This window comes from Ovis canadensis, chromosome X (assembly GCF_042477335.2).
Source record: "Ovis canadensis isolate MfBH-ARS-UI-01 breed Bighorn chromosome X, ARS-UI_OviCan_v2, whole genome shotgun sequence".
NCBI classification, from domain to species: Eukaryota; Metazoa; Chordata; class Mammalia; order Artiodactyla; family Bovidae; genus Ovis; species Ovis canadensis.
The window spans coordinates 106,356,855-106,487,381 of NC_091727.1; the positions used below are offsets into that span (position 1 = coordinate 106,356,855).

At 42.5% G+C, this 130,527-nt stretch overlaps 3 protein-coding genes and 1 long non-coding RNA gene across 8 annotated transcripts; 2 read left to right on the top strand and 2 right to left on the bottom strand.

The window, feature by feature from the left end:
- Window positions 1–22,765: 22,765 nt before the first annotated feature.
- ATP1B4 (ATPase Na+/K+ transporting family member beta 4) lies at window positions 22,766–43,248 on the top strand. 2 transcript variants are annotated; one of them, XM_070292054.1, is made up of 8 exons: window positions 22,766–23,175; window positions 27,081–27,327; window positions 31,300–31,428; window positions 31,698–31,802; window positions 34,957–35,153; window positions 35,792–35,848; window positions 39,227–39,322; window positions 40,049–43,248. In XM_070292054.1, the coding sequence occupies exons 1-8, from the start codon at window positions 23,113–23,115 to the stop codon at window positions 40,208–40,210; spliced, it is 1,056 nt and encodes a 351-aa protein (XP_070148155.1). In that variant the 5' UTR covers window positions 22,766–23,112; the 3' UTR covers window positions 40,211–43,248. The 2 variants fall into 2 exon arrangements, with proteins under 2 accessions (XP_070148155.1, XP_070148154.1); XM_070292053.1 differs by having other exon boundaries at window positions 22,918–23,175; window positions 27,081–27,339.
- LOC138931163 (uncharacterized) lies at window positions 26,241–38,577 on the bottom strand. The gene is made up of 5 exons (XR_011446428.1): window positions 38,352–38,577; window positions 29,680–29,935; window positions 28,511–28,612; window positions 28,093–28,193; window positions 26,241–27,472 (listed from the first exon to the last, which is right to left on the bottom strand). It is a non-coding gene; the product is annotated as an uncharacterized lncRNA (long non-coding RNA).
- Window positions 43,249–66,832: 23,584 nt separating the features above from the next.
- LOC138931165 (testis-expressed protein 13D-like) lies at window positions 66,833–69,816 on the top strand. 2 transcript variants are annotated; one of them, XM_070292059.1, is made up of 3 exons: window positions 66,833–67,507; window positions 67,628–67,875; window positions 68,694–69,816. In XM_070292059.1, the coding sequence occupies exons 1-3, from the start codon at window positions 66,891–66,893 to the stop codon at window positions 68,735–68,737; spliced, it is 909 nt and encodes a 302-aa protein (XP_070148160.1). In that variant the 5' UTR covers window positions 66,833–66,890; the 3' UTR covers window positions 68,738–69,816. The 2 variants fall into 2 exon arrangements, with proteins under 2 accessions (XP_070148160.1, XP_070148159.1); XM_070292058.1 differs by having other exon boundaries at window positions 66,833–67,875.
- Window positions 68,540–116,097, bottom strand: LAMP2 (lysosomal associated membrane protein 2). 3 transcript variants are annotated; one of them, XM_070292057.1, is made up of 9 exons: window positions 115,820–116,025; window positions 105,680–105,798; window positions 104,787–105,009; window positions 99,594–99,752; window positions 98,519–98,685; window positions 97,122–97,244; window positions 92,938–93,001; window positions 92,341–92,505; window positions 68,540–68,793 (listed from the first exon to the last, which is right to left on the bottom strand). In XM_070292057.1, the coding sequence occupies exons 1-9, from the start codon at window positions 116,016–116,018 to the stop codon at window positions 68,699–68,701; spliced, it is 1,314 nt and encodes a 437-aa protein (XP_070148158.1). In that variant the 5' UTR covers window positions 116,019–116,025; the 3' UTR covers window positions 68,540–68,698. The 3 variants fall into 3 exon arrangements, with proteins under 3 accessions (XP_070148158.1, XP_070148156.1, XP_070148157.1); XM_070292055.1 differs by lacking the exon at window positions 68,540–68,793 and adding an exon at window positions 82,581–83,086 and having other exon boundaries at window positions 115,820–116,097; XM_070292056.1 differs by lacking the exon at window positions 68,540–68,793 and adding an exon at window positions 87,760–89,767 and having other exon boundaries at window positions 115,820–116,097.
- Window positions 116,098–130,527: the final 14,430 nt, after the last annotated feature.

Sequence of the window (130,527 nt, forward strand, 5' to 3'; positions counted from 1 at the left end):
AAATTGTGATATTTCCAAACAATGGAAAACATTCAGCAGTGAAAATTAATGAGCTACAGCTACATGCAACAAAATGAATGTACCTTACAAACATGCTGTTGATGGAAACAAGCCAAGAACAAATATTACATACTGTATGACAAATATTGCATACTGTATAAAGTAGAAAAACAGGAAAACCTAATCTACATCGTCTAGGAACTCATACATAGGCAGTAGAACTATAAAGAAAAGCAAGGACATGGTTAACAAAAGTCAGGATATTGGTTATTTCTTAGAAGCGGAAAAATGGGAGTGATCAGGAAAGAGCACATGGGAGGGCTGCTTCTATTTTTTCCCAATTTTTTATTATGGAAAATTTTGCAGATAGAGGAAAAGTTGAAAGAATAATACAATTAATACTCACCTACCCTCTAATTAGATGCAACAATTGCTAACATGTTAGCATTTTGCTTTATATCTCTCCATGTATACTTATATTTTTAACAACTTTATTGAAATGTAATTCATATCTCATATAATTCACCCATTTTAAGTGTACAATTCAGTGGTCTTCAGTATAATCAGAGATATATGCAACCATCAGCATATTCAATTTTAGAACATTTTCATCACCCCAGATGTACACTTCATACTTTAACTATGAATTCTCCATCCCCCTCTCCTCTCAGCAAGCAAGCATATACTTTCTGTCTCTGTAGATTGGCCTATGACAGGCCTTTCATATAAATAGAATCATGTGATTTTTTGTGATTGGCTTCTTTCATATAGAAAGTTTAAAAAAGTTTAAAAACTTTCATGTAGAAAGCTTCATTTAAAAGTTCACTCATGTTGTAGCATGTGTCAGTACTTGTGTTAAGTCTGCTTGGTATGTCATAACAGAATACTACAACCTGGGAGGTTTAAACAACAAATTTATTTTCTCACAGTTCTAGAGACTAGAAGTCCAAGATCGAGGTGCTCTCAGGGTTGGTGTCTGGTGAGACTCCTCCTTGGGTTGCAGGCGGCTACATTCTGACTGTGTTCTCACGTGGCCTTTCTACTCTTTCCACTCTGACTTGCAAAGAGAGGTTGCTGGTGTCTCTTCCTCTTCTTACAAGGATGCCAGTGCTATGGGATGAAGACCCCATCCTTAGCACCTCATTTAACCTTCAGCATCTCCTTAAAGGCTCTATGTCCAAATTCAGTCACACTGGGGACTAGGGTTTCAACATATAATTGGGGGGGGGGGCAGTGAATAATTCAATCTATAATAGCAATTCATTCCTGTGCTGTGCTGTGCTTAGTTGCTCAATGGTGTCTGACTCTGCAATCCCACGGACTGTGGCCCACCAGGCTCCTCTGTCCATGGGATTCTCTAGGCAAGAATATTGGAGTAGGTTGCCATTCTCTTCTCCAGGGGATCTTCCCAATCCAGAGATCGAACCCAGGTCTCCTGCATTGCAGGTGGATTCTTTACTGTCTGAGCCACCAAGGAAGCCCAGTTCATTCCTATTTATGGCCAAATAATATTTCATTGTATAGATATGTCACATTTTGTTTATCCATTTACTGGTTGATAGGCATTTGGGTCATTTCTACCTTTTACCTATTATGAATAATGCTGCTATATTACAAACAGTTGTGTACAAGTTTTTGTGAGAACATGTATGTTCATTTCTCTTGGGTACGTACCTAGGAGTTGAATTGGTGGGTCATGTGATAACTCTATGTTTAACAATTAGACGAACTGCCAGACTGCTTTCTGAAGTGGCTGCACCATTTTACATTCCCATCGGGAGTGTGTGAGGGTTATAATTTTATCAAATCTTTGACAACACTTGTGTTATCTGACCTTTTATTATAGTCATCTTAGTGGATGTGAATGGCATCTCATTGCCCTTTCAATTTGCATTTCTCTGATCAGTCATGATGTCAAGCATCCTCTTTATGGGCTTACAGACTATTTACATTTCTTCTTTGCAGAAATGTTTATTCAAATCCTTTGCCCAATTTTCAACTGGGTTATTTCTCTTGGTAATAATGAGTTTTAAGTGTTCTTTATAAATTCCTTGTTTTGTATTTCCTTGCATTTCCTGTTTTTGTCTTGTTTTGTATATCCTTAGAATTTGTGGAGCTTCTTGGATGTGTGCTGTGCTGTGCTAAGTCGCTTCAGTCATGTCCGACTCTTTATGACCTTATGGACTGTAGCCCGCCAGGCTCCTCTGCCCATGGGATTCTCCAGGCAAGAATACTGGAGTGGGTTGCCATGCCCTCCTCCAGGGGATCTTCTCTACCCAGGGATTGAACCTGCGTCTTTTACATCTCTTGCACTGACAGGAAGGTTCTTTACCACTAGCACCATCTGGGAAGTCCCTCTTGGATGTGTAGACAAATATTTTTCAATAAATTTGTGAAGTTTTTAGCCATTATTTGTTCAAATAATTTTTCTGTTCCTTCCTCTCTTCTGCTTCTAGGAACTTGGTATTCAGTGGAGTGGAGGGCTATTGCTCCGAGTTTTCTAGGCTCACTTCTCTCAGCCCAGAACCGCCACCTTACAAGCCAGAGCAAAAGTAATGGGGCCCCAGTATTCTCAGTAGGGCCATGCGCAAGGTAGAGCCTGCATACCACAAGTGGGTGCCGGGTTAAAGAATGAAGCCTGTGCTTCCTGGCCACGCTTACTGGATCTTACCTCAGCAACGGGCAGCTAAGGGCAAGATGAGAAAAGCTCACATCCTGCACCTCCTAAGAAGGCAACCTTCCAACTGGGAGCTAGGGAAAGCTGGAGCCCTGTGTTCTTGCTTGCAGCAATCAGGAGAGGAGTTTCCTTCTTGCAGAGCTAGGAAAGGGGGAGGAAGAGAATGGGTCTTGGTTCCAATACCACATACTCCTCATGTTCTCATCAAATTTTAGTAGACTCTTTCTTAAGTAGATGTTTTTTCATTTTCTGTATGTCCTTAGGATCATTTCCAGAGAATTTTTTCATAATTTTCACCAGTTTCACTGGAGAGCTGGTCCACAGAGCTCTTCACATTGTCCTACCAGAGTGGAACTTCCATATATATCCATGTATAGTTTTTGCTGCTGCTAAGTCACTTCAGTCATGTCCAACTCTGTGCAACCCCATAGACAGCAGCCCACCAGGCTCCCCCATCCCTGGGATTCTCCAGGCAAGAACACTGGAGTGGGATGCCATTTCCTCCTCCAATGCATGAAAGTGAAAAGTGAAAGTGAAGCCACTCAGTCATGTCCGACCCTCAGCAACCCCATGGATTGCAGCCTACCAGGCTCCTCCATCCATGGGATTTTCCAGGCAAGAGTACTGGAGTGGGGTGCCATTGCTGAGCCATATCAAATAAGTTTCAGACATCAGGAAAAATCCCCAATTACTTCAGTATGCATCTCCACTAAATAAGGACATTTTCCTGTATAACCACAATACAATTATATTCTTGAATACATGAACATAATTCTACATATCATCTAATAAATACTCCATATTCAAATACCTCCAAAAATGTCTTTTATGGGTCTTTTTTTGGGGTGGTGGAGGTGGGGAACCAACAACCAAAGTTTACATATTGCATTTTGTTGCTTTGTCTCTCCAGATTCATTTAACTTAAAACCTCCCAATGTTTCTTTTCATGTTATTTGTATTTTTCAGAGTCCAGACTTTTGGAAGTCCACATGGGAAGATGGTTATTTCTTGACTGTTGTCAATCTTTTATTTCTTGACCTGGGTAGTGGTTTTCCTATGGCATTAGCTTTTTACATTTTTTCATTACACTGCACGATAATATTTTCTGCATCAAATTTGTATGTAACAGGTACTACCAAGAAATGAGCTATCAAGGCATGAAAAGATGTGGCAGAACTTAAATGTATATACTTTAGTGAGTGAGGCCAATCTAGAAAGGCTACCTACTGTACAATTCCAATTATATAACATTCTGGAAAAGGTAAAATTATGGAAACAGTGAAAAGGTCAGTGGTCACTAAGGGTTAGTGGAGGGGGATGGATGAATAGATGGAGGACAGAGGACATTTAAGGCAGTTTGGTACTATAGTGGTGGATACATGCCATTATACACTTGTCAAAATGCATAGTATGTACAACACCAAGAGGGAACCCCAATGTAAAGAAAGGACTTTGGATAATGGTGATATGTCAGTGGAGGCTCATTGATTGTAACAAATGTATCACTCTGGTATGGGATGTTGATAGTGGGGGAGGTTGTTGGGAGCAAGGAAACTCTTTGTACTCTGTTCATTTTTGCTATCAACCTAAAAATGTTCTAAAAAGCAAAGTCTATTTTAAAATCTGTATGCATATTATATTTCACAGCTTTTGAAAGGAAGACACGTCTGGGGAGAAGTGATTACAGTTATAGTGCTCTAAGTTCCTCATGTTTTAGAAGGTATGTCAATATATTAACTGTAGACTGAATTAAGCATTGTAGGCCATCAAAGTGAAAAGTCTATGCTTTCCCCTATTACACCATCTTTCTTCCTAGAACCAAGGAATTATTGACTTTCCAAGGTCTCTAGGTTCACTCTTGATAAGAAAACAGTCAGATTTAGTGCCTGGGCTCATCTTTGCAACTGTCATGGCTTCTTCTTCCCATCAGTTCATTCCAATCTCATTCTCTCCAGAGAGTTGGCTTCTCCCCTTGACCTCCAAGTTACAATAGCTGAGAGGTAACCATCTTCCCCCTCATGCCCTCCCCTGAGGTTAATCACTTCTTGCCCCTTGCCCTGGGGAGGAACAGTGACAGAAGTCTTGGCATACTGCTTGGAAAGGTCCTTGACTCCTGATCAAGGGGATTAGACTAAGAAAGAGGCCGAGCTAATGATTAAAGAGAGAGTTAGGGATAATGTTTCCTTGCTTCTATTCTTAGCAGTACTGTACTAGCACAGGATTGGTTCAAATTAACACCTGACTTTCTATCTGTGAAACTAGGGAGACCAATCTGTTTGGGCTAACAAAATACTCAGGGGAAAAATGTTTTTGTTGATACCATAAGAGTGACTAACCAGAGAAGTCTGGGAATTTTTATAAATAAAATAACCTCGAATATGCTTGTAAACACCATACCATTCCACAGCATCATTCCTTTTTTTAGCTCGATTTTTTTTTTTCTGAAAACAGATTGTGTCACTGAACAGATACAGGCTTTGCTGGGAAGGGAAGCAGTGGACATGCGTTACAAGAGAAGGTACAGGCCTTGCCTTCAAGGTTCTTACAATCCTATTGGAGAGAAACAATATTCAGCTAGGAGAAGGAAGAGAAAATAACTCACTGGTTTGGAGTGCATGATCATATCTTTATATGCCAGAGGTCAGGCTGACCTCTGAAGAAGGGGAGGGAGGGCTGTGTTGCTAATTAATTGTGGGAAATGAGGGCACTATGTAGATTCCTTAAAAGTGAAGGCCAACGGATTTGCTTTCAAAAACACCTTTGGGGAATTCCCTGGTGGTCCAGTGGTTAGAACTCGGTGCTTTCACTGCTGGGCCTGGGTTGTATCCCTAATTGGGGAAATAAGATCCCACACACCTCGCAGTGCAGCCAACAACAACAAAGCAACAGCTTTGGCAGCTGTGTTTTCTCTTAAAGAACGTCTGCTAGCCTGGATGGGAGGGGAGTTTGGGGCAGAGTGGATACATGTATCTATATATGGCTGAGCTGGTCTGGTGTGTACCTGAAACTATCACAAAGTTGTTAATTGGCTACATCCCAATACAAAAGAAAAAGTTTTATAAAAAGACTGTCTGCTAATGTCAACTGGGATGTGTTCAAGTCCTCAGCACATTACAGAAGCGTTATTTCTCTGACCCTCTTTTCTATCACCAGTGTTGCTGCCTGTCTTCGAAAGTAATAGGACTCCACTTTTTGGACACTGTTCTACATCCTAGCTGGTCCACAAGTTTAGACTGACCTTTCACCTACTTAGGGCCCAGGAGTGAAGTTGAGTCCATCAAGGAAAAGCGGTAAGAGATAGGATCCTATGTGGACAGGCTCTCTCAGTGAGTCAGGGCAGGTCAAATGAGAAAAATGGGGACAATCCTCTCCCCCATATGCCATGCTTTCGTGGTGACCAATCATTTCTAATTTATTTGTTGAATGTCTGTCTCCCCAACAAAAGGGCATGCTCCATGAGGCTATTGACCATGCCTTTCTCATTCTCTGTTTTATCATCAGCACCCAACACAGCAACTGACACATAGTCAGTGTCCTATAAATATCTGTTACATAATTAATCAGTTAAGTGGGACTTAAATCCTGACAGGATGTAGATGGAAACTAGCAAATGAGTGAGAAAAGGTGGGGAGAAATGAACTGAAGTCTTTGTTGGGAGCCATGAAATGACTTCAAGAAGGAAAGAGGAAGAGTGGAATAGTAGGGCCTTCTAGTAACAGTGGTGAGAAAGTGAGAGGGGCGACAGTGAGGAGATACCCCTCGTCCAAGGTAAGGAGCAGCAGCTGTGCTTTGCTGGCACAGCCGTGAAGAGATACCCATGCCCAAGGTAAGAGAAACCCAAGATGGTAGGTGTTGCAAGAGGGCATCAGAGGGCAGACACACTGAAACCATAATCACAGAAAACTAGTTAACAATCACACGGACCACAGCCTTGTCTAACTCAGTGAAACTAAGCCATGCCCGTGGGGCAACCCAAGACAGGAGAGTCATGGTGGAGAGGTCTGACAGAATGTGGTCCACTGGAGAAGGGAATGGCAAACCACTTCAGTATTCTTGCCTTGAGAACCCCATGAACAGTATGAAAAGGCAAAATGATAGGATACTGAAGGAGGAACTCCCCAGGTCAGTAGGTGCCCAATATGCTACTGGAGATCACTGGAGAAATAACTCCAGAAAGAATGAAGGGATGGAGCCAAAGCAAAAACAATATCCAGTTGTGGATGTGACTGGTGATAGAAGCAAGGTCCGATGCTGTAAAGAGCAATATTGCATAGGAACCTGGAATGTCAGGTCCATGAATCAAGGCAAATTGGAAGTGGTCAAACAGGAGATGGCAAGAGTGAACGTTGACATTCTAGGAATCAGCGAACTAAAATGGACTGGAATGGGTGAATTTAACTCAGATGACCATTATATCTACTACTGCGGGCAGGAATCCCTCAGAAGAAATGGAGTAGCCATCATGATCAACAAGAGAGTCCAAAATGCAGTAGTGGATGCAATCTCAAAAATGACAGAATGATCTTTGTTCGTTTCCAAGGCAAACCATTCAATATCACAGTAATCCAAGTCTATCCCCCAACCAGTAACGCTGAAGAAGGTGAAGTTGAACGGTTCTATGAAGACCTACAAGACCTTTTAGAACTAACACCCGAAAAAAGATATCTTTTTCATTATAGTGGACTGGAATGCAAAAGTAGGAAGTCAAGAAACACCTGGAGTAACAGGCAAATTTGGCCTTGGAATACGGAATGAAGCAGGGCAAAGACTAATAGAGTTTTGCCAAGAAAATGCACTGGTCATAGCAAACATCCTCTTCCAACAACACAAGAGAAGACTCTACACATGGACGTCACCAGATGGTCAACACCGAAATCAGATTAATTATATTCTTTGCAGCCAAAGATGGAGAAGCTCTATACAGTCAACAAAAACAAGACCAGGAGCTGACTGTGGCTCAGATCATGAACTCCTTATTGCCAAATTCAGACTTACATTGAAGAAAGTAGGGAAAACCACTAGACCATTCAGGTATGACCTAAATCAAATCCCTTATGATTATACAGTGGAAATGAGAAATAGATTTAAGGGCCTAGATCTGATAGATAGAGTGCCTGATGAATTATGGCCAGACGTTCGTGACATTGTACAGGAGACAGGGATCAAGACCATCCCCATGGAAAAGAAATGCAAAAAAGCAAAATGGCTGTCTGGGGAGGACTAAAAATAGCTGTGAAAAGAAGAGAAACAAAAAGCAAAGGAGAAAAGGAAAGATATACCCATTTGAATGCAGAGTTCCAAAGAAAAGCAAGAAGAGATAAGAAAGCCTTCCTCAGTGATCAATGCAAAGAAATAGAGGCAAACAACAGAATGGGAAAGACTAGAGATTTCTTCAAGAAAATTAGAGACGCCAAGGGAACATTTCATGCAAAGATGGGCTCGATAAAGGACAGAAATGGTATGGACCTAACAGAAGCAGAAAATATTAAGAAGAGGTGGTAAGAATACACAGAAGAACTGTACAAAAAAAGATCTTCACGACCCAGATAATCATGATGACGTGATCACTCACCTAAAGCCAGACATCCTGGCTGGGCCTTAGAAAGCATCACTACGAACAAAGCTAGTGGAGGTGATGGAATTCCAGTTGAGCTCTTTCAAATCCTGAAAGATGATGCTGTGAAAGTGCTGCACTCAATATGCCAGCAAATTTGGAAAACTCAGCAGTGGCCACAGGACTGGAAAAGGTCAGTTTTCATTCCAATCCCAAAGAAAGGCAATGCCAAAGAATGCTCAAACTACCCCACAATTGCACCTATCTCACATGCTGGTAAAGTAATGCTCAAAATTCTCCAAGCCAGGCTTCAGCAATACGTGAACTGTGAACTTCCTAATGTTCAAGCTGGTTTTAGAAGAGGCAGAGGAACCAGAGATCAAATTGCCAACATCTGCTGAATCATGGAAAAAGCAAGAGAGTTCCAGAAAAACATCTATTTCTGCTTATTGAATATGCCAAAGCCTTTGACTGTGTGGATCACAATAAACTGTAAAATTCTGAGAGAGATGGGAATACCAGACCACCTAACCTGCCTCTTGAGAAATCTGTATGCAGGTCAGGAAGCAACAGTTAGAACTGGACATGGAACAACAGACTGGTTCCAAATAGGAAAAGGAGTACGTCAAGGCTGTATATTGTCACCCTGCTTATTTAACTTATATGCAGAGTACATCATGAGAAATGCTGGACTGGAAGAATCACAAGCTGGAATCAAGATTGCCGGGAGAAATATCAATCACCTCAGATATGCAGATGACACCACCCTTATGGCAGAAAGTGAAGAGGAACTAAAAAGGCTCTTGATGAAAGTGAAAGTGGAGAGTGAAAAAGTTGGCTTAAAACTCAACATTCAGAAAACGAAGATCATGGCATCTGGTCCCATCACTTCATGGGAAATAGATGGGGAAACAGTGGAAACAGTGTCAGACTTTATTTTGAGGGGCTCCAAAATCACTGCAGATGGTGACTGCAGTCATGAAATTAAAAGACATTTACTCCTTGGAAGGAAAGTTATGACCAACCTAGATAGCATGTTGAAAAGCAGAGACATTACTTTGCTAACAAAGGTCCGTCTAGTCAAGGCTATTGTTTTTCCAGTGGTCATGTATGGATGTGAGAGTTGGACTATAAAGAAAGCTGAGTGCTGAAGAATTGATGCTTTTGAACTGTGGTGTTGGAGAAGACTCTTGAGAATCCCTTGGACTGCAAGGAGATCCAAGCAGTCCATTCTGAAGGAGATCAGCCCTGGGATTTCTTTGGAAGGAATGATGCTAAAGCTGAAACTCCAGTACTTTGGCCACCTCATGCGAAGAGTTGACTCATTGGAAAAGACTCAGATGCTGGGAGGGATTGGGGGCAGGAGGAGAAGGGGACGACAGAGGATGAGATGGCTGGATGGCATCACTGACTCGATGGATGTGAGTCTGAGAGAACTCCAGGAGTTTGTGATGGACAGGGAGGCCTGGCATGCTGCAATTCATGGGGTCACAGAGTTGGACACGACTGAGCAACTGAACTGAACTGAACTGAACTGAACATTTGTTGAGCATCTTCTAGGCTTCTGGTGCTTTAACATGTATGAACTCATTTAATCTTCATGACTCCTCGAGATAGGCAATATGACAGTTTTACATTTTATAGATGAAAAAAAGAGATTCAAAGAGGTTCAATAATTTGTTGATGATCATTATTGTGAGACAATTGCTCATGGATCTCTCCTGTTTCTGCACATCCTATGAACAGAGGCAGTGACTGACCCTGTACTGGACTATTTTTTTCAGGATATTTGTACAGTAAACGGCTTTGGAAGATCCAGTGTCTCCCTCTGGGCCAGTGGAAAGCAAACCTACTGCTCACCCTAAAAGATTCAGACTCATTAAGATCACTGTTGCTCTCCTGTAGCACAACCCACAGCATGTGGAAGTGTCACCTGGCCCTTTTTGAGTAGCTCCTCTGAGACTTTGAGGGCAAAGGGAACTGACAGCAGAAAATGCTTATACTCTGGCCACTACTCTGGCTGACCCAGGAGTCTCATGTCTTCTGCCAGCATTCATGAAAAGATGTAGCAGGCTAAGTTGGTAGCTTGCAAGTAAGATAAAATCTCAGAACCATCACAGGTCCTGATGGTCACACAGGTGAAGTGTTAAAAATGGGAATGGTACCCATACCTATTTGATTCCAGAACCCACACTCTTTTCCCAGGATGCTGCTGCTTCCTGAGCTATACATGGGCTAGTTGCTACATCATATGATGTCATTTCTCCCTGCCCTCCCCTCTCCCATACCTTTGTGTCGTTAAATCTGACTTTACTTTTCAAATTGGATGATTGGATTGTTTGGTGAAGCAAAGAGGTTTAAAGTATCTGATTATAATTGTCTTTCCCTCTGTCTCCCAGGTGAATGGGAGTCCTTCATCTATCATCCCATCTTCTTAATCATACTATTTGCCTACAGTTACGGTTCCTATGATAGTCAGGCTTTTGTCAGGCATATTCATCTCAATGAACAAAAATTCCCAGAGGACACAACTGGAACAACTTAGATACTTCATAAATAACCAACTAGGGCTTCCCTCGTGGCCCAGTGGTTAAGAAACCTTGCAATGTAGGGGACATGGGTTCGATCCCTGGTCCAGAAAGATCCCACATGCCTCAGAGCAACTGAGCCTGCAAGCCACAACTATTGAGCCCGAGTGCTGTAACTACTAAAAGCCCACAAACCCTAGGGCCTGTGGTCTGCAACAAGAGAAGCCACCATGACGAGAAGCTCATGCATTGCAACTAGAGAGTAGTCCCCACTGGCTGCAACTAGAGAAAGCCCTCCCAGCAACAAAGACCCAGCACAGCCAAAAACAAATAAATAACTTTTTAAAAAGAAAGTAAATTAACATTCACATTTTAATAAAATTAAATAAATAACCAGCTAGGTTTAGTGCTTTGGAGGATACTTGCCAAACTTTACATCACAAGGTCCTGGGGCTCCTATATCCTTGCTGGGCCATCTAAGTAGTAGTTCAGAGGGTATACAATGGTGGCACCCCAAGATCCCATTTTCCATATGTTTTGAACCCCTGAAATAATTGTATTAAAGTGGTTTCAGTAGACATTCCTAATCTCAGGAGTCCCAAATATCCCTTTTGTTCACATAGGTCTTTTGCTCTTATTATCTACAAACTCTTTTGATCTTCAACAGTGTTGGCATGTCAGGCCATCATTCTCTGTATTCACTAAAGTTAGAGCTACAGCTGCCAGCACAGGGTTGGGGAGAGGGGAAATCACAGGCTGGGGAGCAGTGAGGTCATTCCCCTGATCATGTCCCCAGAGGAATGGTCTACCAGAAGACCCGATGATTTGTCTAGCTTTTGCACCAGAATGATCATATGCCATCCTCACAAGAGCCCTTTGAGAAAATAGGTCCAAAAAGCTTAAGTGACTAAGTAGTTCAAGATTCTGCTGTGCACTCATAGCAGATCTGGGGCTAGCATTCCTTTCTATACCTTGCATATTTAGTGAGTTCAGAGGCTGGTGTCCTAGTTTCCAGGAGGTAGAAGAGAAGGATGAAGGGTAGGATGAGGATTCTTCCTTTTGACAGCTTCTGTCATCCTACCAGAAGAAAGAGCCATGCCTAGACATGTCATGCTTCCTTCCACAGAGACAGGGTAGAAGGGTGATGTAAGGATTGGTGCACTGCACAGAGCTGGGGACTGGGAGTCCTTAAGTCTAACTGGACCACGAATTCTTCTTTTGCATGAATTCCCTGCATGCAAAATCTACATATAGGTGTCTTTGGGCCTAAGAGTCCAGCCAGATAACCGGTCCTCCTGGCCAAATGGCCCCCTGGCAGTAGTAGACAAAACCTCCCCACAGCCTTCAGCTATCCCCTGCCTGACCCCCTCTAGCAGCTGTTGCTCTTATCTGAACAGAGGAAGATTGTTTCACTTCCTTGACTTCTGGGCGTGGATTTACCAAGCTGGGCTTTGCTTGGGTTAGAGCCAGGGTTGGTGGGAAGCAAACAGTTCAGAAAAGGGCTACACAACTTGGAGTTGCCACCATCCTGAACCAAGCATGGACGACTGGGGACAAGAAAGGGAGGCATTTGGGATGCAGACAATTGTAAGATAAGGAGAGTCTCCAGCACGTGGGCTCAGGGTTTCTCTTCTTGAGTTGTAGGTCTGTTGAAAGAGGCCAGAGACAAGGAAACAATTTGTTTATTTCAGTCCTGCAGTCTCCTCAGGTGAACAGCAACATGCCGTAGAGACAGTTTCCTTCTTGCTAGCGTGGGCATTAGCAATTCTCCAAGAACTGGAAACCTCAGAGAAGGCACATTAATTTACTTCTTTTATCTTAGATAACAGAGGTCTACTTAGGAGACCTTGAGAAAAGATTAGGGTGACGATACACACAGCATAGAGAACTACTAGATTCCAAAGTGGCTTAGTCATTAGCATCATGTTATTATACAATGTCTCTGATTCCCTCTGGAAGTCTGTTCTAGTCTCTTCTTGCCAGGGACTGGGAAATTCTCCCTCCGTAGTCTATAGGAACAGTGTCACAGGTTGCTGGTCTGATGCCTTAGCTTGTCACTGTCAATCCTATTGAACAGACCAGTGCCTGGCTTGGAGAAGGCAATGGCACCCCACTCCAGTACTCTTGTCTGGAAAAATCCCATGGATGGAGGAGCCTGGTGGGCTGCCGTCTATGGGGTCGCAGAGAGTTGGACACGACTGAATTGACTTAGCAGCAGCAGCAGTGCCTGGCTACCCAGGTGGCACTAATAGTAAAGAACCTGCCTGCAATGCAGGAGACATAAGAGGTGTGAGTTCGATCCCTGGATCGGGAAGATCCCCTGGAGGAGGTCATGGCTACCCACTCCAGTATTCTTGCCTGGAGAATCCCATGAACAGAGGAGCCCAGCAGGCTACAATCCAGAGTCTCAAAGAGTTGGACACGACTGAAGCCACTTAGCATGCACATACACGCTTATCTGTCACCAAATTGTGGGGGCCCATTCCTGCTACAGTCAAGGTCACCCCAGGCCACAACTAGCTGGATTTGCTTTCCTGGCCAGTAGGCAGTGAGCACAGTAGTGGACACGGCAGGCACCATGACTGACAGGTCTAGTAAAGAGGACTTCCTCTGAAGGTTTACATCACCCTTGGTGACAATCCACCTATGAGAGATTTGACTGAACACAAGAGAGACAGGGCCAGTTCTGTGTGTGCGTGTGGAATAGGCAGCTGCCTGTGCCAGTCTTTCCCACATCATGGTCCTCAGACCCCTGCAGGAGACCCATCTTAGTGTTTTAGAACTTCAAATTTATGGGCTCTATTTCAATCTTACAGAATGAGAATTTTGGAGTTGGGATCAGAGAGTCTGCATAGGTAAAAGCTCTTCATATAACTCTGGGTCCACTAAAGTTGAGGACCTCTGTTCTATAGTCTTCAAGCTTCATTCAAGTAATCATCTCCTTCTGGAAAGTTCTGCTCTCTCTGTTTAGCAAAATCCTGCTCCAATCCTGGAGGCCAAGCTCAGGTGTAGCTGCCTTCATGATGCTTTCCCTGATTTCACGTCTCCTTAACTTCAACTATCTCCTGGTGTTACGGGGTAGAGGATACTAGGCATCTAAGAACTTGGGTTCAAGGGATGTTGGGGATATGACAAGGCATATCTGGGAAGGATGGAATTGTAGGAAAGGGTTTATGTTTTGTCCGCAACTTTTCATTTGGAAAAATCTGAAAGTAAACTATGATGAATAGCAGCATATCCTTCCTGGAAATTAACCAGGACAGTAACATTTTAGATTTGCACATATGCTCTCTCTATATAGATACATATACACACATAAAAACATGTATGTATTTGTATGTATTCGGCTACAACATTTGAAATTTACTTGCAAGTATCATGCCACTTTGCATCTAAAGTTTTGCATCTAAAATTGCATCTAATTTAAGCATGTATCTGTTATGAACAAGAGCATTCTCTCATTCCCTTGCAAAATAATAATACCATTATCACATCCAAGAAATGTAACATTGACAAAATAGCATTATTCAATATTGACTCATATCAAAATTTCTCAAATTTGCTCCCAAACATCCTAGCTATTTGTAATTCAAACAAGAATCATGGAGTTCGTTTTACTGTCTTTTCAGTTTCTACTAATCTAGATTCTAGAACAGTACATTTGGCTTTTTTCCTTAATGATACTGATATTTTTAAAGAGTCCAGGTTGGCTGTCTTGTTTACTGTCTGGATTTGTCTGATTGTTTCCTCATGATTAGATTCGTATTAAACATCTCTGGCAAGAATACTACAGGAGTAATGTTGTTTACTTCCCAGCGTGTCACATCGGGAGGTTCATTTGCCATTGCCCTGTTATTGGTGATGCTAAATTTGATCCCTTGTTTAAGGTGGTGTCTTCTAGAATTCCTCTTTGAAAAGGTACATGTTTCCTTTGCAATTAATAAGTAATCTGCGATTAATCAAATTAACAAAGATCAAACACAAAGAACAAATATTAAAAGCAGCAAGGGAAAAACAACAAATAACACACAAGGGGATTCCCATAAGGATAACAGCTGATCTGTCAATAGAAACTCTTCAGGCCAGGAGGGAATGGCAAGACATACTTAAAGTGATGAAAGACAATAACCTACAGCCCAGATTACTGTACCCAGCAAGGATCTCATTCAAATACGAAGGAGAAATCAAGAGCTTTACAGACAAGCAAAAGCTGAGAGAATTCAGCACCACCAAACCAGCTCTCCAACAAATTCTAAAGGATATCCTCTAGACAGGAAACACGAAAAGGGTGTATAAACCCGAACCCAAAACAATAAAGTAAATGGCAACGGGATCATACTTATCAATAATTACCTTAAACGTAAATGGGTTGAACGCCCCAACCAAAAGACAAAGACTGGCCGAATGGATACAAAAACAAGACCCCTCTATATGCTGCTTACAAGAGTCCCACCTCAAAACAAGGGACACATACAGACTGAAAGTGAAGGGCTGGAAAAAGATATACCACGCAAATAGAGACGAAAAGAAAGCAGGAGTGGCAATACTCATATCCGATAAAATAGACTTTAAAACAAAGGCTGTGAAAAGAGACAAAGAAGGCCACTACATAATGATCAAAGGAACAATCCAAGAAGAAGATATAACAATTATAAATATATATGCACCCAATATAGGAGCACCACAATATGTAAGACAAATGCTAACAAGTATGAAAGGGGAAATCAACAATAACACAATAATAGTGGGAGACTTTAATACCCCACTCACACCTATGGACAGATCAACTAAACAGAAAATTAACAAAGAAATGCAAACTTTAAATGATACATTAGACCAGTTAGACCTAATTGATATCTATAGGACATTTCACCCCAAAACAATGAAGCTGGGCATACACACCGAGGAAACCAGAATTGAAAGAGACACATGTACCCCAATGTTCATCGCAGCACTGTTTATAATAGCCAGGACATGGAAACAACCTAGATGTCCATCAGCAGATGAATGGATAAGAAAGCTGTGGTACATATACACAATGGAGTATTATTCAGCCATTAAAAAGAATTCATTTGAATCAGTTCTGATGAGATGGATGAAACTGGAGCCGATTATACAGAGTGAAGTAAGCCAGAAAGAAAAACACCAATACAGTATACTAACACATATATATGGAATTTAGGAAGATGGCAATGACGACCCTGTATGCAAGACAGGGAAAGAGACACAGATGTGTATAACGGACTTTTGGACTCAGAGGGAGAGGGAGAGGGTGGGATGATTTGGGAGAATGACATTCTAACATGTATACTATCATGTGAATTGAATCGCCAGTCTATGTCTGACGCAGGATGCAGCATGCTTGGGGCTGGTGCATGGGGATGACCCAGAAAGATGTTATGGGGAGGGAGGTGGGAGGGGGGTTCATGTTTGGGAATGCATGTAAGAATTAAAGATTTTAAAATTTAAAAAATAAAAAACTAAAAAAAAAAAAGGAAAAAAAAAGACAAAGTGGTAGAAAACAGGAAAAGTGCTAAAATTCTGACATCCTTATTTTTGCCACATGATAGGCACTCTAAAGAAATTGTCTCTTCACAGATATATAGAACAGTCTTTTGGACTCTGTGGGAGAGGGAGAGGGTGGGATGATTTGGAAGAATGGCATTGAAACATGTATATCATATATGAAACGAATCACCAGTCCAGGTTTGATGGATGATACTGGATGCTTAGGGCTGGTGCACTGAGACGACCCAGAGGGATGGTACAGGGAGGGAGGAGGGAGGGGGGCTCAGGATGGGGAACATGTGTATACCCATGGCGGATTCATGTTGATGTATGGCAAAACCAATACGATATTGTAAAGTAATTAGCCTCCAATTAAAATAAACAAATTTATAAAATAAAAAAATTTAAAAAAAAATAAGTAATCTGCGGAGTAATCGGGAATAAGCATCTTTCACGAGCTCTTATGGTGATTCTTGAGTTCACTGAAGTTTGAACCACTGTTTTCCATGGTGTGATTGATGTGAATGAGGGTCCTCCAAGGCCTGATCTGCCTCCAAAATACCTCAGGCTTAGCATGTCAACCTTCACCTTTCACCTCTCACTCCACCTCCAAAGACCCTCTCCCTCTTGCCTGGCTCCAAATTCCTAGCTTGGGAGACATTGGTAAACCAGATGAGGGCACTGCCTACAACCCAAAGGAGCTTGCTCCCCTTACTCAGGTCACTGGCCTTGTGAGGAAGTGTCCTTGAAAATGGACAAGGTATTTTTGTCTGTTTGATTTGTATTATCATTATCAATAATAACAATAGTGGGGTGAACTAAGCCAAGCACTGTATGTAAATTACATCTTTTGATCCTATGCCAATGAGGTACTTTACAGATGAGAAAAATGAGGCTCAGAGAAGTGAGGCAACTTCCCCAAGGTTACACAGCTATTAAAAGTGGGAACTGTTTTGTAAAGCAATTATACTTCAATTAACAAATTAAAACATAGTAGAAAAAAAAGTGGGAACTGGATTCAAATACAGTACCAATTAAAAAAGCATATGCTTTTAAACACTCAGTTCTACTCCCTAATGAGCAAGAATCCCACCGACTTCAGAATTCTCTTTCCATTTTCCTCTGAAGAGTTCTAGGCCCACAGCATCCCTAAGCATGAGGAAGCAGGGACATTGGACTTACTATCTTTCAAGATGGAGAACAGCGAGATCAATTGGCATTCCTGTGGTCTTGCAGCAAGTGAGTAACCGAACAGGGATGTTGATGGAGGGACCTTAAGCTCTTGCTTATGAATTTGATTTTGATTTAAGAGGCAGCTGAGAGCCACTGTGATTTCTGACTGGTGCTTGCTGAATCCAGAGTGGGTTCAGGTTGGATTAATATCATTGTCCTTTGTGTGGGGAAAGGCTGCTGCTTGATAATCAACAGGCTTGCAGGCTTTGGTGGAAAAAGACCGGTGTTGCTTAACAGCCTCTTTCTGTGCTTTGCACACTTGATTGACTGCCTTTAGGTTTACAGTGCTCTGTCCAGCCTGCCACAGGGGAAAATGCTACCTCTTAGATTCTAGTTAGGTCAAGAAAACCTCTCGCTCTCACCCTACACCCTCCATTCCCAATAAACAGGAACAACAACAACAATTAAAGAAAAACCTTGTAAAGGTGCTCCAAATTTGTGTAGCCTGCAGTTTTCTCTAGTCTGCCAATTCTCCCATGAGGATGCCCAGTCAAATGCTGCAGTGAAATGAAAAAAAGAAAACAAACAAAACCACAGAAACCAAGACTCTCTCCTGCTAGTAAGAGTCATTTGTCACTGGGGAGGGGGTTATTTGAATGCTTTATCTTTAGCTTCAGGTTGCCCGTTTCTTAGTGACAGGGGTGTCAGGAAAATATTTCTGCACCTGTTGCAAGGTTTCATCTCTGGCTGGAGATAGACACAGACAAACACATATAGAATATCATCCCAATTTTAGCACATGTGCTGTTAAAGCAAGCACACATACATATAAAGTATCATCCAAGTTTAGCATATGTCCTGACAAATTAAACAACGTCATATATAGACACAAAAGATTCCATAGTTGGAGGAGTCCTAAGAGTTCATCTAGCAAACCTAGTACCTAGTACTAGTAGTACTTCACCCCCTGGCCGCAATAATCAGAACAGCTCTTACTCAGAGACCAAAGTTTGGGCAGCTCCAGTGACAAGTTGGGACTTCCGTTGTGGCTGAGAGGTAAAGAATCTGCCTGCCTGCAAGGCAGGAGACCTGGATTCAATTCCTGGGTCAGGAAGATCCCCTGGAGAAGGAAAAGGCAACCCACTCCAGTATTCTTGCCTGGAGAATCCCATGGGCAGAGGAGCCTGGAGGGTTACAGAGTCAGACACGACTGAGGGACTAAACAACAACAATGCTGCAGATAAAGCTACGCAAAAGTTTCAGAGGCAGCTGGTGCCTGTGACCAGCATTGTTCTTCCCACAATGATCTCTTATAAAATAAAGCGAAATCCATCCTCCTAGTAACTCCTGGCTTTAGGGGGCTGCTCCCTTCCTCTGGAGTCACTCAGAATAAGGGATCTCCTTTTCTAGACAGGCTTGTCCCCCGACCCTAGAGATTGAAACCTCCAGCACCACAGTGCCCAGACAGGATCTTCTCTGAAGTGACCCTCCTCCCCCTCTGACTGCCCCCTTTGGATGGCGTGGGTCTGCAAGGATCACTCTCCCAGCTGCTGCTGTCCCACCTGTATTGCTCTGCTTCCCCCACCCCCACCCCACCCCACCCGGCAGGCAAGCACAGAGCTCCTGGGAGGCTGGGCTGCCGTGGGCCCACTGCAGTGCCATCACTCAGCTTGCCAAAAGCCATGTGACACAGCAAGGAAGCAAGTGGTTAGAGAGGTACATTGGTTTCTGAGAGGCACTAGTGCAGCTAAGGCAGAAATAGGCTCGAACTTAATAATCTGCTCATCACCCACAGTAAGAGACACCCTGACTTATTCAAAGACACTGTGGGCGGTGCAGAGGATGAATAAGCATGATTCACTGCCACTCTGGCACCCGGGGCACGAAGAATAATAAAACCCAAAGAATTGTAGCCGCCTGAGTAGTAAATTAAGAGATCCGGGGCTCAGCTAGACTCTCGACATCAATGTTACCATGGCAATAAAGGGCCCCAGCATTCAGCAGCTATTACAGAGCAGGCGTCTAATAGGCTAGTCTATGTCACAGCCAAAGCCCAAGGGGCTAGCAAAGAAGACCAATTAGCATATCCATTCATTAGGGGCCTCTGCACACTTCTTCTCTTAATTCCAATTAGTTGTTTGTTTGAACCAACATCTCTTGCCTGCATTATACTCATTAGTGCCTTTTAGCCACTGGAAATAGGCTTGAAACTCCACAAGGACCTCACTATTTCCCAAGCCTTCATTTTTCCCCCAGGGGTCTAGGCTGATACAGTCACCAACTTAGGGCCCTCAATCCCTCGAAATGAAAGCATCTCTTACTGTATAACTGTACTCGACAGATGGAAACTGCTCAGGAATGTGATGTGCTAAGGGTTCTTCCTGGAACCCAGCGAAATAAGGATCCGGGGCCATTATCTGGACCATTCAGGTCAAAGAAACCCTTTGGCCTTAGCCAGTGAGCCCGCTGGCCACGCCTGCTGGCCACTACTCAGAGGCTAGTTGTTCGGGAGGGGAACTTTGGGCACCCGGGACCATACTGGCATCATCAAAGCCTTTCCAGCTTGAAGGACTGCCCTTCAAGGTTCAGCCCAAACCCCGCCTATTCTGGGAAGCCTTCCCTGATCTTTGCAGTGTCGAATGAGTTCCCCCTCCTCCACGAATTTTGAAGTTGACACCCTATGCTGGGCAGCATTCATGGCAGCCTCAGCTCCTCGGCCAGCCTGGAGTTCCCTCACCCGTGACTTCAGAGTCCTCAAGGTCATGGGAGAGACTGGGGTTCTAGGCAGTACTCATAATACCACTGCACATGACCTTCTAGAGTCTCCCCGAGGACTTAGTCAAACTCCAGGCAGGGACACACCCCAACCTCCAACCCCACCCAACTGTGTAAATAGCTCACAAGAACAGATGCCAGAAACTAGCCTCTCCCGTGGCAAAAGGAAACAAGCTCTCAAAAGCGCTACCTTCTCTTCCTTCCTGGGAACAGGAGGACCAGGTCCATAAGATTGTTTCTGTTCCCCGTCAGCAACCATGTGGTTTGACTGAGGCAGGCAAGCAGGAAAAAGGGCTTACAGAAGCAGCTGCTAACATCTGTGCACAAGGACTGACTTGAATCATTTGCCTCTGAACTCGGTATCAAATTCAAAGCCTCTCCCTTCTCCCTCCTCTCTCGCCTCTGTAGCCACTGCTTGATCTGCAGCTCCACTGGTCACTTCTGGCTCCAGTCTGCTGTCCTGTTAAGCAGATTGCTTTTTTCCCCAAAATTGGCAGGAATGGTTTCTCCTTTAGTCTTCTGAGTGTGAGCTCAGACAGATTTCTGTCTTTGAGATCCTATGGGATTTTGTTATTGTACCCCACCCAACAGCTGGCATTCCAGAAGGCAGCCTGGGCTAAGTACATTGCAAGTATCTTCAGTATATGGCAAACCCAAAATCACCCAGAATGCTAGGGAATGAGAGATTCTGGAGAATGGAACATTTTGTTACCTGAGTTCACATTAATCCAAACCCCTTTTTGTCTCCTACTGTGGGTTTTTTTCCTCTCAGCTTTATTCAGATATAACTGACATACAACATTACGTAAGTTTAAGGTGTACAACGTGATTTTATCCATGATACACATATATATTGCAAAATGATTACCACCATAGGGCAAGCTAATACCTCTAGCACATCACATAATTACTGTTTCTTTTTTATGATGAGAACACGGAAGATCTACTCTCTTAGCAGCTTTCAAGTATATAACTCAGTACTATTAACCGCAATTACCAGGCCACACATTAGATTTCCAGAGCTTATTCATTTCAAAACTAGAAGTTTATACCCTTTGACCAACATCTCCCCAATTCCCCCATGTCTCCCTAGCCTCAGGTAACTATCACTCTACTGTCGATTTCTATGAATTTGGCAGTTTTTGATTCCACATATAAGTGAGATCACACAGCATTTGTCTTTCTCAGTCTGACTTATTTCACTTGGCACAATGCCCTCAAGGTCCATCCATGCTGTTATTAATGGCAGAACTTCCTTCTTTCTCACGGCTGAGAAATAGTCCATCATATATATGTACATACATCACACCTTCCTCGTCCATTCATCTGTTGACAGGGCACTCAGGCTTTTTCCGTACCTTGGCTACCGTGCATAATGCTACTCCCTACTCCTGATTTTTTAAATCTTGCTAACATAACTGTACACTTTTTTTCTGCCTTAGTAACACAAGACCAATGTATCTATCCTTTGTTTGGTTTTTAAGGCTTCCAAGAGCTTCAAGTTTCTCATATACTTAACATCAGGAATCACATACAAAGTTCAAGTGGAGAAAGCATAAGAGGTAAAGCGCAATGTCCAGGGTAACCCCTGGAATATATTTTGCTTTCATTAAAATCCCAAAAGAGGAATGAGTTTCTCTTTCCTTTGTCAGTGTTCTCTTTCTCGTCAAGTGAGGGTATCAGAGGAGACTCTGTTGAAGAAGAATCCTGAGTAGTAACATTCTAGTAAATGGAGTCTTTATTTTAAATTAGCCACTATTGAAGCTGTCTTCATCAGAACAGCCTAGGTTTGGCATTATGAATAAATGGAAGTTTCTAAGTGGTTGGGCTAATTTTCCTGGTTATCAATATGCCCAGAATCTCAATGCCTGCAACATTCTCAGTCACCTGGGTGTGATGGGAGGGGGAGGGATTTGTGAAGGATCATATATTCCTCCTAGGCCTTTTAACTACCCAGGCTCCAATGGGGTGAACCAAACAGACAAAAACTGCTATACAATGTTCTTGGCTGTTTCTACTAATTTTTCTTTTGGTGGATCCACATTGGCTTCAGGAGTTATATATGTCTGGGAAACCGACACTGCAAAGTTCTGGCTTGTTCCCTGCCCTGATGCTAAGGGATAAATATAGATCTCAACCACTACAGAAATTTGGCCAGGATTCCGAGGGGTGTGTGTGTGAGGGGCAGTGCTGATGGGGACATTCTGACATGTGGAAGAGAAAAAAGGTTTCTTTATATCCAAGGCCCTCTTTGGTGGGGGGCGGGGGCAAGCAGGAGCCTGGCCTCTAAAATGCATAATCCATATTTAAGGGGCTGGTTGATTGACACAAATAAGGAAAATATTATAGGTGGCTTAGTGTGGGGCGGGGGAGGTGGGGAGAGCAAAGGGAATCTTTCCTGACACCTTAGATCCTTTTGCATGAGATCAGCCTTATGAAAAAAGAAAGTTATTCTTGGCCAACTCCCCTCACCCCCAACTCCCACCCAGGCCCCACCCACTGCATGCACTGATATCCAGCTCTCAACTGAGAAGGACACAACTGAAGACTGCCATTGGGCCCATAGTAGCTCAGGCGCTAGAGAAGGGCAGGGAGAGGGAAGACGTGAAGCTGCGGGGGGGCGGGGGTGAGTCGCTCATCCTTGTGACCCAGAATATCTCCCCCTCCCTGTAATGATGAGCTTGCTTTTCCATAAGGGCTTTCCTTTGATTCAGAGAAGGGGCCAACCAATGAGAGAGGGGCATGTTAGATTATTTTGGGGAAGGGCTCATGCCAGGAGGGTTCACTTTTACTAGGCGCCAAGTAGCCCCAGCAACCAGTGTCTCCTGTACCAGCAACAGCTCCGGAGCTCTCCCCCACTCGTCTGCCTCTGCCGCGCCTCTGCCCACTGCACAGCCATGAGAAGGCAGCTCCGGTCCAGAAGGGCCCCGGCCTTGCCTTACGGTTATCGCTACAGACTTGTGAGTCCTGGGAAGCAGAATATTTTTTGCTGTCCCTTCAGAATGGGCTGGGTGGGGGGTGTGTAGGTCATGACTCACGGCTGCTTCTCTTTAGGATGGGCAGGAACAGTGAAGTTTAAGGAAGCCCAGGGTTTCAAGCATGAGCAGTGACTCCTGGGACCCCATTGCACCCTGAATGGCTAGACTGAAGGAGGAAGCCCTCCTCCTGTGCAACAAAGATAAGGGCCAGGGGAGATGCCAGAGAATGAGGGTGTCTTCTACAATGTTTTTGTGGGCGTCTAGAATTTGAACAGACCTTTTGGAGTCTGGGAGTAGAGGTTTCACTCCAATAGCAAGAAATGGAGCCAAGAGAGAAGGGAAGGGAAAGAGGAAATGAAAGGCATTTGCCTACCCAGTTGTCTCAGTCCCTTTGGGTGGGAGCTTCTGAGGAACCCAGCTACTCTTTTTCTAAAGCTGAAATTCCAAGCTATAGCTAAAACCCTGGAATACTAGATAGAGCCTGGGAGCAGTCCTAGACATCGTTTCTCTAGAATCCCTCATCACGTAAAGGAGACTGCTGTGGCTCAGGGCACGGGAGGTACTGGCCATTTACTGGAGAAGCCGAAGTGAGAATGCAGGTTTCCTCACTTCTCATCCTATGCTCTTTCATATTTGCAGCATGCAACTCCCTAACCCTCCAGCACCCATGGCCTTCCTGCCTGCCACCCCACCCTGCCCAACACTCACACACCCCACCTTCAATGTCACCATTTATCTCCAGGGTGCATTAAAATTGTCTTTGAACCCAAAGTTTCCTTGCATTTACTTTGCTAGAAATCATGAGTATATGCCACATGCAGTGTTTTTTTTGCTGGGAAGTATATTCTGAAATCTCCCCCAGAGAGGGCTATGATCTGAGCCTCAGGAAGAAACAAAGCTTAATCCATTTTTCTTGGTGAATGGCCACTCCCCAACCAAGGAGCTAACTGGAGACTCTCAACAGCCAGCAGAGGAAGACACAAATTCTAACCCCATACCAACCTGTGGAGGGCTTCTCGTAACTTTCTAGCCACGGTTTGTAGAATCTCTCTTTTGACCTTCCCCAAAGTCCCTTCCAGTTCTCAGAGCAGTCACAGTCTATAAGGCATAGAAAATCATTCCTTATTTGGATTCTTTTCTCTATAATGCTGCTAAAGTGTTGTGTACAAGTTTAATTATCTGTCCCTCATTTTGGATTTTAAATGCATCAGGGGATCTTGCTTTATCGGGAACACTTGATCATGTTTACAAAGAGAGGATTTGATGCAGTGAATAATTGTGTGCTAATGTCTCTTTCAAAATTAATCAACCATTCGAATGTTTACAGGGTGTCACTCAAGGCAGGGCACAAATTTATCTTCCGGGTCATACTGTTTGTTTATGTATTTGTTTATATGTTTATATATTTAGAATGCTCAAAATGGAGCCATGTTCTGCCCTTCAGACTCTTTCCTTTTAGGGCAACACCACGGCCCCAGCACACACCCACTCTTCCATCTCTGCACACTCACACACACTATCACAGGAGGTCAGTGCCACTTTAGGAAACAGACAAAAACAGGCCCTCTCATTACAAAAGGATTCCCTACTGGGTTCCATGAAACACTGAGCTCCCCCCAAAGTGCCCCTCTTGTACAGTGTGAGGTTCTATACCTGGAAGCTGGGGCAAGGGGGAAAGATATTTGCAGTTCCTGAAGCCCAGGCAGTGTGAGAGCTGTGGGGAAATTAGCTCTGAGAAGGTTAATTCTTCCTGGGAGGGTAAAGCTTTAATGACAAGCCATCTTTAATGGGATTATCGTGAGAGCTCATATCTACAAATAAGATCAGGCAGAGGCCAAAGCCAGCTGCCTCCTCTGTGGAGCAGGGGTGGAGGGCAGGCAAAACAGGCGACTAGGAGAGGAAAGGAGATTTTCCCGAAAACATAAAGGGAATAGAAACTCCTTCACCTTGAAATGTTATACTTCAAATTCTCCAAGATTTTCAGTTACATCAGATTCTCTGGAGGCCAGGATGACTGACTACCCACTACAGTCCGGATGAGCGCCTAGGCGAGGGCATGGTTCAGGAGTTTTCAGCCAGGCATTTATCACTGATGTTTGTTCCGTGCCCACTGGTTACCTAGCTGCAGGCTCCAAGCTGTGGAGGGCCATCAAAGAGTTAGAAACTATGCCCCGTCCCACCCACCCCCACCCCAGGTGCTCAGAATGTAATTCTGGAGGTCAAATGGGTACCTATGTTCACACACAAGTGAAAGAGATTTAAGAACATGCATTAATCCGTTCAACATTGAGTGATGGGGGTTTATTTTCCTAAGCCTTACCCCGTGAGTCCTTGTCAGAGTTAGAGATCTCCAGTTGTGAGCACCTTCAGCCTCTTGGGAACACAGAATCTAATACATTGCTGTGCTCTGTCAGTCTGCTCAACCACCTCTCAGCTCTTGTGCTCAGAGTGGTAGGGGAGAAACATCGTCAGGGATATTGCGAGACATGGGTTCGGAGTCTGTTCTATCGTTGAACTAGCTGCGTGATTCTGGCTACATCCTGTTGCCTCTCTGGGCCTCACGTGGACAAGTGAATCTTCAAGGTCCCCGTCAGGTCTGATACACGTGTGACATAAGACTGTACCTTTGAACAAATTCGAGAGCAATTCAAGAGTGCTTGTAATCAAGAGCTAGACAGCACTGGGCAGACTGAATGCTGAGAGTAGAGCCTTGTCATTCTGCATCACTTTTATGGATCCTGAACAATCCAGCTCTCTGGCCCACCCCGCCCCCCATGTCAGCCCTTTCAGCTGAGTGTCCTCTAAATGGCCTTTGAGGAATCAGGCAGGGAGAGGGCGGCATGGAGCCCCTGGCCTCTATCATTGGACACATCCCCCCAACAGGTGCACAGGCCCTGCCGCTCTTCAGATTTGGACAGCACAGAGAAGGGAGGGTGGCCTCATTTTCTGCTGCTGCAATGAGCCTTGGCAGACCCACAAAGAGCAGAGATCCAACTCGCCAGCCTGTGGCTGGGAGGCATTTGAAATACCATTTGGTGAAGTCTGGGTTTTTCTCTTTTTTGTTTAATTTTCTTAGAACCACTTGGAGAAGATTACAGTTTCAGATCTCAAGTAATGGCTGCAATCAGTCAATCAACAAATATGTGCTGAGCATTTCCTACGTGCCCAGATTTCTGCCAAGGGTATGGGCTTGGGGGTGGGAAAGGCGAAGGAAATGTCAGTTGCTGTCCCAGCCCTCAGGTGGTCTGTCCAACCTGCTTCTGGCAGGCAGAGGTTCCAGCGTGGGCAATAGTCAGAGAAGGAGCAAAAACTGCACCCCTAATCTCTTTTTTCTGTGAGGAAGACAGTCTAAGTTTTGAGGGGGGGTACAGCAGCTGGCTTTTCCTCCTGATGTCTATTCTAAGCTATTTTTAGCCACAACTTAGGATGGTGAGGGTGAGCAGCTGAAAGCATCCAGAGTGTTAGGACAAAGCTGCCGTGGACTGAGAATGTGGCATCACAGACACAAGTGTCTAAAACTCCTCCATCCTCCAGTGTTGAGCTCAGTCTGCCCTGACAGGCCAAAGTTAACGGGAAGCCATGGCCCCAGGACAGAGTAATGACATGAACAGTCCTAGGGGAACAGCCCAAATGCCTGCAGCTGAGAATAACACTTGCACCTCTATGGAAAGAATATTGGGTCAAAATGGGTCATAGAAAGAATATTTCCTGCAAGAGAACAGAGAGAAAGAAATCTGCCTCTTGTAACAACAGGTATGTTTCTGGATAAGTGGACATCTGAAGCATCTCCAAATATTGAGTTGTTTTTCATTTATTTTGACTGGTGGGATGTGCCATGGGAAATTTTCTTTTCCAAAAAAAGGGGTTGTGTGTTGTCACTGTTTCAGGATGATCAGGATGAAGTGAACCAGAACTACTTAGCGGATGAAGAGGAAGAAGCAGAAGAGGAGGCTAGGGTGATGGTGGTACCTGATTTGGAGGAGGAGGAGGAAGAAGAGGAGGAGAAAGAAGAGGAGGAGAAGGAGGAAGAAGATAGCCACAGTCAGGAAACAGACAGTGCCTGGTGGCGGAAACTGCAGATTGTGAATGAATACCTGTGGGATCCGGAGAAAAGGACATCTCTGGCCCGAACAGGTCAGAGTTGGAGTAAGTCCCAGTGGTCCCAATGCCCCAGTCGGGTGTCCTTTGCTTTCGGCTTGGCGTCCAGGACTCCTTTACCACACGTTGGATGGGCTTGTCTGCAAACTTCTCTTAGCTCTTCATGTAACCGGATCAACGCCTAGGGAAATAATGGGCAGATCTCATCAGAACAAACTCCAAGTGGGTGAACAGACGATTGTGTAGCTGAAATCCACTGGGCTCAACAGCATTTTGTAGTGCAGAAAGACAGTAAGAATGAGATGAAAAAGCACAGATTTTATGGAAGCCCCAGCCCTATCATTTTCTATCTGTAACTTTGGGCTCATCATTTATCCTCTCTGAGCCTCAGTTTCCTCACCTGCTAAACAAGGGAAGCAGTATCTCCCTTTCTCTCTCACAGGAGCAGCCTGAGACTCTGATAAGATATGAACATGGTAAAATCGAAAGTATTACGCAGAAGACTATTCCTAGGATACGAGACTCAGGTCCCTGCTAACCTGACCAAGTGTTTGTACAGTCTCATCATTTCACCCCATAATGTCAGACAAGGATAGCTAGGGCTGCCACTGGCCCCAGGTTGTGGGTGCTCTACGGCTCCAGGGTGTTAAGAGAGAAATGGGTTAAAGGGATCATTTCTAGCGATTTAAGCCCAAGCTCCTGTATTTCTTGATCCACGGCAGAATTGCGATCCATATGCAGCCACCACTTGTTACTTCACAGCTTCCCTAGCACTCCTCTCCCAGGGTCCCTCCTACTCACCTCTTGAACTCTTAATGCTGATGCTTCTCAGGAGATTTAGCTTGTGGTAAAATTCATACTCGCCACACTCTGCACATCCCAGGAAAAGAGCAGCTGCTGGTCTGAACTCAGTTAACCCGTGGAAGAAAAAACAGATAAGTCTATGCGTGAAATAAGAGTCCCCCAGTGCCAAGAGTCTACATTGCTGAAGTTGACGTCCATGCCTTCTAAAGGCCCCTTTAACTGAGAATTCTCTCCTTTGTAGCTGATGTTTCTAGTTCAGCTCAGTCAGGGTGAAACGGCCAGCCCCGCTTCCTGGAATTGGGAATAGCAGGTGTGGGGCTCCAAACAACACCCACCTCCCTTCACCCCTCTTCAGTTCCCAGCCCCACCCCTGCCCATCCCTCGAACTCTCAACTCTAGACTGGAACAAATGTACCTTTCAAGGAACATTCCGACATTCTGGAAGCTGCAGACAAATGCAGGACACTCACTGGGGCTCCAAAAGGGGCACAGCTGTCTCTGGCTTGCCTAAAGAGGACTGGAAAAACAGGCCTTGTGAAATGCAAGTGTGGTCTGGGAGAGGAAGCCCTGTGTTAACCCTTAAACATCCATTGGAACTTAACCAGATAAGCTGACCCAAATTGTGCCTGTGGAAAAGAATCCACAAGCCAATACATGGGGACAAGGGAGGAAGGTTCGAGTGTCCAGGGGAGATGTGGCAGTGGGGACACTGCACATCCAGGCCTCTGGGAAGCGGGTCTCAGAAGGCTAACCCTGGGCAAAGGGCAAATAGTGATGTTGATGCCCAGGCCACCACATGCCTTGCTGTCCTCTTGCTTGAGAACTAGGTGCCAATTAAGCACTTACTAACCCTGTCCAGCCTGGACGCCAACAGGACAGACATATTTATCCAGCCTGTTATTATATTCTGGGCTTTTCCTCTTATAGCTGGGCAACTTCTATTCATAGGAGCTATATGTTATTTTATTGGGTACTGATCAGAAGTCTATGAGGTAGTAATATTATTGCCCCCATTTTACAGATGCAGAAACTGAGGCTTAGAGAGAGTAAGTAACTTACCTAAAGTGACAGTTAATAAGTGGTAGGACTGGGATTCAAACCCAGGTTGGATGAACACTGGAGTTCCTTCTCTTGCCAGAACACCACACTGTCTTCATGAACTCTAGCAGTGAGCAAGGCCCTGATGGGTAAGGGCCTCAGGACCTGATGGGGTATTTTAGTGGAAGGACTGAAGAGTTGGGATTGCGGGTATCTTGTCTATTCAAGATATAATTGTCTATCCAAGCTTGGGTGGGGCATTCAGGGGCGAACACTGGATTACCTAGAGGAGCAGCCCAAGTAAAATTTGGATATTTGGAGCAGAAAAGGTTGGAGGGATCAATGGGTTCGGGTGGGTACAGTGCTTGGTTTTGCTGGGGGTGGGGGTGGGGGTGGTACAGTGTAGCTGAGACAGCCTATCACAGGCTCCAGGGCACAGACTCCTGGGCAAAGCCGAGGGGACACATTGCTAGTGCCATTCTCCCATCTACAGCTTCCCAGCCACACATCCTGGGCAAGAAGGAAGATGTCTCCAGGGGAATGTACCTGTCTTCTATTGCTTTCCTTTCATCCATGAAACTGAGCCTTCTGGTCCCCCAGGATGGTTCCGGCTGTGGATGGGTTGCCAAGATGAGGACAGGGGTAGAGCAATGGAGAATGGAGGAGGAGGCAGAGGGCACATCCCATGAGGCCAGCCAGTGGGCACCAGCCAAATACCACAGGCACACAAGGTGCTGCTGTTTCTTCTCCGGGGACTCCAGCTGAAGTGAGGTGTTCATATTCCAGTTCCGTTTTAGTGCATCTTAGAAAACATAAAGGTTCACCTCCAGTTAAATTCCTAAGGAATTTTTTTCTCCTTTTCCTGACTCCTTTTGGGGGCCGTTAATTTTATTTGGTTCATGGTTCAATTTAAAAATTGACATTTGGATTTGGTTTGGGGTACAGCAGAGTTAGGTAGTTTGTTCCAGTTTCCAGCTCATGATATGGTTCAAATCCATAGTTCTGACATCATGTCACTGCTGTGAGAAGAGTTAGATGCTATTTTCTGAGACAGCCCCAAAGAGGGGCATGCTTATTCACTCATTCTGTGCTGCCTAATCCCGGGGCAAACCTGGTCCTGATCCAGCCCACAGAGGGAGAATTCACACAACTGTGCCTCTGGAAACTATGGCAATAATAATATTAACAGTGATGAAGAGTGTCATATATAGAGCACTGAGTGTCTGCCAGGCCCTGTGCTATGCTATTTATATGCATCATTCAATGTTAAGAAGTCAGTACTATTATTATCCTCATTTTACAGATGAGGAAATTGAGGCACAGAGAGGTAAATAGCATGTCTAACATCCAACAGCTAGGAAATGGTAGCATCAGCACAGGATGGAAGGAAAGGCTGAATTTCAAATATTGTTAGGGACACAGATCAGAATACGAGGGAAGTGCTAAACTTATCACTGTTTTATCTGCAAGGAATCGGGGGTGCCCAAAAGTTCTATAACTTGCCAAGTGCACAGTTAGAGCTCACAGGTGGCAGCTATCAATAAGTACAGTTGCCCCCTCCTTCCTTCCCCATCCTGTGTTAGTGTTCTTTTTGAAATCAGAGTCACTTAAACTTTTGCCAAACATGAATAAGATTTGAAGTACATAAAGTGAAACCTTGCTTTGCCTTCATTAAAGGCAAGTCCAGTGGAAATGAAGCAAAAGTTTGAATTATGGGCTATGTGAAAAGAAATGCTGTTTTCGTCACTTGCAAATATATATAATCACTGGAACCAAGTGACTAGAACTCTTTAGGACACCTGCTTTAATGAATAGCAGAGAATGATTTGTACATAGGATATCGCCCATAGACCAGAGGACTCCCAAGCAATTTGCCTTCTGCAGTACTTCAAACTCTGTTCCCCTGTAATCTCGTTCATGGTCATCATTTGCTCAGCAAGCCCTTCCATCGGAGATGCTGTAAAGGTAAAACTGCAGTCAGACCTCTGACGCAATTCTCACCAATTTCAAATCGGTGAAATCTGAATAAGCAAGGACATACTGAATCTGGGGAATTACAAAAAAAGCCATGTCACGTGTTAGCGCTGGTTCTGATTCGTGAGTTCAAAGGCAAATGCAGGGCTTATTGGCCAGCACTGACCCCCCTCCCCTCTGATTTTTCTGCAGGCCTGATCTTAGTCATTTACTTCTTCTTCTATGCCTCCCTGGCTGCTGTGATCACCCTTTGCATGTACACGCTATTTCTGACCATCAGTCCTTACATGCCGACCTTCACTGAGAGGGTGAAGCCTCCTGGTGAGTGCCCAAATACCCTGAGCTGTCCGAACACCCTGGACAGAAATCTGCTTGCACAGCATGTTTGGCCTCAATTAACTTTGGCTCTTCCCGGTAATGACTTAGGGATTCAATTATTAGGAGTAAAAGTAAAATGGTACTTGGCAGATTATGGTCCTTTTCATTTTGATTGCCTGGGAGGGGGTTGGGGGGAATGGTTTCATGGGAATCGATACAAAAAATTATCCCAAGAACGGGTTAATATATCCAAGACTTGTTTTCATTGCCAGGAGTTATGATCAGACCCTTCGCCCATAGCCTTAACTTCAACTTCAACGTTTCTGAACCTGACACTTGGCAGCATTATGTGATTAGTCTAAATGGCTTTCTCCAGGGTAAGTGCCTCTGAATGGTGAGAATATCTTTGGAAAGGTGATGGGTGGGAACTCAAAAATCACTTGGCTCTGAAATCCCAGTCTTAACTAACACTGCCCATTCTGATTTTCCCTTACCTTGCATCCCCCTCAGCACCTGTAGATACAATCAAAACTATTGTGGTTTGTGATTGTATGTTGCCTTAAAGCATATAAAGCCAAAGATGGTAAGTTATATGTTTATATGAAAGCATATAAACCAGTAAGGTGATAAGTTCATTAGGACAGAGAACTTGCTTTCTCTTCTGGAATACCCTAGAGCACCTAGTTATGTCTTGGACATATCCAGATGGCTCAATAATGATCAATTACAAAAGATAATTCTGGGGTGTGGGGGCAGGTGGTGATGAGAAAAGGAGAGTGTTCTCCAGAACTGGAAGACTCTTATCTCTTGTGTTTTCTCAAGGTGAGAGAATTCATTTCTTGGAGACGATCCATCTTAAAGGCTCTTAAATAGCCTTTATTTAAGGCTCTTTATTTAAATAGCAGTCCAAAAGGGAGTTGGAGGACAAACCTCTGGGTGGCACTCACTCCAACATTTTGATAGCCAGTGTTTTCAAGATGCCTATCTCTATAGTATCATGAGATAACGTTCTCAGGGGCAAATGAATGGCTTTCTGAGAAGCCCTTACACAGGGTGAAAACTGAGGTAGCAGCTTGGTTAAGGTTAAACATAGAGCCCACAGTCTCTGTATTTCTCCAGCTATCAAAGTAAATCCATGGGTCAACTGCACCTATTATTTGTGGGGGAAAAGCCAGTTAGACTGGTTGTCCTGGCCTGGCTGAAGCCAAGTGATAGGGGTGGCCTACAGAACATGCACTGAACTAAGAGGATTTTCTTATGTGATAGGAAGCCTTGTTTAAATGCATAAATGTTGTCACTGAACTTTAACCCTGCATCACAGAGTCTATTGTCCCCATTTTACAAATGGGGGAATTGAGGCTCAGAAAGGGGAAGAAATCTGATCAAAGTTTTCCAGTAGCTGAACCAGTGTTTCAATTTAAACCCTTGCTTCTGTTCTTGACACCCTTGCTACTCAAAGTGTGAGCCAGGGACCAGCAACATCAGTATCACTTGGGAGTTTGCTGGAAAGGGAGAGTCTCAGGCTCTACCCAAACCTGCTGAATGAGGATCTGCAGGTGGTGTTTACACCCTTTAAAGCTTGAGAAGTGCTGCTTTTTACAATTCTTTGCTGCTGCCATATGACCAGGAATTAGAAACTCAGCTTTGTATCAGTGTCATTTTGATTAAATCTGAGATTCAGAATCCTCACCTGTAAAATGAGAGGGGCATGGTTCTTTTTGAATCCATGGAGTCCCATTTTTTGGCTCCCCAAAATATTTTGGGCATCATAGCCAGCACAATATCGTCTCTTCTTTCAAAATGCTTGTGAGCTATTGCAAATGTACTATCAGAATCTCTGCTGAGGAAATTGCTCTAAGACAGCAGATGCAGAAATATCAATTCTGACCTGATGACAGAGGTGGGGGACATTAGGAAAAGCATTGGATTTTTTAGTTCCTAAGTGTAGATAATATGCCCTGTTTAAAAGGAACACATCTCTGAAATAGACATCCCAGAGTATCAATTTCATTCCTGTGAGGACAGAGATTTTGCAATAAGGGTCATGCCCATGTCACATTATTTTTAAAGGAGCACCCTCAAGAGAAACAAAGAACACGTGATTAGAGTTTCTATTTAGAAAGTTATTTGAACATAGTTCTTGTTCTTCAAAAAAAGATTTTAAAAAGAGAGAGATTAAAACAAAACCTTGAATTGAATGTAGATTTGTCAAAGGAAAAATAAAAGCTTAGCCATAACTAAGATTTAAAATTTAATAGAATAAATTTAAAATTCCCAGTTGCTTCTAATATCAAGCCCAAGTCACAGTCTGTCTAGATAAGGGTCCAGCAGTACTTTTGGAGTTTTACCTCTGGTGGCACAATCTCCTCTGAAAAACTGAGCTACTTGGAACATAAATGCATGGAGGCTGGATCTAATAGGACTAACTGGACTTCATCATTGAGAACCAAACTGGGAGTAATGTAGTCATTTCTAAAGCCCAGTTCTATGCATCTAGTAGCCCAGTCAGCTCAGAGGCCGACCTTTTCAGCCCTCTCCCTGATACCTGTACCTTGAAAGTGAAAGTCGCTCAGTTGTGTCAGACTCTTTGCGACCCCATGGACCCCAGTCTGTGGAATTCTCCAGGCCAGAATACTGGAATGGGTAGCCTTTCCCTTCTTCAGGGGATCTTCCCAACCCAGGGATCAAACCCAGGTCTCCTGCATTGCAGGCGGATTCTTTGCCAGCTGAGCCACCAGGGAAGCCACGTGTACCTTGTGCACAAGCTAAATTCCACGCAAGGAAAGGGACACTGACTCTGAGTGCCTCGGTTCTCAGCAGACAAGCCCTCACCCCCTCAACCTCTCAGTGGAGACCCTACGTTTGTCATTGTTTCCTGTCTTTCAACCTAAGTTTCTATTTTTCAGCGCTAACTTGCCTCTATAAAGAATGAGCTGGTTTATTTCCTCCTCTTCTTCCTCCCGCTTCCTCCTGTTCCACAACACAGTTTTCACCTTCTTGCATTGGGTGCTTCTGATCAACCTCAAAGAGAGGTTTCCTAGACTGAACTTAAAGAGATATAACCCCCGTGTTTTGCTTCTATGTATACCCCATGCCTTGATATGACTCAATCCTTCTTCCCAAATCCACCTACTATGCGCCTCTTCCTCTCCCAGAAGTATTAATAGAAGAGGCAGCCCTCCACGTTTACAATTTACCATGTCAGAAAAGAAATAATGGAAAATAGAGAAGAGTTATAAAGCAACAAATATAATACAATCCAGAGATGGATATGGAAGAAGTTCCAAGAGAATGAGAAGCAAGGGGACAGGCAATCCAAGTGGGCTAGGGGACTAGCCCAGAAGGCTTCTTGGAGAGATGTTGTTGAAGGGCCTGGGGCCCCTGATGCCAGGTCACAGGCTCTAAGACAGAATGAGTGGGCTTTCAGAGGAGCACAAGTAAGCTGGGGAAAGGAAGCCAGGGAGAACTACTGAAAACCTGGCCCTCTCTGCAGCACCTAACGTGACCCTTTGCCACCCCTACGTGCTTTAGGTTACAATGACAGTCTTCAAGAGGAAATGAATGTAGACTGTCCCCCGGGCCAGTACTTCATCCAAGACGGTGATGAGGATGAAGACAAGAAGGCCTGCCAATTTAAGCGCTCCTTCCTGAAAAACTGCTCTGGCCTGGAAGACCCAACTTTTGGCTACTCTACTGGACAGCCTTGCATCCTTCTAAAGATGAACCGGGTATATTGGCCCATGATACTCTGGTGATGAAAAGTGAATGAGTTGGGTAGGAAGGCCCTGGCCACTCCACGTCTCTTGGGTTCTATCTTTATACACTGTTAGGCTTGGCCATTTTTACCAAGAGCATCAGTAATACAAACACCTGGATAAACCGACCAAGTAATAATTCCTTTTCTCCCTGAACATTTTCTATTTGGATTCTTCTCCAGCACCCCTGAACCTGCCCTTGGATGCCTGTATCAGGAATGAGATCTTGAACTGTTTGGCACAGGGGACTGACATGAAGGTGGTGTGGGGGGCAATTCTTATATCACAAGAAACGCATTTTCCTCCTCTCCCGCCATGCCTTGGGGTGGCAGAGCCTTATCAGGCATGCTGTCCTCTTGACACCATTACGTTCTTTACACCTTCAGGATAATCTTGCTGCAATTGCCATTGTATGAATATCAGCCACAAATAAAACAAGGAGTAAGCTGAGCTGTGTAGCTTTGAAGATATTTTGCATCTTCTGCTTTCTGTAACATTTCTGAGAGGACAAATAGATCAAGTTTGTGCCTAAAGAAGTGATGACTCTGGGGGGATTTAGAAAAGCCCTACTTTTTTACTGTCAAATCTGTTAATTTTTTTTCTTTTGCTAGATTGTTGGCTTTCGTCCTGAGCGTGGAGACCCTGTGAAGGTTTCCTGCAAAGTTCAGGTAAAGTGCCCTTTTGAATAAGTACTGTTAGCACACCTGTTTCGTGCAAAAAGGTGGGTCATCTCTTCCAAGGGCTTAACCTGGACGGTTGGCTAAGGGTCAGGGAAAGGGTTAATCTTTTCATAACTACGCCTCCATTTATACCTTCAGTCCTCCCTGTTTCCAGAAAGCATTCCATTCATGTGTATTCGTGTGTGTAGTGTGTGTGTGTGTGTGTGCTGATTTATACCTGTGAAAGCCAAGGACTGAACCTCAGCTAAGGGCCACAGCAGGGAACAACAATGTGCCAAGTCATTAATTGGGATTCTGTTTACACTTTTGCTTTTAGCTCTAATTACTTGTTTCTTTGAACTAAACAAGCGGCTTTCATTAGAGTCATTAGTCCCTGGTTTTAAAACTGAATTTCACTTTTTGCAGCAATGACCAGTGGCACTGGGTGCTGCAATAGCAAATGACTACAAAGGAAGTATAAACAGAACTCCATTAATATGCTAATTAACTGTCCTTCAAGGGACCATTAACTCCTATCTCATCTGTGCCAATTAGCTCCCTTGTAGGAAAAAGCCCTAGATCTTGGGTTTGCTTCTTAAACTGGCAGTAGCTGCCTCCTGTTTGCTAACAGCCACTGTACCCCCCAGTCCTGGGCAGATGTCTTACAAATAAGTGAAGCCAGGGAATCCCATTCTCAGTACCAGAAATGCCGCTCAAAACTCCAGTCTTGATGGTGGCAGATCAGAAAGCAACAAAAGGTGGCATTTATTCAGCAGTAGTTCACATTCAACAAGAATTTATGAATCACTTATTAAGTACCAGGTACTCTGCTTGGTGTTGGGAGTGCCAAGAGAAATATGAATCTGTCTCTGAAATCAAGGCAGTCAAGTAATACAGATGCAGTGGGGACATAAAGGAAGGAAATGTTAGTTCCACATGGGAGGTGATGACACTGAAGATGCGCTTTGAAAGGTCAGGCCATGCTTGTCCAGTGACCAAGGTAGGAAAGACATTCATTCTGTTCACATATACGTGAACATGTATAAACATACACACATGAGAGGTGTGACTACAAATGGTGGAACTGATTCCACACACCATTCACCAAAAATAAATTTCATTACTTTTTAGAATATATAAATAAACCATGAAGATGAACTCAGTCTTAAATTAGCATAGTAACTGGATTGAGTCCTGCTTAGAGTTCCCTAAGGAGATCAAACCAGTCAATCCTAAAGGAAATCAGTCCTGAATATTCATTGGAAGGAATGATACTGAAGCTGAAACTCCAATACTTTGGCCACCTGATGGGAAGAATTGACTCACTGGAAAAGACCCTGATGCTGGGAAAGATTGAAGGTGGGAGGAGAAGGGGACAACAGAGGATGAGATGGTTGGATGGCATCACCAACTTGATGGCTGTGAGTTTGAGCAAGCGGGAGTTGGTGATTGACAGGGAAGCCCGGTGTGCTGCAGTCCATGGGGTCACAAAGAATCAGACATGACTGAGCGACTGAAATGAACTGAGAGTTCCCTAGTGGAAGCCATTCATTTTTCAGCTTACATCGAACCTTGCTGAGAACTGTCTTTTTTTTTAAAAAAAATTGAGTCATTATACATTCTATAATAATTAATACTGGTCAAATCCACACCCACTTGTGGAAGTCAAGCAGGATGAAGTAATTACTAGAATAAATGAAGGAGAGTTCAGTTTATACTAAGCCATTATAGTATATTGATAGAAGTAATCACATGACCCGAGTGAGCGATTTGCTAGTAGTGATTCACTATTTGTCTCTTACTAACCTCCAGACCTCGGCTATCTAGGGCAAACCTAACGCATGGGCAGAAAGCCCTGCCTGACATACTATGATGAGGGTCAGTTCAGTTCACTTGCTCAGTTGTGTCTGATTCTTTGTGACCCCATGTGAAGCACGCCAGGCCTCCCTGTCCATCACCAATTCCGAGAGCTTACTCAAACTCATGTCCATTGAGCTGATGATGCCATCCAACCATCTCATCCTCTGTCATCCCCTTCTCCTCCTACTCTCAATCTTTCCCAGCATCAGGGTCTTTTCAAATGAGTAAGTTCTTCACATCAGCTGGCCAAAGTATTGGAGTTTCAGCTTCAGCATCAGTCCTTCCAATGAATGTTCAGGACTGAGTTCCTTTAGGATGGACTGGTTGGATCTCCTTGCAGTCCAAGGGACTCTTAAGAGTCTCCTCTAACACCACAATTCAAAAGCATCAGTTCTTCAGTGCTCAGCTTTCTTTATGGTCCAACTCTCAACATCCGTACATGACTACTAGAAAAACCATAGCTTTGACTAGACTGACCTTTTTTGGCAAAGTAATGTCTCTGCTTTTTAATATGCTGTCTAGGTCAGTCATAGCTTTTCTTCCAAGGAGCAAGCATCTTTTAATTTCATGGCTGCAGTCACCATCTGCAGTGATTTTGGAGCCCAATAAAATAAAATCTCTCACTATTTCCATCGTTTCCCCATCTATTTACCATGAAGTGATGAGACCAGATGCCATGATCTTGGTTTTCTGAATGTTGAGTTTCAAGACAATTTGTTCACTCTCCTCTTTCACTTTCATCAAAAGGCTCTTTAGTTCTTGTTCGCTTTCTGCCATAAGTGTGGTGTCATCTGAATATCTGAGGTTATTGATATTTCTCCCGGCAATCTTGATTCCAGCTTGTGCTTTATCCAGCGCAGCATTTCACATGATGTACTCTACATAGAAGTTAAATGAGGGTAAACTTGTTTATTTAGTCATTCCCCCTTTGCTTATCCTCCTGACCCCACCCCCTCTAATGAAGCCCCTCAGAGAATGTGGTCAGAGACATGCGTTTAGGTGAGCCATGTCCAGGCTGTGTCCCTGTGCACCTGGTTTGACCTCCACCGGAATTGAGCACACCATGTGCATGGTGTTGCAGAGTGGGATTTACAGAGCATGTTCTAATTTACGCCTGCCTCGGCTCCAGAGTCCAAGGCTGGGTGCCAGGTCCAGTATGATTCTTTGCAGAGGGGCTGACATGGTAGGCCCTCTTGCCAGAGCAACACCAGGTACCGCAAGCCCTTTGGAGCCTCTCGGAGCCCTTCCGCCTGAGTTTCCTAGGAGCCAGCACAGAGCTACACTGAGAACCTTCATCCTCCCATGTCTGGGCCTTCTATTCAGAATTCTTTGAACTGCAAAGCCAAAGCCCAGTCTTTACCTGGAAACACTCCTCTGGCAATAAGTCTGGCCTGAGCTATGCCTCACTCTGCTTTCCTGATCTTCCTGAGATGCACACACAGTGTTTCTATCTGGGCCTCAGGCCCCTTTAGCTCAGCCTCCAACTCAGGGACCCAGCACCTGATACATACTTGCTTCTACTTACAGAGAGGTGACGAAAATGACATCCGATCCATCAATTACTACCCAGAGTCGGCTTCTTTTGACCTCCGCTACTACCCTTACTATGGCAAACTGACTCATGTAAGTCTGTACTTCCCTTTAGTCTTTGCTGTCAAAAAGGGCTCAGAGGCAGGGCTGGCTGGGATCAATGAGAATCAGGGAGCAGCAGGTAGTAATAGCAACGGGGTGAACAGCTGCTGGCCCAGACCAGGAGTTCACTCCACCAATTCCTATCCCAACCGCTCCTTGCCAAATCTGAAGGAATCTCAAACATGGTGTGGCCTCATTCCTTCAGTTTACAGATAGAAAAATGAGGGTTCAGAGAGAGGAGTGACTTGCCCAAGGTCACACAGCTAATTAGTGGCAGAGCCAGGAGCAGACTAATCACTTAGCGTTGCACTCAATGATGTCCAAATAATCGGGTTCCTTTTTCTCGTGCTTGGAGTCTTGGGGCAGTGAAGGCTTCAACGCCAGCTTGGAGACTTAATAAGTACTAGTTCTGGTTTGATTCATGGTCTGATACCCAGAAAACCATATCCTGCTGAGTTAGAACTTCTTCTCCCCAGAGGACAGTCAGACAACTGACACTGACTTACGAGAGAAACGTGTCATTTCCCCCCAGTCCCAGGGCAGAGAGAGCATCTCAGTTGCTTCAGCCACCTGTGACTTGGCATCATGGAATTTGCAGTCTCCTTTGTGGAGGTTATTCCATCCTGCACTGACCATCCAATCACATCCATCCTGCTGTCCTTCCCCATGCCCCCTCCCCTCCCCCCCACTTGGAATTCATTGTTCTTCCATCTACAGGTTAACTACACCTCCCCGCTGGTGGCAATGCACTTTACAGATGTAGTGAAGAACCAAGCGGTGCCTGTGCAGTGCCAGCTGAAGGGCAAAGGCATCATAAATGACGTCATCAATGATCGTTTTGTGGGTAGGGTAATCTTTACTCTAAACATAGAAACCTAAGAACTTCGGGGGGCCACTCCCACCAGTTCTGTTTCTGTTTTATTTCATGTTACCCTGGTAGCACCTGAATTCTTTTCCTCAATCAGGACACAGCCAGATGGACACCTGAGACAGTAGACCATTTTTCCTTGCCTTTGACATATGTACAAAATGGCATTGTGGGAACTATTTGATTTTTAAAGGTAGTCTCTCCTGATGACAAATAGATGATATTCGTTTCCTTTTCCCCCAGTTAAAACTAAAATCCATACTTGCTGCTAGAAGTCTTATTGTAGCATAAACATAGTATCTGATAAAATTCACAGTAGCCATGAAGGACAATTTCTGTAATGATTATAAATTCATCATGTTTTCTAAAAATGTGTTGTTTTTAGAGGTGAGATTCCTCCCAACCAGGCTGATAACTAACCCTTTTTGTTAACCTGCCTGGCAAGGTCCTGCCCTAAGAATCACCAAGCAGACCAATCCAGAATACACCTAGGGCCACCATGCCCAGGGAACTCTGTATCCAAGGGTGCTTGTGAAATAGGCTTTCCTGGGCAACTAAATACTGCTTCACCAACTAGGTTATCTCCAACTGGAACAGAAGTCACTGATAACTGGATGTTGTTCTGGGATAGACCAGAACATAGACTTTCCCTATGACTACTTTGGGGAGGTGAGGCCCAGTGCAACTGGGGAGAACACCTACCACGTGGATGTGACTGTTACTAGATTCCTTGCTTTATGGTGTAGTCTTCCAAAGGCAAATGTTCCTGTAGAAAGGTTGTCTCTGCTTCAGGCAAAGGAAAAGACAAGGATGATCTCCACCACCTAATTCTTCTTGGGCTATTTGTTTGCCAGCAGTGTGATGCTCTTTTGAGACCTCAGGGATGGGTGTGTTGACCACCCTCTCACACCCTCTGCTACACCTTTGGGGACTGAAGTCAGGGTCTCCCAACTGATACATGGTAAGACAGAAATCTCCTGCCAGGCCACCCTATATTCAAGTCCCATTAGCCAGCTTTTCATTTTCTTAAAAAAATGGTATGAGGCAGATGTTTATCCAGGTTGTGGATCAGCCAGGCTGCTTTGTCTTATCTTTGGCCATATGACCATTCCGCTGCTTGTCTCTACTAGGAAGAGGGCTGGGACCAGGAGAAAAAGAGAGTGTCAGAGAAGAGTATAGTGTCTCAGGGTCCAAAGCAAGCTTAAAGGCCACCTGGAAATATCCAGAGTCAGAAGCTCCTCTACAGTGTTTACCTTCTCCCAAAACAGGGAACTGACAGTTTGGTAGTGAAGACAAACAAGTAAAGAAGTAACTACAATATAGTGTGACAAGAGTTTTAATATTAGTATGTGGGAATGCTATGGGAACATGAGGAAAAATAACTCAAGCTGAGAAAGTAGCAGAGGAAATTTTACATGCAAAGTCACAATCATGAAAGACCATGGTATGTTTGGGTAACTGTGAGCAGCTCATGTAACTCGAATGTAAAGGGCTCAGAGCAATGGCAGGGAGGGGCAGTGGACTGGGCTAGAAAGGCATACAGGTACTGAAAGAGGCCTTCGAGTTTTATCCAGTAGGAAAAAAGGAGTCATTAAAGCATTTTATGGGCTTCCCAGGTGGCTCAGTGGTAAAGAATCCACCTGCTAAGCAGAAGACACATAGGAGACATGGGTTCAGTCCCTGGGTGGGGAAGATCCCCTGGAGAAGGAAATGGCAACTCACTCCAGTATTCTTGCCTGAAAAATTCCATGGACAGAGGAGCCTGGCGGGCTACAGTCCATGGGGTCACAAAGAGTCGGACATGACTTAGTGACTAAACAACAACAAACAAAAGCATTTTATGCAGGGAAGCTTTGTGATCATACTTCCTTTGCAGAAAGAGCACTTTGGCAGCCACATTGTGAAGGGTGCATTGCAGAGGGACAAGACTGGGGAATGGGCAGTGAGGGAGAAGGAATCAAGAATGACACTGAGGTTCTGAGCTTGGCAAGAACCACTGGGATGGTGATACTGTCGATTAAGACTGGGAATACATGAGTGAAGCAGGATTAGAGAGGAAGATGTTGAGATCAATTCTGGACATTTTAGGCTTGTGATTTCTACTTGTCAGACACTGATGTGGAGCTGTAAATATAAGTGGGTTGGGGAAGAAGGAAATCTGAGGACAAAAACAACATTTGTTTAAGTGAACTCTCTTAAGAAAGTCCACGGTATTTAATCACGGGAATTTGAGCCACTTATGTAAACATATCACAGCAATCTGGTCTCTCAGGTAGCGCCTCTCTCTTGGCTTATGGCAGAAAGGACTGCTGCTGCTCTTTGGAATCTCCTTCCCACACACCTTTCCAACTCTTAGTGACAGTAAAGGGGGGGCTGACTGCTATTAACAAGTGATTCAAAGACATGCGACAGCAGATTTGTGGAAAACACAAAAAACAACAAAACTGTCTCCCCTCAACTCCTTTCCTTACCAAATTCGACTTTCAAAACTAACCTTTAAAAAGAAACCAACTTGAAGATAACAACTTGAAAACCTCCTAACAGTCAGCTCAAATGATCAAAGTCTCAAGATTTAGTAGTAACAGATAATAGAACAGTAGATCTGGAAAGGAACTTAGAGAGCGTGTAGTGAAAACAACCCGCATTGCATCTGACTCCAGGTCCAGTGCTCTTTCTACTCTGAGCTGCTGCTTACCAGGAAGTACCATCTTTTAAAAAATCAATGAATGATAGATGTCCCAAACATTTTAAAACATATGTCAAATTTGAGTTAGAATAGTTAACATTTCACAGGAATTCAACTGGTGCTATATATTATACATAATACATGATCCTGTTAAATACGTTGACTATTAAACAGACAAGGAATTATGAATCTTTTGTCATACAGTATTTCTCATTCAACGGAATCCATCATTTCCACAGTTTCAAGGCAATATTGAATAGAAGTAGGATACTTGGGGATGTCAGCCAGGCCATTTAAAAATAGCTTTATTATACAGAACTGGATATTGTATTTATTAAAACTGGATTCTAACAATTGAAGAAACTTCCAGTGGATTAATTTAAATAGTCCCCTAAATGGTGCTGTATCAGGATTTGATTTGTATACCATCTGTTGCACTGTACTCGGTTTTACTTGATTGTCAATGAGAAATACTACTTCCAAATGCCTTCATGATTTTTGTCCATGCTAGACTTAGGATTTTTTTTTTACTTCTTAGCCCTTGAAATTATTATTCTAACGTTACCTTTCTTAGGCATCTGTTTGCTGGGAATCTTCATGTAGAAAACATTAATATTGTCTTGGGGAGATGTTGACAGCAATAAATTAAAATAAAAAAGGAGTGTACGATTTCCTCTTTCTAAACTGTACCACTGATTTCCCCACAGGAATATTGGGCAGACATGTGGGTGGAAAACTTGACAACTGACAGCCTATTAGTTTAAGACTTTTTTTTCTTCTCCCTCCCATCTTTTTTTCCCGACTCTTGTGATTCGGCCACAGGAGAATGAAACTAAAAGTTGTTCCATTTCTAAGCGTTTTTCCTTTTGCAACACTCATGCTCCAGTTTCTTGGAAGACTATTTTGTCAGAGTAAACTGCCTTTCTTCATCAAGGTTGAGTTTCTGGTATAAATTATTCTGTTTGTTTGCATAGGAGAAGAATGCGACGAGAAGCTTTGAGGCAGGGAAAAGGAACAGAAATTCAAAGAGAAACTGCAAGTTAAGTGACTTCAGGGCACATCTGACCACAGACTGTCTCCCAGAGCAAATCTCTAGTGGTGATTGCAGCTAAAGACAGAAATATTTCCATTCCCTTGTTTGACTCAGAGGCTAGGCTGCAGTAGGAACCCCTTCTTTCTTTGCAAGCTGCCCTGGGCTAAGGTCTACTAGGCAGATATGGTTTGACTGAGAGGAGGTCTATGATCCCAGTGTATTTCCCCCATCTAGGTTCTGTGTTAGAGTCCTTTTTCCTTACTAATTTCAAACATGATAAAGCAGTTTAACCAAATCATGCAGAAGTGTGATTTACAGTGTGATTTTATCCAGGCAGAAAATAATTTTGGGTGTCTGTGTAGGTACTGAGGGGTGTGAGGGGGGCTAGGATAGATGGAGGCAAAGGGCAAGGAAAATGGAGTTGAAATGCAGAACAGCCCTGCCTACTTCACACAGTTCTTTAGTTGTAGGCTAGGAAAGAAGAAAAGCTGATAGAGGGATCGAAAAGGTTTAAGAAGGATGTGGTAGGCTCTCAGTCTGACAGCCCTGTATTCAAGATATACTTCTCTGCAGGCCCCTGATTAGCCATAGCATCAGTTAGGATTCCAATAAGAAATAGACAGCATGTTGACAAAATAGAATAATTGGTAGAGGATTTATTTACAAAGAGATTAATTATAAATGTGTCAATGTAGGGAACAACAAAGAATAGCACAATAAACCAGCCTGCTGCTGCTGCCGCTGTCGCTTCAGTCGTGTCCGACTCTGTGCGACCCCATAGACGGCAGCCCACCAGGCTCCCCCATCCCTGGGATTCTCTAGGCAAGAATACTGGAGTGGGTTGCCATTTCCTTCTCCAATGCATGAAAGTGAAAAGTCAAAGTGAAGTCGCTCAGTCGTGTCCGACTCTTCGCGACCCCATGGACTGCAGCCTACCAGGCTCCTCCGTCCATGGGATTTTCCAGGCAAGAGTATTGGAGTGGGCTGCCAAACTCTTAACCTTCCCTAGGCCCTAAGGGACAGGGTTAGGAAGTGGTTCCCAAAACCCAGAAGGACTGAGTAGGGTATAGCTGACCACCTCGAGAGAAGTGGTGACCTTGCTGGAGAACTAAGCTCTCTCAAGGTGACCTAGTAGGTAGGGAAACAGGAGAATAAATACCTTGACTTAATCTTCCTCCCTCCTTCTGATCTCCTGCTGGTAATTCTCATTGCCCAAACCCAGCCAAAAGTTAGAGGGCAAGTAAGCCCTCTGGTGTGGTCCATACAGGTCAGTCTCCCAAGGAAGAAAGCAGGGTGGAAAGGGGAGGGGGGACTACTTTTGGAGCGTCAAACACAAAGCATCTAGCACAGCCACCAAGATTTTGAGATTCTGAGCACAGACTCCTGGGAGCCTGGTAGAGTGCTAGAACCATCTACTGAACTGACTCCAGTGACCAGGGCATTTTGTCTTCATGCATACTCTGCTCCACAGCTTTGGGGTCAGAGGCAGCAGGCTTTCCCATGATAGAAACTCTTTTCTCTGTTCTTTAATATTCATTCCCTTTTCCAATTTCCTCCTTCATACTTTCCTAATCTGGTATCCTTTGGTATGTCATTTAAAACTCTTTTGCTTGTAAGTCACAAAACAAATGAATAAAAACAATCTCAAATAGACTTGAGGATAAAAAGAAATTTACTGAATCATATAACTAAAAAGTCCAGGTCCTGGTCACTTTGGTTTCAGGCATAGCCAAGTCTTGGAACTCTATGTCATTAGGAACCAGTCTTTCTCCATCTCTCTATACTGCTTTCCATCACGTTGGCTTCATTCTCAGGCTCCACAATCAAGATATGTACAATGGCTGCCAGCACTATCAGGCCTATGTCCTCAAAGGCTAATTTTTCCTTCAAAAGGCTTCCCTGGTGGCTCAAACGGTGAAGAATCTGCCCACAATTTGGGAGACCAGGGTTCGATCCCTGGGTAGGGAAGATCTCCTGGAGAAGGGCATGGCTACCCACTCCAGTATTCTTGCCTGGGGAATCCCATGGACAGAGGAGCTTGGCGGGCTATACAGTCTATGGGGTCGCAAAGAGTCTGGCACAACTGAGCAACTTATCACTTTCGCTTTCCCTTTGAAAAGGTAGTGTCTCTTCCCTGATAGTTCAAATAAAAATTTTGAGTCTCTCATGGCTTGAATTGGATTCTGTGTCCATCCCTGAACCTACCTCTGTGGCCACAAGGAGAAACTTTTCTAATTGGCCAGGCTTGAGTCACATGCCCAGCCCTGGAGCTTGAGATGATATCAATACCACTCAGCTTGCCTGGAATGAAAGTCAGGGCGAGGTGATCCTCCTGAGGAAAACGGAAGTGATTTTACCAAAGAAAGGTGAACGAGTGGAAGATAGAATAGCTGTCCACTGCATTTTGTCAGTGTCCTGTCAAATCCTACATCTACTTATGGTTGTTCTTGTACTTTTAGACTAAAATCTTTTCAAAGTTTTAACATTAAGGTCTCCAAAGACAGTCCTTTCACTCTACTCTGGCACTTTGTCAACACCTTTGGCTTGGAAAAAAAGCAAGGTGGAAAGAGAGAGAAAGAAACCATCTTGATTTATTCTACTTTGTCTTTACCAAAAAGAATTCCATAATTTAAATCTGCATTCAAAGCCTGGCTTCCATAAAACATTTTCTTCTCAGAATAGAATGATACAATCTTCATAAAATAGTTATTAATAACTTGAATCATAAAAGTATTTGACTTGCATCAGAACAAATTTGTTCACAAGTAAGACACAGGATGAGGGTAACATCCTTTCCCTCCCCTCCAACCCTCTGACTGATGACATCATCTTGTATATAGAAAATCCAAGGAATCTATTAAAAGACTATGACAGCTAGAGAATAAGTTCACTAAGATTGCAAGATAAAATATCAGCACAAAAAAAATGATGGTCTTTCTCTGTACTAGTGGTGAACAATTAAAAAATGAAATTAAAAAACAATTCCATTTATAATAGAATGAAAAAGAATAAAATATTTAGGAAAAGATTAACAAAACAAGTGTAAGACTTACACACTGAAAACTACATAATATTGTTGGAATAATATATAGTGGAAATAACCCCAATGTCCACCAACTAATGAATGGATAAACAAAATATAACATATCTATACAGTGGAATATTATTCAGGCATAAAAGGAATGAAATACTGATCCATGCCACAGCATGGATGAATCTCAAAACATTATGCTAAAAAAGCCAAACGCAAAAGATCATGTTTGATTCCATTTATATGATGTATTCAGAATAGGCAAATCCATAAAGACACAATACATCTGTGGTTGCCAAGGGCTGGAAGGAAGGGGAATGGAGAGTGCCTTTTAATAGGGATGAGAATATCTATCGATGTATCACTTATCTATCTATATATCCATCTATATATAGAGGAAGAGAAATTTCTGGGTCCTATGGTAATTTTATGTTTAACTTTTTGAGGAACTGTCCAACTGTTTTCCAAAGCAGTTGCACCATTTTACAGTCCCACCAGCAAAGTATGAGGGCTCCAACTTCTTTATATCCTTTCCAACACTTTTATTATTTTTTTCTTATTATAGCCATCCCACTGGGAGTGCAGTGGCATCTTATCATGTTTTTTTAAAAAATACATATTTATTTAGCTGCTCTGGGTCTTAGTTGCAGAATGTGGGATCTAGTTCCCTTACCAGGAATCGAACCCGGGTCCCCTGCATTGGGAGCTTGAAGTCTTAGCCACTGAACCACCAGAGAAGTCCCCTTATCATGGTTTTGATTTGTATTTTGCATTTCCCTGATGACTAAGGACAGAGAGCATTTTTTGTTTCTTCTGCTCATCGGCCATTTGTATATTTTCTTTGGAGAGATGTCTATTTAGATCCTGTGCTCATTTTTAGTTTGGTTGTCTTTCTACTCTCCATTTGTTAGGCTTATATACCTTTATCAAATACAAGATTTGCCAAAATCTTTGGAGCAAGTTGTGAACTCAGAAAGTGTGAGTCTTCCAACTTTGTTCTTTAAAAAAAAAAAATTTTTTTTTTAGCTTTTCTGCATACCTTTAATTTCCATGTAAATTTTTTGACCTGCCTGTCAACTTCTGCAAGAAAGATTCTATTTCAATGGTTGCTTTAGAGTTTATAGCAGGTTTTCTTAATCTCAAAATTGGTGACTGTTTGGTCCAGGTGATTCTTCATTTCAGGGGCCATCCTGTGCATTTGAAATGTCTGGCAGCATCCCTGGCCTCTACCCAGTATACATCAGTAGTGCCCTCTTCAGTTGCAGAAACGAAAAATGTCTGCAGACATTCCAAAATGTCTTCCAGGGGTCAAAATCACCCCTGATTGAGAGCCACTGGTTTAGGGTATACATCTTTAACATCATAACCTACCTTTAAGTTACATCATACCACTTTACATATTGTATAGAAACCTTACCATAGAACCATATGTTTAACTTCTCCCCTGTGGGTTTTTCTGCTATTGTTATCATACATTTTACTGATTCATATATCATAAGCTGCTCAACACATTGTTATTATTTTTATTTAAACAGTAAACTATTTTTAATGAGATTTCAGTAATAAGAAAAATTAGTATATATTTAATTATGTAGTTATCATATATTTTATACCGACAACCTCTACCATTTGAGTTGTTTAGACCATTTATATACTATGTGATTATTAATTTGGTTGTATTTAAATCTACTATCTTGCCATTTGTTTTCTGTCGGTCCCATCTGTTTATTGTTCTCCCTTTCTTGTTTTTCTGTCTTCCATTGGAATTCATTGTTTTTAAAATGATTCTACTTTATTGACTTATTAGCTATTATTGCTTCATTTATTTCTTGTGTGTGTGTTTTTAGACATTGCTTTAGGGTTTCACTGTAGAAATCCTTAATTTATCACTCTCTACCTTCAAATCATATTATATCAATTCATGTATAGTATAGGAACTTTACAACAATTAACTTCCATTTCATCTTTGTGCTATTTATCATACATTTTTCTTCTATGTGTGTTATAAACACCACACTTCATTGTTATTACTATTATGCTTGCTTTATCATGTATCATTTTTTTGTTCTTAACATGACTTTTAATAGCTAAATAGCATTATGTACTATCCATAATGCATCAAAATTTAATCAATTCCAAATTGTGCACTAAGGTTGTTACTTATTTTTCCTTGATATTAATGATCAGTGAACATTCTTGTGCTAAAATCCCTTTGCGCACTTCTGATTATTCCTTTAGGATATTTTCTGTGGCCAAAAAAATATATATATACAACATAAAATTTGCCATCTTAACTATTTTTCAGTGGAGTCCAGTACTGTTCAGTGAGTTCACATTTTTGTGAAACAGATCTCCAAAATTTTTCATCTTACAAATCTGAAACTTTGTACCCATTAAACAGCAATTCTTCTTTTCCCCTTCCTCCCAGCCTCTGGTTAACAAACATCCTACTTTGTTTCTATGAATTTAGATACCTCATATAAGTGGAATTATACAGTATTTGTCTTCATGTGGCTTATTTCACCTAGCATAATGTCCTCAAGGTTCATCCATGTTGTAACATATGACAGAATTTCCTCCCTTTTAAGGCTGAATAATATTCCATTGTATGAATATTCCACATTTTGTTAACCCATTCATATGTTGATGAATATTTGGGCTGTTTCTACCTTTTGGCCATTATGGATAATGCTCCTATGAACATGGGCGAACAAATATCTTTCAAGACTCTGCTTTCAATTCTTTCGGGTACACACCCAGAAGTGGGACTGTCGGATCATATGGTAGTTCTATTTTTAATTTTTAAAGGAACATCCGTATAATTTTTCATAGCAGTTGCATCATTTTACAGCCCTTTCAACAGTGCACAAAGGTTCCAATTTCTCCACGCCCTTATCATCATGTTATTTTCTGTTTTGTGATAGTAGCCATGCTAATGAGTGTGAGGCAGCTCATAGATCTGTGTTTCATTAGGGTTGATGCCTAGAGTTTTATTTTGTTCCGTTGATTGGGCCATGTTTCTCTGTTTCTTGTAATTTTTTGCTGGGCTTTGGGCATTTGAAAAACAACCACTTCTCCCAGTCTTTAAGTGCTAGCTTCTTGCAAGGGAAGACGTTCTCCAAGCTTCGCTGCTGAAAGTTCTGAAACCTCTCAAACCTTTTCCGATCTCTTGCTCCCCCTGGTGTCTTCTTGCAGAACTACAGTCCTAACACGATGTTCTTTATTCTCTGCTGCTGCTGCTAAGTCACTTCAGTCGTGTCCAACTCTGTGCGACCCCAGAGAAATGGGTTGCCATTTCCTTCTCCAATGCATGAAAGTGAAAAGTGAAAGTGAAGTCACTCAGTCGTGTCCGACTCCTAGTGACCCCATGGACTGCAGCCTACCAGGCTCCTCCGTCCATGGGATTTTCCAGGCAAGAGTACTGGAGTGGGGTGCCATTGCCTTCTCCGTCTTTATTCTCAGTGACTTTCAAATCTATTTTCATGCATTCGTGTCTGACTCTTTGCGACCCTATGGACTTTGGCCTCCAGGCTCCCCTGTCTATGTGATTCTCCGCACAAGAATACTTAAGTGGGTTGCCATGCCTCCTCCAGGGGATCTTCCCAGTCCAGGGATCAAACCCACGTCTTTTATATCTCCTGCATTTGCAGGCTGGTTCTTTACCACTAGCTCCACCTGAGAAGCCCAAACCTGCTCTCAGTGGCTTCCAAACCATGGTGCTAGTCCCATCAGTGTTCTGAATCAGGCAAGACAGAAGCTAGTTCCTCTGGCAGTCCCAGACAAGTCAGAATGTTGGACATATGTTCCTTTTTTATTCCTTCTGGGGGGAGGTGCTCTGGTATGGAGGTTTTCCTCCTGGTTACTCTGTACTGTGCTACACAGAGGGAGTGACCTGAACGAGTAACCAAAGTGCATGAATTTTCCTACTCTTTCACTGGAATCCCTCTTGGTTTTATAAGGGCCTAGTTGCTGTAGCTTCTCAGCTGGTCTCTAGAGTTTTCACAGAGGTATTCTGGTCTGTGTATTACTGTTAACTCAGTATAACTCAGTGTCTCTGTGGGGAAAGGAGGGCCTGTAACTTCCTAGTCCACCATCTTGTTACCTTTGCCCGTATTTTAAATCAGGTTTTCGAAATCATTCAGTTGTAGAAGTTCATTATATATTCTGCATATTAACCCCTTATCAGATTTATAAATATTTCTCCCTTTCCATGAGGATTCCTTTTCAATCTGTGTTTTTAATGTGTCTTTTAATGCAAAGATTGTGTCCTTTAACGCAAAAATGTTTTAAATTTTAACATAGTGCAATTTACATATTTTTAAAAATTTGATGCCTGCATTTTTTTGGTGTCAAATCCAAGAAATTATTGCTAAATCCATTCTTTTACTTTTAAATTATTTGTGTTTTTATATTTAAAGTGTGTTTCTTGCAGGCAACTTATAATTGGGCCTTGGTTTTAAATCCACTCTCTTGAGAATATCTGACTTAATTGGGGTACAACTTCAGTAGTGTATCTGCCCCATTTCTTCTTTTTTTCCTCTTTTTGCCTAATTTTTGATGAATTGCATATTGTTTATTATTTCACTTTTGCCTTTGTTGGTTTTATTAGCATTTGCTCTCTATTGTTATTTTAGGGTTGCTTTATCTACACTAGATTGTTAATATTATTTTAAGTCAATTTTATCTTAAGGATTTAAATAATAAGAAAAAATCATATATGTATGTATATCTCCTTATTGTAACAATTTCTAGTGTTCTTTATTCCTTTGTAGAAATCTACATTTCCATCTTATCATTTTCCTTCTGCCTGAAGAAATTCCTTTAACACTTACAGTATGGGTCAGCTAATAATGCATTATTTCAGCTTTTGTATATCTGAATAAGTATTTCACCTTCTTTCTTGATATTGTTAAAAATAAGACAACAGGTCACAAATGGAGTCACTTATGCTAAGTCTCACATCACCAAACAAAACTTAACTACAGTTTCAGCTTTCCCAAAAATGGAATCTTAAACCAATCAGTCAGGAATTACCTGATCACTACTAGTGAGGCAATTTTTCTGATAGACCCCTGCCATCCCCTAAAGGAGTGAACTTGCCACAATGGATCTTCTAGCATAATTTCCTTGCTCCTGTTCCCTTCTGCCTATAAAAATCTTTCATTTTGTATAGTTCCTGGAAATGCCTTTCTACTAGATGGGATGCTGTCCGATTCATGAATCACTGAATAAAGCCAATAAGATCTTTAATTTTTACTGAGTAAAAATTTGTTTTTAACAATGTTTTCACTGGGCAAAATTCTAGGTTGACAATCATTTTTAATTTCAAGACTTTAAAGGTTTTGCTCCTCTGTCATCTTACATAATTTCTGATATAAAATTTACTATCATCCTTTTATATAACATGCCTTGTTCTGGTTGCTTTTAAGATTTTCTCAGGGAATTCCCTAGTGGTCCAGTGGTTACAACTCAGTACTTTCACTGTTGTGACTCCGGTTGAAACCATGGTCAGGGAACTAAGATCCTTCCTGCGAGCTGCAGAGGGGTGAAAAAAAAGATTTTCTCTCTCATTCATGAGCAAATTTAATCATATATGCCTTGGTGTAGTGTTCTTTAATATTTTGTGTGCTTGAAGTTCTTTGAGCTTCTTCGATCTGTGGGTTCATAGCTTTCCTGAACTTTTGGAAAGTTTTTAACCATTTTCTGTACTCCCTTTGAGAACTCCAGTTACACAAAGACAGTTTTACCATAGCTCAGTGATGCTTTGTTCATTTTTTTGGATGCTTTTTCTTCTGAGTGTGTCATTTTGGATCATTTCCATTGCTATATTTTCAAGTTTACTATTTTTTTCTTCTTCAATGTCTAATTTACTGTTAGTCCCATTCAGTATGTTTTTATTTCAAATTGCATAGTTCTCAATTTCATAGATTTTATTTCTCTTTTTATATTATACATGTCTTTACGACTTTTGAACATACAGAGTTATAGTTATAACAGTTTTAGTAGCTATAACAACTGTTTTAATGCCCTTGTCTGCTAATTCCAACATCTCTGTTGTTTTGGGGCTGCTTTTGATGGGTTGATTTTTTTTTTTTCATCTCATTATGACTTAAGTTTTCCTGCTTCTTTGCATGCCTAGCCATTTTTTATTAGATAACCAACATTGAGAATTTTAACTTGTTGAGTACTAGTTGTCTCTGTAATCGTACAATTATCGAAGCTTTTCCCTCAGAGACACTTAAGTTACCACATGGAAACAGTTAAATCCTTTAGGATCTTGCTTTTATGATATTTTAGGTGGGTTGAGAGCAGTGTTCAGTTTCAGTCTAAATATCCTCCACCACCTAGGCCAGAACCTCAGTATTCTACCCAATGTTCCATGAATTGTGAGATTATTACCAGTCTGGCTAAGGGAACAGGTACTATTTCCATGTCTATTTGTGTTCTAATCCTTTTTTGTGATTAATTCCTTAGCCTTGAGTAGTTTTTTCACATGTGAGCACATCAATACTTGAGAGGACCCTCTGCAGGTCTCTGAAGTTGTACACATATATGTATATGTATATATGTACATATATGTATATAGTCTTACTCTGTCTTGCAAATACTGGCTACCTTAGTGTCCCCCAGATTCTTCACTCCCTCTCCTCAACTCATGGGGTTTTTCCATTTCTACCTGATTCCCTCTCCTTATGGTATGTCCTGGAAACTCTCTCCAGACAGTATGCTGAGCAAACATGGGGATCACCTCATTTGTTTCCCATTTCTCAGGGACCACTGTCCTTCATTACTTAATGTCCAGTGACTTGAAAACTGTTATTTCATAGCTGGTGTCCATTTGTAAAAATGTAGTAATCTTTTTGTAATAAGAGAGTAAATCCAGTCTCTACTGTACCATCTTGGCTGGTAGCAAAAATCTACCTCCTTTTTTGTTAAATTTTATTTCAAAGTATTTCAGTCAGGCTTCCATTAAAGTAGTAGGACTGCTCTGCGTGTTTGTGTACATGTGCACACGTGAGTGTGCATGTGAGTGTGTGTGTGTAGCTTTTAAGGCATTCGTTATAGAGATTTTACCTTACACAATTGTGAGAACTAGTTAAGAAGCCTCTGGAAGGCTCCTATCTTCACATCTGATGCTGGAACTTGAAATCCACAGTGCAGATAGTCAGGAAGGCAAGATGGATGTAGATATGAAGTATGGGAGAGAACCAAAACAAACTGGACCTCGCGAGCAGGAGCTGGCATTCCCAAGGATGAACTGAAACTTGTCAGTTCTTTTTGCCTCTGACCTTGACGGAATGTGCATCCTGTAGAGGCCAAGACACAGCCACCAAACTAAACTCACACACCTGACTCAGGACTCAGAAAACTTAAAGGAGAATTGAGGGCAAGGTGGGACAGTTTCAAACCCAGTTGCTATCTTGTGCCGCTGAAGTCAGTCAGCAGAAAAAAACAATGTGTTCAAGCTACAAAATGGCTACTGCTTTCCTTCAGTCCTCCAAGTCCCCCACAATAATCTCTCCTGTGTCCCACCCTAGCTGGAAACATAAAGGAAAAGGAATTCTGGGAAGTGTAGCTGACCTAAACGAATTAACTCATTACCAATCTACTATGAAGTAGTTTATAATTTAAGTCATTTCAGTGAATGAAGTATTTTCTCCATTTCTAGTTATCCTCATTTGTTCCTAATACAAAGAAAATTTAACTTTTAAATATTTACTTTGGGGACTTCTCTGTGGCTAAGACTCTGTGCTGCCAATGCAGGGGGCCCAGGTTTGATCCCTGGTTGGGGAAATAGATCCCACATGCCACAGCTAAGAGGTCACATGGTGCAACTAAAGAATTTGCATGTCACAAGTAAAGATCCTGCATGCTGCAAATAAGACCTGGCACAGCCAAATAAATAAATAGATATTTTAAAATAAATAAACAAATGACTGAATAAATATATATCCAGCAACCTTGATGATGTCATCAATTGTATTAGTATTTATTAGTGTCTCTTGGATTTCCTGGGTATACACTCACAGCAGAAAAAGTTATGATTTTTTCAATATTTATTGTACTAAATCATTTTATTCCTTTATTGCATTGATTAGAATAAGAATATGTGGAAGAATAATTATAATAGCATTCCTGTGTAATTCTTGGTTATCTTGGAAATGTTTTTAGTCTTTCATTCTTCAGAATGATATTTGTTGTTTGTTTTTAGTAAGGAGCCTTTAGGTAGGTCTTTCTATTCCTCTTTTACCTTGTGTTTTTATTAGGGATAGTTACTGGATTTTATGAAAGCAATTAAAGTATATTATTAATATGACCCATGATGTTCTTCTTTAATTCATTTCGTTATGAATTACGAGTACAGGTTTATTTATACTGAACCGCCTTTGTATTCCTTGAATATATCTAAAATGATAATAATGGATTATACAATATTTTCAACATTAAATCAGTTCAGAATTAACTGCAACTAACAGAAAGCCTTGGAGAAGGCAATGGCACCCCACTCCAGTACTCTTGCCTGGAAAATCCCATGGACAGAGGAGCCTGGTGGGCTGCAGTCCACGGGGTCGCTGAGAGTTGGACACGACTGAGCGGCTTCCCTTTCACTTTTCACTTTCATGCATTGGAGAAGGAAATGGCAACCCACTCCAGTGTTCTTGCCTGGAGAGTCCCAGGGATGGGGGAGCCTGGTGGGCTGCCGTCTATGGGGTCGCACAGAGTCGGACATGACTGAAGCGACTTAGCAGCAGCAGCAGCAGCAGCAGCAACAGAAAGCCTAATTTAAAATAGCCTGTTAACCATAAAGACACTGAATTATTCAGCAACAGTGGAAGTCTGGAGCAGGTGTTTCCAAGGCCTTTGAGAGGCTGAATAAACTCATCAAGGACCCAGCTCTCTCACTTTTCCATACTGCCATTAGAAGTGTGCTCTAATGAAGTCGAATCCCTTTTTCAATGTTTGACTGCTGACAGCTTTTAAGTTTCACCCTCCCTCTTCCCTTTGTGCCTCACATCTTGGTAAGTTGGTAAGAAAGCCTGGGTTCTCCTTTGTTTGGCACCAGCCATAGATTCAAACCCCCAGGCCCCAACCCATGGACAAAAACCTTCACTCCAGCCCACCACCCCCCAGACCACCATAAAAGTCCCCAGCCAGGGCTTCCCAGGTGGCACTAGTGGTAAAGAATCTGCCCGCCAACGTAGGAGTTGCGGGTTTGATCCCTGGGTCACGAAGGTCCCCTGGGGAAGGAAATGGCAACCCACTCCAGTATTAAGAAAAGAAAAGAAAAAAGAAAGAAAATATCCCAAGCCAGTCTTTCTTTCCTTCCTCTCTCACATCATTTCAGATCAGTTTGAGATGCCTGCCCTGGTTGCCCCAGAAAGCCTCATTATGTAAGCAATTTCAGTGTTGACATAAAAACCAAATTTGGGGTGGGGGTCCATGCTGTAGGGTGTCCACAGTCAGTACTGTGAGCAGAATGCTGAGACAATGACCACCACCACCAGGGGTGTGTCTTCGCTTGCTCTGGCTTGCTAACTGACTGATGCCTGCTGGCTAGCTTGCCCTTTGAGTTGTGCTGCTTTGTGCTACATTGGCTGAGTCCTGCAGAGCTCTGTTATAGATTTAACTAAGTCAGAAGTTTCAATAATTAATTGGCATTTAGAAGTATGGGATCAGAGCCCTCCTTAAAGTGAATGACCCTGGGTTGTGTGTCTTGGCCCAGACCTATCTGTGAGTCTTAGAATGAATCATCTGTCTTGATTCCAGCCTAAGCTGTGACTAATGCTGTTGAGTCGCTAAGTCGTGTTTGATTCTTTGTGACCCCATGAACTGTAGCCCACCAGGCTCCTCTGTCCATGGGATTTCCCAGGCAAGAATACTGGAATGGGTTGTCACTTCCTTCTCCAGGGGCTCTTCCTGACCCAGAGAAGCCATATATATATATATATAAAATCATACATCAATGTGAATTAGTCATAATTATAAAAGAAGAGAAGCAAAAGGCAAAGGAAAAAGGGAAAGATATACACAACTGAATGCAGAGTTCCAAAGAACAGCAAGGAGAGATAAGAAAGCCTTCTTAAGTGAACAATGCAAAGAAATAGCAAAAAACAATAGAATGGGTAAGATTAGAGATCTCTTCAGGAAAACTGGAGATACCAAGGGAACATTTTATGCAAAGATGGGCACAATAAAGGACACAAACAGCAAGGTCCTAACAGAAGCAGAACAGATTAAAAAGAGGTGGCAAGAATACAAAGAAGAACTATACAAAAAAGATCTTAATGACCCAGATATCCACGACAGTGCAGTCACTCACCTAGAGCCAGACATCCTGAAGTGTGAACTCAAGTGGGCCTTAGGAAGCATTACTATGAACAAAGCTAGTGAAGGCGATGGAATTCCTTCCAGCTGAGCTATTTCAAATCCTAAAAGAGGATGCTGTTAAAGTGCTGCTCTCAAATATATCAGCAAATTTGGAAAACTCAACATTGACTACAGGACTAGAAAAGGTCAGTTTTCATTTCAATTCCAAAGAAAGGCAATGCCAAAGAATGTTCAAACCACTGTACAACTGCTCTCATTTCACATGCTAGCAAGGTAATGTTCAAAATCCTTCAAGCTAGGCTTCAACAGTACATGAACTAAGAACTTCCAGATATATAAGGTAGATATAGAAAAGGCAAGGAACCAGAGATCACATTGCCAACATTCGTTGGATCATAGAAAAAGCAATAGAGTTCCAGAAAAACATCTGCCTCATTTACTATGCTACAGCCTTTCACTGTGTGGATCACAACAAACTGTAGAAAATTCTTAAAGAGATGGGAATACCAAACCACCTTACCTGCCTCCTGAGATACCTATATTCAGGTCAAGAAGCAACACGGGACATGGAACAATGGACTGGTTCCAAATTGGGAAAGGAGTATGTCAAGGCTGTATATTGTCACCCTACTTATTTAACCTATATGCAGAGTACATCATGTGAATGCTGGCCTGGATGAAGCACAAGCTGGAATCAAGATTGCCAGGAGAAATATCAATAACCTCAGATACATAGATGATAGCATTCTAATGGCAGAAAGCAAAGAGGAACTAAAGAGCCTGTTGATGAGGGTGAAAGAGGAGAGTGAAAAAGCTGGCTTAAAACTCAACATTCAAAAACCTAAGATCATGGCATCCAGTCACATCACTTCATGGCAAATAGAAGGGGAAAAAGTGATAGCAGTGACAGACTTTATTTTCCGGGCTCCAAAATCACTGCAGATGGTGACTGCAGCCACGAAATTAAAAGATGCTTGTTCCATGGAAGAGAAGCTATGACAAACCTAGACAGCATATTTAAAAGCAGAGACATCACTTTGCTGACAAAGGTCCATATAGTCAAAAAGCTATGGTTTTCCAGTAGTCATGTATGGATGTGAGAGTTGAATCCTAAAGAAGGCTGAGCACCAAAGAATTGATGCTTTTGAACTATGGTGCTGGAGAAGACTCTTGAGAGTTCCTTGGACAGCAAGAGCAAACCAATTAATCCTAAAGGAAATCAACCCTGAATATTCATTGGAAGGACTGATGCTGAAGCTGAAACTCCAATACTCTGGCCACCTGATGCAAAGAACTGACTCACTGGAAAAGACCTTGATGCTGGGAAAGATTGAAGGCGGGAGAAGAAGGGGACAACAGAGGATGAGATGCTTGGATGGCATCACCGACTCAATGGACATGAGTTTGAGCAAACTCCAGGTGATAGTCAAGGACAGGGAAGCCTGGCGTGCTGCAGTCCAAGAGATTGCAAAGAGTCAGACATGACTTAGCCAGCAAACAACAACAATAATTAAGACTGGTTCACGTTGATGTATGGCAGAGACCAACACAACACTATGAAGCAATTATCCACCAACGGAAAAGAATATGTTATATAAGTCTTAAGTGAGTAAAGAAAAATGTATAACTTTTAGTATTAATTATTAAAGGCTTTCAAGTGAAAAAAGAATGAATGATGCCCCACAGTAGATTGTTGTAGCCTCAGTGCTGTGGTCACACCCATTAAGGTTTCCATACTCAAAATTATTGAAACTACTGACTCTGTCCAAGCAAATGGTAGATATTTTTCTGTAACAGATTTGACTAATACATTCTGTTCAGTCTCTATTTCAAAAGTCTCTCAACTGTAGTTTGCCTTCACCTCCTAAGGTACATGATACACCTTTACCTGGTTATCTATGGAGCACATTAACAGTCTTGCCATTGCACACAATCTTTGCAAACAGATATGGCTTTATACTCCTGACATCCTCCTCTGAGGCTATTCACTGCTGCTGCTGCTGCTGCTAAGTTGCTTCAGTCGTGTCCGACTCTGTGCGACCCCACAGATGGCAGGCCACTAGGCTCCTCTGTCCCTGGGATTCTCCAGGCAAGAACACTGGAGTGGGTTGCCATTTCCTTCTCCAATGCATGAAAGTGAAAAGTGAAAGAGAAGTGGCTCAGTCGTGTCCGACTCTTCATGACCCCATGGACTGCAGCCTACCAGGCTCCTCCGTCCATGGATTTTCCAGGCAAGAGTACTGGAGTGGGGTGCCATTGCCTTCTCTGAGGCTATTCACTAGGCACATTGATTCAGGATGAACACAATCACATAGGGAGCTCAAAAAGGGGGCTAGGCCATTGCCTCACAAACAGTGCAAGACCCCACTACCTCTGTAAATTCCTGAAAATTATTTGGTAAACAGAGGACCCCTCCATACCTGACACTGTCAAGAAATAGTTATGAATTCTCAACTTCCACAGTATTAAAACAAGCCCAGTATCTTTTAGGCCTTTTGGGTTCTGGCGGTTACATACTCCTTATTTACAATTTTTCCTTTAGCCCATTTATGCAATTATTTGCAAATCAGCCCACCTTGAATGGAGCCCCTTCCAACAAAGGCTCTAGATTCTGTCAAAATTGCAATACAACAGCCACTCTCATTAGTGCCCTCCGGCTAGACTCCTTTCACAAATAGAAGCTTTAGCAACCTTCTCTCATGCCTCCTGGCTCCTCTGTCCATGGGATTTCCCAGACAAGAATACTGGAGTGGTTTGCCATTTCTTTTTCCAAGGGATCTTCCCTACCCAAGGATCAAACCCGTGTCTCCTGATTGGCAGATGGATTCTTTACTGCTGAGCCACCTGGGAAGCCCTCAGGCCACCATAGAGTGCCATAATCAACTTCAATTAAATCAAGTGTCGTACACTTTTGTCATCACTCAAACATTGGGGTGAATTATCATGAAGAATCTGACTTTGCTTTTTGATGTTTGACTGCAGACAGTTTTTAGACCTCAACCCTCACTCTCCCGTTGTACCCCCTTATCAGGGAAAGCTAAGAAGAAAGCCTCAGTGCTTTCTCCCTTCATGATGGCAAGAGTTTCAAACCACAAGCCCCCACCTACACACAGGAGCTGTCACCACAGTCCCAACTCTAACTACAACCAAAATCCCCAGTCAGTCTTTCTTTGCTCTCTCAAGCCATTTTCAGACCAAATTGGGAGGTCTGGCTGTTCTCCCCAGAAAGCTCCTTAATAGAATAAACATTTTCAAACCCTCTTACTGTGCATGTGATGTCATCAGTCTGGACATCTGGACCAAATCTGGGACGGAGGCTCATCCTACATGATGGTCACAACATATGTCTGCCATGTCTCCCCTCCTGGTCTCAAGGTAACTGCTGCAGCTGCAAACAACACAACCCCATACTGGCATCCTAAGGATGAGGGCTCGTGGTAAAAGGTTTTCACTTTATTGGTCCTATATCTAATCGCAAAGGAAAATCTTTCCCTGAAACTCCCAGCGAATTTCCTGATATATCTCACCGACTAGCACAGGGTTACATGTCCACCCCTAAGTCAATCACAAGACCCTGCCCAGGGTTCATACGCCACTGACTAAGCAATGTAGAGGTTCTGTTAGCAAGGAAGAAAGTAGGGTTTGCTGTCCTAGGAATGTTGATACTGTCCATTTTCAGATATGTAGAATTTTTGCAGATGGGTCAGTGTATTTATAGCACCCCACTCCAGTACACTTGCCTGAAAAATCCCATGGACGGAGGAGCCTGGTAGGCTGTAGTCCATGGAGTCGCTGAGAGTTGGACACGACTCAGTGACTTCACTTTCACTTTTCACTTTCATGCATTGGAGAAGGAAATGGCAACCCACTCCAGTGTTCTTGCCTGGAGAATCCCAGGGACAGCGGAGCCTGGTGGGCTGCCATCTATGGGGTCGCACAGAGTCGGACATGACTGAAGCAACTTAGCAGCAGTATATTTATACAATATTAACTTGCACACTATTTTTCTGATTGGCTATTAGCTTTATCAACTTCACAAAATGAACTGGGGAGCTGCCCATCTTTTTCTATGGTGTGGAATATATATCTTTAACTTATAATATGCATCTTTAATACACTTTTAAGAGTTATTATACTCCTTCATATATAATACAAGAATCTCACAACAAGGAATTATTCTTGGATATGAACCAAAAGTAACATATAAATGTTGGTCCAATCTCTTTGCAGCTATATTTATAAATGAGATGGGTCAATAGTATTCCTTTTGGTACTATATTTTTGTCATCAGAATTTATATGATAATGGCTATGCAAAATGATCTGGGGAGTTTTCCATATTTTTCTATGGTTGAAATGGCATACATCATAATTACCTGGTGTTAAAGGTTAAATAGGAATTACCACAGAATCATTTTTGTGCTTTTAATAACTGACTATTCTATAACTGTGTATTTATAAATTGGAGTGCCCTGAGACTCAGTCCTCTATTTTCTGTTCTCCTCTCTCCCTAGGAGATCTCATTCAAGTCCTTGGTTGTTAAGTACCAAACCTGTATATCCCAGAAGGCCTGCTTGATATCTCTAGTCTGGTCACTAAAAGACATCACAAACCACATCTCCGAAACAGTTGCTCAAACTTAAAAACTAGGGGTCATCCTTGTCTCCTTTTTTTCCTCTTAATCTTTACAACCCCCATCCAAACAATCTATAACATCTCTCAATTTTACTTTCAAAAAGTGACTCTATATGTGTTCAATAGCTACATGTTAAGGGAAGAAAAATGTATGGATCTTAAGTTTAAGAGAGATGTCTAGGCTGGGAATACTTTGACTTGTGGTGGATGGAAGCAGAATTCTCAATTATAGAGAGGCTTCCCTGGTGGTCCAGTGGTTAAGACTGTGCACTTCCACTGCAGGTGATGTGGATTTGATCTCTGGTCAGAGAACTAAGATCCCACATAAGATCCCATATGCTGCACAGTGTGGCCAAAAATAATAATAAAATAAAATAAATTTATAAAAATAAAATTGTGTGATTGGGCCAAGATGGCAGAGAAGAAAGACCCTGAGCTCATCTCCTCTCACAGGCACATCAAAATTACAATGATTTACAGCACACCTATCAATGAAAAAGCCCAGAACCTACAAGAAAAGATAATCTACAACTAAAGATATAAATAAGAAATCACAACAAGAGGGGTATGAAGGGTGGAATCCAATATAGTCAAGTCTCATCCCCCCAAGTGGTGACCCACAAAAGGGAGAATAATTATGACTGCAAAGGTTCTCCCCAAGGAGTGAGAGGTCTGAGCCCAACATTGGACTCCCCAGTCCAGGGGTCCTGCATGGGGAAAGATGATCCCCTAGAAGGTTTGGCTTTGAAGGCCAGCTGCGCTCAATTTCCAAAGATGAAGAGGACTGGAGAAAATGGACTCCACTCTTAAAGTGTGCACCCAAATCTTATATGCTCCAGGACCCAGGGCAGAAGCACTAATTTGAAAGGAGCCTTGGTCAGACCTACCTGCTGATAGAGAATCTCCTGGAGAGACAAGAGGCAACTATATCTCACCCTGGGGACACAGACACTGGTGGCAGCCATCTCCGAGAGCTCTTTCTACCATGTGGACGCTGGTGCTGGCAAGCACCATTTTGGAATCCTCTGTCTAGCTTATTAGCCTCGGGACCCAGCCCCACTCATGCCCAACAGCCTGTAGGCATCAGTACTGGGATACCTCTGGCCAAGCAACTAACTGTGAGGGGGCACTGGCCAAGCAACTAACTGTGAGGGGGCACAGCCCTATGCACTAGCAGACAGGTTGCCTTAAGATCCTCTGAGCCCACAGCCACCCTTAGACTAGGCCCTGCCCATGAGAGGGCCCAGAAGAAGGCCCCACACACCAGTGCACGTGTAATAGATCAGGGACCATCAGGTTCCTGTGGCCAGAGATCCTGGGACACAGGTCTACCCAACAGTGGGCAGACACCAGCCCCAGAACCCCAGACCCTGCCCAGCAAGAGGCCACTAGCTCCATGAAAATCACAGCCCCTCCAACCTATGTACCCAAGTCACTCACCAGCAGGCCAGCTCCAGCCCTAGTACTAGATGGGTCCAGGCCCTGCCCACCAGCAAGCCTCCTCTAGCCTCAAGACAAGCCTCACTCCCCACAGGTGAACACTAGCCCCAGGAAAACCATAGGCCTGAAGGCTACAGACCCAGATCAATCACCAGCACGACAGAACCAGCACTAGGACCGACTGGGCCCTGGTCCCACCCATAAGCAGGTCAATATAAGCTTCAAGACACTGGGTCTTGCTGCCAGCTGTGTCAGGAACCAATTCTGGGACCCCCCCTCCCCCCCTGCAAGGCCCTGTAGAGAGATCCCAGGACCTGGCTTTACCTACCAGCAGGCTGGCACTAGCTCTAGCTAGTAAATAAATGGGACTCTGTGTGACCCCACAGGCGGCAGCCCACCAGGCTCCCCCGTCCCTGGGATTCTCCAGGCAAGAACACTGGAGTGGGTTGCCATTTCCTTCTCCAATGCATGAAAGTGAAAAGTGAAAGAGAAGTGGCTCAGTCGTGTCCGACTCTTCATGACCCCATGGACTGCAGCCTACCAGGCTCCTCCATCCATGGGATTTTCCAGGCAAGAATACTGGAGTGGGGTGCCATTGCCTTCTCCAAATGGGACCTAATTAAACTTAAAAACTTTTGTACAGCAAAGGAAATCACTGACAAAATCAAAAGACAGGCTACTGAATGGGAGAAAATATTTGCAAATGATATGATCAATAGGGGTTAATATCCAAAATATATAAATAGCTCATATAACTCAACAGCAAAAAACAACCCATTCAAAAAATAGGCAGAAGACCTAAATAGTTTCTCCAGAGAAGATATATAGGTGGCCAACAGACCCATGAAAGGATGCTCAACGGTGCTCATCATCAGAGAAATGTAAATCAAAACAATGAGCTACCACCTCACACCTGTCCGAATGGCCTTTGTCAAAAAGGCCACAAACAACAAGTATTGGTGAGAATGTGGAGAAAAGGGAACCGCAGTACACTGTTAGTAGGAATGTAAATTGCTGCAGCTACTATGGAAAATAGTATGGAGGTTGCTCCAAAAACTAAAAATTGAACTACCAAACGATTCAGCAATTCCATTCCTTGGTATATATCCAAAGAAAATGAAAACACTAATTCAAAAATTCACACGCACCTCAGTGTTCATAGCAGCATTACCTACAATTATTTACAATAGGAAAGATATGGAAGCAACCTAAGTGTCCATCAACAGACAAACTGATAAAGAAGATCTGAGGTACACACACACACACATACACAAATGGAATACTACACAGCCATAAGAAAGAATGAAATTTTGTCATCTGCAACAACGTAGGTGGACCTGGAGGGCAGTATGCTTAGTAAAATAAGTCAGAGAAAGTAAAATACTGTATATTATCATTTATATCTAAAAAATCTGAAAACTAAGGCAAACTAGTGAATATAACAAAAAAGAAATAGAGTCACAGATATAGACAACAAACTAGTGATTACCAGTGGTGAGAGGGAAGGGGGAAAGGCAAGATAGGAGTAGGGGATTAAGAGGTACCAACTATTATGTATAAAATAAATAAGCTACAAGGATATATTTATTGTATAGCACAGGGAACATAGCCAATATTTTATAACCATAAATGGAATATAATCTATAAAAATGTTGAAGCACTGTTATATACCTGAAACTAATATTATAAATCAACTCTCTCTCTACATATACGTGCATATATATAACCAGACAGGATCTGGGGCTGCGACTGGGCATAGACTGTTAAAACTATCACCCCACCATTACCACTATTATGACTTCTATTAGTAGCAATTATGTAATCATTGCAATAAGAATTAACATATTCTAAACATTTTAATCTTTACAACCTTATAAGGTAGCTCCTACCTATATTCCCATTTTACAGCTGATGGGGTTGAAGTCCTGAGAAAATAAAATAACAATATAGGAGTGAATAAGCTCATTCAAGGAGAACATACAGAATGAAGAGGAGGGGTCTGAAGACAAAACTGGGAAAAGACTAACTTTGGAGCCATGGGCAGAGAAGAACAAACAGTCGAAAGAAACAGAAAGATAAGCCAGAAGGACAGGAGGAGCATCAGAAAAATTTGATGTCACAGAAAGCAAGACAGGATAGAGTGAGTGTCAAGGAGGGAATGGTCAAAAGAATCAAAGCCTGCTGCTGCTGCTAAGTCGCTTCAGTCGTGTCCAACTCTGTGCGACCCCAGAGACAGCAGCCCACCAGGCTCCCCTGTCCCTGGGACTCTCCAGGCAAGAACACTGGAGTGGGTTGCCATTTCCTTCTCCACTGCATGAAAGTGAAAAGTGAAAGTGAGGTCGCTCAGTCGTGTCCGACTCTTCACGACCCCATGGACTGTAGCCTACCAGGCTTTTCCGTCCATGGGATTTTCCAGGCAAGAGTACTGGAGTGGGATGCCATTACCTTCTCCGGAATCAAAGCCTACTGAAAAAAAAAATCATATAAAAACTATCAAAGTATCCACTTGCTTTTGTAGTGAGATAGTGACTACTGGTGACCTTATCAGAGATTTTTCACTCAAGTTTTTGTAGGGTGAAAACCAAAGTGCAGCAGGTTGAGCGGTAAAGGGAGCACAGTGAAGTGGACCTAGTATAGACTATTCTAATGAGAAGAAAGTCCAGGACATAGGTTAGAGGGAGGAAACTATTCCAAGCACACAGGGAACCTGAACAGGCTTGCTGTCTGGGAGAAAAATACCCAGTAGCACAGGGGTGGTTCAGCCTGGCTGAGATGCAGGAAATAGGGGGGTGGGGTGGGGGGAGGGGTGGGAAGACGTAATGAAGTCCCTGAGAAAAAGGAATAGGAGGAACTGGGATCTAGAGCTTGAAGATAGGGTTCAGCAAGGAAAACCAAGGGGCTTCATGGCTCAACCACTTGATTTTCTTGACTAGCCGAACTCCAAGGCTGTCTGCTTTAGGATCAGGGAAGAGTATAGACAGCTTGAAACCATATAGAAAATGTGAGATAGCGGCTGACGTAAAGCGAGAGGGCGCTGAACCAAAAGACCCCACCCCAACCCCAACCCCAACCCCCGACCCCCGCGCCCGGCCCACTCAACTGACTCCCAGATTCGAAATTCTTCAGTATCCGGGTGCTTCAGAATCTCTTGGGAATGCAAATTCACTGTGCGGCACACTGCAGTTACTAGCCAGCCCGCCCTGTAGGGGGCGATGTGCCAAGGAAAGTGTGTCCACGATGGATCCAGGAGCAGGCGCCCCACTTCCCGTCATACAGGGGGCGCCATGCCGAGGACGGGAGCTCCCACCATGCCTTGCAGCCTCACTCGAAGCCCACAGCTCTGATGCGTCACGTGGTGTGAGGAGCCGGTAACCCCACTCTTTGTTAGGGGACTCTTGGGTGTGAGGGAAGGAGGCGAAAGAGGAGGCCAGGACTGAGCTAGGGCTGAAAGACTGAGTGAGGAGCTGAGAGGCGCATCGGTTTAGCGGCCCTCGCCCACCAGAGCTGCTGCGTCTCCGCAGACTAGGCCGCGGAGGTCATGGCCTTAGACGGCGAAGATCCCAGAAGCGGTTTTCGCCACAGCGACGTAGTTACGTTCATCAACCAAGAAGTACTCAGAAACGGCGGCGGCCCAGATTTCTACATGACCTACCGCTCGCGGCCCTGGAATGAGATCGAGGACGAGCTGCAGTCCGTCTTGGCCGACCTGAATATGCCTCGCAACCTCAAGAGGGCCTGTGCCTGGAGCGCACTGGCCTTGAGCGTGCGGGTGGCCACGAGGCAGCGACAGCAACAGGCCCGCCGCGTCCAGCGGCTGCAGGAGCAGGTGGAGGAGCGTGAGACGGCCACCTGGGCCCTGGCCTCGCAGCTGCAGCGTCTGCGCGAGGAGCATAAGCAGATGATCATGCAGTTGCGCCGCACGCGCCAAGACCTGCAACAGGCGCTGAGCGAGCGCGAGGCCCTGCGCAGGCAGCTGCTGCAGGCCGAGAGGCAGTCCCAGGCGGTCGTAGTCAGCTCTCGATCCCCGCAGCTCCGGGCTGACACGTGGCCCCTGACCGCTGAGGAGCGCAACAAGTTGCTGGTCGCGACCTCGCAGCGCAGACAGCTGGAGGCCCAGAGGGAGGAGGCGCAGAATGCTTCGGCAGGCGGTGTGCAGTACGAGCAAGAAGCCCAGGATCCCTGGGCCCAGGTTTTTCAACCCCCAGCCCCCGTGCCATGCCCCGGGCACATGCCATACCCCATGCCCTTCCCATACCCACCGCCTCCCCCACCTAGGGTACTCTCAGAAGCCGAAGGAGCCGCCGCTGCAGCAGCAGCATACCCGCCCCCCCAGATGCCTGCTGGGGTGATGTGTGCACCTGCTTTGTGGCCTGTAGTTGTGTCCCAGGAAGAGGTAGCCCTGCCGTGGGACCAGAGGATCGAAGGCCAAGGGGAAGGTCCCCACTTCGGAGGCCCTGTGGGGTACTTCCAAGATGACTCAATGAATCAACAACCTCAGGATCAGATGCCCAGGACTCCAGATGGTAAGAAAGCCTTTAAACCCTAGGAAGAGGGATCCTCAGGAGGAGGGATTGGGACTGCCTAAAGTACAGAATGGGATTAACTTTTCCTGATGTTTGGCTTGCGATGAATGCAAAAAAATCTAGATACTAACTGAAGTGGGAAGTCTTGCCCCAAAGAAGCTCCTCACTGAATTCAGGGATGTAGAAAAAGAATGGAGACATATTCTAAAGAGAAATCAATTTCTGGAGGTCCCCTTCTGATCAAAAACTTTTATTTACATCATAGAAAATTTGAAAATCCATCAAACAAAAATTTTCATTATCCTACCAATGAGCCATAACCATTTTAACACAACATGATTCTACATATGGATCTCTTCCCCTACTTTCATATTATACATGTATACGTGTGTATATGTGTATTGTTTCAAAGAAAGATGAGGTTCTAATGAATATGTTAATTTTTAAAGGAAAATTTCTCCAATGGCATTTAAATTCACAGGTGGTGGACTGTTGATGGCTGCTACTGATCGGTTGACACCTTAAGGTATATGGGCTGATGTGATTAAACATTATTTTTCTCCTTCCTGTATTCTTCTTAGCCCCTCTCCCCCATGATACCAGGTCTTTGGCTGAGAATAACAGTGCTTTTAGAACATGATACATTTTATTCTAGGAACACTGCTTTTCCTTGAGAATACTATCGTTATGCTGTATACTGCAGCCATGTTCATATTTGTTCCTGGATTTGTTTTTTTGTTTTGTTTTGTTTTTTTTCCTTGATTTGTTTTTATAACATTCATTGGTTTGGGCCTGTTCTTTGTGTCTCTAAACTCCAGGATCTTCATCTGAGGCTGAAGGAAGTCCAGCTCCGTATGTGTGAATCACCACGAAATGCCCTTCCAGCTCTCAGCAGCCTTTGCCTCAGTGAGATGTCAGCTGGGTGGAGCAGAAAAAAAGAATGAAGAATCAGAGGAAAGAAGACATTCTGACACACATCTTGTAACAAGGGAGGGCAGACAAGATTTTGTTAAGCTTAATGCATCTGTTGAGGAAAAGGGAATGACAAAGTTTCAAAGAGGGGTGGGAATGTAGTATTAAATTTTAGGGATTTAGCAAGTTTGTCAAATTGCATTCATTAATTCATTGAACAAGCAGTTTTTGTCAGCATGTACTAGGAATTACTACTGTATGTTGTTATCTGGTGCACACATTTTAATTCAATTGGATGAAAGAGGCTACATGACAGGAGAGAGCCTAATTTGGCATACCAATTATACCAGGTATGACTTCTTTGCCTTACATATAGTGTGGCTTTTAAGTAAATCCAATTGAAATAAAGTCAAGATTTATTTCTACAGTTCTGGGAGCAAAATCAGACTTTCATGGAAGAATCTGAATGACTGAACTGCTCATCACATTAATCCCAGTGGAAATAAATGAGCAGGGGCATATATTGGGAATGTAGCCTCACAAAAGTACAAGCAGGACTTTTCTCATACTCCTGCTGATTCCCCCCTGAGAAGGGCAACTTTTCCTAGTTTTCTGAAAGACCACTGGGTTGTCTTGCTACACACTCAAGCCCTCCGCCTCAGGCTTCTCCCATCCCAAGCCCTTCTTCAGTCAAGAGTAGATGAAGAATAACATGTATTTTCTAGGACAGGCATTGTGCTATGAATTGTGCTTTCTTGAACTAGATTAAAAATAGAACTGGACTGGGTTAGGCACTCTTGAGAATGCCCCTGGGCCTTTCTCTTCCACTTGGTGTCTTCAGGCACTCTGCTCCTCTGAGGCAGCTGCTGCAAGCCAGGGGGAGCCAGGGTCCGCCCAGGGGCTGGAAGTCAGTTCAGGCTCCAGTCTGAATAAGAGGTGTCCTCAAGTTTCCCCAGGAGATTACAGCTCACCAGGATCAGCATTTGTCAGAGGTGTTCTGCTTCTAACTAGTAATAGAGTATTCACTTACCTGCTGTGTCTTCTGTGTTGTGTGTACTGAGGGGCAGGTTTGCTCAGAAGTGGTTTAAATCTGCCTCTTCGCTCCATCCCACTGAGGTGACTAGAGAATGCCATCTCATTCGCTATTGAAGGGCCCCTGCTCTTCCTGCGGGTTACTCAAGAACTGGGGGGAGGGACTTCCGTGGGGTCTTCAGTCCATTGTAATTGTCCCTGCTCCCCTCACTGTCCATTTCCTTGAAGGTGGGCTTCTCTGCTACTCTTGGGCCCATGGGGCACGAGAGGAGAGGTGAGGTGAGGTGAGGAGGGGGCTTCTGCGGAGGCTGGGATGTGTCCAGCTTCCCTGTCTGCACCAAGAAGCCATTTCCTTGAGGCCCTGTCTCCCAGAAGTGCCTTGAGCAGAAATTTATGCCCTGCAGGGCCCTCTCCCCTCCCTCCTATGCACAATCCCATCAAGGTGCTCAGGATTCTGGAGAAGAGCCAGGTTTAGCCAGTTGGCTAATGTGGCAAATGTTTCCAGAGGCAAAAGGGGTGGAGTCTGGCTCCCTGCTTGGTGTAGAGACACATAGGGCAGAGAAAAGACATGAAGCTGCCCCACCAGCATCCTCGCTCCCAGGGTCCTGATGACTGGGAGGCCTTGGTTATTTGGGAAGGTGCTGGGGAGGAAGGGGACCGTCGAGGGCATCATCACAAAGCTAAGTTTTCTGGGTTGGAGGCTGGTTTTGTGATACACTAGTGTATGCTGATTACTCCCTGGAATTCTGGGAGGACAGGGCACAGATGAGATGGGAATACTGTAGTACATTTTAATCTGGCGGTTCTCAATGTATGGCTTGTGAACTAGCAGCATCAGGATCAACTGGGAACTTAATCACAAATGCAAATTCTTAAGCTCTACATCAGACCTCCTGACTCCAGAAGTTGTGGGGGGTAGGGTCTAACAGGTGTTTCTGGTGCTTACTAAAGTTTGAGTACCTTTGTTTGTACCCATAGTGTAATGGGAACAAATCACCCTGGATCTCATTATGGCTGGCTCACTTAAGGCTCCACAACACACTGATGTCCATTGGAATGTCTGTAGAACTGTAAGAAACCAGACTCTCCAGGTACAACTCTTCTGTAGCTCAATATAATCACCTAATGTTTCAGGGCTGACTTTTTTCTATAGCAACCTGCATGAATCTTTGGCCAGAATCATTAAGGTTGGCTGTGCCCAAGCTGGACACATGCAGGTAAAGGCACTAAGTTGTTTAAGAGCCTGGGTGACTGGGCTCATACACCTGCTCTACCAATTACTAGCTGTGTAACCTAAAACAAGCTACTGAATTTCTCTGATCCCCAAAAAGTGTCAGCTCCCTTCCCCCACCATTAGGATCTCTGTGATGATGGGGTAATGGGTATAAAGGGTGCCCATGGTGTGACTTCTCATACCACAGAGTGGCCACCATGTGACACTGTATGGCTATTCTCATTGGTGACAGCTCTGTAAAGTATAGGTATAATAGATGCCTCTGTTAATAGTTCTTCAAGGAGGATATTTTACTCCCATTTTAACAAATGTGGCAACTCAGTAAGTTACCCAAAGTCATTTAGTTGGGAGTTGGTCAAGCGTGGGTTCTAACCCCAGTCGTCTGGCACTGAACTCCATGCCCTTTCTGCTATATCAGAACCTCAACCTTGTACCCTTACCAGTTACTAGCAGTTAACAGGGTCTGTCAATACCTTGCTGGATGTATCTGACTATAATGGAAGGACTCTGAATCGTAGAGCCAGTCTGGTGGAGAGGGAAGTGAGTGGAGGTGCCCAAAGAGTCAGGGTTGGTTGTTGTGGAGTGTTGATGCTACAAAAGAAGGTGCTGGAAGGAGTGTGGACATGGCTTCTAGGGGTGTCAGCCTGCTGAAAATTACAGGGAGAGTGATGCAGAAAGCGGAGCAGCATAGGGTGGCTGCTACGCTCCCCACTCCACCTCCACAGAGCCCCTTGCCATGAACACTTCCACTCCCATTTGTTGCATACAGCTGCAGAAATAGTGGCTCCAAGCTGACCCTTCCTCCGGGGGCCTCTGCAGGCAGCGAGTGTAGGGATGGGGAGAAGCCCCGCTCAGGTGTCGCTGCTGCTGCTAAGTCGCTTCAGTCGTGTCCAACTCTGTGCGACCCCAGAGATGGCAGCCCACCAGGCTCCCCCGTCCCTGGGATTCTCCAGGCAAGAACACTGGAGTGGGTTGCCATTTCCTTCTCCAATGCGTGAAACGTGAAAGTGAAGTCGCTCAGTCATGTCTGACTCTTGCGACCCCATGGACTGCAGCCCACCAGGCTCCCCCATCCATGGGATTCTCCAGGCAAGAGTACTGGAGTGGGCTGCCATCGCCTTCTCCGTCAGGTGGTGCAGGAGGCAACAAAAGACCGCTCCATGATAGGTGTGCTGCACCCTTGTTACAGGTGAGAGCTGTACCCAGTGCATGGCAAATGCCAGCTAGCCAGACTAGCGAGCAATGTTCAAGTTTCCTCTAATAAGAACAAGTTTCAAATGAGGGCAGAGCCCTGATATCTGGCAGGAGTGGAGGCTTTGTTCTCTCACCGAGTCAACCCTTATTTATGAGCAAGATGCAAGAGAGAACCAAGGAGATTCATAACTCACTCTCTTGGGAAATTATTTTCCTGAGGTCTTTTCTGACTGTCAAAGTAAACTGGATTCACCACAACAGAAGAAGGAAAAGCAATTGAAACCACGTACAATCCCCAAACCTGGAGGTAACTACTGTTTATAATGTATTTACTTTACATACACACACACTTAAGAGTATTGAGAACCACATATTTATATACACCAAGACACAATATGGTACCTATGTTTTTTGAAGCCTCCTCAACTGTAAAAGTAGTGACTCAAATTTGGATCCCTTCTTGGTGGGCTCTGTACCCCACATGCAGAAGATACAGGAATTGACAGAAGCACTTTTTGGGTGGCAGAGCAGTTACAGATACATAGAGATTTATTTACCAAAACAGATTAATTCAGTACATATTCCTTTCCTGCATCTATTTCTCACTTAGCAGTAGGGCACATTGTCTCATATCTGAATTATCTGAGAATGTAACTTTAAACGGTCATGTAAAATGCTGTCATGTCAGCGTTTCAATTTATTGTACTTAAGGAGTTCTCACTGGGCATTTAGATTGTTTTCAAATTTTCATTTCACTCTCAACAATATTAGTGTGCAGAGTCTTCTGTACCATGCCCAAGAATAAATATGAATGTGAAAGTCGCTCAGTCATGTCCGACTCTTTGCGACCCCATGGACTATACCATCCCTGGAATTCTTCAGATCAGAATACTGGAGTGGGTAGCCTTTCCCTTCTCCAGGGGATCTTCCTGAACCAGGGATCAAACCTAGGTCTTCCACATTGCAGGTATTCTTTACCAGCTGAGCCGCCAAGGAAGCCCTGGAGTACTGGAGAGGGTAGCCTGTCCCTTCTCCATCTTCCCAATGGGTCTCCTGCACTGCAGGTGGATTCTTTACCAGCTGAGCTACAAGAAGAAAACCTAATAGTAAATATAATCATTTAAAAAATCTTAACCAGTTTGAAAGATCTTAGTTTGACTTGCATTTCTTTGCTTACATAGAAAGATGGAGTATTTTTTGAAATTACTTATCCATTCGTATTTCTTCTGTCATGATTTATTCATGTCCTAAGTGTACGCATGGAATACTCACCTTGCTTTTATTTGATAGTAAGGATATTAACCTAACCCTATGTCATAATTAGGATGCCAAGTATTTTCCCTTGTTTGTAGATCATTTTTAAATTTGTGTGTGGTGGCAATTTGACATAAGTATTGGTACTTATGAGGTAGGTCTCAATGTATTTTTCCCCCAAATAATCAACCTAGTAGCTCAGTATCATTTTTCAATGTTCCAGTCTTTCCCCACTGATCTGAAAGGACCATCTTTATCAAATACCAAATACAGTGTGTGTATATGTTGTCCATTGAATTGTTGGTCTGTTATTATATCCATCTAACACTTGATCTGAGCTTTATAACACATCTTAATAAATGCAGTAAAGTTATCACTCATTTTTTTCTAAATTTTCTTAGTAGTTATCACCTGTTACATTCTCAGTTGAAGCTTTATAATTTAACTCTATTCCTGAGTCTCAAATGTACTTCTTCCACTGGATTCTGTGAGACTTATACAATCACTTCGTAATTCATTGCTCTTTTTATAACCTAGTTTGAATAGATTTCTACTCCTTAAGGCTTTATCTCAGCCCTATTCTCTCTTCTGCCTGTCCTAGTAGCTCAGACGGTAAAGCGTCTGCCTACAATGTGGGAGACCCGGGTTCGATCTCTGGGTCGGAAAGATCCCCTGGAGAAGGAAATGGCAACCCACTCCAGTATTCTTGCCTGGAAAATCCCATGGACCGAGGAGCCTGGTAGGCTACAGTCCATGGGGTTGCAAAGTCAGACACGACTAAGCGACTTCACTTTCACTTTTCATTCTCTCTTCACTTCCTCTTTCCATGATCTTGTCTAAACATGTGACATCTTTCATCTTTAGCAAAAAGATTCCAACCTATATGATTTTTTAAAAGCTCATGTTTATGTGAGCTTACTTTGTAAATTTGGTGGCATTCTTAATTCCCTTTAAAATCCTACAAGATAGTAAGTAGAAGACAGTACCATCTCCATCTTACAAATGGAGAAACCTTAGCTTAGAGAGGTTGAATGACTTGTCCAAGTTACTTATCACCCTGTTGTGTGTCAAGAACAAGGATGCAAATTCTTTTCTGATATACCTGCCATGCTATGCTATGTAGCATTTAAAAAGAAGGAAACATGAATATTAAATACTGTCTGCTTTAAAATGGAAAATCACAGCCGCCAGACTTGTTTTTGGAATTGAAGATGACACAAGAAGCAGTATGTCATACTGAGGGGAAGTTGTAATGGTAGCATGCGTACGGCTTGGCTCTGAATCCCAGATGCATTCAGTGGATTAATGGTAGGTGTTATAATGCAGGAGTAGTACTCTCTACAGTGCCTGATGCATATCAACTCTAAGATGTACATTTTTTTCACATTTTTTAAAACAGTAGGCCTCTCACAGTTTAAGGAGTATTTATCTTACAACCGATAGCATCTTAGATTTGAGTAAAACAGGCATTAAGGAGTTAGTGTTTAGTTATTACTACAAAAAATGACCACTTATCCATCAGCAAATATTTATTCAGTGTGAACCGTGTGTCAGGCACTAGAGACTGGAACAGCCTAGTAAACATTGCAGATTCCTGCTTTCATGAAGTTTACCTTCTAGTGGGAAGCATACATGAAATACAGATTAGCAAGTAAAATAAATAGTATGTCAAATGGTAACGGGTGGAAGTAATCTAAGTGAAATAGACTAAAGGGGATGGGAAGTGGTGTAGGGGGGAACACTGGAGTTATAGAGTGGTCAAGGAATGCTTCCCTGACTAGGTGACATTTGAAGAGACCTAAATGGGACTAGAGGATGAACCGTGAGGATAGCTAGGGGATCTTTCCAGGCAGAAGGTGGAGCAAACACAAGGGCCTCGAAGGGAAGACACCCTGAGAGTCTCTGAGAAGTAGCAAGAGGGCCAGTATGGCTGGAGAGGAGGGAGTACAGGAGAGCAGATAAGGTGGGAGCGGAAGAGTTGCACACTATGGCTGGAAAATAAGGAGGTGAATAAGGGCTTCCCCGGTGGCCCAGCAGTAAAGAACATGCTTGCAATGCAGAAGACATGGGTTCGATCCCTGATCAGGAAGATCCCCTGGAGAAGGAAATGGCAACCCACTCCAGTATTCTTACCTGGAAAATCCCATGGACAGAGGCACCTGGCAGGCTACAGTCCATGGGGTCACAAGGAACTGGACATGACTGAGCAACCAACAACAAATGTGAATGAGGATTTCTTTAAAAAAATTTGTTTATTTAATTGGAGGCTAATTACAATATTGTGCTGTTTTTTGCCATACATCGACATGAATCAGCCACGGGTATACATGTGTTCCCCCATCCTGAACACCACCCCCCACCTCCCTCTCCACCCCATCCTTCTGGGTTGTCCCAGAGCACCAGCTTTGAGTGCCTTGCTTCATGTATCAAACTTGTACTGGTTCTCTATTTTACCTATGGTTGATACACGTTTCAATGCCCTCTCAGAAAGGCTCTAGATAGTGGGAGGAACTGCATACTGGGGCTCAGAACCACCCAGCAAGGACTGCCAAGTGTCATGGCTACACTGCACTTAAAGTTAAGGGATGGCTGGGGGGTAGGGATGACATTAATTTAGGTAAAGTGAGGAGACAGATCCATTTAGTCTCTTAAACACACTAATGCACGATCAGAATGATTCATGGTGCAGAACAATTTGAGGACAGAATGATAATGATACGTGATCAGAATAACTAGATGAGGCTACTCTGAAAAACAGTGACATTCAGGGCTTAAGATCTCTAACGAGGTGCAGCACAAACTGGCCTTGGTTTGATCTTTCACAATGCACACTGCCACCACATTCACTTTCGCTTCAACTGGGCTGAACTAAAGTTATTTTAAGAATACTGAAGAACATTTATAGGGTGACTTCATGCAGGACAGAAGACTATAGGGGTCAGATTTCTGTAACCATTTAATGTAAGGTATGTTTCTTTTTAATCTATTCTTTCTTAGAAGCCAAGATGCATGGTGGTGAAGAGCACAATCTTTGAAGGCAGACAGAACTGGGTTCAAATGTCAGTTTCATCACTTACTCTTTGTGGGACTTTTGTTAAATAACAGCTCAAACCTCAGTTATCTCTGGAAACTGGGAACGATAGCACTCAATCTCAGAGCTGCTGTGAGGATTAAGTGAATGAAATGTGTGTATAAAGTGCACAGGACTGTAATTGCCCAATAAAACTATAGCTGCATTTTCCTACTAAAAATGAATTGGATGCCAAGATTTTTCCTGTTCACACTCTCTTGAAACAGAGGGACTCAAATTTACACTGCCATCAAAATACAGTAAAAAGACAGTAACAGCAAAGAGAAAGCAAAACATTTCCTTATAATTCTAAAGGCTGTTCTAGCACTTAACAGTATACACACTGAACTTAAAAGAGATGGACCTCCACATTGACTTTTTAGATGGCAACATATATGGAAACACTCTACTTGCTATCTATAAAGTGCTTCTTTCAGAGGTTTTGTGAGGTGCAGAGTTATGAAATATATTCAGCTGAGAGAAGACAGACGACCCCGCCCCCAGTCCCACAAATGCAAGGTAAGGTTATTTTTTTGACTGAATTAAAGCCCATTAAACATTTAACAATCAGAAAATGAAACCCTGTTACTCAGAACTATGGAGAGATGCTAAGTTCAATTCCTTCTCCCACCAAAAATGTCTCTCAAGTAAAAAGGAATGTGTGCCATTTAATCCAGTCATATAACATTTGAGCATTAGACTGGATTATCAGGAATTCAAAAGGAATTTTCAGAAAATGGATAGCTCCTCTTCTGCTCGTCATATCCCTGAGGTGTTTATCTTGCTCAGAATAGAACCAATTTCAACAGTGAATAGTTTATCGAAGCAGACAGATATACATATTAAAAGTACAATTACTATGAAGCTCTTAAATTTGATTTTTATATTTTATTTTCAATATCTTCTTGGAATTTTCATGACCATATAGGTCCCCATATTTGAGATGTCTACATTAAAGGTTCTAATGCCTTAATGACTGCCCTATGTAAATTTGCAGACCTATGAGATTATGTAAGTCCTATTGACAATTCAAGAGACAAAAATTTGAGGAACTCAGTTATACAAACCAATCCAACCTCTAAATACTGAGAACATGGAATAAAAATGAAGTTACCCATAGTAATATAGATTGAATGATCTTTATTGTATTTTAATCCACCGATCTAAAATTCACACATATCAGATGAAACAGGAGTGCCACAGTATGCTTTATTTTGTAGGTATTAATTAGTTCACTATATTGATATATCCAAAACTTTAGGTAGCAGCAAGCATCAGTTCTTCCAAAGAAGCTCAGGTGAAAATAATTCTTTATATTCATGAGTTCAAAGCCCCACTATCTGATCCACTGTTGTACTAACAAAAATGAACTGAGCTCATTCAGTTCATAGATTTGGGGCTTCCTGTATTTTACTGGAATTGAAGCAGTTTTTGTTCTAACCATCTGATAATTTTATATTTTAATTAATCTTAATTCTCAAGAATTAAACATTTGCTAATTATCTAAGATAAAACCATGATACTCTTTGAAGAATTAATGTTAGTCTCCTACTCAACAGGTAGAAAACTTTTAAATGAACCCATACTTCTAAATGTATCTGAATTTTCCAACCCATATACCTGGCAAGGTCACAAGCTGATTTAAATAACCTGGCTTTTAGACAATCATCTCAAAAATATTTATTGAAACAAAGCCACTGTTCTTTATGGTGCCATCACTCTGACTAAATAACAGCTAATCAATTGTTTTCACACATACAAAAAAAACCATTTTAGAAGAAAACATTCTTTATATACTTAGCAAATCGAGGAGAGCTCAAGTCTGCGAGTCAGAACTAGAAAGTTCTAAGGGAAGTGTAGTTGAGCATTCTGACTTTCTACTCCAGTTTGGAATATATGCCTTTGAGGTGCACATGTAAAGACAGTAAAGAAAGATGTTGATGAATTTTTTTTTTTTAATGAAAGTTTCCAGTCCCGATTATTGGCGGAGTTCTGGCATCACTTAATGGCAGCAACACAGTGGAGAGCATCTGCACTGTGCTGAGAGGTAGATGGGGATCTTATCCTTGGATTTAATAAGAAACTTTATTTAAGGTTTAAGCCTAATTTTTTAATCCAAGAAAGTTTTTAAAGCGAAGACAGATCTTTGGAAGATGCTTGTTTTTTAGTTACATGAGAGAAAATAGCTTGATAAAATCAGCATCTGTCTTCATGGGAATCACACGAATCACACGTGTGCAAAGCTGCACACTAGAGAGATACAGCACTGTGCTTCCAAATCACAGGGTGATTCAATAGCCTGGCCAATCAAGCAGACACTGGGAGGAAAGGCCTCTAGTATCTGACTCTAGCAGCCAGAGCCATCAGAGGTCCCTACAGGGATACAAGTCTGTTATCAAGATCAACAAATTTACAGAATATTCCTGGTCCAGCTTTGGCCAGGCAGCCATTTGACTGATGATACTTCAGGGCCCACTAGTTTCTAGAGTTAGCACTTGCTGTTGTAAGAAAAAGAAACCAACACATTAAAAATTTATCAATTAGAACTTATTCATACAGGGGACGAGAGTGCAGACGGCACATAAAATGAAGCTTCGTCTTGTTCTTTTTTAGCGGAGGATGAAGTAACTTTCTGAACAAGGTAAGGCTCCATGAGGAAAAAAAATTTTTAATTCATAACTCTAAAAAAAAAAAAATAACCCAGGGAATTCCCTGGCGGTCCAGTGGTTAAGACTCTGCACTTCCACTGCAGAGGTCAAGGGTTCAATGCCTGGTGGAAGAACTAAGATCCCGCGTGTTGTGTTGTGCAGTACGGCAAAAAAATTTGGTATGAACACCTTTAAAAAAAAAGGGTTGTAGATCTTACTTCAACCTTCAGCATAAATGGCAAGTCTGAGATAGTCAATATATTCCAAACTCTAGTAGGAAAAAAAAGATGTCCTTGTTAAAATAGAGTAGCCACTAATTGTAATTAAGAAAACAGCCAGACTTTTGCTATTAAATACAATATTGGGAAAACATTCCTTTCTAACTAGCAGAAAAATCAAGATTTAAATAATCTTGGGAAAACTAAGTCTGATGACAAACCAAATTTTATGTTTGCCACCAATGAAAATGAATTCCATTATGTTCTTGAATTTATTTTCTGAAGCAAGTTAAATTCTCCAACAGCTTTGATTTTGCAAATAATGTCAAAGAGGCAAAATACAAGTAACTGCAACATATAAAATTACCCTTCAATAGCAATGCTTTCATAATTGGAGTCAGAGGCTTAAAATCATTATTTACTAAAAAAGATACTGTAAGCCACAATTTTTCTTTCAATTACACTTTTACAAAGGAACAAAAAAATAGAAAAAAAAAAAAAAAAACAAACAGAAATTGGTCCTAAGAGTGCTACTCATGCCCAAGTTAGTTAGCAAACTCACTGAGGTTAATCTGCATATCCCAAACAATTGCACAGCATTTCCTGGCTTTTAGCCAATGGAAGACGTAACTTCTCATAGCCAAAAAATAAAAATAAAAGAACCTACTAAATTTAATTGATTACACAGATTGATAACCAGTACGACTTTTCCTTCTTCCAATCATATAAGAGATAAAGACAACAATTATAAGGAAGCCCAAGGCCACACCCACTGCAACAGGAATAAGAAAGTTGAGGTCAGAGTCAGCAGAACATTCTTCAGCTGTCAGAAAAGAGACAGAAAGCAAGGAAAGGAAATTAGTAAGGAATGCAATTAAGCAGAAACAAGCAAACAAGAAACAAGCATTTTGAATGTGTACATAGGTTAGTCTTTTAGAGCATTATCCCATCTATTTTTACTATATCCACCCAAATATTAACATTTCCAACTAACCAATCCTCCTGTATCTCACTGTCACTTCATCTTTATTCACACCTAATTCCTCAGTACAAAAACTGTTAAGGGGACAACAGGAAAGAGTCTGAAACAAAGAATTGTGCTTAGGCAAAACCAATACAGTATTATAAAGTAAAATAAAGAAAAAATAAAAATTAAAAAAATAATAATAAATTTAAAAAAAAAAGAATTGTGTTTGCCTATTATGGGAAGACTTTATGCTGAATTGTCTAATAGCACCACAGGAAAAAAGAATAAAACCACCACCTGTGTATTTCCCCACTCCCTTCCTACCTTGCCATAACTGTCGTGAAAATATAAAAATTCTGAATGAGTAATAAAATTCAAGTTAAAAAGGATTTATGATCAAGAAAATGCAATATAATGTTTTTCATACAAGCATTAGGTAACTATCAGGTTATATTATTTTTTGCTGAGCAGTGGCCTGGAATAAAAGCAGAATCCAGTGGACACCACTGGACCACCAGGAAGGCTGTGTGCACGTGCAGTAGATTGAGCTCTGGATTGAGTGGATTGAGACAGAACTGAGTTTAAATCTTGACTCCTTCAAGCACTAGCTAAAGGACCTTGGTCAAGTAATTTAAACTGAGCTTCACTTTCCTCATCTATAAAAGGGGGATAATACCTACATTATAAGGTATCTGAGGATTAAAAACAATTATATTTCTAAAATATCTGATACACATCAGAAGGTCAACAAGTGTTTACTCCCTTCTCTTTTCCTCCCATGTTTGTGATCCCATCCAAGGAGATTTTAGGCTTTGAAAATAGCAAACAGATCAAAATAGGAGGCATTCAAAAAGCTAACATTACCTTCAAAAATATTTAAGCAAAGTTGGTGTCATATATCATTTACTGGAAGTAATTAGCACAGAAACTCAAAGTGTCCAATGCTAATCTCATAGTTTCAAGTTTAAACCAGTTTTACTATTGAGTGATTAGATTTCATTGGGATTCTTTTAAATAAAAATGGTAATAATGCTTTTGTTGTCCACTAGATATATAACCTCAGTGAAGGCACTTCTCCTGTAAAAATTACGGGGTATAGAGTAAATAGTCTTTAAGGTCCTTTATAAATCTCATGTACATAACAAATGTGGTATTTGGTGTGATTTATGATCGAACAATAACTTGCTTTTTTACTCTAATTTTAATTTTTTTCTCCTCTTGCATTTTTGTCATGCATAAAAAGTTGCTACTGTTCTGAATATATAATATGAATTTCAGCAATGACAATAGCTTTTATTAAAAGGATTTACTGTATTTTACTGAAAGCTTTGAGACTGATAGCTGAGTGCCAAAATACTGATTAGTGAGTTATAAAAATTCTGAACAAGTCAAGATATACGTAGAATGAATTAATAAAATAATCACTTCAATGTGAAATTCTCAAGCTTCCTTTTTACTTGTCTATACATTCAGTATCTGTGCTGCACTTCTAACATGGAGCATGCTTCGATAGGGGCTGATTCTCTGGCTCATTTTAACGCCAACAGCTTCTCTCTACACTCCCATCTATGCTCTGCCCCACAGGGGATGTCTTGGAAAAACTAAGAGCCTAGTTGCTATGCCTCACTGCCTGCCTTTTGAGATTGCTGTTAGCTTACATTTCATAAGTACCAGTCTGATGATAACACTAAATAGATTTTAATGCTCCAGAGATCAACAAGATGAGGTAGAGAAACACAACACAATCTCTCCCAATTAGTTCATAGAATATTTCTATCTTTCAGTGCTAATTGGGCATCCAAGGAAGAGAAAAACACTTAAAAGAAAAAAAAAGGTAAGTGGTCAAACATATTTGAATCTTTTCAGTCTATACTGGTGAAAAAGAAACATTTTTTTAAAAAAGCTCTTAATTCTGAAGCCAGTTTAAGCTCTGTTGTGGTCTCTTGGGTCTGTTTTATACCTAGGGGAAAATCACAAGCCTAAGATACTGACTTCAGCTTCAAAGAAGTCAGCAAAAGTCACATAAAATGCTGATACTCCTGAGGACATTCAACTGAAAACCAAGTTTAAGCATATGATGGGCATTTATGCCACATCAACATTTATTTAATTAACTATATGCAAAGTGATGAGTTTAAATCAGGATAGTTCTTATACACTGAAAACAGAACACCAGTAGTGAAACAATATTTATTAATTCCATGAAGAGACAACCACACATTCAACCTCCATAATGGCCACGTTACTAAGTTTCAGGCATCTTAGGTTAGAATCCAAATTTGGCCAAGGCTTCTTAAGATAGACCTTGACTCACTGCACACCCATGTTCTTTTCAACAAATTTGTCTTCAGGACCAGTTAACACGACGCTTTTTCAATTTTAAGCTGTTCTATTTACAGTTTTTACTAATAAAGAATGATCTCAATATGCTGGGACTGATTTAAGACTTAAAGTTTTGCTATCTTCACAAAATATTTCAAAACTGAAAAGAAAATCTTGTTATGCGCATGTATTTTTATACAATCAATCAGAAAGCAGGTTTCTAAAATTGCTCATATCCAGCATGATGGCGCTTGAGACCAATAAAGTAAGCCAGCAACACTAGAATAAGCACTCCTGCCAAGGCTGCTCCCACCGCTATGGGCACAAGGAAGTTGTCGTCATCTGCACTGCAGTCTTGAGCTAGATGTGGAGAAAGGACAATTGAGAACAAAAACAGTGACAACATTTCTAATGTGTACACTTTAAGTTAAAATGACAGTTCTTCCCAACACACACATTCGTTTTTCACACCCAGACAACAAATCACTAGCACTCATTACCAGCAGATGAGATGTCCCACGAAAGTGATTTTCCAAATAACCAAAACGTTTAAGTACCGCCTCCCTCCTACGAATGCAGTCATTTTGGATGAAAGACATAAAACGGTCACCTACTTCCCAGATTTCTTAAATGGAAGATAATGGATAAATATATTTAGCCTTGATGATCAAGCTGTGAGCTTTCAGAAGCAAACCGTTATGAAGTTGAAGAAGCATAGTGCCAGGTGCCCCACAGATTGGGAAGCAATAATGAAATGAGCCAAATAACCAACTATACAAAGCAGATAGAAGACTCAATGCAGAGCAATACGCGGTCACTTAGTAGTAAGGAAAGGTATCAACCGGCCCGGATTAAATAACTGTTAGCCTCAAGATTTCAGTCTGGTATAGGAGTCAGACAAGAGAATCAGTGGTTGCAATTTCAAAATGTGCTATAACAGGGACAGGGAACACACAAAGTGTCATCGAATTTACTCAGCCTTGTTACCCAAGACACAGTTTGAAAAAGGTGACACTAGAGCTGAGATATTAAGAATGAATAAGAATTAGCTGTGCATGTAACGGGTGAAGGGCAGTCCAGGTATAGAAAATAGCACAGACAAAAATATGGACCTATGGATGGTAACAAAACACAGGGCTTTGGGTAAAATGTAAGGAGGCTGGCATAGCTAAAACAATGGATTAAGAAATCCTCTTGGAAAAGAGGTGGAAACAGGATGTTAGGACCAGCTTACAAAGGCATTGTATGCTCTAGGTAGTCTGGCCTTATACTGATAGAAAAAAATTTTTTTGCAGAATTTTAAGCAGGATATTTGTTTCAGAAGTTATGGGAGATGGAAGGCTGGAGGTATTGTTAGGAAGCAACTCTACTGCTAGAAGTTAGATGACCAATAATTCAATCCTGAACTCAGTAATGTGCAGACGTAGAAGGGATAGACTATAGAGATCCAATGAGAAGACAGAATTGACCAAATGGATGTAGGCAGTGTGGTAGGAGATAACAATGGCTTCCAATTCCATGCTTTGGTGATTAGGTAGATGCTGGTGCCATTCATGGTGATAAGGAATACAGAGGAATAATATGCATTTCAGTTTTATAGGTATTTATTTTTGTGAGGGTTAGTTTTTTAATTTTTAAAATCTGTGTATTAGGAGAGGGTAGAGGGATTTGTGGAAGAGGGAGACATTCAAGCTTCAGATACCTGCGTCTTAACCAAGTGGTTGATGTACTTAAGTGATAGGTCAAACCAGGGACAGAGGTATTTCTCAGCAAGGGCAGATAAAATAAGAGGGTCAGGGACAAAACCCTTTGAAGAATAAAGGAGTAGGGAAAAGTAGGAAAGGTAGGTAGAAAATGGTGCCTCAGAAGCCAAGGAAAGAAAGTTTCCATTATCATGAGAGAATAGTGTCAATTATTAGAGATGCCTGAGAAATGCCCACTGGTTGAAGCAATACAGAGGGTGGTGGCTAGGAGTCATATTGTTGCAGGTTTAAGAGTGAGTGGGAAGTGATTGGTTGGGAGATCAAGAACTTGGGATGGGGAACACAGTATTTGTTATGAGAAGTTTAGAGGGACAAAAAAAGGTAGACAGAAGAGGGACACTGGGTCAAGAAAAGATATCTTCAGGGTGCGAGGGACTTAAGTGGTTACATGATCAAGGAAAAAGCCATGAGTTTTTTACAGGTTGAAGATGCCTCCTGGGAGGCAGGAGAATTCCAATTCTAGAAGCACTGACCAGAAGGAAAGCTACTGAGACTCCAGAAGAAAGGAACAGCGTAGACGGTGGTATGTTTGCAGAGATAGGAAGCAGCTGGTATGCTGAGCCACAACTTCTATTTTCCATTTCTTTGCCTCTTCCTGCCCTAATTCTCCTCGCCTGCAATTTACCAGGGATTGATAAATCAGATAATTATGCTTATTACAACTGTGCCCAAAAGAATGAATAGCTGCAAGGCAAATCTGTATTTTCATGTAGGAAATGTGCCAGCCTTTCACTAGTCTCTGGAGCAACAACTGGGAGCAATATGCAGTCCTAGAGTTTATGGACTTTGTGACATCAGCTTTGGCTGCCAGCTCAATGATCTTTTTCACTTGCTTCTTGGTTTTGTTAACAATCAGGATAGCTGAGATTGTCAGATGTGACTTTTGTGGATTTATGGTGTTAAGATCACCCAGTGAGTCCTCCCCTTCAATTTCCCAAATTACCAGCCAGCATATAGACAGCTGGGCGACATGTACCATAAAAGTATTATGCCTTGGATTTTATATAACTTGGTTTTTAAAAAATTCATTAGTAGATTAATTTCTCATTCTGGAAACAAATTCAAAGTCCTCTCTTTCCCAAATTGGGTATTTGACCCAATTTGAAACGACTGAAACGACTTTAATAAATACTGCCAATAAGGCTTTCATGTAAGACAAATATTCTTAGATCAAAAAGGCAATTCCACTAATACAAAGATTTTTCTAGATGCTGTCATTTACCTAAAATGCTCTCAATTAGTATGTGAAGTGTTAATTTATAATAACCATTGATTTTATGAATTCAACCTGCAAAAATTCTTCAGGAAAGATATTTTGGTAAACAGAAATTTTAATAAAATCACAACTTGAAAAACCTTCTGTAAGTCATTCTGACCTGCTCTATCTGCCTAATGTACACTTGAGATCATACTGAAAATATTTCTGGAGAATGGAAAAGTGGAAGAGTTTAATAATCACAGAAGCAGTGAAGAATTTTAGAAGTAAAATTTCATGGCCATTGAAATCTCAAGGAAAATGTTCATGGAGATTTTAAAAATGCTGTTTATCTTCAATTTTATGTTAGCTCAGAAATTTGTCAGATACACTTTTCAGGGTGAGGGTTGAAAAGTCAAGATGTACATTTATAATAAAATAGAAAACAAACACCTCTTTAAAACCAATGAGTTCAATTTCTCTTTAGAAGAATCAGAATTAAGAGGCACATTTTTATGTGACATTTATCACATACCTTTTAGATCTACAGTCAAACTGCTTGAAGTTTATTACACGGATCTGAAAAGATACTTGAAGCTACTCACTCTATACTAGTTTCAAAAATATGATAATTATTGATGCAGAAAATTAGGTACTAGGATAAAAGATCGGAAAAGGCAATGGCACCCCACTCCAGTACTCTTGCCTGGAAAATCCCATGGACGGAGGACCTTGTAGGCTGCAGTCCATGGGGTCGCTAAGAGTTGGATACGACTGAGCAACTTCCCTTTCACTTTTCACTTTCATGCACTGGAGAAGGAAATGGCAACCCACTCCAGTGCTCTTGCCTGGAGAATCCCAGAGACGGGGGAGCCTGGTGGGCTGCCATCAATGGGGTCGCACAGAGTCGGACACGACTAAAGTGACTTAGCAGTAGCAGGATAAAAAATCAGGAGATAAGTAGGAGAAAGATGAGCCTAAGACAATGTAATATTATCTACTTAAACAGAAATAAAAATGCTATAATCCTAAAAATATCTTGATTCTTTTAAGAATTCCTCCTAAAAAAATGCAATACTTCCGATGGTATGTTTTACACTTGATGAAAATGTTTTTTATCCCTAACAAGTAGCTTATCAGGTTTCTTCTAAAAATACTCAGATGTGGGAATTCCCTGGTGGTCCAGTGGCTAAGACTCTGTGCTCCCGATACAGGGGGGCTGGGTTCGATCCCTGGTCAGGGAACTAGTTCCCACATGCCACAACTAAGACTCTATGCAGCCAAATAAATAAAAATAAATATTTTTTAAAAAATAAAAAAAATAAAAATACTCAGATGTATATTTTTCTTCACTGAAATGAAAAATTTCACTCAAAGAAATACAAGTAACAAGACTTGAAAACCCTCAACCCCCAGATGAAAAAACTGAGAGACCCCAGTTGAGTAGCTTGACCAAAGGCACATGGTAGCTAGTAGAGTTAAGAGCTGTGATGATTAACTGGCAGTCACAGGCTTAACTGGGTAATCCAGAGGAAAGCCAGCCGGGTTGCTAAATGGTTGTGTGTGACACACTAAGGTAGACTGGGAAGTCATCTAAAAATTGGAAGTTTCATGCATTTTAAGGTGATCTGAGAGAAAGATTACATACAATCCTGTTTTGGCTTGGATTAATAGCTTGGTTTGTGTGGCTGCAATGTACAGATATTAAATATCAGCCTCAATTTAGGTGTTGAGAAAAGTATACAGAGATACTCTGTTGCTTTTATAGTAAAATATTCTAAATCATTGGTTTCCTAACTGGCTACACATTAGATTCAACTGGGGAGCTTACACACACACATACATCCCATACACATCTCATCCCCGACCTGATTTTTACTCTGTAGCCACTCCAACATCAGTAAGGACCTATACACACACACACACACACACCACTCTCCCAGACAGTAATACACAGAACATTCTGGAAATAATTTAGTTCTAGCCATTTTTGAAGTTTTTCCTTTTGGAAGAAATTGCCATTACATAGTATACAAAATCTAGACTTTAGCCAACAGGAAAGAAATGTGAGCAAATTTCCTTAAGAAATAAAAGAATCTTTATTGTTTGTTTTAGAAGCAATATGTTGAGCAAGTGGACAGTCAAATAACCGAAGAGAAATACCATACATCAACTAGTGGTTTAAACATTTGAGGAAAAAAACATGAAAAGCATTTACATGGACCAGATTCTTTATACAAATGCTAACCCATGAGAAACACCCAGAAACCAAATAGAGTGTTAGACCATCAGGATGTAAACCCAGTAAAACAAAACTACAAAAGGTACAAAGAACACGTGGCCATACGAATAATAGTGTGAGTAATAGCATATAAACTGGCCCATGTAAAATACGAAAATAGTCAATTAAGTCAGATTCTCTATAAAACAGTGCTAATTAGAGGTATTTTAATATGAATCAGGCATATAATCTCAAGGTAGAAACTTCTAGAAACATTAACAGCATTAAGCCAGTGCCACTTGCTTGTGCTTCCAATTTTTATTTTTTAAAAAAGCTGCTTTGACTCTTAAGAAATATCTAAGGCTCATACTCTTGGAAGCGTTGTCCATTCCTATAAGGGTAACAATCTTACACTAAAACATTATTTAAATAAAGATTTTTTTAAAAAATCAGATTTATATTTAGCCTTTAAAAAGTGCCTTAAGCTGGCAAAGCAGCTCCAAGTAGCTTTTTAGAGAGGGGCTCTAGACATTAGGTGGTGCAGGTGAAATGGAGTTTGGTGCCTCTCCCCAGAGTATAAAACTTAACAAAAAGTACGTGAATTGATGATGCTACCGTTATGAACAATAGTAACATAAGCTTTGATTAGCACTGAACTATTTAAGTACGAAAGCCACATTAGTAAATGTAGCCATCAATGTAAGCTGGAAAGGAAGAACAGCTTTTTCGTCAACGAAGAGGAGACCAAGATTTTTGGGTTAGGTCCAAGCTCTTTTTCTAGGACATACTGGCATTTCTTCTTTAAGGAAAAGCAAAGAATAAAACAAACTACCACCAACACGGAGACTCAAAGACTAAAGAGAAATCTACATAAATCTAGTGACATTAATATTAGCACTGTGAGTAGGGGCCAATTTATGGGTACAAAGAACTAACACCCCAAATTGGCACTGCCTAGCAATTATCTCTAAAGCATCTAGAAAATGGATTGAAATGCCCAGGTGGAATAGTCTTTTATCTTACCATGTAAAAGCCTGAATTACTCAGTTGCTTTTTTTTTTAAAGAAAGGACTCAACGGTTAAGATTAACACCTATTCTAAATTTTTAAAAGCTTCTGTATCTTTTGTCACTACAGCCATATTAAGTACAAGTGTACTCAAAAGGCATTAGAAAAGCATGCATTGCTAAGGACATAATACTATTAGACCCTGTTCACATCTACTGGCATATCTCTCATAGTCAAATATGCAGCAATGCCAAAGCAGCTAAGTTAACCTGCAAACAAAATCACTAAGAAATGCAAAATGAGCAAGTACAAATCCACCACAGAATGTGTTGTCTCAATTTGACTACATACGAGGGTGGGGAGGGGGTTAAGCTCTTTTTCCTAAACTGTGTATTTCTAATCAGAATGTCTCAAGTGACAACAACGAAATACTAATTCAAGACAATGTAAAACAGAATCTATAATCCATGCGATTTTGCACATTTGGGGGGGGGGGAGGTGCTATAAAAATGTTTTAAATTCCTTAGTTGGAAAAGCCAAAATCATGTGATTAATTTATAGTTGATCATTTTAGGGGTGTTTTTTTAACTATTTGAGTTTGAAATCCCCCAATACCACCTGTTTTAAGATCAGCACTGTAAACTATATATACCTTAAGTTGAACAGTATTGCATGTTGGAATTTGTACTTGCTTTTATTATCATGTAGATTAGTGTTACAGAGTCTGATATCCAGCATAACTTTTTCTTCTGCCAATTAGGTAAGCAATCACTATAACGATAATCAAGCCTGAAAGACCAGCACCAACTATAATTGGTATTAGAATGGTGTCATCATCCAGCGAACACTCTTGGGCTGTAGGTGAGAAAAAGTGTGTAACAAAGAATGAGTATAATAAAAAAGAAATGATGTTCCAAAAGTAAAAGATGTTCATTAAAAAGTCAGAAAATGCTCTTAAAAGATCAACTTTAAGTAATTAAGACAGGTCTATTTTTATGATAAAGCTACATAAATTATGGATTGTTCTAGAATCAAAATCCTCAAACTTATTTGTCCTTTCATTCATGTATGTTTGTATGTATTAGATAGATATGCATGTATACTCATTTATGTAAAACACATACATGTGTCTATATTTCTTTGTTTATATATTCCAAGTGCTTTCCAAAATAGGAGTATTACTTTATCAGAAATGAAGGGAGCCAATCTAGCCAGATTTCTACATAGCCAGTTTAGACTCTTCGTGGCAGAGTGATGTCTTTAGGGAAACTGGCAGATCAGGAAGGTTTCATCACGGGATCAGAAGAGCCACACTATAGCCTGTGAACCAAATCTGGCCCAAAGGCTAAAAAATGCCTTTTGAACATTTTAAAATGATTGGGGGGAGACAAAAGCAAAAGATGATGATTTTATGATTCATGTGAATTACATGAAATTCAAGTTTCTGGTATCCACAAGGCAAGTTTTACTGGAAATCAGCCACGTTCACTTGTTTACTGCCTGTGGCTCTTTTTCACGCCACAACAGCAGAGCTCAACAGTTGTGACAGAGACCATATGGCCTCCAAAGCTGAAACACTGTCTGAGCCTTTACCAAAAAAAGCCTGCAGATTCTCAACTTTAAGGAAACGCTTCTAGTGGCTGCTACAGTCAAGAAACTGAGACCTCTGACTAATTTGAGTGCGTTTACCAATTTATCAATCTAGTCAGGGCTCACAGGGGCTATCTTTTCCATTTCTAGAGAGCAGTCTGATTCAGTAAAATCCATCAACACTCTTACTTTACTCCTCCTACACAGTCAAGTATTATCAGTCAAGAACCTAGCTCCACAAGTAGATTACACATTCAGTATCTTTGGGTGATATTTTTAATTCTATGTATATGAAAACCAAAGCGGCAAATAAGAGAAAAAATACAGCTCATCTGTATTTTAGCTGACTAGATTAACAGGCTTGAGCTGACTGCACACTGCAAATAATCTGAAGTTCAACACAAATCTGGACTTAAAACTTGAAGGTAATAATGTAGGGGAGGAGCTTGATAAAGACTCAAAAGTAAAACGATGAAAGGATCAAAATAATTGAGAAGGAAATGGTAACCCACTCCTGTATTCTAGCAGGGAAAATCCCACGGACAGAGGAGCCTGGTGGGCTACAGTTCACGGGGTCGCAGAGAGCCAGACACGACTGAGTGACTGAGCGCACAAGCAAAATCTGACCAAGGGGAACATGAATTCTTGGGACTATGTTTTAATTGTGATCAACCCCTCTAATCACAAGAATGGTAGCGTCACGAGCCTAATTTATTCTGGCCTAACCAAGGCCAGCTAGGTGTTCAGCACTACTGCAAAACCGCTGAGCAGCTCATAGCATATGCACTTTCAGATGCAGCATCCATATTTCTTTCTAAACCACTGAATTCATTGTTGAAAAGGATGTGGATGACTGGTGTGGCTCTGCTTGGCAGAGCTGTGATCCACAAATCATCCATTTTATGTAATCGGGTTTAAAAGACGAGTCAATTAAGGAATTTTATGTACTTTTCCCTCTTCATGCAGATTTTAATCTCATAATGCCAAATGCATCTTTGATAATCGTATAAACACAGTGTAATGAGCCGTTCACAAAGCTTTCACTAAAAATCTGTTAAATACCACCATTAGCCCTGTGTAGACCTTCAAAAAGCCTCATTCACACTGGCACATGCTTTTAAAACTCTCCAGATCATTCTAGCTGGCCAAAACATAGGCCACATCTGAGACTTTCCTACCGCAATCTTTTGTCTTAATAAAATGAGACCAAACTGCTTTAATTCGAGTATGAAAATGTTTCCAGCGAGAAGATGGCCCCAAGAAGACAGTCAAGATGCTCAAAAACTGCTGCTCCCCAGTGCCACCCTTCCCACAAATGACAACCCATGGAGGAGTGTCTGCATCTTATGTTCAGTTCAGTCGCTCAGTCGTGTCTGACTCTTTGCGACCCCACGAATCGCAGCACGCCAGGTTTCCCTGACCATCACCAACTCCCGGAGTTCACTCAAACTCATGTCCATCGAGTCGGTGATGCCATCCAGCCATCTCATCCTCTGTCGTCCCCTTCTCCTCCTGCCCCCAATCCCTCCCAGCATCAGAGTCTTTTCCAGTGAGTCAACTCTTTGCTGAGGTGGCCAAGTGAGGTGGCTCACTTAAAGGACCTATCAGTTTTTAGCCTTAAGAACTTTGCTGCAAATGATTTTGAGATTACAAAACACACTTAATTTGAGCAAAATGATTAGCTAATACAGTCATACCACTTTCTCAGGGCTATAAGAGTCGAGAGGTGAATTCCTATTTCTCTATTCCAGGGCTTAAATTTCCACGACTCAAAAGAAAAGCCACCTAGCAGTCAACCTATGAGCATAAATTATTAATAAAACTTGCTTGATTCTTACCAGTAGAATACTTTCCTTCTGTCACACTGAAAGGCTGAACCCTTAGATCAAAGGTATTTATCTGAAATGCTCCAGACACGGAAACGGTCTGCTCTTTGTTGCACATGTAAGAACTTCCCAGGGGAGCATCCCAGTAGCTGAGATTGGTATTTGAAATGCTGTAAACTTTAAAGGAAAAAAAAATGTCAGTAACTTCTTATCCTGTCAATATTTTTTAAAAAGGGAGGAGGGGGAAGACAATCCTGAGGAATTTTCTGTGAAATACAGGAGAGCTCAGGGTACAGGGTCTGCCCACAAAAAGCCATTCTTAAGATCACTAACTAGGTTCCCTATCTCTTTGGATGTTGCAACAGTCTAAAACCCAGTCACACTCTTTAACTATTACTTACTATGCTTTGAAAATACAAGATCTTGCAAAAGATGAAACCGGTTCTAAGTTATGGTCAAAGCCCAATTTTAACACAGAATCTTCTGTTCCATTAAATAACGCACTTGTCATTAAATTATCTTGTTATTTGGTAACAAGATAAGTATGGTTTGTATTCTTTCAGTGAAACCTATACTCCTCCCCACCTCCCAGGCCAATGTTTTGCTTACCAGAGCCATTAACCAAAATCATGCTGACATTCACCTCCTTCAGATAGAATCGGTTTTCATTTTTCTGTGTGAAAAAAAGCATCCAGTTAGTCAATGCATCACAGCTGTTTACAGACACAGTTAACATCTATGGAAGGAGAGCAATCTAATACTATTACCCAGAAGATCCAACCATGGATTAGACCTGGCCCAGGAGCACAAATTGCAAATAAGTCAAGAGACTCAAAATGTGACTGATACCCTTTTACCTCTTCATTTTTGTTTCCAGCTTTGGGACCAGAGATGATGTGCTCACCTGGTTCCCAGACACTCAGCAATTCACTCCCTCCATTCTGATCTTTCTGTCACTTTCCAAGCCCTTACCACCTCTAGCCTGGATCACAACAGCCTCTTCACAGGGCTCCCTGCCTTTCTGCCTGTCCAGCTCTGTTTTTCCTCCAATGCTATTTTCTTTCTGAAGCATTAAGCTGATCAGAGGATCCTTCCAATTACTTCACCGCTTAGTATGTACAAGGTAACACATCTAAGTGTTCCAGGGAGCCAGCAAAATGGACACATTTGGATCCTGCCCCCATTGTGTTTACAATCTGCCAGAGAAGACAAATAAAAATAAATAACCACACTACAAAAAAAGTGATAAATTATGAATAAAAGGAGAGGAATTCCAACTAGGGAAGGAGCAAAGGCAACAGAAAGTTAGGGATGGGCTCTCTGAATGGGGTAGGATTCAATTAGGAAAGAAGCACAAACAAGTATTCAAGAAGGGAAGAGCCTGAATAAAGAAGTCAGAAATAAGCATCATTGCAAGCACACTGGCATCTGAAAACTTTAAGCACTGTTCCTAAAACTTTACCCAGGAGGCTTCATGGAAGAATTACAACACCCCATTTTGAGATGGGATAACTGATCCATGGAGGGTGTTGAGCAACTTCCGCAAGGCTACAGAGTTAGCTGGGATTTGACCCCAGGGAGTCTGGCTGTGGAGCCTGAGTGCTGGTTCCTCGGCCACTCTCCTACCACACTGGATGTGCACAGGGAACAGGGTGACGGAAGCATGAGCTTCACGACAAGGGAAAGAAGGAAACATAAAGCTGGATATGCAGGTTACTTTGCACAGCAGGGAGAGGAGGCTTGAACTACCCCAGGCATGGAATTTAGATGTTTTCTTGTTGGCAAAACAGAACTACTGCAGGTTTCTGAGAAAGAGCTGAGCTTCAAGAAGATTCAGCTGATGCCGAAGTACATTAGGGGAGGGGAGGAGAAGGGGGGGGTTGTTAGGAGGTGGTCTGAAACTAGATAGGAGGTAAGTGGTAATGGAGGCCGGAATCGGTAGGGAATGAAAACAAGGGGGCAGACTAAGAGAACTTCAGGAGAAAGCACACAGAAGTCTTGACAACGCCACCCCATCTCTCCTTGGTTCGCCATTCAAGGCTCTCCACAATTTGTCCCAAACACTCTTCCAAACTTATGATTCACTAAACATGTTCCATGCCTCATTTTCCACCTGGTCTTGATTGTGTTCCTTTATCCAGGGATATTCTGTACTTTTTCACTTATTCCCCTTATACTCCATATGTACACATCTGGCCCATTCTTGAATGTCCAGCTTTAATGCCATCTCTTCTGTAAAACCCTCCTGACTCTCCTCCAGCCAGAATTAATGGCTCGTTCCTCTATACTTCCATTGTTGTGTTGGGGCACTCAGTCATGTCTGACTCTTTGTGAGCCCATGGACTGTAGCTCGCCAGATTCCTGTCCATGGAACTCTCTAAGCAAGAATATTGGAAGCAGCCATTCCCTTCTCCAAGGGACCTTCCTGATCCAGGGATCGAACCTGGGACTCTTGTGTCTCCTGCAATAGCAGGCAGATTCTTTACCACTGAATCACCTGGGAAGCCCTCCTTTACTCCCATAGCACTTTGTACTTTCCTCTGGTCTAACACTCATCCCACTTTGAATGCACCTCCTACAGCACAGTTTACTTTTCCACAGAATCAAATCCAAAAGCCAGCAGGGCATTCAAGGCCTTCCATAAAAGTGGTGGTTATCTGTACACTGTTATCTTTATCACTTGGGGACTTTCCCAGTGGCTCAGTGGTAAAGAATCTGCCTGCCGACGCAGGAGATGCAGGCTCGATCCCTGAGTCAGGAAGATCCCCTGGAGAAGGAAACAGCAACTTGCTCCAGTTCTCTTGCCTGGAAAATTCCATGGACAGAGGAGACTGGTGGGCTACAGTCCATGGGGTCACAAAAGCTGGATGCAACTGAGTGCATGCACGCACACACCTTGACCGATAGATTATGGGCATCTTAAGAACACAGGCCTTCTTCTTTGTATCCCACCACAGCATCCTGTGGCGGTGGTGTTTAGTCGCCAGTCGTGTCCAACTCTTCGCGATCCTGTGGACTGCAGCATGTCAGGCCTCCCTGTCCCTCACCACCTCCTGGAGTTCCCCAAGTTCATGTCCACTGGAATGGTGATGCCATCCAGCCATCTCATCCTCTGACACCCTCTTTTCCTTTTGCCCTCAATCTTTCCCAGCATCAGGTCTTTTCCAATGGGGAAAAAAAAACCCACATGCCTTGTCATGGCGAGTGGCTTGCGTAACTCAAGCTACGAGCTTTGCCGTGTAAGGCCATCCAAGACAGACGGGTCATAGGAGAGTTCTGACAAAATGTGATCCACTGGAGGAGTGAATGGCAAACCACCCCAGTATACTTGCCATTAGAACCTCATGAACAGTATAAAAAGCATCCTGTATATACACTGAATTCAATTATCCTGACAAGCAACTGTCATGATAGGATTGAAGGTGAGATGGGCCCCACTGAACTCTGGTGACACTGTAGGTATTTCTAGACTTTTCAAAGTGCCTGTAGCAGGGTTAAAATGTCACTATTTTGAACCACATTTTAGAAAAGTCTTCTGGAATTAAGCATTACATATTTCCCCATGAGAGTCAGAAAAAACCATGTTCCCTTTAGGATTCTACCTCAGCTAGAAAGATCAAGCTCAATCGCTCAAAAGGGAATGAATCTAAAATCTTGCTTTCTTCGTTTTTATTGACTACAATATAATCTCTATGAGATAACTTGGGAAGCTTGCTCTACCACATTGAAGATGACAAGCTTAACTATATATTCTTAATAGCAGTTCACTGGTCATATGTGTACTGTAATGGAGAAATTATTTACATATTGGAAAAAGAAGATTTTTATAAACCTTTCTAAAATATAATCATCAATTACTCCGCTTATTTTCCATAGAGGAAAAAGGCTTTATACTCAAAATACCAAGTTTAGACAAGAAACAAAGACATACCTAACCGCATATATCAGATGTTGAAGCTATTTCCCCATCCCCAGATATGAGTAATCTGATTTAAAAGCACAACTGTTTTTAGCCACTTATATATTAACTGTTGGTGGGCTAACAGGTTCCCTCATGGGTAGCTAGCCCCTCCTCCCCATTCCAATTTGTCACAACCTGTGCACGCACATGCACACACACATACACCCTTCAAAAAATTATGGGGATAACAACTGCTTCTGAGAAGGTGGAAATAAAGGTCCCCAATGATTAATTTATGCTAGCTAGAAGTAGAACATGCACGAAAACTTCTGTTTAGGGTCCATCCAGCCTTTGATAGGACCATGAACAAAGAACACCTGGATGCCACCATTATAAACTATCCTGACGTAGTACATGCAGAGCCTTGGACACAGTGAGTACTCAGTAAGTGTTAGCTATCATTATCACTGATACTCTGACCAGTAATATAACCCTGAAAAAGCCTAAATATTGTAAGAGATAAACAGGAGAAGTTTCTAACCAATAATGGAAAAAAACTATGGAAAGTACTTTGTCTTTTATAAATAGACTTTATTATTACATATATCTATTTGGACAGATTAGATTTTTTTTATATGGGTTAATTCTTACTCCTACCCTAAGGTCTATATAACAGCAGAAGAGCAGAATAAACCCAGTCCACAGAACATGGAAGTGACCCTGCGGGATTAATAGGAATCAGTGGACTACACTGTATAATTACGTAGTGTTGAAATGGAAAATAGAGATAATTATCCTCCTCAACACATAAACATACACACCCATTCACACAAGGACTTTCAGATGTGTTTCTGAGAGAATGATCCTAATTCTTCATGAACCAGTTACTCACCACAGCAAAGACAAAGTCAAGATACTTGATGTTGCTGCTGCTCAACCTGAGCAGAGCAGTTTGAGGTTGGCAGCTGCCAGTAGCATTGGTTGTGTTGGGATTGATATTAAAAACTGAAGCAACCTTTAGGGGAAGAAGAGGGGAGAAAGGCATAGATTAACCATAAAAATCTATAGCAAAACCTTATATTCCAATAAGATCAAGTTCATGGAGAACAAAAACTCCTTTTGTCTCCTGGATATTTAAATGTATGATGTCTTACTTTCAAAGCTGGTACAAGCCCCTCAAGCTGTAACTCAGCAGACTTTAAAAAAAAAAAAAAAGGAAGACAAGAGGGAAGCTTCCTCAAACAATGAGCCAAATGAAAAGACATTTTTTATGGAGCACAAGAGCCATCTGTCTAGCTTGTTTAAGTCCCAAGACACTGGAAATGGGATCGGTTCGCCAGAACGCCCTCTGTAGGCCCAATAGAGCTTTGCAAGCAGAAGTGCCGTTAGGCACTCCTTTCTCTATATACCATTCAAATCATCAAACAGCTGGAGAAACAGCTGCACTCTTCCAAGTTTACAGTGTTAGTCACTCAGTTGTGTCTGACTCTTTGGAACCCAATGGTCTGACCACAGAATTCTCTAGGCAAGAATACTGGAGTGGGTTGCTATTCCCTTCTCCAGGGGATCTTCCTGACCCAGGGATCAAACCAGGGTCTCCTGCACTGCAGGCAGATTTTTTACCATCTGAGCCACCAGGGAAGCCCTCACATAAAAGTGTGAAGGAGTTGTATTTTTAAACTAACTGAAACAAAGATCAACTGCTTGGACTTCCCTCGTGGTGCAGTGAATAAGAATCTGCCTGCCAATGCAGGGGACTCAGGTTCCATCCCTGGTCCAGGAAGATCCCACATGCCATGGAGCAAATAAGCCCGTGCGCCACAACCACTGAGCCCCATATGCCTAGAGCCCGTGCTGCACAACAGAGAAGCCACCACAATGAGAAGCCTGTGCACAGTAACGATGAGTAGCCCCCACTCACCGCAACTAGAGAAAGCCCACCCAAAGCAATGAAGACCCAGCACAGAGAAAAATAAGTAAAAATAAATAAATAAAATAAAATAAAATAAAAAACTGCTCATATTGTGACCTGGTGACGGGAAAAGAATCTACACCCCAAAGAGTCCCTTAAACTAATAGGTTTCCTGCTGGCCAAGACAATCCTTTGACAGCAACATTAACTCTTTACGGTTGTATTAACTCAAATTAGTCACAACTCTACAAGACAACATCAGATCAGTATTTAAAACTCCATCAGTCTATTACACCACTCTTGGGCTGAAGGCTGGACCCACTACATTGGAAAGGAGATACAGAAAAGAATGTATCAATAGAAACAGGCAACTATACCTTATCATGAGTAATGTTCAGCTGCAGCCCCATGGTAGCCAGAAGACAGGTACCATTGCTATTTACAACTGAATAGGATCCAACCACTGGTTTTGTTGGAGATGGCGCCGTGGTGGGAACGATGGGCATGGCAGTGGTTACAGTTTTATCTTTATCACACAAAAACTCTAAAACATACAAGGACAAAATAAACTGTTTAACTCATAAGGTCAGGGAAGAGCAACATATTTCTCAAAACAGAAGTCCAAAAGGATTATATTCGGGATAAGGAATGTCTTGAAAGTGTTATTAGTATTTTAAACTAAATGAGGCGGAGGTCCTCAAACTGCTGCTTCACATGCAGACAATCTTTAAAAAGTTATGACACAGCAGATGGGCTCCAGACACATACAAATGCTTTATCTACTCACATGTGGACACACACTCATCTTTTTATACCCTTTATTCCCCCCCAAATTATCACCTGCTTCTGAGATGAAAATCAGAGATTTGTTTGAAAACAGTTCACCCCTACGTTAAAAAAAAAAAAGTGTTTTTAACTAAAACAACAGTTTAAAAATCACTGAAGGATTTAAATACAAATGAACCTTTTATCTGTGTTGCCCCTACAGCAAATCATAGGCATTTCAACTTCTTAGGAAGTGTTGGTCGTTTTCCAGAACTGGTGGCTGAGAAATTAATGAATTTCCAATAAAGTCATGTAAAAGTTACCAAATCAATTTATAAAAGTCAAGATTAGAACACAGAAATCCAATTTCTCAGCTTTTGTCTGGGATCTTCAAAAGCTTAGAAACTGAGGATCAAATGCTATTTGAGGATTTGTTCCAACCAAGATTAGGTTTTATCCACGGAGAGCACCAGAGGTAGGGTATTTCAGAAAATCATTCCGCCACATGTCCATCAGAAACCTCAAAGTGCAAGCTCTACCAGAATAAGGATTGCCGTTATTTATAAAAACTTTACAGTGCAATGAAGCTGTAAGTATTACCATATAAATGCTTCAGATGATACTTCAACTAAAGCTTCTTGGTATACTCTCATCTTAAGTCAGGACCCAAGTACAGAAACGTCTCACCTGTTGTGCTCACTGTGCCATTCTGGACAAACGCTTGTACATGAACATCCCAATAGTGCTGGACAACATCACTTTTTTCTAAGGTTGACAAACTACTGCATCTAAAGATGTCATTCAATGGAATCTTGAGTGCCACACGATTATTAACAGTAAAAACTCCTGTAAGATAAGATTTAACAACAGCTATTTCCAAGAAGGTAGGAGGAAAGTGATCATATAAATACATAGACTTTCACCTTTTCTGTATGCCTGCCCCACCCAACTCCTGAAGTGACAACAGACAAGGCCTGTTCAGGGACCGACAAATTCACTGTGGCTAAAAACAAGGGGTTAAGAGGAAAGGGGTGATGGGGATTAGGAAGGAAAGATAAGTTGCAGGTGGTCACACTTTGCAGCATGTTCTATGACCTAAGGACAGGTTGGGCATTGTTTTGTTAGCAATAGAAGGTGAGTTTCAGTTTTTAAAGCTGGAAATAACAAACGTGTCATTTAAGGAAGACAGCAAAACTGTAGAGGTCAGGCAGAGCAGAAAACTTTTTAAGCAAAGTCATTTAAGAGGTAAACTAGTTAGTAGGCTAATGACCTGGTTAAGGGGAAAGATGAGGGCTCCCTGGTGGCTCAGTGGTAAAGAACCCACCTGCCAATGCAGCAGACACGGACTGGCTCCCTGATCTGGGAAGGTCCCATATGCCGCAGAGCAATCGAGCCTGTGCTCCAGAGCCCACATGCTGCAACTACTGACGCTCGTGCGTCCTATGGTCCATGCTCCACAACAAGAAGCCACCTCAATGAGAAGCCCGCACACCACAACTAGAGAGAAGCGACTGGTCACCACAAGTAGAGAAAAGCGTGACAGCAACAAAGATCCAGCACAAAAATAAATAAATAAAAGTATAAAAAAGCAGGGGAGATGAGGAGTTGCCTAAACCAAGAGAGTGAGGGGCAGTAAGAAGAGAGCATGCGTGCGTGCTCTGTCATGGCTGACTCTTTGTGACTCCCTGGAGTGTAGCCCGGCAGTTCCTTCTGTCCATGGGATTTCCCAGGCAAGAATTCTGGACTGGGTTGCCATTTCCTCCTCCAGGGGATCTTCCCGACCCAGGGATTGAACCCACATCTCCTGCACTGGCAGGTGGGTTCATTACCACACTGATCCACCAGGGCAGCCCAAGAAGAGAGCAGAGAGGCAAATTGAAAACACATATCTAAGGCAGAGGCAACAGGACTTAGCGACAAAACAAACAAGAGAGATGGGATAATCAAGGATTATTTTTGTGCTACAATCCCAAAGTAAGTGAAAGTAACTAAAATGAGTTTTTGAAACCTCTTCCTGGACAGAATTTAGAGACTACTCCATTTTAGGAACATCTCAGAATACGAAAGCAATAAGTTACTGCCTTTCTGTGCAGTTATTATAACGCCTATAGTGAAATGCCAAAGGGAAAAAAAAATTTAAACCAATGAACCAGAACAGTTTCCTCCAAAACCATTTTTCACTGTTAACTAAGTGAACAGATGTCTGAACTGGCTGTACATAGACAGACCTCTAAAAACAAATGAGTGCAAAAACAAGTCATAGACACCAGAGTTACATTATAAAACTGTCATTTTTAAAATGATGTATTGTGTCTGAACATATATTGACATATATATTAGTCAAACACAAACACATAGACAAGAAGGCTACACTCCTAACTCCCAAGAGTGGTCCCTTCTTGGGAGGCAAGGAGGAAAATGGCTCTGCGGAGTGGGTACAAAGGAAACCTCTAGAGTACCTGGTAAGGTTTTTTATTTCTTGAATTAAAACAATGAGGCAAATATGGAAAAAACAGCATTAGTTCTAGGTAATGGATTTATGTGTGGTTCTGTTATTTCCTGTACTTTTCTATTTCTACACTGTAATTTTTTAAAATTTTTCATTTATTTAACACCAAATACATTTTGTATTGGGGAATAGCCGATTAAGTGAAGGGACTCAGCCATACATATACATGGTGGCTTAGACGTACAGAATCCGCCTGCAATGAGGGAGACCTGGGTTTGATCCCTGGGCTGGGAAGATCCCTGGAGGAGGGCGTGGCAACCCACTCCAGTATTCTTGCCTGGAGAATCCCCATGGACAGAGGAGCCTGGCAGGTTATAGTCCATGGGGTCGCAGAGAGTCAGACACGACTGGGCGGCGAAGCACATTCTCCCCCCAACTTCCCATCCAAGTTGGCATATAACACTGAGAAGCATACACTGTATTTTAATCATGAAAAAGAAAAAAATTAAAGGAAACAGCAGGAGGTAATTCCCTGGCAGTCCTGTGGTTAGGACTCCAGTCTTTCACTGCCAAGGATGCGGGTTTAATTGCTGGTTGGGGAACTAAACTCCGAGAAACTGTCGCACATCCAAAAACAAAAAACAACTTCAAAGTCACTTCAATTACCAGATGCCTAAAAATAGGATACTAAATTATTTCTAAAAACTATCGACAGTTTAAGGGAGTCATTTAAAATCTCAAATAGATTCAAATATTACAGAAGCTAGCAATAAACATTGTAGCTTCCCTTAGTCAGGAAACTAAGACCCCCACAAGCCATGTGGTACAGCCAAAAAAATGTTAATGCTGTTTAGTAGCTCAGTCATGTCCCACTCTTCGCGACCTCATGGACTGTGTCCCACCAGGCTCTTCTGTCCATGGGATTTCCCAGGCAAGAATACTGGAGTGGGTAGCCATTCTCTTCTCCAGGGGATCTTCCCAATCCAAGGCTTGAACCCACGTCTCCCGAGGTGATAAATAAATATATAAATAAAAAATGGGGGGGAGAGATCGGTGTTAACATTTCAAAGTCCACAATCTTCCCATCAAATCTGTCAGATTAACCCCCATCTGCTTTTACTGCCGGAGAAGGCAATGGCACCCCACTCCAGTACTCTTGCCTGGAAAATCCCATGGATGGAGGAGCCTGGTGGGCTGCAGTCCATGGGGTCACTAAGAGTAGGACAGGACTGAGCGAGTTCACTTTCACTTTCATGCATTGGAGAAGGAAATGGCAACCCACTCCAGTGTTCTTGCCTGGAGAATCCGAGGGACGGGGGAGCCTGGTGGGCTGCTGTCTATGGGGTCGCACAGGGTCAGACACGACTGAAGCGACTTAGCAGCAGCTTTTACTACCACCCCACCTTGGTCTAGGTACTTATTACATCATCTGTTGAGTTCTATAACAGTCTCTTAAGCTGTTATCTCTGCCTGTAGTCTCCTCACTTCCCGATTAATCCTGCAGAACATTCTTTATAAACTACTGTCTCTTAGTTTTGTTACATCATTCTCCTGCTTAAAAATCTAAAATGGTTCCCCAGTGCCTACCCCATCAAGCTAAAAGCAGTTCCTTGGCTTCTAAAGCCCCCTATTAATTTAGACTCATTGCACCTGGCCAACATGATTTTCCTTCTACGATGTACAGCCTCTATTTTAACTGGGCAGCTCTCCAATCACTACTGCACATACTGTGCTTCCCCCTGCTGGAAATACTCTGCTCGAAATTCTCCACTTACTAAAAATCTACCATTAGGCGAAGTTTCAGCTCAAGCCCTCCTCCTCTACACCAAGCTTTCTCACTCCTCCATTGCATGACGTCCTCTGCTTGTCATCAGGCCCTCTTGTCCACAGGCATCCACTGATGGGCTCAGGGACTATATACCATAGGTAAAGTTCACTCTGCACCTTGAGAAAGAGTCTAGAGCTTTCCTCACATTGTCAGAAAAGATTTATGAACCCTCCATCCCAAAAACACAAACCAAAACAAAACCACACAGATCTCAATGCTTTCCAATTTTTCCATGTATACTTGGGAAAAGAACTTCACTCACTTTTCTCTCCAACTAGTTCTTAAGCTCCTTGAAAGTTAGGGGCAAATCCTAATCCTAGTTCTGAAAGACAATATACAGCAGAAAGCTAAATATACAAGATATCCAATAACAAACTTGCTTCAGTTATCCTCTCAAACTAAGAGATCAGTAAAAACAATACAAAACAAAAAAACCACTAGGATTTGATTTCTGAGTCTCAGTTAGTGATACTGCCCATGTTTTACATGAGCTCATTCACTTCTGGGTCTTTAAAAATATAATCTTTCGATACTCCATAAATCCAAATGAGTTACTCATCCCTCAGACCAGGCAACTGAAGCCCATCTACTTGTGTTTCTGGGGTCAGGATGAAATACCATCTGTGAGAAATGCCAAGCTACTAGGAACACCATGTTAATATCCCAACCTCATTGGAAGGGAAAGAAAGGAGGGAATTATATTCCTAACAAGACTGAAATCTCCATTATCCATGCCTTCAAAATATTTTAATACACATTTCACTTCTAGTAAGTTACCAGAGCAGCTTTCCTGGTAGCTCAGTTGGTAAAGAATATGCCTGCAACGCAGGAGACCTGGGTTCGATCCCTGGGTTGGGAAGATCCCCTGGAGAAGGGAAAGGCTACCCAACTCCAGTATTCTGGAGTTACCAGAATGGCCTAATTCCCAATGCCTTCCCAAGCTCATTTTGACCTAAAATTGTCTCAAAATTGCAGCAAATGTTGACTTCAGTCATCTTACCTTTTTTTTTAAACAACTTTTTTCCCTTACGTTTTTTACTTTACAGTCAAAATCCTATATATAAACGGTAACAAGATTCGAAGATGAAGTTTTTCTGCTGGTCTCAGGTTATTAAACTTGTACCCATTTAAAATAGTTATCAGTAAAGGATTTTCACATTCATTCAACACTTATTGACTGCCCACTATTGAATGAAGTAAATAATAGTAGTTATGTGCCACAGACACATAAGTTCAACAGACTTTGGTTCAAACACCAGCTTACCACTTACCAGCCTGTGTGACCTTTGGGAAAGATATCTAATCTCATCAGGCCTGCAAAGCTGAGATGACATCTACTTCCCAGAGTTGCTGTTAAGGCTTAAGTGAGATGCTGCTGGCAACATACTTAGAGTACTACACAGTACACAGCAAAGCGTCAAGCAATGACATCAAACATCCTCACTGTGTCAAATACTATGCTGTGCAAGAAAATCCAAAGACAGGACATTTCCATTCCAATTAGGGAGACAGACATGCATAAGCATGGCCTTTTAATTATTCACATTGTTCATTATTAATGAAAAGCAAGAGAACACAAACGCAATCCAGTTCTTAAGGTTACCTTTTTCCTTCGCATCAGGAAATGTTGCGTTATCATTAGTGTCGTAGGAAAATGAGATGCTGTCGACTAAGTAAGTAGATGTAGATGATGCCTCTTTTGTAAAATTCACAATCCAGGAAAAACCAGACCCAAACTGCACTGCTATTTTAGGACCATTTTGGTCATCCCCACAAACGCTTCCATTGTAGGCTGCAGCATCAAAGTCTGAAATGGTTACAGTTTTCTAAAAGAAAAAGACATCTGGGGCTTAGTCCCAAACAGGCAGCAATGAGAACAAGCATTTCCACCGTGAGTGCCACTATGAAGTTGATATCACACCCCACTAGCCATCCTGGCCCGTCTATGCTGACGGGTTTCCGATTCTTTAACTACACACCAGTCCTTCTGGACAAATTCACGTATGTCTAAAAACAAAAGGAAAACCAGTCTGAAGTTCAGCTATTGACTTAAAAAAATATATATCAGTCTGTAAGCAGGCAGGATCTCAACCAAAAGAAATAAGGCAAAAAGGATTGAGAGGATAAACCCACCTCCACCCAAAGGAGACTTTAATAGCGAGCTATTTAGAAAAGCTTTGATGTTAGTTCATGTTAAAAAATTATAGAAGTAGTTAGAACTGAAACACCATAGTCTTCAGATCACTGTCCCTTAACCAACTCCAAAAAGCCTCCAAAGAACTGATGAATTAAAATATTCATTCCTAAATAAAAAAATTCACTCCCAAACTAAATACAATATGTTCAAATGTACATGCTAAATAAAATAGCTCCACAAAATGTACATGGTGTTAGTTAACATGAAATTAAATTTGTATAAATGAATGCAAAGGATTACAAAAACAGAATACAATTAAATTCCTACTATAAAACCCAAAGAAAAATAAAAGCACTTACATTATGCTTGTCTGTGGTCTCATAGCGTATTGTGAAATTCATCTGCCATTTTGCATAAAGGCAAGTGGCTTTTGATGAATCTGTCAAATTAAGTTCCAATGCATAAGACGAGACAGTGCCTAGATTAAAAACAATAAGATTTTTAAATTGGACTACAAAAACATATATAAAAGTAAGCTCTATTCACCCCTAAAGTTCAACCTAATTATCATTTCCACACTCTGTGCCTTGCTAGTTTTAGGCAATTATTACTTATTAAGACTTTTGTTTTTTTTAGGTAAATGAGGTGACGGGGAAATGCGGAAGTGGTGTTTTCTCAAACCAGCTGGTGCAACCTTCTCTATAAAAATAATGATAGCTCTGATTTCTGCGATCTTGGTGCTTTAAATCCTGTCAAACTACATGACCTATGACACTGAGAAGTCTTGGCAAACCTTTTTATTCTGATGTAAAAATGTGGGCCAGGTCTAAGCATGTGTATCTCGTGATCAAAGGAAGCGTATTGCAAAGGTCGTTAGATCCACAAGCAAAAAGTTAATTTTTATAAACACAACGTTCATCATTTCAGTTTCATTTTAAAACCCAATCGATTAGAAAGCCTAATTCATCTTTTGACGTGGACTCAAAGTCCCTTCCTCCATTCTCAACCTGCTACCTCTGTTTTTTTAGCAGAGAAATCTTTCAGGGACAGAAAAGCTTTGGGGATTTTCAGTTACCTTGACTCTGATCTTCTACAGTAGGTTAAATGGGGGACATCACCTATTACATTGAAGAGCCCAAGGACTCAAAACACGATATGCCAGAAAACACACCAGCAGCATAAACGATGGACCACCATCTAGGGATTTTCTTCACTGTCTCACCAAGGGGTGCACTGTTTCCTGTTGAGATAGCTGTACAGCCTTGAATGATACCCAAGCATGCCAGCGTCCCCTACAAGTGGGGACACGCTCTAGACTATAGAGAATCAAGTCCCGAAAGGAATACCAAGAAGGCGTGCCTCAGCAACAGCTTTCAAGCTGTACACAAAGCCCGCGTCATGCTCTGGAGACCAAGCTGCCTCGCCAAGCCTGAATCTGATATGTCTAAGCTCGTGGTCACTGACAATGCCTAAATGTACTGGCTACCGGCTCCAAAAGACCTGTGAGGCCTAAGTAGGTTTTATAGCCATTCTTTTCTCAGAACAATCCGGAATGGAGCTACCATCACTGATCCAAGGCTACCCTGCAGTGGTGTTGAGAACTGCAGCTCTGAATTCTGATCAGCTGGAACACATTCTCTTGGTCTGTTTAAAGTCCCCCATTTTAACATATTCTCCTTGTATTCAAAGTATTCAAGACTTCCCTAGGAGTGCAGTGGCTAAGAATCTGCCTGCCAGTGCAGGGGACATGGGTTTGATCCCTGGTCTGGAAAGATCCCACATGCTGCGGGACCACTAAGCCCATGTGCCACAGTTACTGAAGCCTGCGAGCCCTAGGAACGGTGCTCTGCAACCAGAGATGCCACCACAATGAGAAGCCCGAGCAACTAGAGAGTAGCCCCCACTCATTGCAAAGCCCACACAAAACACAAAAGACCCAGCACAGCCAAAAATACAATTAAAAAAAAATTCTTTGTTGATTCTGAATAAACTCATTAAAAAAAAACCAAAACATTCAAAACCATCAGAAACAACCAAAAAAGCCTGCCATGTGTTAATCATTTTCTTTCCAAAGATATTAGAGTAGCAAACAAAACCGTGTGAAAAAGCACTCAGTATCAAAGGATCAGTATCAAGGGTGGAGGACTCGGCTCTCTGGAACAGAAGGCAAAGGCAGTTGTCTGTATTTGCCGCTACATCAACATCAAAACGACAGAGGATGAGATGGTTGGATGGCATCACCGACTCGATGGACATCAGTCCTTCTGTATGTCCATCGAGTCAGAGCAAGCTCCAGGAGTTGGTGATGGATTATTTTTTTTTTTTTTTGGGTGATGGATGTTTTGGATCTGTCGAGTTTGAGGTGACAGGCATTGAGTAAAAGTGGCAGCTGGGGGTGGAAGAAGACCTCTGAAAGCACAGTTCTCCCAGGGAGCTGGGTTGTGAAGTCAGAAGACAGAATGTGCTGGGCCCTTGGGTAGGTGGATAGGCTGTTTTGATGTTAGTTTTGATGTCAGTTGCTCAGTTGTGTCCGACTCTTTGCGACCCCATGGACTGCAGCACACCAGGCTTCCCTGTCCATCACCAAACTCATTCCCCCTTTCTCAGCCTCACTGGCTTGAAAGGAAAGGCAGCACCCTGTACAGTCACTCAGGCTCAAAATGTTTTGGGAAGTGGCTCCTCCTTCATTCTCTTTGTTGAGTCTTGATTTTTTTTTCCTTCCGATTCCCTCTGAAATCCAATCTCTGCCTTTAATTTCTACTCCAACTCCACCAACACACCCCTAACTTACTACAGATGCCTCCTAGCAGCCCCTAGAGGTGTTGTCAGATGAATGGTCCTTAAACATCTCTTCCTCTCAGGATACTGTCTTGTTCAAAACCTTTTACGGGCTCCAAAATACCCATCCTAGAATTTAATGCCTCTGCCTGACTTTCAAAGTAACCTTTAATCTTGTCCCACCCTATTCCTTCAACTTCTTTCAAGGCCATGTTCCCAGAACACACCCTTCAATCCAGCTGAACTTGTTCCACTGGACCCATTCGCCACGCTCTAGTCAACCTCTGTCCCAGGCTTCTACCGTTCCTAACATCTGAAATAGACTTGTTTACCTGGGAGGGGATTTCACTATTTCTGGCTGTCCCAAAATCTACAACACCCCCGCCCTTTTTTTGAAAACAATTTCTGGCCGATACCACGCCCCCCCCCCCCCCCCACTGTAACAGCTAAAAATGTGGCAGGGGCCAGCCAGCAGGGCAAGTTGCTGCTTAATACTTGGCGGCGGCAGTGCAGCTCAGTGGCATGAGTTTGAACACTAAACTTGGCTTAAATTCTGAGTAATCCACTGTACCTTTCTTCCAACGTGAGTTTTTTTTTAATGTGTGATGTGTAACATACATACAGAAAAGTGTATAAAGCATACATACAGAAGGGATTTCAAGTGCATAAAGTATGCAGCTTGAAGCATTTTCACAAACTGAACCCACTTGTGTCAGGACGCAGAACATTCTAAGTGCTCCCTCGAAAGTTCCCTCACTTCCCCCTTCCAGTTACCAATTCCCTTCCAAGGGCAGCCAACAACCTGACTTCTAACAAAGAGCACAGTTTACTTTTGCCTGTTGTTCAACCTGATGTAAATGAAATCATTCACTATGCTCTCTTTTGTATCTGGCTTCTTTCATGCAACACTATGTCTTTTGAGATTCACCCATGGTGTTGAGCATAATCGTGGTCTGTCATTTCTAATTCTGTATCTACATACAGCCTTCCTGCATTAGGTCAGTACTCCACTGCATGTCTATGCTACTTCTTGTGGACATTGGCAAGAGTTTCCAGTTTTGTTCTATTACAAATGGACGCATCAGTGAACACAGGTGTGTGTTGTGTGTCTATTGGGTATATGTTTAGGAATGAAACTGCAGGGTCTAAGGGTATGCACATGTCCCAATATCCTTTTAAGAAATTCCTTTTCTGCTTAAAAATTGATGAGATTTAATTTCTGTTGTTTACAATAAAGAACCCAGGCTGATAGGCTGTCCATTTTTCAGCCACCATTCTCTCCTTAAAGATTTCCTGACTATAACAGCCCTCAAGGGGCAGTCATAGTGCATACTGCCACACTTCCATATATTTTATACTACCCTGAATTATTCAGTTAGTTTATGCCTGTAAATCCTGTCTCCTCTATTACTGTAAGCTCCAAAACAACAGTTTTCAACTGTAACTTTGCAACAAACTGATATGCCAGGGTAAATTATAATATACAGCAAATAAATTGTTAGCTAATAAAAAAGTACCAAAGACCGTGAATGAATGATATACACGAATAGATTCAAGATTCGCTTTTGATAAGGTCTCTGCTACTCATTTGAATTCTAATATTCTCCCTTAGGCAGATGATCTTATCTATGCACAGCCCCTAGGAGTGTGTCTTTTTTATGAATGTCATCCATCACAGGTGTCAGGGAAGGGGAGACTATATCTATTACTTTCCTCTATCTCCCACCATCCCTAGTAGTGCTGAATATATTAGATTGTCAATAAATACTGATTGATTATATCCAGGTGAAAATACGATGCAATCAGGACCTGGAACACAGCTTAATCTAATTACAGGAAGTCTAAGCCTTCACCTCTTCCAAATCATGAACCCAACCCATCAGTCTTCTGGATACTCCCCTCAACCCCTATGTCGGTTTTTCGCAATACATTTTGACATGGATTCAAGCTAGGAATAATGCTTTTCCCAGAAGTTTATAGTTGAAACATTTACATTTTGGTTAAAAAAAATCTTCAGCAAGCCACTTGCATTCTATCGAAGTGTCTGATTTTAGACTGCTAAGTCGCTTCAGTCGCGTCCGACTCTGTGTGACCCCATAGATGGCAGCCCACCAGGCTCCCCCATTTCTGGGACTCTCCAGGCAAGAACACTGGAGTGGGTTGCCATTTCCTTCTCCAATGCATGAAAGTGAAAAGTCAAAGTGAAGTCGTTCAGTCGTATCTGACTCTTAGCGATCCCATGGACTGCAGCCTACCAGGCTCCTCTGTCCATGGGATTTTCCAGGCAAGAGTACTGGAGTGGGGTGCCATTGCCTTCTCCAGATTTTAGACTAGCCAACCATTTTTGTCTAAAAGGCCTTATGACATTAAAAAACACAGCTGAATATATCCTAGAGTGTGTAATTATAGACCTGAGCTTACTCTCCAAAGGGGCTGGGGGCGGGGAGGCAAAATCAACTTTCCCAAATGCAAATATCCTCTTGTTTCCAAAGAAATCCTTTATAGGTTCTTTTAGGACTCTGGTCTCTAAGCATGACACACAGCAAAAAGTGGCTAGGTTTTCCTAAGTCTTTTCGATCCAAAGTGTGATTGAAAAATATACATTTGTAAACAATATGGGGGTGGGGTGGGAACATCATAATAGTGGTAAAACAAAACCAATAAAAAACAATTATCTAAGAGGCAATAGTATAATGAGACAATTAAAGAGACCCATCACTGGAGCTGAAGAGCTAGAATTCAAATCAGGCAGTCCAATTTAAACACTGGTTGTGAGATTCTGGACAAGTTAACGTTGCTAAGAATTGTACAGTGTATTTCTCTAACACATTCTCAGAGCTAAGAGACCTCTGCCATGCAAGTTAGAGATTCCAACAAAAGTTTCTTTTTCCCTTTTAAGAAACACAGCACCTAAAGGGATCCCTTCCCAAATTTTCAGTATGTCTACTTTCACTGTATTAAGTGATGGACTCTTGTCCTCAAACTCTGATATCAATTCAGAATGAGGTTGAGCAAAGGATCTTAAAAACAAAAACACGAAAAAAAATCAGGACATAGGCACACAGCATCTATTTACACTTTGTTTTCAATGCATAGGTTTGCTGAGTCAACCAAGTCAAATCAACTGTTCCTCAATTCCTAATGTAAGTACAATTACCACGTGGTAGTAGTTCCTGATACCCTGGATTCTGGTAAATCTCTTAAAAATTAAAAAAAAATAGATTTCAAGCTATGAAATATTTTTTTAAGGTCAGAGAGTGGGTAAGGAAATAAAAGATTTCCATTCAACTAATGGAAAGTGCTTATTGCTGAGTGGTGTTGGGCAGACCTCCAGAATTCTTTTTCAATGCACAGCAGGATACCAACAAGTACTTATAAAGTACACTTTTGGAGCTGATGGGATCTCTGATCACTTTAATCTGAAATTATGATCGAAATGCTTTCATCACTACAGGAGGAAGAGCAGTCTTCTTGCACCAAGGATCACTGAATTCAGCTATAATGCTGTGAAATAATCCTTCATCACAAATTCCACTCAAGGATATAGTGGAAGAAACCTGTACTCACGGGAAATATGTGAATATCTATAAATCCTATCAGATGTGATAACCAATGACCAATAATAAGCCTGTCCTTTCGAGTATCTTTATTAAAACTAGAATAATTTCAGGAAAACGGTGAAACCAAAGTTATCAGTGGTAAGGCTACAGAAAAATCTCAGTGCTTACTTTCTCATTTTTTCAATCACCTCCAAGAGAGAGAAACTGGTTCTTTGTGAAAATCTTATTTATTCTCCTCATCTAGGATGTTCTGGTTCCCCAGGTGAACCTTCACTACCGCTTAGGTTTATGCGAAAGGATATAGGTAAGATGGGGCTTCCCTGGTGGCCTAGCGGTAAAGAATCCTGCCAACGCAGGAGACGCGTTCAGTCCCTGGGTTGGAAAGATACCCTGGAGCTGGAGAGAAATGGCAACCCACTCCAGCATTCTTATCTGGAAATCCCCTGGACAGAGGAGCCTGGCAGGCTACAATCCATGGGTCGAAAAAAGAGTCAGACACAACTTTGCGAGTGAACAACAGGTAAGATACCAGCATTATTATACGGGATTATACTTTAATCAGTTGGTTTATAATCATTTGTACAGCTTAGCACTGATCTTAAAGTTCTTGCAAAGCCCAATGTAAGGTTTACAGAAGAAAAAGGTAACCAACTTAATCTAGTTCACCGATGTCTCCCCAGCACTCACCAACAAAGACCTTCAACAAAAGCCTACTGAGTTAACCCCGTGCCCCCCAGCCCTGTGCCAGGGAGGCAATAGGAAGTTAGCAGTACAGCAGACAGTCTCCACTCAGAGACTAAATCCACAGAGACTTCCCTAGTACTGGGGGAGGGGGGGCTGCTGGGGGGAGGGGGAATAAAAGGGTGGAAAACAGGCTAGCCTAATAACCTAGGCATTTGGACAAGACAGGACTGACTCCTATTCCTCCAAATAAGTCACTTGGGCTGGCCTCCTTCAAGTCTCTGCTCAAATGTCACCCAACAACAAAGGCCTCTGACCACAAACGTCAAAGAGGGTTAACCCCACCACTCCCTTCCTACCGGCTGCTGCTGGCTCTTCTTCCTCACATCCTGCCTCATTGCCTTTACCTGTTTATTGCACTCTGTAAACTCTATTCTTGACCTGAGGGGCTGTCTTCCCCCACTAAGAGGTAAGCTCCCTGAGAGCAGGAACCTGACCGTCTTCTCCATTGCTCTATCGACCCCTTTTGCCTAGTGGCTTCCATCAACAACTGTGGGAAGGAGAAACTCCTCTACCAGTGAAATACACACTTGGGAAATTTCTATCAGGTTTTTCCCCACCCAGAATAGCCTCCACCCTATAAAAACCAGAAGTCAGACTAGTTATGGGAATCAGTAACCACGGAACTCTGAAATCTATAATGTCACAGGGAAACATAAGCAATGATGCTAGGAAAAGTTTTTCATCCACTACTCTCTAACGCCTCTAGGTAGCTTTTCTTCAGATGTTCTCTAGGCAGGTCAATTCATTCCAATAAATACTAGCATAATTTAATCTTTGTGAAAAAGGCCAATACACAGGCTCTGAGAATTCCTTTCTATACTTACTCTAAAGCAGCTATTTTTAAAGAGCTACCTGGTAGAGCTGGGAGAGAGTTATAAAGTTACCAAGTGAAACCAGTGCACTACCAGTTAATGAGGTCATAAATCCAGGAACAAATCCTCCTCCCTGGGACCCTCTGCAGTGCTCAGAACAGTGTGAATTTCACAGCAGATACTTTATTGACTTTCCAAAAAACTATTATTGGTATCCACTTTGATATATAAAGGTAAGGTGCAAAATCCACCAAGCAACTGAAGAATTGCTAAATTCTTAAACACACACAGGAGTTTGAAAATCTTCCAAGAGGATGTTAGTCCCAAACAATAAATGGCAAACTAGCAGATGAGCTGATGCTTTTTTTTTAATGTGCTTCTTTTCTCCTGTTTATTTTCTGCAATGAGCAAGTACTGCTTTTGTAAAAAGAACACACAAAAAAGCTTTCATTAAAAGGAAAAAAAATGACAAGCAAGCCAACAAGACAATGAATTTTTCCCCCTTTCTCTGAACAATAAAAGTGTTGTTTGTGCTGATCCAATTGGCAGAGAACTACTGATTACCAGATGCCTTGGTCAGATGTGTTCTAGTCACTGATAAGGTGCTTCTCACTGTAAACAATCCTCTCATAGGGTCATTTGGCCTCCCTAAGTGCTTCACAGAGGAGTCAAGGCTGCACATTACATTTGAGCAAAGCTCCGTGGCCCCTTTCAAAAGGGCTAGAGGCTTTCCTGCACTAAATGCACAGCTAGATTCCCTTCTGGCATCAGGGCCCCTTTACTCTCTTATCCACTGAGGACCTCAAAGGGCTTTGTTTATGTGACTTATATCCATTGTTACTTGCTGTACTAGAAATTAAAACTAAAAAAAAGGACTAAAACACGTCAGACCCATGAGGGTGGTGATGTCATCACACATTCTATAGCTTCTGGAAAACTCCACCGTACTGAGGAGCGGATGAGTGTGAAAAAGACAAATATCTTAATTTCAGTCTGGAAATAGTTTTCATCTGACAGGAACTTCCCCCCACCCCACCCCCAAAGATCCTTAAGAATCACTGGTCGATCCAGACCCCTTCCAACGCCACAGCTTTGGAGCCAGACTCCTCATCCTTTGGCACTCCTGACATTCTGAGATGGGTCATTCCTTATTGGGCGGGGGGGAGGGTGTGTGTGTGCTGTCCTGTGCCTTGTGGGATGTTTAGACGCACCACTGCCCTCTTCCCACTAGATGCCAAAAGCAATCCCCAGTGATAACAACCCAAAATGTCTCCAGACATTGCTAAATGCCTCTTGGGTGAGAATCCACCATTCCACGTGTTGACTTTATTCTTCTACTGAAATGTCAATTACAAAATGTGTGCCTCTCACTGCCCTTCCCCAGCCCCTAATGTATCTATTTCTTCTCTATTCCCATCTGAGTCTGCCCCTTCTGGTCTTTTATTAGGTCACAAACGGCAAGAATCAGGTAGTAACAAGCTCAGAATTTATCAGGACAGGAAGAAAATTCTGGTCAAAGTTCACCTTTCAGGTAGTTAAAGGCCTCGGGGACCTAAAGCGTTCTGGTCGGGGGGGTGGGGGTGGGGCACGGGGCGCTCATAGCGCCAGCAGCCAGCCAGCCATTCTTAGGACCTAGTAAAAACCCGATCCTTAGAAAATGACCTGCCCTCCTCCTCCTCCTCGGAAAACCAGGCGGTAACAGGCCAGTTGTGTGAGAGAGAAGAAAAGGAGCTTCTGAACGTAAAGTGGCAGTGTACAAGACTCAGATACACCACCCGCAAAACCTCAATATCTGAGGACCTTTTTTTAATCAGTCTAGCTGGAAGGAAGTAATAAAACTGGTTTTAAAAAAATAAACAACTATGTCCTCAGCACTTCCAAGTCAGATATTCACTCCCCACCGAAGTTGGTATTCACCCGTTTTAGTCTCCAGAGATTGGGTACATCGAAGTTTTCTCGTCTGGAAATTGCCCGAGCCACCGTAGCTCCCCCTTCCCCATCAACACTCCAAGTACCAAACCCCAATTTATCTCTCTAGAACCACCCCTCCTCCACAGCGTTAAACTCCTGCCCCAACAAGCCTCTTATTGCTCCTCAGAATCTCCCCCTATCTGTCCCCCACCCCCCCTTAACCCAAGCTTCTCCACGCAGGCAGTCCCCTTCCCTCCTCAGTTTCCTCTCCCGCCCCACAGGTTCCCACCATCTTCAAAACTCTTCCTTGATCCTAGGACCAGGACTCTAATTGTCCGTGCCACCCCAGAGTCCGCACGTACCGCCCTCCCACGCTCACCTCTCCTTAGCATCGCCCCCAAGTTACTCTTTCCACCCCCAGTGCTCCACTCCTCACTCTTCCCTGCCTACTCCCTCGGCGTCCACCCCCACCCCTTGCTCTTTTTTATTCTCATGGGCCCTTGTCCCTCGCCATCCCTCAGTCGGGCCTTCGCTAGGTCACTGCTCATCACCTCGGGCCAAGCGCCAACGCCCAGTGTCTGTCATTCAGCCTCTCAACCCCCTCCCCTCCGGACCAGTCTTTCAGGTTACTGCCTCTGAACTGGGAGCCCCGGGCCCAGGATCAGGGACTAAGAAGAAGGGCCCGACAACTCACCCAGGACGAGGCAGAAGAGAAGGAACCCACAGCCCGGAACCGGGGCGAGGCGGAAGCACACCATGATCCCGGAGAGCAGGCGGCGGCGACAAGAGCAGCGACAGCAGGGAAAAGGCTCGCTGAAACCTGATAGGAGCGCTGATGACCACCGACCACAACGCTGCAAAAGCCAGGACTCGGCGCTTTCAGCGCGGGTCATAAGACCAGGGGCGGGGCTCTTTCTTGCCTTCAGCCAATCTGTGCGCTTGAAAGAGGCCCTAGGGGTGGTGATGCTTGGGCCCAGTGGGCGGGGTGACCACGCCCTGGCTTTTTGGTTCACAGTCATTTTTATGCTCCTAAGAGATGCGCGCGGACGGCCCTTTCTGAGGTTTTTTTAAGGAGAGACGAACTTTTTTTGGGGGTGTAGCTAATATAGATTATTTCAATTCTGACTCTTTGAGAATACTTTTGCTGGAGTAAAAATGGTTGCTAGGTATTGCAACGTCATACCTACAGAAATAAAACAGGATTATTCTCCAAACACCGTTGCCCATGCAGTTCATGTCGTTAAAAGGACAAGGGAGCTAGAGGGTGATATGGAGTCAGTGAACACCAGAGCAGGCCTTGAAGTTCACCTAGTTACAACACCCTGTTTTTCAGATGGGGAAACTGAACTCAGAAAGAGGAAGAATCTTATTTAAATATAGAAAAACAATGAGGAAGAAATAGAAGGACAAGGGAAGAAAGGATCATCCATATTCCGAGTACACAGAAAGAGACACCATCCAACAAGCTGTTTTTCCTCTACCTATACACATGTAAATATTCTTTAGTTAGAATTCACGCTAAACACATTATTTAGTATAGTTGACAACTGAACAGATGAAACCCAAACTCTTCAACAAATGAAAGCATTCAAAAACTATAAAGATCTCAAATTGGGACAAAGCGTTGATTCTCAAATGTTAGTTTCCAAAAGTGTCATGTGGGGATTTTTAATAACATGTAGAATCCTCACCTCATTCCCCAGAGATTCTGAAACAGTAGGTCTGTGGCACTCCTAGGAATCAGTTCTTTTAACAAGAACTCCAAGTGATTCTGATTCCTATGGTTCCCAGACTACATTTCAAGTACCAGAAAATAGAGCTTCAAAATCATCTAGTCCCAGGAGATCTTAATCTGGTTCCAATGGATGAACTAGGGGTGGGGGATAGGTGTCTGTGAATCCCCCAAAATTACAGGCAAGATTTACATATGTGTATTTTTCTGAGGAAGTTGGTAGTTTTTACAATTTCTTAAGTAGGACCTATGACTTCTCACCCTAACACCCACTCCTGCTCCAATATTAAGATCTATTCCACCACTGTCCTTCGCTTGAATGTGATTAATTCCTGAAAGTGAGAACACTGAATGTGTTGTGTCATGAGTGAAACTAACTGCCCCATCAATAAGGCTAGGAAGCAGCTCTGTCCTGGAGAACCGGCAGCTGAGTTGAGCGCTCAGAAGTGCGCTCCCCCCCCCCCATTATTTTTATTTTTTTATTTTGGCTGTGCTGCATGGCATGCAGGCATGCAGAATCTTAATTCTCCGACCAGGTATCGAACCCGTGAGCCCTGCAGTGGAAGCACAGAATCTTAACCCCTGGACCTCCAGGGAAGCACACTGCCCCCCACCCCACCCTGCTCAATCCTTAATGAAGGGACTCTGTCCCTTCTCCCTCAACTATAAACTGCCTAAATTTCATGTTCAGCGAAATGCTAAGAAGAGATAAAAGAGCATAGTGGAAAGAACACTGGGTGGTCATTCAGAAGAGTTGGGCATGAGATACCTCTGACTGACACCATGACCTTCACACCATCTCTTTGAGCTTCTACATCCATAAAATAGAAACGTGTGACTAGAGCTGTTTCTCAGCACCGGCTGCACTCTGGGATCACTTATAGGGCTTAAAACCTAGAGATGACCCTTGGTCCCACCCCTTGAGATTCTCTGATTCAGTAGATAAGGCCTGGGGCCTGGGCATTGTATTTTTCTTAGAACTCCCAAAGACAGTATTAATGGGCCAGAGATGAACTGAAGGTAATCCCAGCTTTACAAGTCTACGATTCTATGAAAGTAAATGCTCATTTGTATAAAATATAAGAAAACAAAGGGTCCCATTGAGGCAAGAATTCCGTTTAACCAATTGTACTGAATTTCTTGCAGATGTCAATCAAATGAAAAAAATGGAACAGAGAGAGATATCAGTGGCCTTACAAGCTAAATCCTCCCCCCCCCCGCCCCCACCCGCCCCCATCACCACCATTCCCGCAAAACAAACGCTGGTTTCTTGACCGGGATAGCCTCCTTCAGGAGACAGAACAGTGTTTGTTTTTTGTTGTTGTTGGAGGATGGGGGGTGGGGGGCGTGGGGGATTGGTGAGTAAAGGTTCGGTTATTTTGTCAGAAGACACAGGCTCAAAATTCTCAAACCTTTGTTTAATTTAACAACTTAATTTAATGTAACAATTCAAACGCAGTTGTCTCCGCACTCGGAGATACTGCGAGAACTACTCGCTTTTTTCTGCACTGTCTCCCATCACCGGGCCAGTTGAAGGAACTTGCCCCTGACTCTTCTGCAGGAGAGGCAGATTCCTAAGTGGGACTAGGGTCGGTGGTTTGAAGAACTTTGTGAGATTCCCCTGGCATATGAGCTTCCCAGCTGTGGGCTTGATTGTTGTTGCCAGGAAAGGGAGCGCTTTCGCATGCACTTCCTCTCTTAGGGGACGCCGTTTCCATCTGCCTGCGCAAAACTCCTCAGTCCCCCTCCCCCACCCCCACCCCCAGGCCCACGCCACCCCAGGTAGATTCTGACTCTTTTTGAGCAGCTTTGAGAGCAAGGAATCGCTGGTAAACACTTCCCCGAAAAGTGAACACACCGAAGGGTGGAAGAGCTAATGACCCTCTCAGATTTGGTAAATGATGACAATGAAATGTGTAGGTCCGAGGGAGGAAATGAACATCAACATATAGATTTAGAATGGAAAAAGGAGAAATGCTTATTAAATGAATGAATGAGCAGCCCTGAGCCTCTGATTTCATCTCCCTGCCGTCTGTTGACTGAAGAAAAACACCGTCTAAAAGTTAAGTTTTATTCAAAAAACTTCCTGGTCTATAGCCCATGAAACAGCCTCTTAAATAGCGCTGAGGAACTGTTCCAAAGGAAGGAGCCAGGATTTTTTGCTGGAAAAAAAACAAGTAATTGAACATCCAAAAAAATTACTGCTAATCACAGAAAACATCTCAAGTTAATGATTTTACTGCTTTTCTCTGTATGGGAAGATGCAAGAATCTAGGCTCATTGAAATTATTCCTTAGATATGCATCTTAAGGATTTACGAGCAGTATCCTGTTTTTCTCCATCCTGAATCCCTTTGGGCTGGTGCACTGCAGTGGCTGCTGTCTGGATGGTGGGGTGGGGGGTGGGGGGTGACATTCTTTGTTTAGTGAAATGGCGGGGAACATTTTTTTGTCTCCAAATCATGTGATTATTTTCTTTGCATTCTTTCTCTGCCATTTTCCCCCCTCTCCTTACCCTTTTTTTTTTAAAGTTTCTACTCCACTCCTCTTTTCCTTTCTCCTCCAAACTGTGACAAAATGGTCGTCACTCAGCCCCAACAGAGAGGTCAGAGTGGACTCAAAGGGCTGCCAACCTCACCCTAAAGTGCACCGGGTGAATGGAAGCAGGCCATTGGAGTTATTCATTTCTGCAGCAGTCTTCTCCACGTGCCCGCCAAAGAGCTGGTCTAACCTGCTAAAGGCTCTCAACTTGGAGAGTGTATCACAATCACCAAAAAACCTTTTGAAAACACAGATTACTGGGCCCCACTGTGGAATTCGAGCAAGTCTGGGGTGGGGCCTGAGAATCTGCGTTTCTGGCCGCTTCTCATGTGGTTCTGATGCTGCTGGTCCAGAAACCAAACAGAGGTCACCTGTCCTCTGGGGAACGGGGTTAAACGGTGGAAGAGAAGGGACTTCTGTTAACTCCTGCAGTATTTCAATTTTTATAGCAATCAGATTGTTTTTGTAATGATGGTTTTAAAATTAGTGAGTACGAATCATTTTTAAAAATCAAATAATTTTTTTAACTTGTGAAACTGAAAAGAAGCACACTTTTGCCTCCTCCTGGACTCTAGCCCCACTCCTCAAAGTAATAACTGGTAAGAATCTATTTTTTTAACTCTCAGGAAAAAATGATGCACGTACCTGCATATATATTTACATTTAAAAATTTTCATGATTACAAGCATACTCTTCATATTGTTTAGTGACTTGCTTTTCTCACTTGGTGGCATATTTTGAAGATGGTCCTTAAAAGTCATATATCTTGACCTCATTCTTCTAATTAGCTTTCATTGTATAGCTGTACCTCGATTTATAAAAACCCAAATATTCTTAAACCCGTTCCCCCAAACAAATCCCTAGATCTGTCTGCAGCACCACCCTGTGGTTAGCATAGGAATTGCATCACACGAAAGTGAAAGTCTCTCAATCCTGTCAGATTCTTTTTTTTTTTTTTTAATCCTGTCAGATTCTTTGCGATCCCATGGATAGTCCATGGGATTCTCCAGGCAAGAAAACTGAAATGGGCTGCCATTTCCTTCTCCAGGGGATCTTCCCAACCCAGGGATTGAACCTGGGTCTCCTGTACCGCAAGCAGGTTCTTTACCGTCTGAGCTACCAGGGAAGCCCACCATTAATAATAAGGGAATTTGAATAAATCATTTAGGCTTATGTGTTTTCATAAGCCTAAGTTTCATGCTGTTTTCAAAAGTGGAAACTTGTCATGAGATAAGCATTGCTAGTGTGGCCAGAGCGGAATGGGGTCCACGGTTGTGATGTTGAAGTGGATTTTTGGCACTCTTTTCAGTCATCAGATTATCATGCAAACTTGGGAAGGTCAGTCCCTGCTCTGTGTGCATCTGGTCTTCCCCTTCACACACCCCCTCCTGACTTGGAGGAGAAGGAGCACACTCAGCTGGTGGCAGGAAGTTGCTTCTTAGAAGAGGGCCAACTTTCAATACTAATCGGTCTCTTGCGTGTGTCACCTTCATTATTTAAAGAGGGCTGGGATAGCTCTAGCATTGGACTGCTGCGATTTGAGTCCTTCCTCTGCTACTTACTAATTTGTGTGACCTCTGGGCCTCAGTTCCCACATCCCTAAAATGGAGGTAATGATAGTAATATTTATCACGTAGGATTATGGTAAGGATTGCATGAGGTACAGGGAAAACGCTGACGTGTAGTGCACTCAACAAACACTGCTGTCACTGTTAGCAGTAGTAGCGATTGTCACATTCCCTTCTCTCTGCCAGTGTGTCACAGACCTAAAGAAGTTGGCACTGGTGCTCACTGCCTGAGGGAGGGCCATTGCTTTCCTTCATATTTAAAAATTTTTTTAAAAATATTAATTAGTTTGGCTGCACCAGGTCTTAGTTGCAGCACGTAGGATCTTTACTTGTGGTATGTGGGATCTAGATCTCTGATCACCGGTGGAACCCAGGCCCCTTGCCTGGGGATCCTGGAGTCTTTGCCACTGAACCACCAGGGAAGTCCCTAAAATTCTTTCTATATAAATGAACACATAGCCAATGAAGAACATTTCTGACATATCGCTAAATACAAAGGAGAAAATTAAAATAACCTGGAATCTGACTTCTGCCTAGAACATTCCTTCCCCTACCTCCTGCAACACTAGGCTGGCTTCTGCTTCTCTTTCAGGTGACATGAGCCTCTCCCAAGAAATCATTAACCAGTCAAGGCTGAATTAAGGGGGTTTCACTGACTGATTCCCTAAAACCCTGCACTTCCCTCCTCATGACATCCAACATGCTCTAATTGACTGTTCACTGGCCTAGACTCCACAGGAGCCTTCAGGCTTCTTTAGGGCAGAGGACAAGGCCATTTTTTCTACCAATCTTACGTTCATAGTAAGTGCTCAGTAAATGCTTGTTGAATTCACAAACGAATGGCAGATCTAAGAACAGGCTCTGGCTTTTGGAGATCACAGGACCTAGGTGGTGAGCTGGCGGAATGTTCTTCCCAGCAGAATATTTCCCAAGTTTTTTCCATCTGCATCACACCAGGGAAAGTGGCCACATACACGCCTTCTTTCCACTAGGCCAGCCAGCTGACTGTGAACTCACTTCCTGCTCCCACTTCTACCGCTTTCTCACTTTCTCTTTGTCTATATGTCTCTATGTCGCACTTCTCTCTTTTTTATCTGAGTCTCTCTCTTTCTCACACACACACTCATACATTCCTCGCTTAGCTTTTCACTGGAATCTCCAGATCCTTTTTGCACTCAGTAGATTCTGAAGGAGAGGGAACCCAGAACATCAGGACCCATGGAACTGTGAGATGGTGTGCTGCCCAAGCAATCATGCCATCTCACTCCCTTCCTTTGCAGTCAGGGTTTGGAGGAGAGGGTTCAGAATCAGAGATTCTTACCAGCCCCCTCCTTTATGACACTGTTGATGGTGACAATCACCCGGGGCTTCAAATGCAACCGAGAAGGCTGCTGCCAGCTCTTTGGCATAAGATGGCAGCCACTAACTGCAGGCTCCTGATGGGGAATGATAGTCATTTAAAATCATAAGAGCTCTTGTCTGCTTCAACCCCTTCATTGTGCCCAGGGAGGTCGGGTTACTTGGCCAAATAGGCAGCAGAGATGGGAGAAGTCTTAGCTCTGTATTTCTTGCCTAGTGCTCTATTCTCTGTTGGCTCAAACTCTGTGCTCTAAAAGGCCCCCTTCGTTAAATTTTCATGTCAGTGAGAAAGGCCAGGAAAACGCTGAGGGCCCTGTTCAGTTCCGGAATTTATTACATGGAGACTTTAGCACTCTTGTGAATTGAAATATGTAAGTTTCCTAGCAACTTCATTCTCTTTTTATTGTTAATTTTTATTGGAGCATAGTTGCCTTACAATGCTGTGTTAGTTTCTGCTATACAGCAAAGTGAATCAGCTATAAGTATACACATTCCCCCTGTTTTTTTACATTTCCTTCCCATTTAGGTCACCACAGAGCATTGAGTAGAGTTCCCTGTGCTCTACAGGGGGTTCTCGTTGTCTGTTTTATACACGTGTGTGTTAGTCGCTCAGTCACGTCCGACTCTTTGTGACCCCATGGTCTGTCCATGGAATTCTCTAAACAAGAATACTGGAGTGGATTGCCATTCCCTTCTCCAGGGGATCTTCCCAACCCAGGGATCAAGCTCCGGTCTCTTGCATTGCAGGCAGATTCTTTACCATCTGCGCTACTAGGGAAGCCAGTGTTTTATACATAGTTGTGCATATATGTCCGTTCCAATCTCCTGACTCATCCCATCACCCACCCCTCCACAACTTCACTTTTCCAGATGTTATTTACTCCTTTTTCTGGCTGACTGTTCATGGAAGTCCTTGCTGGCTTTGAGGAACAGTCCATCTGGCCAACTCCTTCATTAGGGATGTAATAGGAGGCAAGAAAAATGAGTTCACTTCGCTTGATTTCATCCGTTTCCTTCCATCCGTATTTCCCCACCCTTTCTCCCCAGACTTAGTGATTTCTGTGAGCCAGGATGGCTTCCAGGGGTAGGCACATCCACCTGAAGCCCTGCGAACCAGAATGGAGATACTGACGATCCTGAGGCATCCAGCACAGGGCTAGCACCTAATACTCGCTCATGCTTCCTCAACATAAAACCCAGGAAAGCTGCTTCCTGAGCCCATTTTGGCCACTACTCGTTCTGTGGCCTGTTCAGGCATCTTATCTCTTTGGGCCACTGAATCACCTCTGCTGCTTAGGGTTTGAACAACAGCAGAGTTTCCCAAAGTGCATTCCAGGGAGTCCACAGGCTCAGAGGATGTATCTCAGAGTAGGCAGGCGGGATGTCCTACCCACACCAACTGGAATGGCTCCAGTTTTCTCTTTTAGATGGTGGAATTTGTGGGAAACTTTTGAACAAAGGGCTCTCTGGCTAAAAAAAATTTATAAGAAACATTGGACTGAAAAATCACCATGATCATTTTCAGCCGTAACAGTCTAAAGTCCTAGGTTCTGGGACCTCCCTGGTGGTGTAGTGGCTAAGACTCCAAGCTCCTAATGCAGGAGGCCCAGGTTCAATCCCTGGTCAGGGAACTATTAATAGATCCCATGTGCTACAACTAAGAGTTCATATTACTGCAACTGAGACCCAGTGCAGCCAAATAAATAAATAAAACCCAAGGTTCTTTCTGGGTTTCCAAGAAAAGCCTGTCTGATAATGAAGGATTCTGGTATCTTTTGTTCTAAAAAGAACAGCTGAAACGAGAAGACTTGAAGAGCACACCCATGGCAGGCCTCTAGGGTCACCTCTAAGCTGGTGACACCAAAAAAAATACTAACAGCTGTACATCCTATATGCCAGGGACTGTTGTAAGCCTTTCTCACATGTAATTCTCACAACAACTCTAGGAAGTAGGTATTGTCTCTGTTTTACAGATAAGGAAACAGAAGCACAAAAAGGCTAAATAACTTGCCTGTCTTTGTCAGCTCAGGCTCCTGTAACAAATCACCATGGATTGGGTGGCGTAAGCAACAAATATTTCTTTCTCATAATTCTGGAGGCTGGGAAGTCCAAGATCAAGGTGCTGGCAGATTCAGTGTCTGGTGACAATCAGAGCTGGCTGACAGCTACCTTCTTTCTGTGCCCTCCCATGGTAGAGACATCATCTCTCTAATGTTTCTCTTCATAAGGCACTAATCCCATTCATGAAAGTTCCACCCTCATGACCTAATTACCTCCCATAGGCTCTACCTCCGAACATCATTACATTGGGCATTAATGCTTCAACATATGAATTTAGGGGGGGGGGACACAGACATTCAATCATAGCACTGCCCATGACAACGTGTCTATTAAGTGCAAACCCTAGCAGTTTTCCCTGGTGGTTCAGTCAGTAAAGAATCTGCCAGCAATGCAGGAGACCCAGGTTCAATTCCTGGGTCGGGAAGATTCCCCTGGAGAAAAAAATAGCAACCCACTGCAGAGTTCTTGCCTGGAACATCCCATGGACAGAGGAGCCTGGCAGGCCTCAATCGATGGAGTCGCAAAGAGTTGGACACAACTGAGCCACTAAACCACCCCCACCACTAGCAGTCTAGCTCCAGTGTCGCTGTTTCTATCAATTACACTGCTGTGCAAAATTTCTAACACTAGGTCCTATTTCTGAAGATCCATCTGCCCATTGGTCACACCCATTTACACAGCTCATGGTCATCGCAAACTTCATTTCTCCTAAACCAAATTAATCACTTCTCTTGTTCCTCAGTCCCTTTGTCCTCACAAAGATTTCTGGACATTGTTTTTATTTTTTAATGCGATTTAAAACATTTATTTATTTTTTGGCAGCGCTGCAAGGCATGGGATCTTAGTTTCCCAACAATGGGTTGAACTTGTGTCCCCTCTCCCTGACAGCAGAGGCATGGAGTGGAGTCTTAACCACTGGACCACAAAGGAAGTCCCTACACATTGTTTTTAATATCTTGACATTGTCTTTAATCCAGTTCCTCCATACCCAAAACTAGCCACTCACCAAATTCTGTTGATGTTTCTTTCACTATTTCTCTTGAATCCCTCCTTAGCTTTCTATTCCCACCCTAGACCAGGCCCTCATTGCCTAGTTGGCCTGCTTGACTCCAGCCCTTCCTGCACACAAATGTCACATTGATCTCCCTCAAAGACTGCTCTTATCATATACTCCTCCTCCTTAAAACCCTTTACTAGCTCTCTTTCCAACTATATTAACTCTAGATTTTTCTGCTTGGCTTTCAAGGCATCCAAAATTTAGGTCCTCTCTACCAAGCCAATCTTATCTATACATTATACATTATCTGCTCTAGCTGGTTGGTCTCTTTATTGCTGTATAAGTTTTCATTGACATCACACCTGTCGCAGGCACGGCCTGTTGCCTACCAAAGAGTCATTCCCCCTAGTTCCTAAGTGACAGAACCTTAATTATGTTACAGATGACAATATGCACATCTCCAAGAGGTGAATCACAATCGCTCTAAATCATTGATATAAGCCTTTGCTAACGATGAATGTAGGGATAGTCAAGTAACCTAGTTCTGGCTAATGAGACATGAGGAGGACTCTGGGGGCACTTCTGGGAGAGGCTTTTCTTCTTCCAAAATGAGATAAATGTGGAAAAGGACTCCATCAACCTCTTGAGTTAAGTAGTAGACTTAGGATATGATGTCTGGTGCTGTGGCAGCTATCTTGCAGCCCATGAGGGGAGACATCATTGTTGGAACCATGAGGGGAGACATCTGAGGATGTCAGAGCTAAAAGAACAAAATATTGATGATATGGTTGAGTTGCTATGCAAATCCTGAAACTGCCCACTCCCCAACTTCTTGTTAAGTGGGATAATAAAAGTCCAAATGAGCTTAAGTCACTGTGAGTTGGAGAACTTTGTTGCCTGGCACTTGAAATCATCTGAACTTATAATACCCTACATCCAGGAAGCTGTCCATGTGTCCCACCATCAGTTCAAATCTTGAAATGTTTTCAGGATGCAGCTCAAATCTTCCTTCTCTGCTGAGCTTCTAAACTAGCATTTAACATATGTCCTGCAGTTTGGTACTTCATTGTGATGAGGTTTTGTACAGCTGCTTTTCTCTCTTTTTCCAGGCTCTTTTTTTTTTTTTTGGCTGCACCACAAGGGTGTGGGATCTTATTTCCCCTACCAGGGATTAAACTCATGTCCCTGGCATTGGAAGTGCGGAGTCTTAACCACTGGACCACCAGGAAAGTCCCTCCTAGGTTCATTTTGATTCTCCAGCTAGACTAAGTCCCTTGAGGAGCATACCTTCGATTAGAGTGTTTATCCCCAGCACTGCCCACAGTCCTTAACAGGGTGCCATAATCATCAAACTTCCTTGTCTGAATAATAATGGTGTCTGTAAACTACTGGAATGTTTAGTGTTGAATAAGAGGCACCTTGTATATCTCCTCACAGAGACAACTTCTTTTTTTTTACTCCAGCACAAGTAATTCAAAGTCCAAAGTAAGTGGGTGAACTTTTATGAGCTCAAAGGGTTTTTGTTTTGAGATTTCACAAGTTTTTAAATATTATTTAACCCTGAAATCTATCTTGTGGAATGAAACAGATTCACAGACATAGAGAGACTAGTGGCTCCCAAGGGAGAGGGGGATGGGGCGAGAAAGGGATGGATGGGGAGTTTGGGATTAGCAGATGCAAACTAGTATATATAGGATGGATAAACAACAAGGTCCTACCGTATGGCACAGAAGTATATTCAGTATCCTGTGATAAATCATCGTGGACAAGAATATGAAAAAGAATGGTTATATATGTATAATTGAAACACTGTGCTGGCAGAAATTAACACAATATTGCAAATCAACTATACTTCAATAAAACTTTTTAAAAAAGAAAAAAGAACTTTAGGTATACAATTTTGTATATAAAACATAGATTTTAACCTAAAGACATGAAAAAAAAACTATACTGTGGAACATATAAATCAGTGTTTCTCAGTCAGCTGTACTTCAAGAAAAAAATCAGTGTTTCTCAACAATGACTGCACATTAGAATCACTTGAGAAACTTTGCAGTTCAGTTCAGTTCAGTCGTTCAGTCATGTCCGATTCTTGCAACCCCATGGACTGCATCACACCAGGCTTCCCTGTCTATCACCAACTCCCAGAGCTTGTGCAAACTCATGTCCATTGAGTCAGTGATGCCATCCAACCATCTCATCCTCTGTCGCCCCCTTCTTCTCCTGCCTTCAATCTTTCCCAGCATCAGGTCTTTTCTTTGCAGCAGGTGACCAAAGTATTGGAGTTTCAGCTTCAGCATCAGTCCTTCCAATGAACACCCAGGACTGATCTTTAGAATGAACTGGTTGGATCTCCTTGCAGTCCAAGGGACTCTCAAGAGTCTTCTCCAACACCACAGTTCAAAAGCATCAATTCTTCGGCACTCAGCTCTTTATAGTCCAGCTCACACATTCATACATAACTACCGGAAAAACCAGGAACTTTTAAAAACATATAAATGCCAGGGTCTCTTCCGAGCGATTCTGACTTCATACCAGGTGTGATCTGTGTGGCAGAGGTTTTAAGAAGTCTCTGGTGGTTCAGCTGGTAAAGAATCCGTCTGCAATGCAAGAGAGACCCCGGTTCAATTCCTGGGTTAGGAAGATCCCCTGGAGAAGGGAAAGGCAACCCACTCCAGTATTCTGGCCTGGAGAATTCTATGGATTGTATAGTCCATGGTGTCACAAAAAGTCAGGCACTGAGAGACTTTCACTTTCTGTATGATTATCTTGTATGGCCAGGGTTCAGACCCACTGCTATAGATCACTGCATGGAAGTCCTAAAGCAGGGTTCTTAAACTCTAGTGTCCATAAGAATATTCTGTGCTTAACGTCAAAGGATAATTTCTGAGCCTCACTACCAGAGAATCCAAGAGTCTGGTTGGGGCCCAGGGACCTGCATTTTTAGAAAATAGCCAGGTTATTCAGGTGTACTAGGTCTGTGGGATACATTTTGAGAAACTCTGTTCTAAATGAAAATATATCTAGGAAAGTCTGTGGTCCATTTACTTGCTTAAAAACATACTTTTGGCAGAAAATGAATCTGTAGCTGTAATAAGCCAGATACGGGAAAAGCAATTATGGTTCTCTGCTCTAAAGAAAAAAAAAAAAAAACCACAAGATTTGTTCATTGTTAAACTAATGACTCACACTGAAGGACAATGTTAATTTCCAATGCATTAGAATTGACTCTAAGTATGGAAAAGAACAAAAAGGTGTTTTAAATGATATAAACATTTTCCCTAAAATTAAGTGGTCATAAAATTTGCAAATGATCCCAGTCTAGGAGATTGAGCTATTCTGATGACTGAGATTGAAATGAATCAATATTTCTAACAAGGTCCCTTTTATTCAGTGCTGGACATTCCAATAGCTTACAGATACCATTAGCGTTCAGACAAGGAAGGTAGATGACTGCAGCACCCTGTTGAGCACTGCGGGCAGTGCTGAGGATAAGCACCCTAGTAGCAGGCATGCTCCTCAAGGGACTTGGTCTAGGCTGAAATAATGGGTCCAAACCAGTGAGGTGAAATTAAACAGAGATCGACATGAAGTCTGGTTTTACTTTTCATTTGTTTGTTTTTAATCTGTTTCACAAGTACAGGATGGAAGAGACCCTACTTGGTGAACACTTACATGAAAAAGATCTGCAGGTTCTTATTACTGACAAACTCAACGTGAGTCAACAGTGTGAGTCAAAAAAAAAGAAAAAGCATCAAGTGCAAGCTTGGATCACTTAGGTAGAAAACTTGAGTCAAAGGCGGTGATATTCCAGTGCCCTTTGCCCTGGAGCCATAGATCCAGTTCCCGGTGCTCCAGTGGCAAAGACTCCATGCTTTCAATGCAGGTGGACAGGTTCAATTGCTAGTCAGGAAACTAGATCCCACACACCCCACCTAAGACCTGGCACAGCTTAAAAAAAAAAAAAAGATTCCTGTTCTAGGTACCACAGTTTCAGGACATTAAACTAGAGAGCCTCTAGGAAAGGGAGACCAGAATGGAAAGGAACTGAGAAATCTCCCCTTGGGGAATTGCTCAGCCTGGGAACAGAAGTCCTAACAGAGCAGCTGTCTGTAAAGCCCTATAGGACGAGCACAAGGAAGAGGGTGGACAGTGTCCTGCGGAACTTTGGAGAGAAAATAGGAAGAGCAGCTTGAAGTCACAAGGAGCCAGAATTCAGGTCAGTAGGAAGGAAGACTTTCTAACAATAAGATCTTAAAAAGTAATAACTCATAGTGACTTGTTTAGAGTCATGGGAAGTGTTTACAAAGAAGCTGAAGGAGTATTTATCCAGACAATGTAAGAATGCATTTCAGCATTAAAAGAAAAGTTAGGTAAAAGGACTTCAAGCACTATCATCTTGGATCCCACAGCTTCCTGAAATTCCGTGTGCCTCAGTTGTAGTTAGAGGAGGGAATTTACAAATGTATGAAAATACAAAAGAGTGATGTTATGTGATAAGGAATGCTGGCAGCCTACAGAAACTAGAAAAGGCAGGAGAGACCTTCCTGGTGGTCCAGGGGTTAAGACTCCGCACTTCCACTGCAGGGGGCACAGGTTCCATCCCTGGTAAAGGAACTAAGATCCCGAATGCTGCACAGAGCAGGCAAAAACATTAATAAACTAAAAACACTCTTTTAAAAAAAGAAAAGGCAAGGAAACTAATCTCCCTTTGAGTCTCCTGAAGGAACCCAGCCCTGCTGACATCTCGATTTTTGGATTTCTGACCTCCAGAACTGTATGATAAATTTGTGTTGTTTGAAGTCACCAAGTCTGTGGTGATCCATTAAAGCAGGAACAGAAAACTCATACAACAGCCCCTATATTAGCTTGTTGTTTGGCCACTAAATAGTGTCCGACTCTTTTGCACCCCTATGGATTGTAGCCCTCCAGGCTTTTCTGTCCACGCGATTCGCCAGACAAGAATACCAGAACGGGTCATCATGCCCTCCTCCTGGGGATCTTCCCGACCCAGGGATCCAACCCGGATCTCCTGCCTTGCAGGTGGATTCTTTACTACTGTGCCACCTGGGAAGCCTGTATTACCTCAAACAAACCAAATAAATGAGAACTAAGAAACTTCATGAGGGGGGAGTACAACACACC

Excerpts from the sequence above, each read along its gene's own strand:
- ATP1B4 (XM_070292053.1), top strand. The coding sequence starts at position 23,113 with ATGAGAAGGCAGCTCCGGTCCAGAAGGGCCCCGGCCTTGCCTTACGGT. Across the intron at positions 27,340-31,299 it reads CCGAACAGGTCAGAGTTGGA|GCCTGATCTTAGTCATTTAC; the intron begins GTAAGTCCCAGT and ends ATTTTTCTGCAG. Across the intron at positions 35,154-35,791 it reads TCCTTCTAAAGATGAACCGG|ATTGTTGGCTTTCGTCCTGA; the intron begins GTATATTGGCCC and ends TTCTTTTGCTAG.
- LOC138931165 (XM_070292058.1), top strand. The coding sequence starts at position 66,891 with ATGGCCTTAGACGGCGAAGATCCCAGAAGCGGTTTTCGCCACAGCGAC. Across the intron at positions 67,876-68,693 it reads GATGCCCAGGACTCCAGATG|GATCTTCATCTGAGGCTGAA; the intron begins GTAAGAAAGCCT and ends TCTAAACTCCAG.
- LAMP2 (XM_070292055.1), bottom strand. The coding sequence starts at position 116,018 with ATGACCCGCGCTGAAAGCGCCGAGTCCTGGCTTTTGCAGCGTTGTGGT. Across the intron at positions 105,799-115,819 it reads TCTCTTCTGCCTCGTCCTGG|GCACTGTCTCGTCTTATGCA; the intron begins GTGAGTTGTCGG and ends TTTTTAATCTAG. Across the intron at positions 93,002-97,121 it reads TTGACTTTGTCTTTGCTGTG|AAAAATGAAAACCGATTCTA; the intron begins GTGAGTAACTGG and ends TTTTTCACACAG.